Source organism: Eschscholzia californica, unplaced genomic scaffold (genome assembly GCF_041429995.1).
Source record: "Eschscholzia californica isolate CP2 unplaced genomic scaffold, dmEscCali1.0.p SCAF_2, whole genome shotgun sequence".
In the NCBI taxonomy this organism is placed as follows: Eukaryota; Viridiplantae; Streptophyta; class Magnoliopsida; order Ranunculales; family Papaveraceae; genus Eschscholzia; species Eschscholzia californica.
In genome coordinates this window covers 33,899,995-34,044,173 of record NW_028238309.1, presented here as the reverse complement: position 1 = coordinate 34,044,173, position 144,179 = coordinate 33,899,995, and the positions used below count along the sequence as shown (strand labels likewise).

At 38.9% G+C, this 144,179-nt stretch overlaps 1 protein-coding gene, 3 long non-coding RNA genes and 2 pseudogenes across 10 annotated transcripts; 5 read left to right on the top strand and 1 right to left on the bottom strand.

Annotated features, from left to right (window-relative positions):
- The first annotated feature begins 23,159 nt into the window (after window positions 1-23,159).
- On the top strand, window positions 23,160-28,756 carry LOC147557505 (uncharacterized). The gene is made up of 3 exons (XR_015234046.1): window positions 23,160-23,300; window positions 23,379-25,576; window positions 26,347-28,756. It is a non-coding gene; the product is annotated as an uncharacterized LOC147557505 (long non-coding RNA).
- A 24,483-nt stretch (window positions 28,757-53,239) lies between these two features.
- Window positions 53,240-57,801, bottom strand: LOC147557504 (uncharacterized). Its single transcript, XM_086658348.1, has 2 exons — window positions 57,720-57,801; window positions 53,240-57,623 (listed from the first exon to the last, which is right to left on the bottom strand). Exon 2 carries the CDS (start codon window positions 55,783-55,785, stop codon window positions 54,235-54,237), a length of 1,551 nt encoding a protein of 516 aa, XP_086514474.1. The 5' UTR covers window positions 55,786-57,623; window positions 57,720-57,801; the 3' UTR covers window positions 53,240-54,234.
- Window positions 57,802-72,342: 14,541 nt separating this feature from the next.
- On the top strand, window positions 72,343-81,889 carry LOC147557503 (protein DMP3 pseudogene; annotated as a pseudogene).
- An 18,289-nt stretch (window positions 81,890-100,178) lies between these two features.
- Window positions 100,179-110,713, top strand: LOC147557501 (uncharacterized). 4 transcript variants are annotated; one of them, XR_015234038.1, is made up of 5 exons: window positions 100,179-100,300; window positions 100,402-100,470; window positions 101,325-101,405; window positions 102,623-104,687; window positions 110,130-110,713. It is a non-coding gene; the product is annotated as an uncharacterized LOC147557501 (long non-coding RNA). The 4 variants fall into 4 exon arrangements; XR_015234040.1 differs by lacking the exon at window positions 110,130-110,713 and having other exon boundaries at window positions 100,179-100,245; window positions 100,344-100,470; window positions 102,623-102,893; XR_015234039.1 differs by lacking the exon at window positions 110,130-110,713 and having other exon boundaries at window positions 100,198-100,256; window positions 100,344-100,470; window positions 102,623-102,893.
- On the top strand, window positions 106,090-107,866 carry LOC147557502 (uncharacterized; annotated as a pseudogene).
- A 1,731-nt stretch (window positions 110,714-112,444) lies between the features above and the next one.
- Window positions 112,445-115,131, top strand: LOC147557500 (uncharacterized). Of its 4 annotated transcripts, none has more exons than XR_015234044.1 (4): window positions 112,445-112,520; window positions 112,677-112,745; window positions 113,600-113,680; window positions 114,850-115,131. It is a non-coding gene; the product is annotated as an uncharacterized LOC147557500 (long non-coding RNA). The 4 variants fall into 4 exon arrangements; XR_015234043.1 differs by having other exon boundaries at window positions 112,446-112,520; window positions 112,619-112,745; XR_015234045.1 differs by having other exon boundaries at window positions 112,454-112,531.
- The last annotated feature ends 29,048 nt before the right edge of the window (window positions 115,132-144,179 follow it).

Below are 144,179 nucleotides of genomic sequence, written 5' to 3'. Positions count from 1 at the left end.
GTGTTTACGAGGTCTTCTTCAACCTGGGGTTGGTGGTTCCTTTCCCGCTCTTTCTTGTTAAACTGCTGAACCATTATGGGCTTTAACTCTTCCAACTGAGCCCCAATGTCTTGATGACTATCATGGCGTTTTTCTTCCTCTGCCTTCATCAAGGTGAGAACGCGAGCTTCTATGCTTTTGATAAGATTTTTTCCGTTAAGTCCAGTGACCGGTGCTAGCATTATTTTTCTTCTCGTTTCGGTCCATTCTTCTCTGCTCCGAATATCCCTAAGGTTTATAAGGATAAATTCCTTTTTGTTCGTCCCTCCCTTTCATCCGAGGACTATGGTTTTGCTGTTCGTGTACCTGGTTCTTCCAACGTACGCCCAAAAATCATCCCTGATGAGGGAGACATTAAATGTTTTGAAACTTTAACCGCTCTGGATAGGGGGAGAGAGGGTTTCATTCCTGAAGGCATCGCCGTTCTACAGGCTCTTTATCACAACAGACGCTCCCTTCTCTTCCTGGTGAGTTTTGGTTGGAGATGTTTCTTCTTTTTATTTTTGGTATTCCTTTGTGTGTCTGATCTGCTTACCCTTCTTCTTCTTTTTAGCTTTCCTGGGAAAACGGGCTAAGGCTGAAGATATTCCATCTTCTTCTGGTGTCAAAAAATCTCGTACCAAATCTTTGGTCAGTCGGAGTTCAGCCGGCATTGTTATTAGGGAACCTGTCGGTTCAGCTTCTCCTTCGATCCCTGCTAGTTCCTCTCCTCCTGTTCCTTTCTTGATTGGTCATGGGGTTGTGGCCTCCAAGACTAGAGCGAGTATTCATTTCTCAACTGATAAAGGGAAAACTTCGCCGGACCTGAGTTTAACGGCGAGAATGTCCAACTGGCCCAAAAATCTTTCTCGTCGCATGGTTTCTTTGATCGACGATATTTACCTTCACTTCCAAAATGAGGTATTTCTATTCCTGGTTTTTTGTTTTCGATTTCCCTTCCCTTTTCTGATTTTTTTTTTGCGTTTTCCTTTTTTTTAGAGTTATCAGGTTAGCCATGATGTTGCATCCCAATTATCCTCGATCGGGCGTTTGGAGTCCCAGCTTGCGAAAGCTGAGAAAGATGCTTTGTCCTATAAAGCCGAGGCTGAAATCTTATCTAATGATGTGAGGATAATCTCTACCGAGCGGGATTCGTGGAAGTTGGAGGCGGAGCAATCTAGGGCCAACGCTGAACTTCAGTCTTCTCAATCTGATGCTCGCGTTACCATTCTGGAGAAAAGACTTCAGGCTCTCCAAGAGAAAGAAGCTACTCTGATTCAACAGAGGGGCAAAGATAAAGCTGATCTTGAGGCTTCTCGTAGGAACATTTTTGAACTGGCCGAGTTGAACCGTCAGAGGACAATAGCAACTTTGTAAGGTGGAGATGAGTTCTTGGCGATCCTGAGGCAGCAACGTAAGTCCAGATTTCAAGTTGCCTGGGAGGCGGCTCGTCGCTTTTATGCTCCCAAGGAAACTACTCCCCTGCGTCATCTCTATAAGGACTAAGTCACTTTGTCTGTCAACGATGTTGTTGCCGATCGAGGGATGGAGGAGGACTTCCCTTTCAGTGATGACGAGTGGGACCTGGAGGCTACCACCTCTGTGATTCACGTGTGCGACGACTCCGACGAGGGTTTTACTTTCTCTGCTCCTGGTCCCGATGATGGTCTCGGTCCTGTTCTCTCCGATGACGAGTCGTAGTTGTTTTTCTTTTGTTTTTTCCAGATATTTTTCTTACTTGTTTGAGTTGTGGTTCTGCAACAATGGAATGGTGCGACTTTAATGGTTTGATTTGCTTTGTGTCCTGTTGCTGCACATATGAGAGTCTACCATGCCCTAAGCTTACTATTCCCATCTGCATAGTAGAAAACAAGTTAGCCCTGCGTAAAAAAATTTGAATGGTGTTTTGAGTTTTTGGCTCTGCCCCTGATCGTCTCTACCAGGGCTGTTTCGTTGGCTTGGGCACAACTAGTTTAGCTAAGACTTCTCCTTAGACCCCTGGTCGTTGCTTTCGCTACCGGGGCTGGTTTTATTGGCTTGAGCACAACTAGTTTAGCTAGGACTTCTCCTTGGACCCCTGGTCGCTGCTTTCGCTACCAGGGCTGGTTTCGTTGGCTTGAGCACAACTAGTTTAGGTAGGACTTCTCCTTGGACCTCTGGTCGTAGCTTTCGCTACCAGAGTTGGTTTCGTCGGCTTGAGCTCGACTAGTTTAACTAGGACTTCTCCTTAGACTTCTGGTCGTAGCTTTCACTACCAGATCTGTTTTCGTCGGCTTGAGCTCGACTAGTTTAACTAGAACTTCTCCTTAGACCTCTAGTCGTAGCTTTCGCTACTAGAGCTAGTTTCGTTGGCTTGAGCACAACTAGTTTTCGCCGGGACTCCTCCCGTACCTCTGGTCGTAGCTTGGGCTACCAGAGCTATTTTGTCTGCTTCTCCTGACAAGCTTCGCAAGGACTTCTCCTTATTCCCCCGGTCAACTTTGCTAGGGTTGTAGTTTAACCAGGACTTCTCCATGGGATCCTTAGTGGGGACCACGTTTTACTCGAGTAAAGATTTTAAGGTTAACTAGGACTTCTCCTTTCGAGGCCTCGGGTCGTAGCCGTGGCTATCGGAGCTAGCCCATTTGCCAGCTTGAGCCGATCAGTTTGACTAAGACTTCTCCTTGGGACCTTGGTGAAGGGTCGGTTTTACTCGAGTAAAGTTTCAGTTTAGCTAGGTCTGCTCCTTAGGGCCCTCGGTCGTTGCCGTGGCTACCAAGGCTGTCCTGTCCCTGGTCGTGGCTTTCGCTAGCAGGGCTGTCTTTAAATTAGGGTCCTTGGTCGCTGCTTTCGCTATCAAGGCTACCTTTTGGGTCCCCTAGTCGTAGCTTTCGCTATCAGGGCTACCTTTTGGGTCCCCTGGTCGTAGCTTTCGCTATCAGGGCTACCTGCTCAGTTAGAGCGAGTTTAACTAGGATTCCTCCTTGTTTAACGCCTTTTGCCAAAATATTTTGTTTTATTAGATAAAATATGTAGCTAGTAGCGCTACTTCTTTTGCCTAATGGCTAAAATATTTTATTTTATTAGGTAAAATATGTAGCTAGTAGTGCTACCTCTTTTGCCTATTGGTTGAAGTATTTTATTTTATTAGGTAAAATATGTAGCTAGTAGTGCTACTTTCCTCGCCTAATGGCCCTTATTTGTAAGATAATTGAGGTGAGGTTGGGGGTGAAACTGACCTTAGTGGCGTTACTTCTACATGTCCACAATACGGCTGGAGTCAGCGATTTCTCCGGCGTTCGCGAGGGTGGGAACCACTGCCTGACGTTGACAATGCCGAGCTGAAACCGCATAACATTCTCTGGCGGCCACCTGATCTCCCTTCACTGTGCCCACATGGTCCGTTCCTGGAATCGGGAATTTCATAGCTAGGTTGTTCAATGAGGTTATAGCCCGAATTTCTTTTAAGAAATTCCTTCCCAGGATAATGTTGTATGCATGTAGTTTGTCGATGATTACAAACTCTAGCATCAACACTATGCTGGTCGTTCCTTCCCCAATAAGTATGGGCAAGGTAAATTTTCCCCCAGTTCGTACTCGGTCTTTGCCAAAACCTATTAAGTAGTGTTCATAAGTTTCGGGGTGGTGCTTTCTCACCTGAAGTTTCTGGATGCCCCCTATTTTCCAAAACTCTGGCATCATCCCGGCTTATGACTTTTGTGGAACTCCTTGTGTCGATTAGGATGCGCCATATTTTCCAATTAGCGACTCGTGTTGTTATCACCAAGGGGTCTGTGTGGGGCGTGATTACTCCTTTTAAGTCATCGTCAGTGAAGATCACAAGGGGTGAAACCTCGTCGCGTATTGCCATGATCTCGTGATTCTTCCGGCGTCGCTTGTGTCCCCCTGTCTTCCCCACGGTTGTCCCACCAACTATGACGTTGACACTTTCTTCGCTCATGGATTCGTACTCCGTTCCTTCCTCCGCGAATTCTTTCACTACGGTCTCTGGTATACTGCTAAGCTCCTTTGCCAGTGCTGACAAATGTCTGATTGTTGCCTCAGTGAGTGTCGTCCTTCGGGGCGCTTGGCTACTAGTCTGGCCTCCTTGGCTTAAGTCAACGATCTTCTTGTTGGCGGGCATTCCGAAAGTGGGGCCTCTCAGTTCATCGACTTCTTAGGAACTCTTCTCGAGCAGGGATTTCAGCGTCGTTTCCGCGATGTCTAGGTCCCTTTGGAGCTTTGTTATTTTCTCCTCCTGCCTCTTTCTTTCTACCTTCAATCGCTCGAGGGTTGCTGAGAGCATTATGAGATATAGGGACCTTTCCGGGTCTTCGCCGGGTGTTCGGTCTTCTGTTAGCATGCTTGCTTGAGGATTTCAGGAGAAATAATTAGTTCTGTTAAAGGTATTGAATGAGGTTCGGGTTACCGAATCTAATGATTTGCTGGACAGATCCCCTCCTTCTAGCGCCAAATGCTAATGTTGAAAATTGGCCACCCGTTAAATCAACATAAAAAAGGGAGTTGATGCATGACAACCTCCGTTATGATGGTATATTCTGTTGTGAGAGGAGATATTCCTCTATTCAGCTCTGGTTCTCTGCTCTGCTGCTCTGGTCCAGCTCCTCGCTCCTTGCTCCAGTTCCACGCTCCTTGCTCCTTGCTCCTTGCTTCTTGTTCGCCTGTTCCTGATGATGGAAAACCTGCAAAGGGTTCGAAAACCGCTCCGATGCTCAAGATAGTCAGGGTGCTCTTTGCAGTAAAAGAATGAATATTGATCGATCCTTTTGGGGGGCGAGTTATGGAAACTCTGATTATTGGGTGATCTTTTCGGGGTGAAGAGATCGTGTCCCGTGAAGGACGATTTGGGGGGCCTTTTATAGGCGAAGTTAGGCCGGCTGTAATTAGTGTCGGTAGTGAGGCGGTTGCCGTCAAACCGTAAGGGAAAGTTCCTCTTTAGCGTATCTAGGGTTTCTCTTTGAGTCTATCCCGGATCTTTGATAAACGAAAGTTCCCAAGTTCAAGGATACTTTGTATATATTTTTTTGGAGTGATAGTAAAGGAGAAGTTTCCTCCTTTAGATACGTGGAGTTCAATCGGGCTTACACACTTCAAGATATGCGGCCGACTGAGATCTTTCTAGAATGTTCGGGATTAAGTCTTTAGGTCGAACATCGCTGATATCTCCCCAGTTCTGGGCGTAAGATATGGGTCGAACCTGTGGAGACCCCCTTTTTCCTTTTGGGATCCCAGGGCTGATCTATCCATGTCAAGGGAGTTTCGTGCAGAGCTGGTTTCTTCCCACTGACCTCCCAGTTAGGGGAAAATGTGGTGGACCATTAGGTATTTAGTTGTCATGCTGCCTTAAGCCGAGTCGATCCAAGAGACTTCAGGTCTGATCTTGACTCTTTAGACGCTAGTCAACGTCTGGCATTTTGTGCATCATCACTACCCATTCGAACTGCCAAGTTTAGGTAGACGAGCACTGGCAAAAGGCTCTAACCAGCCTTCTGTCTGAGGCTGACCGATAAGCCCGACCTGTTGATACTTTCGACTTTCTTTGACAAATTTCAATTGTATTTGTACATACATAATGATCAATTAATAGGGTTAGCATTTAGATTGCGCACCTACATCTATGTGCCGGGTAAGAATAAGATTCTCACGTTTCATATTTATAAAGCTTTGCATCTCTTTAATCTAAAAGAGTTTACAATGTAGGACTATATATGTTATTATGAAGGGATTTATACCCTTATACTAGTGTTTATAGCGGATAACGACAGCTAATGTCTAACACTAGTATCCCCAAGATCAGCATGCAAAACTAGTATCCCCAAGAGCGCGGCCACGCATTTTCAGTTGTCACTCATTAAGTGGCCTTGAGACACTTTTGACCTAATGTGATTAGGATGACACAATCCATTCTTGCGCTCCCACTTAACTTCATGTCTCTCCTGTCCTTCCAAGTATCTGTCTTTATAACCTCCTTTTACGGCGCGGTGTTTGACGGAACCAAAGTCGGACATTCCTTACATAAGATGAGTGGAGCACTCATGTTTTGAGGAATCTCTCCAATCTTGTCTTTTGAGAAGTATTTGACGTTCATCAAGAGTGATGTACTTCTCATTAGAGGGTTATCAAGTGTATAAACCTTTTAAACACCCACGTAGTCGAATCGAATACACTATTCCTGTAGCCCCTGAAACTGCGTTATCCCATCGACTCCCGTACTAATCTTCACGAGTCATTGTTGTCCATGCAATGACCTGGACTAGGGATTTGATAATAAATATTCCAAGTTCACTTAATAGGGTTTCATTCATCAGATCACGTATCTGACAAACCTATTCAAAATGTTTTATCATCAATGGACTGTCCTTTAAACACTAAACCAAATTTAGACGACTTGTGAAATAACTCTATTATTTCTGATAACGAGAGTTGTAAATCTGAGCCTCTTCCGTAAAACTCTTTTTACCCACTCAGCTTTACTTGTCGAGGTTTATTCCAAATTTACCTCATGCCTTAGACTGTGTATGAATCTCATAATATGTCTTAGGTGACAGTTTAGTTTGATTACCGTGGTAGTCAGTTTTAAACTTTGCTTATTATCAATTAATTTGAAGATTGATATCTTCAACCTTGATAATATCTAGTAACCTTTACTAGAGTTAAGGCTTTTAATTTCTTATGTAGAATTTACAACGGTTACGGCTTAAACAATTTTAAGCCTACTTTCCTTCCATGTCTGGAAGTTTGCTACGATGACAATTTGTACTACTTTCATCCTTTAGCCTTCTGGGATGTTTCAGTAGTAATTCGGGTTTCCAATCCGAATTGGATGTCTAAATGCTCTTCATATTCAACATGACTTGACTTTATGTTTTCAAACATAAATGTCTCTCTCATGCGTGCTTGCTCATCGGTGTCTTTTCAAACTCCGATTTGGCAACGCTCTTTATCATGAGTTTTGGGTCGAGATTCTTTTAGACTTTTCCGAGTCTTAAATTTTCTGTTTCGGATCTCAAGCATCTCAGCGTACTGAGTCTCTCTAATCCTATCATCTTTTTGATCTATGCTTATAGATCTTCAGATGCCTAAAATGGCATTTCATCCTTGTGTGTGGTCCTTTTATTGAGTCAGTGTGTTCACTGTTACACAACATCTTATGTCGTACTCAATCTTTTGTATGTACTTTGCATACGGACCCGGAAGGTTTGTTTCACCCACTTACCTTCTTGAAACTCGTGATTCAAGATTTTTCTTCATTCCTCAGGAATCAAATTTCTTTGATTGCCTCTTTGAATCGAAGATTCTAACTCTTGCGTGCTTTTAATCCGTTAATGGATTTCTGAAGCATGCCTATGGACATAACTTGATTGGAAGAATCTTATTCTTCTTGTCTAGTTTCGGGAAACATGAATGTTTCCATCCTTCTCAGTTTTCTACTTTGGAAAACCAATTTAGGTCTCCCGTTGACTTAAATTATCAAGCTTCATGTCTTGACGAGATATCGATTCCATGATGATTTTGGCTTCTAGCCAAAATCTAGAGTCAGTTTCTGTTTCTGCGCAGATCTTTTATCTCTTCAGAAATAACCTTTATTTTTTGAGTCTTTGAGATTTTACTTTTGACCTTTTAGGTCTTTTGAACAACAATTTGGAATTTTCTCAACTACTTTGAGATATTCCTCTAGAGACACTTTCACTTGCTTTGAGAGTTCTCCTGCGAATGACATTCGCTTTTGTGCGGTGGGTTTATAAGATTATATCTTTAATCTTTCCTTATCGGAGGAGCCGCAGTTTGTTGCTTTTGGTTGAATTTAATCGTCTTTTACAAGTTCCATGATTGTTCTTCATGACTCTTCATGATTTTTCTCACGATCGAATTAAATCGACTTGTACTTTTCTCCCACTTATTCTTGTAATACTTAGTGCTTTTCTCCCAGACTACTAGGTGTGCTAATTACTAGAAGAATACTATCATGAGCAACAAACACTTTGTTCTCTTGATTGGTTGTGGAAGAAGCCCAAATTTCTTTCAAAAAGAAATTGCGTTAGACTTGTAGCTAATTTTGTAACATTGTTACAAGCTTAGCTGTTAGACGAACTTTGGTAAGTGTGAAAACAATCGTTTCTAGAATATATCCCAAAAATATTCGGAAGACTGGCTTAAACCCATCATGAATCATGCATAGCAATGTTCGATTACTCCCACTGAATCCACCATCCCTCAGATGTGTTCCATGTAGCGAGTTGGGAAACGGTTTCTCAACTCCTTTGATGGTTATCAAGTATTTGACTCAAGTTTTTACCACTCCAATCTAATCGGATGACTTAAACTCTCTTGTCAAAAATGATTCTTTACTTCGGTTTGTACTTTGTTTGAACCTTTCAAACATTCCGACTTGTAATTTATGATTTGTACGTTTCCATACTTCATGAAGTTGTCAGAGTACGTATTGAAGTTTCTCTTGTTAGCTTCTGCAAGTAAAGTTATAGGTCTGCATAACAATGTATGAGTCCTAATAGATTACTAGTCTCTATGCCTTTTGAAAAGGGTGACTATGTCAATTTAGTCCTTAAGACCTAATTGACAATGCTGAAGTTAATGAGTTTGAATCTCTTGATATATGCCATTATCAATGTTAACCTTTAGTTAATTTACCACTAGTTTAAAACATCAGATGTTTCTAGAAGAACAAAATAATCACTATTAAGTTCTAAGCTAGGTAGTGTCTAAAAGAAGACTTTGATCCCTTTCAGCATCCCTAGCATTACTGCTTCTGCTCCCTCTTGGATCTTTACTTCTTTTTGGTCAAGTATGTAATTCCCTTAAGCTCCCACTGAGCCGCTCATTTGGTCTTAAATACATGATGAAGGAATTCTATGATACTTGTTTAACTTTGTTAACAAGGATACTGGAACCGGAATACATAATTCCATTCCTTTTGTCCTCCAGGTGCTAAGGGTAGTTTCCTCTTAAATGGTCTAGCCATTGTTTAGAAACATTCACAGTAATGAGGAATATTCTTAATCATATACTCAGCAACTGTTTGCTTTTTCTTTGATCAAATGTTTTTTCTCACTTTACTAACCCTTTGCCCTTTTGAATCTCAAGAACTCTTTCTTAGATTCCTTCCATTGAATCTCAAGAACTGTTTCTTAGAGTCGATGTTCCCGTGTGTTTTACTTAGTTATTGATAACAATCTGAGTGACTCATCTAAGGTCTTATCTATCTTTGTTCAATCGATATTGAATTAGATGATAGATGAATTCTGTTGTCTTCCATTAGGATGACATTCAGATTGCCTTGGAGGTCTCCTACCTCTACATTTGTGACTTCTGTGGAACCTCTTCCTCAGTTTGTCTTAATGATCGTGCTAGCATCCATTAGTCTTCCAAAGATAATGTTATATGATTGCTTGCAAATGGCTTTTGACCTTATCTAGTATGAGTCAACATTAGGATTGGGTATTCTAGACGCTTTCCTTTTGAATCTGAGAACTATTCTCGGATTTATTCTTCCATTCTAGGAAGTAGATCAGCACCTCCCTTAGGTGTGATTTAATGTTGAAACCGTTTTCATGTGTCATCTTAAAACTACATAAAAGAAATGGCAAAGTTTTGAAACTCGTTATCGTTTTGAAAAACTTAGTTTTCCCACATTATTCAATAAGAATCGTCCCCCGATTGAATAAGTGATTCCAAGATCCCAGTTCTTCGGAGTAAAGCGGACGAAGGCCCTACCCTTTAACTTCGTCGTTCCGGGTAAATGAACTACTTCACTGATCATACCTTATGACTCTTGGTTGATAGATTTCATTAATGAATGACTAATCTATCCTTTTGCCTCGAGTATCCAAGACTCTCTTGCTGATCTCGTTGAGTAGAACCATTTAGACGTGTAGGCCTCTTCTATAGACCTACCCGCATTGTCCCAAGGTAGATGAGGTACTCGGCGTAGGCCGACCCACCTTCCTCGAACAAGGGCGCAACGAGTGTCTTAATCTGGATAGGCGATTACTCAAGATTACGTTTTGGGGACTTTTACGCGAGTCTGGCGTTTGTTATAGTGAACTATTTAGCCTAACTAACATCCACGACATAAAGCGTAAATAAGTAAGTAAATGCGCGCGAGAAAATAAATCAAGCAGACATGGATCCTAGTATGGCCCCTAACCTTGAAGATCTAATTCCCTTTTGGTTTGCTTCTTGTTTCGCCTTTTGGTTCGTCTAGATCTCCATCTTTAAACCTCCATTGATTTCTCCCACTCGCCTTTGGATTCCTTCCTTGAGTTTCTTCAATTGACTCATAGACCCTAAACTCTAATTACAAGACTTTAACGATTCGCAAATCGTATAAACTTGAAGTTAAAATTAATTACAAATATGCACCCATCCGTGCTTAAAACAAGAATATAGAAACAAATCTATGGCCATACTAGCTTCCCACATTCACATCACATGCATTCATGTAATATAATAAGGAATTATATATGCATGATTATCTTGGGAGACACTTTTGTCGACATCACATGTCACATTACGAACCTTAAGTCCAAATTCGAAGATTTCGATTAATGGTCCGTTCCGGTTTTATGTTTTATGATTTCTAAAATCAACTTTAAGAAAAACTCCGTTTCGGATTTTGAAAGCCCAGGTCAATTTCGAAAAAATATTGGTTCGATTCTTAATGATTTCATAAATCAATTTAAAGAGAAATCTGTTTTGGCCTTCTGGATGGCCCGGATTAGTTTTGGAATTATTTGGTTGGAATTGGAAGAAAATTTGGCAAAAACTCCCACTCGAATGAGGGTCCCTTTTCGTGGTCCGAAAAGCCTCGAAAAAGCACGGGACACGTCCCGACCCAAGCCCACAAAAGGGCTTGGACAAGGTCTGGACATAGCACGGGCTATAGGGCTTGGAAAATTTGGTCTTAGACGCGTCTGGTGCTGGACCGGACCAGCAGTAGGTGTCTCGAACCTAGTCCGAGACACCCAGAACCTCCCAGACGCGTCTCCAAGACGTGTCTGGTCGAGAGCTCTGGACGCATCCTAGACGTGTCCAGGAAGCTACCAGTACAGCTTCTGGTCGCGTCTTAAGACGCGTCCAGATTCTTCCATCGCAGCTGGTGGTCGGCTCCTAGACTCGACCTGGACGCATCTCCAAGACGCGTCCCAGCTGCTCTGGACGCGTCCTAGACGAACAACTCGTCTCCGATAAGCAACAGCTCGGGTAAGTCAAGAGGCAGTAAGAATCACTCGGGAATCATTCAGGAAGTAGCTCGGCCAACAACTTCAGCTCGGGACAGCAACCCTTTTGGCTAGATTTCTCCTTCTCTGGCCGGGATCTTCAGGGCTTCTCCGGCATCTTTCGTGGCCGGAAATCACAGGGTTTTACTCCTCATCTGATTGTTTAGCTATTCATGTGGTTTAATTTTGCTTGTGGTTGAAACTTCTAGAGAGAGAAAGCTAGGTTAAGCTTTCATGGTGGTTTTCTGTTGAGATGAAGAAGATGATACTGACGGATAAGGGGAGGTCAAGTTCGGCTGAGAGGACATATATTGTATTCTGTTAAAGGGACTCCTGCATTCTTTTATAGGGAGATCGAAAACACTTCAACACCTATTTCCCGTCGATCTTAGTCTCACGCCTCATCGGAATAGGGAGATTTTCACCTTAACTCATGTCATTCTTTATTTTCTTCCCGTTTATTATTTGTTCCACCATGTCTAGCTAGTTTTTGTATTTGGATACTCGTGAAACATGTTTTGATGTCATAAATGAGTTTTATTACTTTTAATCATAAAATCTTCCGGTTTTTTAGACCGTTCATGGACTGGAATCTGAGTTAAACCAAGAGTTCGTTGAGCAATCCAAGTAAATGGGTGAAGTTAACTAACTTTTCATGCTTATAGATCATTAGTACTAGTCACTATCGATTTTGTGGATCGACGTATCGCTCTCATTCGATTCTTGCTCGACTCTTCCCGAATTTCTCACCTTTAGTTTAGTTAGCCTTATTTGTTTATTTATTTGAAATCAATCCAAAAACCCAACTTATTATCTTTTCGTTTTTAGTCTCAGTTAGTGACTGACACTTAAACCGGTGGGTTAGACTTTCTCGATATTCGTATTACCTTCCTATCTTCATGGATTGATCCCTGTCTTACCGGGTTATTACTTGACGCCCGTATACTTGCGGGTGGAGACCTATTTAGGAAACTTTTTAGGCCCATCAAGTTTTTGGCGCCGCTGCCGGGGATAGGTTTAGTAGTTTGGATATTGTTTGTTCGTTTTGTTCATTAGTTTAGTCTTATTTGTTAACTTAAACGTTTTTGTTTATTTTCGTAGTTTCTGACTCTTTCTTGTTTTCTGGAACTACTTTAAGGAAAAAAAAGCCGAAAAAAAAAATTAGGAGCGAAGGAAAAGAAAATAGTCAAAAAGCTAATCAAAAGGAAGAACGAAGCGAGAGGAACATTCGCTAGTATCGTATTCTATCTCTTTCTTTCTTACTTATGTGTGATTGGTTAAATAGTTGCATTTATAGCTTGTGTGTTGTTCCTTGAACATTGTGAGATCATGGCATGTTATTCTGACGGTTGGCCATTACATGTTGATGATGATGACCTTGATCTGAGGAGTTCCATCACTACTCGACCTGGTATGACATTTGGGGATTATCAACGAATGTCTAGAAACGGTCCGATTAGTGAGTGGAGTAGACAAGAACCTGATCGATCTCGTGTAACATTAGGAGAATACCGACAAATGTATAGAGATGGTCAGATTAGTGATGGATATGGTCTGACACCAAATATGTATGAGAGACCTTATAGTCCACACTATTTTGAGACCAATGATTTTAGAGGCAGGTATGATCCTAATATGTACGATGGAGTTGTGATCAAGAGTCTTCATTTAATTACACTAGTGAGCCTTATTATCAGGAGACTCTTGAAGAGTCCACGAGTCGTCTTAGAGAGATTATGTCACAATTTGCAACTCAAACGGAGCAGAAGATTGAGTCTTTAAGACATCATGTAAAGATGCTTAAGTCACAGTTATTCGCCGACGAGGAAGGGGTTTCACCACCCCAAACTCAAGTGGGTACTAGGTACGATTACGAGGGTAATACGTCTAACCCTAGTACTAAGTTAAATGTCGATGAATTTACTGATAGTACGTTAGAGCCTGAACGGTCTGATGACCTTGTTGTCTTGCTTCCTCCACCTATGTTGTCTCACCATGACAGGACTCCACCAGACTTTGATGTTCAGGGTGATGGCTCTACGAGCAAGTTTGAGGATGACACGATTATGAACTATCTGATTTTTGACACTTGTAAGGAGTCAGCCTTAGATGGAATGCTAGGAAGGCCTGATATTATAGCTGACTGTGAGGCTCCAGATGTCTTTGAGGATATTGATGTCGTAGTAGTTAGAGACATGTTGGGTAGTTTGTCAGACTATTTACCTAAGAAACCATGGACCTTGACTTGGTCCCCGAGCCTATTGCCTTAGAGTCTAGTTCGATTTTCCACATGATCTCAAACTCGGTTGTTGATCCCTTTTGGGACATTTCAGACGTCTTTCCAAAGACGTCTATGGACATAGTGGATATTCTGTCCACTAAGCTTCCAGATGATTTTTTGCCTTCAACTGATATTTTGACCCTTCACGTGTATGTCGATCCTTTTGATGATTTCTTTGTTGTCGTTCCTTCTATTTATGCCTACTTAGTGGACTGTGCACCCACTAAGTTTGGGGATGGCTTGTTTTCTTTTATCGTCTCATGTGCACTTCATATTCTTTATCTTTTTGTGAGACGATTAGCACCGGCATATAGCATTCCTTGGGTTGACCCCCAAAATTTCCATCTCTTATTTTATGATCTTTGACTGATTGAGATGGGTCTTGATGTTTGTGGGTATCATATCTGGAAACCCTCCACGAGACAGAACTCGTGTTCTAGCGAAAGCAAGAGAATCAACGTCTAATTGCATAGCTTAATGCAATCGTGTTTACCCGCGTTAGTGGTCATTTTATATGGTCATGATCATATTTGCTTTATTCTCACATTTCTTGTTGATCATAGGAGCATTTCTTTCTTATTTTACTTCTGAGACGTGGTTTGTTCCAAGTTTGGGGATGGCGACGAGCTCAACATCAACTTGGAACCTGTTCATACGCGAGTCTCGGTAGTATTATCTTTTATCTCCTCCGGCTATGGTAATATCTTTCCATTCTTCTCTTCAAATTAATATGTCTTATCTTTTGGTGAGGATATGGTTGAAACATTGAGGACAATGTTAGTTTTAAGTTTGGGATGGGGTATGACTTTTAGCCATGACCATGGAGTTTCAAAAGACAAGAGGGTTCGATAAATTCGACCAAATTTGAAAATTTTTTTGGGTAGATTTGATATGACTTTAGTGGTATGCTTAAGTATGTTGATGCATGTGTTTCAATTTTGGTGAATGTTATGCATGTTCTTAGTCTTTTTCATGAATGTCAAGTCCTTTAGCGTTTGTTGTCTGATCATGTGAGTAGCATCATAAGGAAGAAGAAACATTTCTGAGTGACCTAGAATAGTCATTAGTGGAGACTTAAACCCATGTGAGATATCTGAGCCTTTTTATTGTTTTCGAGTACTCTTCTGCGCCAACTCTAAGTAGAATGAAGAGCTACTCAACCTCGCAACTTTTAAAAGAGCTTAGACGATCTCATGAGTTCAACTTTCTTAGCCACTAGGATTGACACCAGGATAGCGACCTCAATCTTGTAGTCCTTGAAACCCGATAATAGTGTCAACTTTAGGTAGACGGATACTCCACCATTTATTCATCATCTTACTCCCGAGAATGAAGTCGAGGCGAAATGTACTAAGATAGGAATCGAGGATTTGCAACTTTGGACTTAGATGATGCTCATTATGGTTGGACACTTACATTTTAGGATGAAACTACTAGTGAGGAAACTTTTAGCATTTATATGCGTTTATCGATCTTGATTCGCTGGTTTAGCATGCTTGAGTGTGTCATTAATTGTCATTACCTTATTTACATCGATGTTGAACTCTTTTATGTCTTTGGAATCTTGAATTTTGTGGGTATATTCTCTGGAAACCCTCACGAGACGACACTCGCCCACTAGGGGTAACCTAGGGGTTTAACGGCTTATTGCATACGCTAAATGCAATCGGGATTCCTCCGAAAGTGAGTTAGGGTTTTACTTTAAGTTTGTTTGCTCGAGGACTAGCAAATTCTAAGTTTGGGGATGTTTGATGTGGCGTTAAAATGCCACATTTGGATCACTTAACTTCGATGAGTTAGTTCGTTTCGGGTTTTATTTCTAATTATTTATAAGTTTTTCTTGGTAGGTACTTTATGTGGAGTTTGACGCTTCATTCGGAATAAAACGAAACATTTATCACATTTTCATCTAATGTGGAAGAGACCGGAAGGAAAAAGCACCAGGGGTATTTTGGTCATTTTGAGAAAATGGACTCCTGCATTCTTTTATATTATGTTAAAGGGACTCCTGCATTCTTTTATAGGGAGATCGACAACACTTCAACACCTATATTTGCCGTCGATCTTAGTCTCACACCTCATCGGAATAGGGAGATTTTCGCCTTAACTCATGTCATTCTTTATTTTCTTCCCGTTTATTATTTGTTCCACCATGTCTAGCTAGTTTTTGTATTTGGATACTCGTGAAACATGTTTTGATGTGATAAATGAATTTTATTGCTTTTAATGATAAAATCTCCCGGGTTTTTAGACCGTTCATGGATTGGAATCTGAGTTAAACCAAGAGTTCGTTGACCAATCCAAGTAAATGTGTGAAGTTAACTAACTTTTCATGCTTATAGATCATTAGTACTAGTCACTATCGATTTTATGGATCGAAGTATCCCTCTCATTCGATTCTTGCTCGACTCTTCCCGAATTTCTCACCTTTAGTTTAGTTAGCCTTATTTGTTTATTTATTTGAAATCAATCCAAAAACCCTACTTATTATCTTTTCGTTTTTAGTCTGAGTTAGTGGCTGACACTTAAACCGGTGGGTTAGACTTTCTCGATATCCGTATTACCTTCCTATCTTCGTGGATCGATCCCGGTCTTACCGGATTATTACTTGACGCCCGTATACTTGCGGGTGGAGACCTATTTAGAAAAAATTTTAGGCCCATCAAGATTTTGTCCCAAAGCTCATTTTCCCGTCAACCAGTCGTTATGTGAAGGGCGTGCAAGTCACATGCTTGATCTCGGAAATGCTTCCTGACGAAATAATATCATCATAAAAATATGAAATGAAATAAGATACAATAACTCAATGGAAATGCCTAAATAGCAAGGTCAACCCATAATCGAGATGAAATCTCTTTGATTCTACATTGTACAAATTGAGAGAGGGAAAAACTTAAAAGATGTCTCAGGTAAAGGATTAATAGTTCAAAGAAGAGATTGGCGTTCTAATCAAATTCGTGTATCTGTCCATTCTGCAAGTAATATTGTGAATTCTTCACATGCAACCAGATTTCACAAAGACAAGTCTGAAAAATTTCAGTACGAGGAGAAAAGACAACAAACGTTCCAAAATGAATAAAGATGTAACAAGACTATACTACCCGATTGTAATTTGGGTGCTTATGGGTCCCGACTTGTTCGGCCCATACAAAAAACATGCTAGGTCAACACGGGTTTTATCCCTGTTAGACCTTTATTCTGAACACGACGTGGTAGGCCCAATCCAGCAGAAGCCTAGGTTGGGCAAAACCCGGTCCGATCCATTTTTTGGTTTTCTTTTCCTTATTTATTGAAATCCCTATGAAGGATTTATATTCTTAAATTATACTCCATACTAGGTGTTACCCGTGACTTCGGCACAATGATATTTACGCGACTCATTATTTAGATAGACGGATTTAAGAGCTCAAAATTATTTTAATTTAAGACGAAAAAAAATTGTTCTTTACACGTGATAGTATGGCTTACTTAAGTCCATCAAAACTAAAGAATATAGATAGAGAAATTAAAGTAACTATAAAGATTACAGTTAGTGGCGGGAAATGAAATATATCTGTGAATTTCTATTTTCGTTTACAGATTATTCTTAAGTTGTTCGTTATAGAACTAAAATATGTCACTTTACCTATCTAGGTACTAAAAGAGAAAGCTAAAAGATGTCAAAAAAATCGAGTAGACCCAAAACAAGAACCTGGCAAATTAGAGAAAACAAGTCTCAATTAGTAACAATTGAGTTGATTTATATCCCATCATAATCTATGGGATACACCTCCCCAAAAGCATGAGTTAGAATCTTCTCCATGATCATAAAAATTAAATCTATATTTGTCTAATAATTTTGATACAATAAAAAAAGAAAAAAAATTATCGATCTTGCAGATTTTAGATTTGGGCTTTCGGAGTGATAGAGCTTAGTTAGAAGGTTAAAGAAATTAAAATATAAGTTAGTGTTAAGTAGGAAATGTAACAATGGCGAAGAAATTTATACTTGGGGAAGCTGCGGGAATGTGATACATAGAGAAAATGAAAGAGCAAAAACATTAGTAACAGAAATTGCGCACATGCTACCATTGTTAGGATTTGTTGTTTTAGGTGATGTTAAACCTCCAGATTACTTTTTTTAGTGTAATTGGGATTTTTTTGTTGAGAGTCTGTAATTGGGGATTAGGACATTGTAAAATTGTGCACATGGGTGTCTTTGAGAACAAGAAAACTCAAAATGGATATGACACAAGAATAGGGTAATATTACAACAAAGCGGAAAAAGAACAAAACTTAATTAAATACCAAAGATAAAACATTACTTGGTACACGAGAATGCATAAAAAAATAGTGGATTTGGGTTTCTTTCTTTTAGAATCGTGAATTTAGACAAAATCAATAACTATCAATTTTGTTCTTCACCAAATCAAATAGTAAAACAAATTGTGATTTCTAAGAATTACACCAAAATTGTTATTACTGAAAATCGCATTTTTTCGCCAAAACACATGTGGCAAGCTTTTTGTTTTGAATATAAGGAAGTAGTTTTTTGTTAAATTGTGTTATAGATCGAGTCCAAAAAGTGTGTAAAGGAAGTTATTTTGAAAGGAATAATTGAGTCAGCACGTGTTGTTGTTGTACCAAAACCACCACCGACCATGCCCACGACCACCAAAAACCACCACCCATCATGCCCACGACCACCAAAAAGCCACCACCCACCCTGACCAGCATCACCTTCTGTCCCTCTCTAAACTCCATTAATGTATCTATCTTCCTCTATCTATCACTCTCAGGTTTCTTGGTTGCAAAGAAAACTGGAACAAAATTAATATATCCTTTCAAAAACCTAGAGTTAAATCCCTAACCCCCAAAAACAGTAGAGATAAGTTAGATCCATTCAAAATCCTAAAACAAAAACCCTAAACCCAAAAAGAGTAGAGATAAGATCACAAGATTAGTTTTATTCAAAACCCTGAAACAAAAACCACAAAGACATAGGTTAAGTTTGTTCAAAACTTTGGAAGAGAACAAAAACCGTATGATAGTTAAATCCGCTCAAAACCCTAACAAAGAAAACCTTGAACAAGAGATGTTCATTCAAAACTATACACCAAACACTAAAAATAAGGACTAAGACAAATCCCAAGGTAGAGGATGAGCAACATTTGGAATTTAAACTCTCTGATATATTAAAATTTAACATAAAGTACATGACTTTTATGTTAAATATTGTTAGCCTAACTTTGAAATTGTAATCCCAATCTCAGTTAAAACCAAGAAATACAGGGATAACCAGAAACAACATGAGCTTCTGACAACTTGATCTTCAGAGATATCAGTGAGCGGTCGATTTGGTCTTTTATGTCTCTCCTCAAGAAAATGATCATATATGTTGATTCCATAAAAATGTGTACAAGTCAAGCTAAATAGATAACTAATGCTTTCTCTCCCATTTTCCTTCACGACGTCCATATCGTTTTCTCCTTTCTACCAACTGCCTTGACTTGTTATTACCCCTGGATTCGTCGGGCCTCTGAGTAGATCCAAAAACCCCCACCTTGTCCATCAAAGGCTGATGCAGAATCCGAATCACCAAAACTACCCGTATCACCTGAATCTCTACTGCCCTCGAAGTTATCTTCATAACTTCCCACACCCTCTTCTTGTTCGAAAAAACGGGTTGAGTCGGATCAGCGGAATATAAAGTTTTCCCCCTTCGTGTTAGTTACAAGGATAATATGAAGAATATGTGAGATAAATAAACAAAGAACTGAAAGTAAATAAGACAACAATTTTTAACGTGGAAAACCTCCTCAATATGAAAAGTAAAAACCACGGGACTCGTAGTCCAACCAAATCAACTATAATAAGCAAAGTAGTTACAGACTACGTCCACCCGAGACTCAAACCCTTCTCAAAAGAATCAATCTCAAACACGAAGAAACAAGAAGAAACCTCACAAGCAAGAACAAAGCAGCCCAGAAATATTCAGTCTAAAACGACCTTAAATTCACCAGGATAACGACCGCCAATCAACGATCCCACCGTACAAATACTAGATGAACAAGTTAAGAACACTTCTGCCAAATTTTAGCTTAACTAGAGAATAACTCACTGTCGGATTTTTTGAACGACGAAGACTGTGCGTGCTAAAACAGATCAGCCCCACTCTTCTCAACAACCTTCTTCACTCCCCTTCTTCTCTTGTGCGTTTCTAATTCTGCAACATAACTTCTAATTAAGATTAAGAAAGTATCTATATACTTCCCCTTTGATGATACATAAAATGTCCAGACGTTGACTAACGTCTGAAGAGTCAAGATCTTGGATCGACTCGGTTTAAGGCAGTAGGACAGCTAAACACCTGATAGTCCACCATACATTCCCCTAACTGAGAGGTCGGTAAGAAGAAACCAACTCTGCGCAAAACGCCCTTGACATAAACAGATCAGCCCTGGGATCTCAAAAGGAATAAGGGGGACTCCACGGGTTCGGCCCATATCTTACGCCCAGAATTGGGGAGATATCAGTGCTGCGCGACCTAATGACTTAATCCCGAACTTTCTAAAAAGATTTCAGAATTGGGGAGATATCCGGCAGCCACCCCTTTGCCGGGAAATACAAGAGTCTGAGAAACCGAAAAAGCCTCCGAAAAGCCGAGACAGCCAAGAGGGCTGTCGCAACCGAGGAAAGGAAAGAAGCGCTCAAAGCATACGCGAGAAGGCTCTTCTCGCTCGGCGACGCCTATACTCCCGAGACCCTAACTTTACAGTCGGGCGACCAGATGTACGTGGAGAGCATTTTGAATGAACAAGGCGTACTGAATCCGAACCGACCCTACATCTCCAAGAAAGCTGGGATAGGCGAGGGGTACGTGGTCGACCCCACTATCTGCGATGTACTCATACATCATGTCGCGAAACTAAAAAGAGAAAGAGAGAAAGATAAGCTCTGGGGAAAAACAATAATCCGGTAGCCACCCCTTTGCCTGGAAATACTGGAGTCCGAGAAACCGAAAAACTTCAAATGTCCCACGCTGGAACACTACCGCGGTCTAAAAAACCCAGGATTATTCATCAATAACTATGTTGCGATGATGAGTTTATGCACAACTAACCGAAACATATGGTGCGTGGTCTTCGCCACTATCCTGAAAGGACCAGCTCAGGCATGGTACCAAGCACTATCCCCGAGTTCTATCAAGTCTTTCGATCAGCTCGCCCAGGCTTTCTGCGAGGCTTTTCGAAGAAGCACCAACATCAAAAGAGGAACCGACGAGTTGTTCAATGTGGTACAAGGAAAGAGCGAAACTCGGGCGAGTTATTGTCAGAGATTTCGCAATCTTATGGTACAGGTCCCTGACCTGGAATCAGACGTTGCTTTTGCCGCCTTACTGAAAGGCCTCAGACATGATGACATAATCAGAGATATCTCGGGGAGAAAGCCAGACACCCTTGTAGAACTGATAGAAAGGTTGCAATAGTTTATTAGAAGAGAGGAAAACTATCTGCGGATGAAGGAAGTGGAAAATATCCCATACGAGAACGAACCTCCCTAAAAGAAGGAACGTGACGAAGTCAGACCGCTCAGGAACCGAGAACGAGGCAGGAGGCCAAGAGCTGACTTCGCTACTTATACGCCACTGATGAAAGAAAGGGAGGAAATTTTACAGGTATTAATAGCGAAATGCAGGGCTAAGCTACCTAAAGCCAACGATGACCGAGAGGAGTTCGGGCCCAGAGATATGACCTCATGGTGTGCCTTCCACAGAGGCTATGGCCACAAGACCGACATTGTTGGCACATCAAAAATCTTATCGAAAAGATGGTAAGAAAGGGAGAGCTGGACAAATACATCCAGAAAGAACAGCGACCCAATGAGTACAGAAACAAAAGGCCAGTAAACAGGGCAGGAATTGGATTGGAAACGGGAACTAACGAGCAGGGCCCAACTTTAAAAAAAGCAAACAAAGGTCTGGAGGAACCCAACAGAGTAATGGGAAATATCAAGACCATAGTATGATGACCAACCCTCGGTGGAGCAACTAAGGTGGAACAGCGCAGACACGCCAACGAGGCAAAGAATCCGCCAGTCCTGCTAATCAAACCGACCGTAGAAAGACCACGCATCGTTTTCACTGATGATCTGGTCGAGGTAACAACTCCGCACTCAGATCCGTTAGTAATAACAGCTGTGGTGGCCAACTGGAGGGTGGGACGCATCCTGGTCGATACAGGAAGCTCTACGGAAGTCACGAGTTGGACATGCTTCCAAAAACTCGGGGTAAGTTAGCACCACCTCAAATCATATAAATCTTGCTTGACAGGGTTTGGCGACAACCAGGTTGAAACTGATGGAATCGCAACCCTACTAGTACTAATCGGCGAAGGAGAATCAAAAGGTAGCCAGGGAGTGCTATCTTATTTCCGCCCAGGGCTGCGAGGAAGAAGTGATCAATCCGGCCACCGTTGGGGGAGATAATGTATTCTACGGTGACCCCACAACAGACATGCGAAGCAAAGAAAATCAGGTCACCACTACCCTTAATCCACTTTCCCTTTAAATAAAGCCATTAGGCAAGAGAAGTAGCGCTACTAGCTACATATTTTATCTAATAAAATAAAACATTTTCAGCAAAAGATGCTATAAAAGGAGGAGTCCTGGTTAAACTCGCTCTGATTGAGCAGGTAGCCCTAATAGCGAAAGCTACGACCAGGGGACCCAAACGTAGCCCTGATAGCGGAAGCCACAACCAGGGGACTTAAAAGGAAGCCTTGGTAGCGAAAGCAACGACCAAGGGTCCTGATTTAGAAACAACCTTGCTGGCGAGAGCCACGACCAGGGACAGGATAGCTTTGGCAGCTATGGCAACGACCGAGGGCCTCAAAGAGCAGTCTTGGTTAAACTGAACTTTGCTCGCGTAAAACTGACCCTTCACCAAGGTCCCAAGGAGAAGTCCTAGTCAAACTGATCGCCTCAAGCCGGCAAATGAGGTAGCTCTAGTAGCTACGGTTGCGACCCGAGGCCTCGCAAGGAGAAGTCCTAATTAAACTTAAACTCTTTACTCGAGTAAAACGTGGTCCCCACTGAAGATCACCATGGAGAAGTTCTAGTTAAGTTACAGCCATGCGAAGGTGACCGGGGGTATATGGAGAAGTCCTTGCGAAAATAATCATGCTTAGGCTGAGGAAACAACCCTGGAAGCTAAGACAACGACCAGGGGCATTGGAGGAGTCTCGGCGAAAACTAGTCGAGCTCAAGGAGACGAAACTAACTCTGATAGCAAAAGCCACGACCAGAGGTATAACGAAAAGTTCTAGCTAAACTAGTTGTTCTCAAGCCAACGAAACCAGCTCCGGTAGCGAAAGCCACGACCAGAGGTCTATGGAAAAGTCCTAGTTAAAACTAGTTGCGCTCAAGCCAACGAAATCATCTCTAGTAACGAAAGCCACGACCAGAGTGTAACATCCCGTGTTTCTAAAGGTTGGTTTAGGGACTATTTGACATTTAGGTCAAATCAAAAGAGGGACTAAATCAGCAAAGAGTTCAATTTTGGGGTATTTTGCAGTCAAGACAAAACCAGGGACCGAAACTGAATTTCGCCTATTTGGGGGAAAAATCAGAATCGACCTTCTTCTATACTCAAATCGTTCTCAAAGCTATGGCTGCCTTTGGGAGAGAAATTTTTGAGAAATTGATGAAGAATGATAAGGATTTGAAGAGGGATAATTATGATGTGGTTATGGAAGCTATAAGGTTGTCAACAATGGAGGTTTAAGGTAAAGAATTCATACTCTCTCTAGATCCAATTTTCTGTATTTTGAGTTTTAATGGAATTTCAAATTCGAGATTATAAGAATTTGAGAGGAAGTGATACAATTTATGGAAAGTAAACCAAAGACAACCTAATCAAGGTAAGAAATTATGGTTGTGATGATTTAACTGATTGTTCTTAAATTCTAGGGTTTAAGGTTTATGAAATTTGGGGATTTTACTTTAATATGTATTGATGGTGAAATTAGTATTGAATTTAGTTAAGTTGGAGAGTATTCAACTCATACATGAAGGATTGAAGAGTTGATTTAACTAGGGTTTGAAGAAAAACAAAAATTTGACTTATTTCGACTACTATAATGCTGGTACTATTTTAGTGTTTTACCTAGTCATAGAGGTTTCAAAAGCTTATAGAGGCTTTCACTAACTTGTAACTTGTCTCGAGAAAATTCCGAAAAGGTATGGTACAAGTCGTTTCGTTATCGGATGACAGAGTTACGACTATTTTCACGAACAACGCGCTATTCAGCAAACCTGAAAGCTGCCTACTGTTTTACTATTTTCGCTGGTCATCGAGATATCGGATTCTGTTTGAGTCTTCATAAATATTGTAGTATGTCTCATGAAGATTCCATAAAGGTATAGTACGAGTTTATTGGAGGTCAGATGAGGGAAATGTGAGCATTCGAACACGCAGCGTACGGTTAGTCAAACTGATGCACTGCTGCGTATATTTTGTGGTTTTCGGAGATGTTTTAGTTGGAATTAGAGGATACCACGTTAGAGAAAAACATCATAAATGATATAATATTTCTAACGACTAAAGATTTGATTGAAACCGATCAAAGATAAGAGAGTTGTGATTGTTATAGTGTGTAAAGTGTTGTTAGGGATATCTGTGGTGCTGTTGTGTGTGTGTAACTTTCGAGGGTGGTTCACTCGGAGTTTGGCGTAGACATTTAGAACCAAATGTTAAGTACATAAGTGCCGGTCAAACGGTGTATGAGTGGACTTGATTGGATATGTCTGTGGAAGCTAGATCAATCGAATTCGGTGATATTCAAAGTCGTCCGAAGTTCGCGAATATAATTTTATGTTTTAAGTTTTCTTTACGTTATTGCTTTGTTGTGCGAAGGTTCGCGAGTATAAGAACCTAATGTTTCTATTCGGTTTTGGTAATTCTTCCTTATCCCAGAGTATGTGATGTGTCCAAAAAGGTACACCCGCAAGTATACGGGCGGTAAGTAATAAAAACTCGGTAAAACCGGAATCGAATCCTCATGGACTAAGTATAATCTATTCTAAAACTTGTATCTATGGAAATTTCTTTTTAAGATTGTTTGTAAAGTGAAATAACTAAAACAGAAATAATAAAAAATTGATAATCGGGAAACTTATGAGAAGAGGGAATCTAGGGTTTCAGGATCCACTTTAGCAAGTATGACATCTAACTTATGCAATTCAAATCTTCTTTTTATATAACTCAAGGAAGAATAACTAACCTCGGATGATTTTTACTTTTCAGAACACTTACTTTAAAACTTTCAATTCCGATACGTAAAATTACGGGTACTCTAACTATTAAGTATCAAACATAAGCATGAATCATTAAAGACCTAGTGTCTAAATATGATACATCAAACATAAGTATAACTTATGAAAGGGGTTATCGTAAAAGAGACGCGAAGGAATCAAAGTATTAAGTACTTAAAAGAGATTAAGTCAGAAAATCACATAAAACTAAAGCTTAACCTTGACCCTAGATCGGAAAAGTTAGTTACACATGATTGATGAGAGTGTTATAATGATTAAAGAGAAGGAAAAGAATAACATTAAAGAAAGGAAAAGAATTGGAGAGAAAACACCTTTTTTCACTTTTTTTCCTTCTGCGCAAACAAACAGAACCTTAGGAAAATTATTTTCTCATCTTCCCGGAAACGATTTCCAGGTGAGAAAATAATTCTCCTTCCCTGGTTTTTCTCTTCCTTCTCTGTTTTCTCTTTATTTCTCTTTCCAAACTTCTCTCTTTCTCTCTCTAAACAACACAGGAGCCCTGCCTTTATCTTTATAACCGAATATATGAAGAAAGAAGAAGAAGATGATGATAATGGAGTTTATTATTTTGATTCAATCTTTCTTTCTCTCTTTACAATATCTTTCTCTCTCTCAACTCTTTCTATCTAACTTTCTCTCTCTCACAAAGAGAATAATTTAGAAGAAGAAGAAGAAGCAAAAAAACAGAAACTCTCAAACTTTCTCTCTCTCTAGCTCGGGTTTGATCGTCAGAGCCGTGCGGTGCCCAGTGCGGGCAGGGCGCCCGCACTGGGCCCCGCAATGTAGAGGGCCCACAAAACTTAATTAAGGGTAGCTTTTGGAATTGTTAATTAAGGGTAGTTGTTAACTATGACTACATTTGGCTATTTGGGGATGTGTTGACTGTTTCCCAACACGGTAACTTCCTTAAATCTCTCTCTCACCGTTAAGCAATGTGGACGAGGGGCCCCACATCACTTTTCCACTTTCTATGTATGTACTGATATATTTCTTTTATTCTCTCCTTTAATATTGAGTTTGTGTTTTAGTACATTTCATTGTTTTTCTCTTTATTTTTATTTTTTTGAGCACTATTTTGATTTCTCTCTTGTTATCATTAACTTTTTCTATTTTTAATTTATCTTTACCTAAATTCCTAAACTATTTCTTATAAATTAAAGAAGAAATTTAAATTTGATGCAATGGTTCTAATAGTTTTTTGATTTCTCCCATCTACAAAATTTTATATGGAGATTACAAATTACATAGAAAAAAAATCAAGTTTTAATATAGGATATTTAAATTTTTTTTGTAGTTCATATCTATGACACCAAAAAACACAAATGTGGAAATTTGAAGAGGATGGAAAAGTAAAAAGAAGAAAAAAATGATTCAAGCACAAATATGATCAATTATTTAAATTTTTTTTGTTATTCTGATTTTAAAATATTTTTTAAGTTTGATTATACAAGGGGAAGGGCCCCAAATAAATTTTGCACCGGGCCCCTGAATTCTCAGGCACGGCCCTGATTAATGGAGCCTTGGATAGATGATCCTTCTCCGCTCGGTTTCTTCATCTTATATAGCTTGATTGAGTCGGCTTCCCTCTCTTTCTTTCCTTTTCTTCATCTTTGATCGAGTCGGTTGACAATATTATAGAAGTCGGCCATCGATTTCCTTTTTTGTGGAAGCTCTCGGTTTTAGAAACAGGAAGAAGAAGAAGAAGATGATGATGACGTCAGATGACGTCATCCAAGGCGGTTGGCAGTTAGGTTTTCTGTTCCCGTGCTTCGCGGCTGGACGGGAAGGAGTACAACTCAGGTCTTTGGATGTGTCCACGTTACTTGATTAAGTCGCGTCCGTTAGATTACTCCGGGTCTCTGTAATTGCTCCGTGTACTTCTGGAGAAACCGACAGTAGCCCACGCATTCCCTGATCCATACGATTTCCTCCTGGATGCGCGCCACGTGTCCTTCTTGACTTTTAGTCCACCAATTTTGACCCGAACTTTGACTCGCTATATTTTATTCATCCGGACTCCGATTTGACTTTCGTTTTCGCCTACGGGTTCGTCTTGGACTCTACTTTCCATCCGAGCACTAATCTTGACCATGAAATCAGAATCAACAAATGACCAAAATACCCCTAGTCTGCATTTCTCCGACTTTTATCCGTTTTGCACACATAACTCTTAAAAAGGTACCTGAGTAGAAAAAGAGGTAATTCATGAGAGTAACTTGCCCTAGATAGACTAACTTATCAAAATTAAGAGACTAAGATGGGACATTTTATGTCTCATCAAACATCCCCAAACTTAGATTTTGCTAGTCCTCGAGCAAAACAGAAAAATAAAACTAAACCTAATTTACCACTTTCGTAGGGAATCACGATTGCACTTAGCACGTGCAACAAGCCGTTAAACCCCTAGGTTTCCCCTAATGGACGAGTGTGGTCTCGTGAGGGTTTGCAGTGAATCTACCCACAAAATTCAACATTTCAAAAATCAAGAAGGGTGTAAAAATACATGATCCCGACTTTGTTTATCCAAGAGATTTTTGAAGGTTAATAGAAATGCAATCTAAATCAATCAAACCATCCAAAAGCTAAAAAACCACTCACTAGTAATCAAGACTCTAAGTGCACGTGACCAACCATTGTGAATATCATTTCGGTTCTGAACAGACAAGACCTCGATTACCGTCTTAATACATTTCGCCTCGACTGCTGCCTCACGGTCATACACTCAAAAATTCAAATCACTCAGAATTGGTTCACTCAATGTGTGAGTATGAGTATGAAAGAAAACTCAACACATTACAAAAGTTGGACTAGAATTTTTTTATGAATGACTGATCTCATAGAAAGGAAACAACCACTAATACGGGATGGGGAAGCTAACCTACTCTTCTCACCTGATCTACTTTCTAACCGTGTTTTCTAGAGGTCAATAGACACTAAAGATGAACTAGAACTCCTGAGAACTCGACTTCTTCAAATCTTCAAGAACTTTTTTTCAAGGGATAAATACTTAAACCAAGCAAACACTTTTCCCTTCTTTTTCTTTCTTCAAGGGATAACCATTTTTTTTCTTTTTCCCCTTTTTTTTCTCTTTTTCAAGGGCTAGTCACTTCAAGAACTCTTTTTTCTTTTCCCTTTTTTTTTCACTTTGACTTAACCTTGATTTTGATTTGATTTTGATTTTGACTTGATTACTTCCTCCTTGAGTTCAATTCTCTTTATTTTCACTTTCATGCCTTATTCTCAGGATTCTAACTGGTAGATGGAGTTCCTATTTTCCTCTAGTTGACACAGTTATCAAGTTTCTCAGACTACAAGAGAAAGGTTCGCATTCCTGATGACACCCCTAGTGGTTGTGAAATTTAAACCCAGGAGATCATCTGAGTTCTTTTTAGTATTGCGAGGTTGAGTAGCTCTTCATTCTACTCGAAATTAATGCAGAAGAGATCACTCAAAGGCTAAAAGAAAGGCTCAGATTCTCACACGGGTTAAGTCTCCACTAATGATTAATCCGGTTTTCTCAGAAGTGTCTACTCTTCACCTATCTAAGACTCACATGACTGGTGCACACACAATTTCAAGACTCAACTTTCATGAACAAACCCTTAGCAAGCAGACAGTCTAACCAACTTAGACTTTATAACTATTAACAAGCAAAAATAACTAGATTCACAAATCTAGAAAATAAAAAATTTGACTCTTTTTAATTTTTGAAATGAAGGACGAAAAGTCAATCCCCATCCCCAAACTTAAACCGAACATTGTCCTCAACGTTCTAAAGACTATGCAAAAATAAGGGAATGAGGGAAAGATATTACCAGGTTTGGATGTCCTATATTTGGGTTGCCTCCCAAAAAGCGCTAAGTTTAACGTCTTCAGCCAGACCATGGTGACTCAAAGAAAAGAAAAATTACTATAGACCTACTGGATTCTGGTTTAGTGACTCCCCATAAAATAGTAATCGGAAAATTTAAGGGTCAACCCAGAATGTGAAATATCCAATGAGGTCTAGTCTCACGTCTATGTAATGATATAACAGTTTAAGTGAGACTCTCATAGTGAATGAGCGATCCCCAAACTTAGATGATGCTACGATCATTAAGTTTGGCAATACACTAAAGATGACTGTCATTGGATAAAATGGATCCTCATAAACTTGAGAAATGGATTGAGAGATCGTGTTGGAATTGACAGGTATTTCCATAGGAGGGACACGAATTTCCGAAAGACATGGTGCAAAACAATCTAAGAGAGTTTCAGGTTCACCTAGACCCACACTCAAACTAGGAGGTTTTAAAGTAGGTTCATCAGGATGTTGCATTGAAATTTCCTCCAAGATAGGTCCAAGATCCTTAATTTCTGACTTAGGTATGGATATGGACAAACCTTCTAAAATTTCTTTCATTATTGGGTCATCAGTGTCCTTAAAGAACTCTAAAGTTTCACCTAAGTCTAGTGAGTCATCACTCTCATTTAAGATTTTAGCAAGCCACAATTCATCATCTTCATCTTCTGCTAGACTTTCATTATGACTTAAAGGGATATCACCATGACCAGGATGAGAAGAACTCTCAATGTCAGTATCCTCCGTCTGTGAGACTTCGGTTCCAACTTTGGTGTTATCAAGAGAAATGTCTTCCTCGTACATCGACTCTTCATCATCCAAATTAATTGGGTATGTCACATGATTTCTAATTATAGTCTCTCTAATCAACTCTTTTTCCTCCTTTAGAATGGGTGAACATTCCGTCATTTGGTGCAGAGTGGGACTTGAAACACTATAATTATTATCACATTGTGTGGCATACACTATATTGTCATGACATTCCTCATCAATTGTATTCCAGTCTTGTGAATTTCTATCCGTCATTTCCCTAAATTCTATTTGATTATACTCTTGGGGTTCTTTTATGTATTGATTATACTCTATTGTGCCTTGAGAAAGAACTCTACCACTCTGTTCTAGTAAAATATGGGATGACGATTTCGAAATCAGTAAGTCATTTTCATAATGTGGCGAGGAACTTAATTCACTATATGCCCTACTTGCGAAGTATGCATTTGCGAAATGAGTAAACTCTTCTGTGCTCTTAGCCAACTCCATATTGGTCCTAGCTAAATCCTTAAGACTTTGTTGTAATGAAAGTGAAATATGGGATGAATTACCATTGGTTAGCTCAAATTCCTGATGAGGTGACTGACACATACACGGATCACTAAACTCTTGACTATACTGCATGTGTGAATAATTATTGGGATACTCAAACTGTGGTCTGCAACCTCCTTGAGGTTGATAATAATCCCAATAATTTTCAACCCCGTAGACATCAGTCATCGGACTCTCAAAATAATTTTGATTGCTAAAACGTTGATAATTATTGACATCTCTTGACTGAGGGACACAACCTTGTTGCGATTGATGATAATTCCAATGATTACCAACGTTATGACTTTCATAACAGGATCGATCAAAATTATTTTGACTTGTGATATCTGCTCCACATGACGATTCTAACCGTGAGAGTCCTTCCCGCAACTCTACTACTGTCAATCTCTCTTCCAATTCTCTCAAGCAATCTGGATAGAACCCTTCCATTAATGATTTACTTTTATTTTATTTTATTTTTTTATTTTTTGAAAACCAAGGATTCACTACGAAGATCCTAAGGAAACAAGCACAATCAAGCTGACTCCACCAAGCAACCTAAACAGAATCTAGCAACAAGTTATTAGACGTAGGTTTAGTGAATGGCTTGTCAGATTTGCCTAGTAATCTAGACAGCTCCTACTTCGCCACAATACTTGAACTTTGATTGTTATAAAGGTTACTCGATCAGAGTAGTCAGTAAACAATTCTCCAGGAAGACAGCCAACGATGAACGTTGTGATAGCCGTCTTCCTTCGGCAAACGTTTCCTCTTCTCGAGGCGGCCTTTTTGACAAGAATTTCTCACACTTTCCTCTGAGAATGCGTAGATAAAAATCGAGTTCCCGAGTTGTTTATGAAGGTCTTATGAGCTCGATACCCTAGGGTCACTGTCTAAATCAGATTTTAATTATTAACGAAGCTTAGGATCGTGAATGTTGTTTCCTAAATGGGCAAGAGAACGATGATGAAATCCGAACTCCTATCTTGTAACTGGGTTTGTGCCCTTACTAGAATGCTTACACTAAACAGTTCGGCAAAACAATGAGGCAAACAAATTCACACAATTACCCACTTACAGGAGATTCGTGGGTGATCAGAAAAATTACCTCCCTTAAGTGATTCCGTTTCCTTTTTTTTTGTTATATATGTATTAAAAAAATTCCTTTTGAGTCCTTCTTCTTGTTGCACCTCCTCTTTTGATCCTTAGTGTTCTGCAAAAATAAATTCAGAAGCAAGTCAAAGAATTCAAAAAGTAAAAATTACTGAAAATAGAAACAAGAGTAGAACAAATTGATATTAGTCCCCGGCAGCGGCGCCAAAAACTTGATGTGTCCAAAAAGGTACACCCGCAAATATACGGGCGTCAAGTAATAAAAACTCGGTAAAACCGGAATCGAATCCTCAGGGACTAAGTATAATCTATTCTAAAACTTGTATCCATGGCAATTTCCTTTTAAGATTGTTTTTAAAGTGAAATAACTGAAACAGAAATAATAAAAAATTGATAATCGGGAAACTTATGAGAAGAGGGAATCTAGTGTTTCAGGATCCACTTTAGCAAGTATGACATCTAACTTATGCAATTCAAATCTTCTTTTTATATAACTCAAGGAAGAATAACTAACCTCGGATGATTTTTACTTTTCAGAACACTTACTTTAAAACTTTCAATTCCGATACGTAAAATTACGGGTACTCTAACTATTAGGTATCAAACATAAGCATGAATCATTAAAGACCTAGTGTCTAAATATGATACATCAAACATAAGTATAACTAATGAAAGGGGTTATCGTAAAAGAGACGCGAAGAAATCAAAGTATTAAGTACTTAAAAGAGATTAAGTCAGAAAATCACATAAAACTAAAGCTTAACCTTGACCCTAGATCGGAAAAGTTAGTTACACATGATTGATGAGAGTGTTATAATGATTAAAGAGAAGGAAAAGAATAACATTAAAGAAAGGAAAAGAATTGGAGAGAAAACACCTTTTTTCGCTTTTTTTCCTTCTGCGCAGCCAAACAGAACCTTAGGGAAAATTATTTTCTCATCTTCCCGGAAACGATTTCCAGGTGAGAAAATAATTTTCCTTCCCTGGTTTTTCTCTTCCTTCTCTGTTTTCTCTTTATTTCTCTTTCCAAACTTCTCTCTTTCTCTCTCTAAACAACACAGGAGCCCTTTCTTTATCTTTATAACCGAATATATGAAGAAAGAAGAAGAAGAAGATGATAATGGAGTTTATTATTTTGATTCAATCTTTCTTTCTCTCTCTACAATATCTTTCTCTCTCTCAACTCCTTCTATCTAACTTTCTCTCTCTCATAAAGAGAATAATTTAGAAGAAGAAGAAGAAGCAAAGAAACAGAAACTCTCAAACTTTCTCTCTCTCTTTAGCTCGGGTTTGATCGTTAATGGAGCCTTGGAGAGATGATCCTTCTCCTCTCGGTTTCTTCATCTTATATAGCTTGATTGAGTCGGCTTCCCTCTCCTTCTTTCCTTTTCTTCATCTTTGATCGAGTCGGTTGACAATATTATAGAAGTCGGCCATCGATTTCCTTTTTGTGGAAGCTCTCGGTTTTAGAAACAGGAAGGAGAAGAAGAAGATGATGATGACGTCAGCTGACGTCATCCAAGGCGGTTGGCAGTTAGGTTTTCTGTTCCCGTGCTTCGCGGCTGGACGGGAAGGAGTACAACAATTTCTACTAAACCTTTATCTCTCTTCATTTTAACCAATTTCCATTAAAACTCCAAAACCTCCATTAAAACCACCAAAAGCTTTAGAATGTTTCTTTACATTTTGCATTTGGATTTTTTTTTTTGTTAATTTTGGTCTGCCGTCACTCTTAGTGCTCTCTTTCTTTTATCCTCTCTCATTTTCCCTCTACTTATTTTGGTGAAATTGTAAAAAAATGAGAAACATATATTACATTTGTTACCTTGGATAATCCTAAATTGGATTTCAAGAGAGAGAATGTGTAAGGTCATTTAGGAGATGGATTTGACTATGAAGTCTGAAAAAAAAAATTTGGACTTATAGTGGACTTTGAGCATACCAAGGAGCATATGTGGTTGCAGGTGGTCGACATCTTAAATTCGAACCAATAGAAGATGATATTATGGATTAAGATTGCATATTCGTGTTGAAGGTTTGTACACTTATTAATTGATAATGAAAATCAAAGAGTAATAAACTTTCACTTTCTCTTTGCTAAAATCTTTGAATTGAGAGTGCAACTTGTACTAGATTAAAGATCAAAGATCATGATCTTTTTTTTGTTTGCTACGGATTATAAGCTTAATCACTAAACAGATAGATAATAATTTTAGCATACAAGTACCAAATTCAATCTTCAGATAGGCATCGTGATTCATGATGATTTTATAATTATCTGTTAAGCTAATCATATTTTCGCTTATATATGAATATTGAGTGGAAGTTCTGTAATACATTCCTCTTTAGTCATTCCTTAGTCTGTTAACTTATGAACATTACTGGCCGAGTTCTTCTCTTTAGCTACGGCAACATAAAGTTCTTATAGAATTAAACACGAATGAGTCTCTGAGTCCTTGTTAAATTATTGAGAGAGTTAAATTCAAAATTATTGAGAGAGTTGAACCATATTTCTCTCTTCCAGTGGTGCCTGTCACAAATATACCACCCAATGGATATATTTGATACTTAAAAATATTTTAAAAATGTGGTGGTGGTGGTGGTTGTTTGTAGTGGAACTAGTGGTCGTGGGTGGTGTTGATGACATTATGTAGTATTGTTGTTTAGTGTAGCTAACAACAAATCTTAATAATAATTAATCATGTTGAATTTCAAGAAAAATTAACTAAATATTTTACAATTATTCACCTTGTTTAAATATTTTGAGTATGTCTAACCAAGTGACTATGTGAGGATAATTATTCTCCTTATTATACACATATTTTTTCATATAAAAATCAGCTTAATCAAAATATAATAATAGTTATAAAAAACCATTAACGTTTATAAACTCAAATGTCCATGGTGGTCCGACACATGAGTCAGATTTTGATGCGGTGACGGGTTTTGAATTTTTGATTGCTGTGATTTATTTATCCTAAAGGTGATTGATGTCTATAAATCAAGTAGATACTTTGGTCAGAAAAATAATAACTTGAATCATATGTAAATATTTGGGTTGAGAGCAAAATAAGTTCTATAAGTGAGATTAATGATTGAAAAATTACAATGAAAACTAAAATAACGATTTGTAATATATATGCAATGTACCTTAAAATAGTGATAGCACTAAACAAATAGGATCAATATCTATATTATAAAAAGGTTTTTTTTTTCTTTAAGTATATGACCCCTATTTATTTAGTTATGTTAAGACTACACCCCTAAAAACATTTTTTGTTTAGGCGTTAGCTTCCAAAATCAATTTTCCCGTCAAATAGCTGTTATGTGCGGGGCGTGCGAGTCACATGCTCGATCTCGGACCAAAATGCTCCCGTCCCGATCCCACGGTTAAAAACATTTGGGTTATTTCCCTAATGGCCCCCAACTTTGTGACCAGCTTCCCGCCTGGCCCCCTAAATTAGCAAAAATACCCATATGGCCCCTTAGTCGCCGTTACCGTCAGAAAACCGTGAACACATTTCACTTCCGGAAATGCCCTTCCGTGTTGTCAGGCGTGCCTGACAACCACTCAGCCCGTCAAATCGTTCATTAAATACCATACGTCATTCAGATTCACCTTCCCCCATGCCCGCCGTTTCTTCCCCATGCCAGCCGTTTCTTGGAAAGACAAGACACCCCTTCGCCTTCACCTACCCACCCAGATTACAGATTCTTCTTCTCCTGGTTCATTCTCTCTCTGACTCTTTTCTCTCTAACTCTTCTCTCTCTAAAACTCTGCTTCAAAAACTCTGCTTCATTCACCATAGTTTATCCTTCTTCTTCTCATCTGATTTTCCCCAAAATTCTTCCATGGACGACAAATATGAACCCCTTTATCCAATAGAAGATCTGATCGATGTTCAGGTTCACTATGGTGGTTATTTTCCTGATGACACCGATTGGAACCATATTCACTACACACAGTACATTGGTGGAGATGTAGTTATATTTCAAGACATTGATGTCCCTCTGGCGAAGGAGTGGATGCTCTTGAAGTTCCTTGACGCCGCATGCAAAGGGTTTAAGTTGCCACAGGGAACGCTTGGGCTTAGTTTGTGGGCAATTGTTCAAAGCAAGTCCTTTCTTGGTATCGTCTTAGACGATGAAACATTGAACTTGTGCGTTCTGAATGCTAGAACTTCGAGAAGGGGCGGTGGATATCTCCATTTTTTCCTTGTTGTCGAACATCCAGAAGTCCCCCCTCCCCCCCACCACCATCTCTGTACCTTGAATGGCATGGTGAATGGCAGAACCCCCCTAAAATGAAGAGGTTTAAGTCGAAGGGTGGGCATGGGCTGAGGGAAAGAATTTCCACAAAAGGGTTAAGGTTTCTGGAAGAACAGAGGAAGGGCAAAAGGATAATGTTGACTAGAGGAGCAGTAAAAGAAGACCTAATAACCAGATTTGGAGTCCCGAGGATCCTGGTAATGGACAACGGACCGCAGTTCAACAATGATGCCATGAAGGACTTCCTCACGGAGTATGGGATTAAGCCGGCCTACGTGAGCCCCGCACACCCCGCACACCCCGCCGGAAATGGACAAGTAGAGGTAACCAACAAAACTGTAGTTAAGTACATTAAAACCAAATGCTATAAAAACAAAAATTGGGTAGACAAACTCCCCGACGTACTGTAGACATTCCGTATCACACCGCGAAGAGCCACGGGGAAGACGCCTTTTCGAATGGTATACGGCATGGACGTCATGCTACCCCTAGAAATAGGCAAACCGAGTCTAAGAGTAAGACACTTCGATCCCGAAACCAATGAGCAACTAATGTTAGAACACTTAGACCTAGTGAACGAAGTCCGAGACCGAGCGGAGCTGCGAAATCTTGCTTTCGAAGACACCATGACCAAACAGCACAGGTCCCACATGAAGATAAGAAAGTTTGACGTCGGAGACATAGTGTGGAGAAACTCTAAATTCACCCAAAAGCCTTTAGCAGCCAAACTCTTTCCCACATGGGAAGGCCCTTATAAGATAGTAGCGGTTGTAAGACCTGACACCTATAGGTTAGGGAATACGTCAGGGCACGTCCTTACACACCCCTGGAACGCGGAGCACCTCAAATTCGCCTTTCAGAAGAAAGACACCGATATATCCTAGAATACCGAAAGATGGACCAGACTCAAGAAGATGAAGCATAGATCTACTTGTATGGTACTATGTTAAGTAAGGAAGTTATAGGGAATTTTGGCCATGTTCAGCGAACTTATAAACTTTTGCTAGTATAAAACTTTCTGTTTTAGAACCCAAAGGAGGAGTCCTAGCTAAAACTCATCTCACTCTGAATCGAGCAGGTAGCCTTGACAGCGAGAGCCACAACCAGGGGACCTAAAGGTTGTAGGGTTATGGGTGTATCTAATACACTATCTAGTTTTCTAAGCGAAATCTCAACATCTAATATGTTAACACTAGTTTCCAGGATCGTTGTATACATGAACTAAACAATGAACTAGAATAGGGAAAAATACCTTTTCGCGTTTTTCCCTCGAACCATTCCAATTCGTGTGTGAAAATCGAGGGCTCCAATTGTCGCTCCTCTACTTGAGAAACCGAGATGGTTAACTTGATCTCCCTTCATTAATGTCTGCTAGGACTTCAATGGAAGGTTGAGAAGAACCTTTCTTCTTGACTAGATTCTAGAGAAAACTCACTTTTCTCTTTCTTGCTTTTTCTCTGTTAAAAAGCTCTCACAAACTTATGAGTTTTGTCTCTTTAGATGTGTATAGAATTATGTCTAAGGAGGTCTATTTAGAGGGATCATAGAGAAGGTATTTGACCCAAACTAGGATTCCTAAAATATCTCCTTCAAGACATATCTAATAGTGTCCCATATGAAACCCTAAAAGGGGTTTATGTGTGGCCGGCCACATAAAGCCTCTATGGGCTTTATGGCCGGCCCACTTAGGGGTTCCAACCGGCCATGTGCTGGCCGGCCCCTCCTTAAGGTCAACCATCATATGACCGACCCCTTTAGGGCACCCAGGGCTCCCTTTTTAGCCCGGGGTTATGTACACTTGTCCGGACTCCTCCGAACTCTATTTGGCCTCAAATAATGGATCCAATCTACTTATTTGCCACTCTTTATCTAGTCAACTCTCTCCGATCAAGTTACCACTCTTATGTGTAACCTGTTGTAGGATCCGGTCTATATTAGTTGCGAATCACCGAATTGATTCGACGATCTTAGTTGGCTTCTAGCAAAGCACTACGACCCCTAATTGGACCAGACTGGATGACCTTCATCTTTATCCTAACTGACAAATTGATCGCATTTCCATCTTGGTCGAAGGACACTCCTTCGGAAGGACATCTCCTTCAGAAAAAACGGATATATCCTTTAGTCTCCCACTTGTCCTTAGAACAAGTGCAATGCTTGATTCGCATGTCACTTCGTATCTCATCTGATTCGTCATATCTTTTTTCAGACTTTTTTGATCTGGAGAATAACTGCCAAGCTAATGATTAACTTTTAATCCATTAGAGTACAGCTGTACAGTTTCAGTTTCTTCTCCTCAAGTGGCCCGGAGATACTTTTTCTTAACCTAGTTAGGAGGACATAATCCACTCTTGTACTCCCACTTAACTTCATATCTATCATGTCTTCCCCAGCAATCCGCCTTTATAACCTCCTTTTACGGCGCGGCGTTTGACGGTGCCAAAGTTCGACATTCCTTATAGAAAATGAGTGGAGTACTCATGTTTAAGGAATCTCTCCAATCTTTCCCATGAGTGTTCATGACGTTTTTCAACTCCTTGAAGAACTCTCATGTTTGGGTTAATCCAGTTTATATTCCCCAATCATACACCCATGTAATTGACTTGAATATTATATTCCCATGGCCCATGAAACAGCGCCATCATATGAGAGCTTTGTTAATTCTTTTATGTCTGATAAAACAACTACAATCTTTGAGGATGTTAAACCAGCATTGAACTCAAAGGAGTTGAGACGAAGGTCAATGGAAGAAAGTAGCTCAGGAGATGGTTTGGATGTAAGGATGCAGCAACTAGGTGATAGGAAGGGCTGGTCTAGTTCTAAATCGAAACCTAGGAAGTACAGCTGCTTTAATTGTAAGAAGGAGGGGAACTTCAAGAATAATTGACCTGAGCTTAGGAAGAAGCCAGATGAGGCAGCAGTCTTCGAAGAAGATGATGTTAGTGTCTTGGAAATCATTAAAGAATGTGACGAAGATATGGCAGTAGTCTTCGAAGAAGATGATGTTGTACATTCCATATATGTCCTCATAAGGAATGGTTTTCCACTTACACAACCAGTAATGGCGGTAAGGTGTTAATTGGAAACGACGCTCCTTGTAAGTGTTGGGTTTTGGGGATCGAATAACCATTGTACGTATCTAATACTAACAATCATCTAACTAGTGTTGAGACACCCGAGTAAATAGGGGATTGAATTTTTAGTCCTTATTTCAAAAATTCAAAAGTGTTCAAAATTTTTAATTTTTGGATTGAAAATACGAGTCTAGTTGTTTTTGCTTGTTAATAGTTATAGAGTCTAGTTGGTCGTACTATGCTTTTGCTGAAAGTTCTTCCACGAATTTCGAGTCTTGAAGTTGTCTGTGCACTAGCCATGTGAGTGTTAGATAGGTGAAGAGTTGACTTCTCTGAGAGAACTTAATCGATCATTAGTGGAGACTTAACCTATGTGAGATTCTGAGCCTTTTCCTTTGTTTTCAGTGATCTCTTCTGTGATAACTCCGAGTAGAATGAAGAGCTACTCAACCTCGCAATATTTATTAGAACTCAGTTGATCTCTTGAGTTCAAATTTTACAACCACTAGGGATGTCATCAGGAAGTAAACCCTTCTCTTGTAGTCTGAGAAACTTGAAAACAATGTCAACTAGAGGAAAATAGATATCATCCATCATTTAGAACTCTGAGAATTAAGGCATGAAGCAAAATAAAGAGAATTTTACCCAAGGAAAGAATAATGTGAAGAAAGTACGTTATGTATTTTGAGTTTTATTACCAGAGTCAGTTGCAAAAAAAAAAAAATGTTTGTTTAACTGTTTATCCCTTGAAGTAGTTCTTGAAGATATGAAGACGTCGAGTTCTCAGAAGTTCTAGTCACATCATCATTATAGTCTATTATCTTCTAGGAAGCATTGTTAGATAGTTGATCAGGTGAGAAGAGTTGGTTAGCTTCCCCATTCCGTATTAGTGGTTGTTTCCTTCCTATGAAATCAGTCGTTCATAAAGAAATTTAGTCCATCTTTTGTAATGCGTTGAGTTTTCTTTCATACTCATACTCGCACATTGAGTGAGCCATTTCTGAGTGACTTTAATTTTTGAGTGTATGACCGTGAGATAGCAGTCGAGTCGAAATGTATCGAGACGGTAATCAAGGTCTTGTCTTTTCAGAACTGAAATGATACTCATATTGGCTGGTCACGTGCACTTCGAGTCTTGATTACTAATGAAGAGATTTTTAACATTTGTATGGGTTTGGTCGATTTGGATTTCATTTCTATTAACTTTCGAAAATCTACCGGATAAACATTTTTAGTCCATGTCATATTTAACCCTTTTGGAATTTTGAGATATTTGTGGGTATATTCACTGCAAACCTTCACGAGACAAAACTCGTCCTCTAGGGCAAACCTAGAGGTTTAACGGCTTGTTGCACGTGCTAAGTGCAATCGTGATACCCTACGAAAGTGGTGAAGTGGGTTTAGTTTTATTCTCTGTTTTGCTCGAGGACTAGCAAAATTTAAGTTTGGGGATGTCTGATGAGACATGAAAATGTCCCATCTGAATCTCTTAACTCGGGTTATTTAGTCAATTTCGAGCAGTTACTCTGATAAATCATGTGTTTCTCTTTTCCAGGGGTCTTTTACGGAGTTCGGCATGAAAAATGGTTAAAAGCGGGAGAAAGACGCAGAAAAGGGCATTTTGGTCATTTGGAGATGAGGGTAGTCTGGTTATGTTGTCAATGTTGTCACTCCGATGAAATATAGAGTCTAAGACTAACCCTACGGCGAAAACGGGAGTCGAATCGGAGTTCGGATGAGAAAAAATAGAGAAGGTCAAAGTTCAAGTCAAAATCGAGTCAACATGAATCTTTCAGAGACACGTGGCGGAGACGGGAACGTTAGTATGAAAATTTCGGTATGCTGGTGGGCGTGAGAGGGACATTTTCAGGATAGTCTCTAGGTGTTGATCTCGTGTACTGCGTAGCAGGATATTACGATGCTCCCTCACCAAGATACGAAATCTAACGTGTGGTTGTTCTCCATGCACATGCCTCTCATGCTTTTAAAATGCTTCCTACTACACTACATCACTCCTACTCTCCTATCACAACGTGCATGGGTTGGCACCAGATTTGTTACCCATTTTCTCTCCATTCTCTATCTTTAGTAAACACAAATAAAAAGGGAAGGAAAGAAAATCAAGAAGGAGATAAGACAGGGGTGGCCCTGGGCCAAAGCGAACAAAGTGTCGCTTCGGGCCACCGAATTTTAGGGGCCACCGATACATTAATTTCTGTTAGAAATATATAAGAAATCCAACTCTCTAAGAAAATTATAAGGGCCCCATTTGAAAAATATTAAGTAAAAAGGGCCACCAAATTCGATGATCTTTAAATGAATGGCGGGCCCAACAGTTTGTTTGATTTATGAGAAAGTAGAGTAGAAAGTGTTGATTCAAAAACTGGTGGAGACAAATGATGATTACGAGAAGCTTAACCCATTTAAAAAATGTTTGGTAAAAAGGACCACCAAGACATTAGGTTTCAAGCTCCACAATTACGAGAAGCTTTAGAAGAATTGGTGAAGACAAGTGATGATTCAAAAACAGTTTATGATGCCGAAAATATATTAAAACAAGACTTTGAAAATTTTGAATTCCTTTTGAGCATGGTTATTTGGCATAATATATTGTTTACGGTAAACTCTGTTAGCAAAACACTTCAAACTGAAAATATAGATATTGAAGTTGCATTAGAGAAATTGAATGGACTCATTTGTTATCTTGAAGCCTATAGAGAAGTGAGATTTGAAGAAGGCATGGTTGAAGCTAAAGAGATTGCCATTAAAATGGGAGTTGAAACAACATTTCGGGAAAAACGTATTATTCGAAGAAAGAAACAGTTTGATGAGAATGTGTGTGAAGATCCATCAATGTCACCTAAAGAAGCATTTAGAGTTAATTATTACATATACATATTAAATCGAACTCTTTCTTCATTTAAGAGCAGATTCGAGCAAACTATAAATACGAAGAAATATCTAATTTTCTGTTTGAGTTAAAAAAGATAAACTCCCAAGATGATGGTGATTTGAGATATTCATGTGTTCGCCTTGAAACCTTTTTCAAGCATAATGAGTCATATGACATAGACAGACTAGACTTATTTTCTGAACTGGAAGTGTTGAAGCGTCTTTACCAAATGAGATCAAAAGACCAACTGAAGTGCTAGATTTTTGTAAAGATATGAAAGGTTGTTAACCGAACACATGGGTTTCTTATAGAATTATGTTAACGATACCAGTTATTGTTGCCTCTGGAGAAACAAGTTTTTATAAGTTGAAGTTGATTAAGTCTTATATTCGATTTACTATGTCAGATTAAAGGTTAAATGGGTTAGCTACATTATCTATTGAGAAGAATATGGTTGATAGTCTTGATTATTCGACGGTTATTAGTGACTTTGCATCAAAAAATTTAAGAAGAACAAAATTTCAGTGATTGTAATTGTCAAAAAAATTATTTTGTTATATAAATATGAGAAAATATTTTGCAGTACTTATTGTTTTCATGTAAATACATTTATACGTTTTACAATTTGATAGAAAGGGCCACATTTTCTGACCTCGCTTCGGGCCACCGAAAAGTCAGGGCCGCCCCTGAGATAAGAGATTGAGTTTTGGCTGAGGTATTTCTAGAGAGAAGATTATTTCCTGATTCATAGAGATTTTCTTCTCTCTACTCGGTTAGAAACAAAAATCAGACATAGGTTCTTCTTTATATGGGTTAAGAGATATATAAGATTATTTCTAGAGAGAGAGAGATTCAGTTGATATTTTATGTGAAGGAAGTTAGCTTCTCTGCTTTGTTAGTTATATGGGGAAATTTTGAAATAGAAAAGAAAGCAATGGAGGGATTTAGAGAGAACTGAAGATTTCAAATGGGTGAATATATTTTCTTAGAAAGAGAGAGCTTTCTCTGTTATGGAAGATGAAGATTATCAGATACAACAAAGAAGGAAAGAGAGATTCGATTCATTTCTATTATTGAAGCTGGAGATTTCATTGAGAGATTGATGGAACAAGATTGAAATCTACAGAGAGATAAATCAAGAAACAGAAATATTAAAGAGATGGTTCTTCTCGGCTTAGTTTGATTTTATCCGATGATGAAAGATTCTTTACTATCATAGAAGAGGATTGGAGGTTGATGAAAAGATATTTTTCTGGAACTATAGAGATTTGGCTGGAAAATGAGAACAAAATGAAAGAAATAAAGAAAGATATCGATTTTAAAGAGGGGCTGGTTTTCAATGCAAAAAAAAAAGAGGGGCTGGTTCTTCTTCTTTTTTATATGTATAACTGAAACAGAGAGGGGATATCTCATCTTTGGGGATCAAATCCTCTTTGAAGCTCAATTAAACAGAAATATTAGAGAGAGAAGGGGAGAGAGAGTTCCGAATTGTATTTTTATTCCTCTTTTCTAAATCAGAGAATCATCTATCTTCTTTTCTTCTTCTTGTGTAGTTCTTTTTGTGAGAGAGAGTACTAACAGAGTAGAAATTGAGAAACACAAACAGAGAGTGAGAGTGATTTGTATATAGAGAGAGAGGATTGTAATTTAATTCTTTATATAATACAATCTTCAATTTCAATTTCTATGTGTTAGCTGATTCAAATTGAAATAGAAACAAAGAGAGAAACAGTAGAGAGATAGGGAGATTTTGTTGGAGAAGAAGACCGCGTTTGGTCAAGAAGTGTTGCTGGAAAATCATTTTCCATTGACGCTGGAAAATTATTTTCTCCAGAGAAGCGTTTGGCTGCGAGACAGGAAATCGGCAAAAAGGAGTTTAGTTGTTCTTCCCTTTCTTCTCTTATTTGTCATAATTGTTTTGATCATGAATAGCTAAATCTCTCATCTAGGATTTTACGATGAAACTCATTTTTGATCTTTTAGAGATATATCTTTGATTGATTATTCTTTATTATGCTTCATAGTTTAATTTGTTTTAGTTTGTTAAATAGTTTTTCTATTCATTATCTATACTTTTAGGTTTGATACATCATGCTTAGGTTAAATCCTTTGATGGTGTATACTTATCACTTGATAGATAATAGTTTAGAGGTTTGTTTTTCAAAATAAATACAATTACATTGTTATGATTTATCGGTTTTAACAAAAGCATCCCCCGGAATTAGGTTAGTTCATTACCCGAAATTCTGAGTTATAGGAAAAGAGAATTAATCATTTTAAGTATTTATTCCAAAAAGTGATTTTATAGAGTGGATTCCAAAATCCTAGACTTCTCCCCATTTGAGTTTACCTTTTTAATCGTTTTCATATTTTTATTGTATTTTAAAACCACAAAACCAATTTTCAAAGAAAAACCGAGTTACTTCCAAGTCTTAGAATAGGTTTCACTTAGTCTCTGAGGAACGAACCGGTCTTACCAGAACTATTACTTGACGCCCGTATACTTGCGGGTGGTGACCTATTTAGGGTAACCTTTTAGGCCCATCAGCCAGGACTCGCGCGAAGGAGATCGTCAGTATATTATGGACAAACATAATAACCGGATTTGGAGCCCCGAGGGTCCTGGTAATGGACAACGGACCGCAGTTCAACAATGACACCATGAAGGACTTCCTCACGGAGTATGGGATTAAGCTGGCCTACGTGAGCCCCGCACACCCCGCCGGAAACGGACAAGTAGAGGTAACAAACAAAACTGTAGTTAAGTACATTAAATCCAAATGCTATAAAAACAAAAATTGGGTAGAGAAACTACCCGACGTACTGTAGACATACCGTATCACACCGCGAAGAGCCACGGGGAAGACGCCTTTTGGAATGGTATACGGCATGGACGTCGTGCTACCCCTAGAAATAGGCAAACCGAGTCTAAGAGTAAGACATTTCGATCCCGAAACCAATGAGCAACTAATGTTAGAACACTTAGACCTAGTGAACGAAGTCCGAGACCGAGCGGAGCTGCGAAATCTTGCTTTCGAAGACACCATGACCAAACAGCACAGGTCCCACATGAAGATAAGAAAGTTTGACGTCGGAGACATAGTGTGGAGAAACTCTAAATTCACCCAAAAGCCTTTAGCAGCCAAACTCTTTCCCACATGGGAAGGCCCTTATAAGATAGTAGCGGTTGTAAGACCTGACACCTATAGGTTAGGGAATACGTCAGGGCACGTCCTTACACACCCCTGGAATGCGGAGCACCTCAAATTCGCCTTTCAGAAGAAAGACACCGATATATCCTAGAATACCGAAAGATGGACCAGACTCAAGAAGATGAAGCATAGATCTACTTGTATGGTACTATGTTAAGTAAGGAAGTTATAGGGAATTTTGGCCATGTTCAGCGAACTTATAAACTTTTGCTAGTATAAAACTTTCTGTTTTAGAACCCAAAGGAGGAGTCCTAGCTAAAACTCATCTCGCTCTGAATCGAGCAGGTAGCCTTGACAGCGAGAGCCACAACCAGGGGACCTAAAGGTTGTAGGGTTATGGGTGTATCTAATACACTATCTAGTTTTCTAAGCGAAATCTCAACATCTAATATGTTAACACTAGTTTCCAGGATCGTTGTATACATGAACTAAACAATGAACTAGAATAGGGATAAATACCTTTTCGCGTTTTTCCCTCGAACCATTCCAATTCGCGTGTGAAAATCGAGGGCTCCAATTGTCGCTCCTCTACTTGAGAAACCGAGATGGTTAACTTGATCTCCCTTCATTAATGTCTGCTAGGACTTCAATGGAAGGTTGAGAAGAACCTTTCTTCTTGACTAGATTCTAGAGAAAACTCACTTTTCTCTTTCTTGCTTTTTCTCTGTTAAAAAGCTCTCACAAACTTATGAGTTTTGTCTCTTTAGTTGTGTATAGAATTATGTTTAAGGAGGTCTATTTAGAGGGATCATAGAGAAGGTATTTGACCCAAACTAGGATTCCTACAATATCTCCTTCAAGACATATCTAATAGTGTCCCATATGAAACCCTAAAAGGTGTTTATGTGTGGCCGGGCACATAAAGCCTCTATGGGCTTTATGGCCGGCCCACTTAGGGGTTCCAACCGGCCATGTGCTGGCCGACCCCTCCCTAAATTAAGTAATCCAAGAAAAGCAATACGAAATAAAGAACAATGACAAAGAACACGAAATATTTATGATGAGCCATGAAAATGACTCATCTGAATCTCTTAACTCGGGTTGGTTAGTCCACAAAGGACTAGAATACCCTCGGACTTCTTTCTTCCACAACTTCTCCGTCCGAACTCGGAATTGACTTCCGTTTTCACCGTTGGGCTCGTCTTTGACTCCTCTTCTCATATGATTTGCTTGAAGTCTTTTTCTCTCATTTTGGGCACATGAAATGATAGTGATAATTCGCCATCTTTATTCTGAATTCCATGTTTAGCTCCAAATATGGTACCTAAACAAGAAAAACACATAAAATATTATTGATAACACTCGATAAAGACTAATTTGTCTAAGTTAGGCTCTCCAAATGTGACATTTTCGTGTCACATCAAGATCCCCAAACTTAAACTTTGCTAGTCCTCGAGCAAATAAAACAAAATAAAAGCCTAACTCACTTTCGGAGGCATCCCGGTTGCATTTAGCGTATGCAACAAGCCTTTAAACCTCTAGGTTACCCCTAGAGGACGAGTATTGTCTCGTGAGGGTTTCCATAGATGACACCCACAAACATCGAGTTTCAAATACACAAGGGTCCAACAACCACATCATATATAAGCATGGTTCATATAGTAAAGGGTTTAAGCATGTCAAAACATAATGAATCAAGTAAATAAGTTCTTGTAAAAGCTAAAGGCCCCTTCACTAATGATCTTACTCTAAAATGCAAGTGTTACACCACAATGAGCAACATCTATGTTCCGAAGTCACAACGCCTTGATTCCTAGTTTAGTACATTTCGCCTCGACTTCGGCCTCACGGGCATACACTCCAAATATGAAATCGCTCAAGAATGGTTCGCTCGTATGTGTGAGTGTGATCACTAACATGGACTCAACACATAAAAAGGGGTGAGGACAACATTTTGGAACGAATGATCTTCGAAAAGGAATTAGCCACTAAATAGAGTGGGGAAGCTCACTCGCCCTTCTCACCCATTCTACCCTCTAAGAATGCCTTCTAAAGGTTAACGGATACTAGAGATGGATGACGATGGAGGATTCCGAGAATGTCGAACTCTTCATGATAGAACCTCTTAAGCACTTCCACATTCGTTTCTTGCTTCGAATACTTATTCATGAACATACACACAAACACACATATATACAATCACATCACTCACACAAAAGAGCTAACATGCTCAAACATAACATAAACAACTTTATTCATCATTCTTTTTTTCTTTTTGTCTTTCTTTCTTTCTTTTTTTTTCACTTTTTTTTGTTTTTCTTTTTTTTCATATCACTTTTTTTTTCATAACACAAAATCACATAAAACAAACATAACTCACAATACTATATTCTTGCAATCAAATTTTTTCATTTCATACTTGCTTTTGACATTCTTCATTCTTTTCTTCTCATGTCTTCATTCTCGGGATGTAAGATGATGGAGTATCCGCCTTCCTCTAGTTGACACTCTTATTGGGTTTCATGGAATACAAGGGCAAGGTTAATTCGCTATCCTAATGTCACTCCTAGTGGCTAAGAAAGTTGAGCACACGAGATCAAATGAGCTCTTTTAATAGTTACGAGGTTGAGTAGCTCTTCATTCTACTCGGAGTTAGCGCAGAAGAGTACACTCGAAGGACAATTTAGGGTTTGAGCTCTCACATGGGTTAAGTCCTCCACTAATGACTACTCTAGGTTTCTTAGAGATGTTTCTTCTTCACTAAGATGTTACTCCCATAGTATAACACAAACACTCAAAGAATCGACTTTCATGCAAATACCATTAGCAATCACAAAACCCATCAACTCGACACATATGCATCAACATTCTTAAAACTATCACTACAATCACATGCAAATCTACTCAAAATGTTCAAAATTTTTCAAATTTTAGCTAATTTGAACCCTTTTGTCTTTGAAACCCATGGTCATGCATTGGTTATGGTCATATCCCGCATCCCCAAACTTAAAACTAACATTGTCCTCAATGTTCAAAGCATACACTCACCAAATGATAAAGAGGCACATCAATTTAAAGAGAAGAGTGGAGAGATATTACCATAACCGAAGGAGATAAAAGATGATACTACCAAGACTCATTTATAACGAGGTTCCAAGTTGATGCCTAGCTCACGCCATCCCCAAACTTGGAACAAACCACGCCTTAGAAGTAAAACAAGTAAGAAATGCTCCTAAAATATCCAAAAATATAATGAGAATGAAGCACAAAAGAAGACATGACCATATAAAGTCTACCACTAACGCGGGTATAGACGATTGCATCGAGCTATGCAATTAGCCTTTGATTCTCTTGTTTTCACACAAGAGCACGAGTTATGTCTCGCGGAGGGTTTCCAGAGATGCTACCCACAAACATCAAAAGCCATCTTAATCGGCTAACGATCATATAGTAAAAGCCGGAAGATTTGGGGGTCAACCCAAAGAAAGCTATATTCAAAAACTAAAAGTCTCACAAGAATATTAAACGCAAGAAGTGCAAGTGAGACTAAAAGCGAAAAGAAGCCATCCCCAAACTTAGTGGATGCACGGTCCACTAAGTGCGCATAAATGCTAGGGGCGACGACTAAAAAGTCATCAAAAGGGTCGACATATAAGTGAAGTGAGAGGAGGTCAGTCGAAGGCAAGAAGTCATCCTCAAGCTTAGTGGATAGAATATCCACTAAGTCCCTAGACATGCTAGGAAAGGCGTCTGAAGTGTCCCAAAAGGGGTCAACAATCGAGTCTGAGATCATGTGGAAGGTCGAACTAGATTCTAAGGGTAAGGCAATAGGCTCGGGGACCAAGTCAAGGTCCATAATTTCCTTAGGTAAATAATCCAACAAGCTATCCGCTATCTCTTCAACTGCTATGTTATCGACACCCTTAAAGGCATCTGGAGCCTCAAAGTTGGTTGCAACACCTTCACTTCTACATAACTCATCCAAGTAATCACAAGTGCTAAAAATTGGAAAGTTCAACATCGTGTGATCCCCAAACTTGCTCATAGAGCTATCATCCTGAACATCAAAATCTAGTGTAGGTCGATCATGGTGAGATAACAATGGTCGAGGGACTGAGCAACAAGGGTCATCGGTCAATTCCATCTCAAAAGGTCTATCAGGAGCTTCTTCGACATTTAACTTAAGACTAGAGTTAGGTGTATTACCCTCACCATCATTCATAGTCTCTTCTTGAGTTTGGGGTGCGCAAACCCCTTCCTCGTCGATGATAGGCTCTGACTCAAGTCTATCAACAATGTTGAGAAGCCGTTCCGTGATCTCTTTTATATCTCGATTGAATCTAGTTTGGTACTCTAAAATTGCTTGAAGAGTATCTTCAGACATCTCCTCATAATAAGGCACATGAGTATAACTAGACGAAGACTCTCGTGGAACACGGATCATGGGACAATACTCGGTCAAATGGTCTAAGCTCCCACAAATAGCACAAACCAGGCAAATGGTCTCCATGGTCCTTTCTTCACTACCCTCATGTAGATATCTAGACTCGACTCTTTGAGTGGAATTATCGAGTCGGGAATTGTCATCACTAAATGAACCGTTCATATATGCTTGTCGATAGTCACGAAGACTTCGACGTGGTCGATCAATACTAATGGAACTACGGTTATCATCAAATGACAAATCCATACATGAAGGTGTGGTCATCCCAAATTCTTGTCGATAGTCTCGAAGACTCTTACGGGGTTGATTACCCTCATGCTCATAATCCCTAACACCATATTCATGACGAGTCTCACCGACTCCATACATCCGTCGATATTCACCCATGGTCATCCTAGGTCGGTCAGACTCAACTCGCCTATTCCTATCACTAGTCGGACCATTCCTATGTAAGTTTGAGTAGTCCTGATGACTTGTAGATGGTCGACTAGTGTTGGAAAGAGTTCGCATAAGGTCATTCTCATCAAATGACCAACTTGCCATGATCTCACAATATTCAAGGATACTGACACACAATCGCAAAAAGAAGGAACAAACACTTATAGACTAAACAATCACACACAAGTAAAAAGGATGAGATAGAATGTGATACTATCGAGTGCTCCTCTCGTTTCGTTCGCCTTTCTTCTTAAGCTTCTCGATTCCTTCCTTTTCCTTCGCCTTTATGTCACTTTTGGCTCTTTTCTATAAAACGGTACCTAAAAAAAATGAAATTAAGAAAGTACAAAATAAAATAAAGACGTCTGAGGAGCAAATAACACTAAACTAATGAACAAAACAACTAACGTTATCCAAACTACTAAACCTATCCCCGGCAGCGGCGCCAAAAACTTGATGCACCCGGAAAGGTTGCACACCCAAGCGGAGGTATCAAGTAGTAACCGGTAAAACCGGAGTCGATCCAAGGATAGGAAGGTGATTTGGATATCGAAGGGTCTTGTCCCTCGGTCTAGGTATCACTAGCTAATTTAGACTAAAAAGGAAAGGAAACAAAGATGAATAAGGGGTTTTGATTGAAAGAATAACAAAAAGAATAAAGCGAGTAAAACTAACTAAACAATAAATGTAAATGGGCAAGAGAGATTCGAGAGAAGAGTCGGAGGAACAAGAGTCGGGAGACGGTAAGAGTTGATTCGGGTAAAAGTTAATTGAGACGGTTACTTCGATCCACAAGATCGACAATGACAAATACTATGTATCTATTCACATGAAAGTGTAATTAACTTCACCCACATTGACAATTCTAAGCATCATGTGTCTAACTAAGCATAACCGATCAAACGTCACTAAGCATCGACTATCAAACTTACACACACCATCTAATGAATTGAGAATGAACAAGTATGACACTAATAAGCATAATACGTCAAACTAAGTATAATCGATCAAACGTCACTAAGCATCGATTATCAAACTAAGTACGCATTATCAAAGTTCGTGTCAATAGACGATTACGATCAAGGCTTCTAGTTTATAAAACTAGACGAAGACAATTAAACTCACATGTAAACAAATAATAAGTCAATCATCACATTCAAATCATGCTTCAAGAGTATCCGAATACGAGAGTTCATGTATCGAAATCCGGGAATCTATAATGATAATCTACAACTATGTATTGTCCGATTTAATGTGTCAAATACAATCGATGTTCGACTCCTAAGGTGGTGTCTATAAGTACTACGTATATCCGGAGATCATACCTAGTCAAACAAACGCCTAATTCGGTTAATCCCGAGTCATATCAAATGAACATCAACTCATAATCAAAACATCAAATCATATTAAACATAATCACGAATTCATCACATTTCATCTCATATATTCGACACACTTGATTTAGCTAACATGGTGATTGAATAATAAATGAAAAAAAATGATAAGAGAAATCCCCCTTTTTCGATGTGGCTCGAGGCTAGGTTCGTCGAGAAAAATGAGTCTCTAAGTGTAGTCGATCTCCCCGTAGCGATTTTCTGGATTTCCCTTTAATAGTGCACTTTGGGTGTCCCCGAGCAAAAATCAGATTTCCCCATAGCGACCATTATCATCTTCTCCATTTAGAACACAAACTCCATTATTGCTTCATCAAGCTTTCTCTCTCTAAAGATTTCTTACCCAAAATCAAATCAAACTACATGGGAAGATAGATCAAGACATGGGGAGTAAAAGCCCTATGGTTTCGAATCAAGAAAGTTGTCGAAAAGTCTAGAAAAATCCGATCAAAGTTTGAGACATTTCCGGCCAAACCCTAGATCCGGCCAAATAGCTCAAATCCGGCAAGAGGGGAGTGTCCCTTGCTGTCCCACGCGTCCCTAATGCAGTCCCGTGCACTGTCGTCGCTGCTGTGTAGCTCCTGTCGCTGCTGACCGGCTGCCGTTGCTGCTGAGCTGAGCTGCTGTCGCTGATTGCTGTCCGGCGAGCTGCACCGACCGTCCCTAATGCAGTCCCGTGCACTGTTGCAGCATCTCCCGAGCAGCTCGAGCAGCTGCCGTGCAGCCCGAGCTGCTGCTGGCCAAGGCTAGGCCGGCCTTGAGTTTGGCCGGCCTCGCTTTGGCCGGCACTCCTCCTTCTCTTTCCTCTCTTTTTCTCTCTCTCAAGCTCTTGAACCTTGAACTTTAGTGATGGAGAAGCTTCAAAAGCTTAGCCTCTTCCTCCCCCTCTTGGTTGTTCAAGCTAGAAGATCCAATGAAGAAGAAGATGAATAGTGACCCTTTGACCCCTTACTCTAACTTGAGTCAAAACCCTAGACTTAGTCAAACTTGACTAAGTCTTTAGACCACAAATGGGTGCCTATAAAATCTCTACCCAATTCTTCTTCTCTTAATATTTCTTGGGCTTGGACTTGGTTTTGGGCTTTGATTTAGAAACCAAGAGAGTGCCTCCATCCTTGTCTCTACATCTTCAAATTCTTACAAAGGACTAGAATACCCTCGGACTTCTTTCTTCCACAACTTCTCTGTCCGAACTCGGAATTGACTTCCGTTTTCACCGTTGGGCTCGTCTTTGACTCCTCTTCTCATATGATTTGCTTGAAGTCTTTTTCTCTCATTTTGGGCACATGAAATGATAGTGATAATTCGCCATCTTTATTCCGAATTCCATGTTTAGCTCCAAATATGGTACCTAAACAAGAAAAACACATAAAATATTATTGATAACACTCGATAAAGACTAATTTGTCTAAGTTAGGCTCTCCAAATGTGACATTTTCGTGTCACATCAAGATCCCCAAACTTAAACTTTGCTAGTCCTCGAGCAAATAAAACAAAATAAAAGCCTAACTCACTTTCGGAGGCATCCCGGTTGCATTTAGCGTATGCAACAAGCCTTTAAACCTCTAGGTTACCCCTAGAGGACGAGTATTGTCTCGTGAGGGTTTCCATAGATGACACCCACAAACATCGAGTTTCAAATACACAAGGGTCCAACAACCACATCATATATAAGCATGGTTCATATAGTAAAGGGTTTAAGCATGTCAAAACATAATGAATCAAGTAAATAAGTTTTTGTAAAAGCTAAAGGCCCCTTCACTAATGATCTTACTCTAAAATGTAAGTGTTACACCACAATGAGCAACATCTATGTTCCGAAGTCACAACGCCTTGATTCCTAGTTTAGTACATTTCGCCTCGACTTCGGCCTCACGGGCATACACTCCAAATATGAAATCGCTCAAGAATGGTTCGCTCGTATGTGTGAGTGTGATCACTAACATGGACTCAACACATAAAAAGGGGTGAGGATAACATTTTGGAACGAATGATCTTCGAAAAGGAATTAGCCACTAAATAGAGTGGGGAAGCTCACTCGCCCTTCTCACCCATTCTACCCTCTAAGAATGCCTTCTAAAGGTTAACGGATACTAGAGATGGATGACGATGGAGGATTTCCGAGAATGTCGAACTCTTCATGATAGAACCTCTTAAGCACTTCCACATTCGTTTCTTGCTTCGAATACTTATTCATGAACATACACACAAACACACATATATACAATCACATCACTCACACAAAAGAGCTAACATGCTCAAACATAACATAAACAACTTTATTCATCATTCTTTTTTTCTTTTTGTCTTTCTTTCTTTCTTTTTTTTTTCACTTTTTTTTGTTTTTCTTTTTTTTCATATCACTTTTTTTTTCATAACACAAAATCACATAAAACAAACATAACTCACAATACTATATTCTTGCAATCAACTTTTTTCATTTCATACTTGCTTTTGACATTCTTCATTCTTTTCTTCTCATGTCTTCATTCTCGGGATGTAAGATGATGGAGTATCCGCCTTCCTCTAGTTGACACTCTTATTGGGTTTCATGGACTACAAGGGCAAGGTTAATTCGCTATCCTAATGTCACTCCTAGTGGCTAAGAAAGTTGAGCACACGAGATCAAATGAGCTCTTTTAATAGTTACGAGGTTGAGTAGCTCTTCATTCTACTCGGAGTTAGCGCAGAAGAGTACACTCGAAGGACAATTTAGGCTTTGAGCTCTCACATGGGTTAAGTCCTCCACTAATGACTACTCTAGGTTTCTTAGAGATGTTTCTTCTTCACTAAGATGTTACTCCCATAGTATAACACAAACACTCAAAGAATCGACTTTCATGCAAATACCATTAGCAATCACAAAACCCATCAACTCGACACATATGCATCAACATTCTTAAAACTATCACTACAATCACATGCAAATCTACTCAAAATGTTCAAAATTTTTCAAATTTTAGCTAATTTGAACCCTTTTGTCTTTGAAACCCATGGTCATGCATTGGTTATGGTCATATCCCGCATCCCCAAACTTAAAACTAACATTGTCCTCAATGTTCAAAGCATACACTCACCAAATGATAAAGAGGCACATCAATTTAAAGAGAAGAGTGGAGAGATATTACCATAACCGAAGGAGATAAAAGATGATACTACCAAGACTCATGTATAACGAGGTTCCAAGTTGATGCCTAGCTCACGCCATCCCCAAACTTGGAACAAACCACGCCTTAGAAGTAAAACAAGTAAGAAATGCTCCTAAAATATCCAAAAATATAATGAGAATGAAGCACAAAAGAAGACATGACCATATAAAGTCTACCACTAACGCGGGTATAGACGATTGCATCGAGCTATGCAATTAGCCTTTGATTCTCTTGTTTTCACACAAGAGCACGAGTTATGTCTCGCGGAGGGTTTCCAGAGATGCTACCCACAAACATCAAAAGCCATCTTAATCGGCTAACGATCATATAGTAAAAGCCGGAAGATTTGGGGGTCAACCCAAAGAAAGCTATATACAAAAACTAAAAGTCTCACAAGAATATTAAACGCAAGAAGTGCAAGTGAGACTAAAAGAGAAAAGAAGCCATCCCCAAACTTAGTGGATGCACGGTCCACTAAGTGCGCATAAATGCTAGGGGCGACGACTAAAAAGTCATCAAAAGGGTCGACATATAAGTGAAGTGAGAGGAGGTCAGTCGAAGGCAAGAAGTCATCCTCAAGCTTAGTGGATAGAATATCCACTAAGTCCCTAGACATGCTAGGAAAGGCGTCTAAAGTGTCCCAAAAGGGGTCAACAATCGAGTCTGAGATTATGTGGAAGGTCGAACTAGATTCTAAGGGTAAGGCAATAGGCTCGGGGACCAAGTCAAGGTCCATAATTTCCTTAGGTAAATAATCCAACAAGCTATCCGCTATCTCTTCAACTGCTATGTTATCGACACCCTTAAAGGCATCTGGAGCCTCAAAGTTGGTTGCAACACCTTCACTTCTACATAACTCATCCAAGTAATCACAAGTGCTAAAAATTGGAAAGTTCAACATCGTGTGATCCCCAAACTTGCTCATAGAGCTATCATCCTGAACATCAAAATCTAGTGTAGGTCGATCATGGTGAGATAACAATGGTCGAGGGACTGAGCAACAAGGGTCATCGGTCAATTCCATCTCAAAAGGTCTATCAGGAGCTTCTTCGACATTTAACTTAAGACTAGAGTTAGGTGTATTACCCTCACCATCATTCATAGTCTCTTCTTGAGTTTGGGGTGCGCAAACCCCTTCCTCGTCGATGATAGGCTCTGACTCAAGTCTATCAACAATGTTGAGAAGCCGTTCCGTGATCTCTTTTATATCTCGATTGAATCTAGTTTGGTACTCTAAAATTGCTTGAAGAGTATCTTCAGACATCTCCTCATAATAAGGCACATGAGTATAACTAGACGAAGACTCTCGTGGAACACGGATCATGGGACAATACTCGGTCAAATGGTCTAAGCTCCCACAAATAGCACAAACCAGGCAAATGGTCTCCATGGTCCTTTCTTCACTACCCTCATGTAGATATCTAGACTCGACTCTTTGAGTGGAATTATCGAGTCGGGAATTGTCATCACTAAATGAACCGTTCATATATGCTTGTCGATAGTCACGAAGACTTCGACGTGGTCGATCAATACTAATGGAACTACGGTTATCATCAAATGACAAATCCATACATGAAGGTGTGGTCATCCCAAATTCTTGTCGATAGTCTCGAAGACTCTTACGGGGTTGATTACCCTCATGCTCATAATCCCTAACACCATATTCATGACGAGTCTCACCGACTCCATACATCCGTCGATATTCACCCATGGTCATCCTAGGTCGGTCAGACTCAACTCGCCTATTCCTATCACTAGTCGGACCATTCCTATGTAAGTTTGAGTAGTCCTGATGACTTGTAGATGGTCGACTAGTGTTGGAAAGAGTTCGCATAAGGTCATTCTCATCAAATGACCAACTTGCCATGATCTCACAATATTCAAGGATACTGACACACAATCGCAAAAAGAAGGAACAAACACTTATAGACTAAACAATCACACACAAGTAAAAAGGATGAGATAGAATGTGATACTATCGAGTGCTCCTCTCGTTTCGTTCGCCTTTCTTCTTAAGCTTCTCGATTCCTTCCTTTTCCTTCGCCTTTATGTCACTTTTGGCTCTTTTCTATAAAACGGTACCTAAAAAAAATGAAATTAAGAAAGTACAAAATAAAATAAAGACGTCTGAGGAGCAAATAACACTAAACTAATGAACAAAACAACTAACGTTATCCAAACTACTAAACCTATCCCCGGCAGCGGCGCCAAAAACTTGATGCACCCGGAAAGGTTGCACACCCAAGCGGAGCTATCAAGTAGTAACCGGTAAAACCGGAGTCGATCCAAGGATAGGAAGGTGATTTGGATATCGAAGGGTCTTGTCCCTCGGTCTAGGTATCACTAGCTAACTTAGACTAAAAAGGAAAGGAAACAAAGATGAATAAGGGGTTTTGATTGAAAGAATAACAAAAAGAATAAAGCGAGTAAAACTAACTAAACAATAAATGTAAATGGGCAAGAGAGATTCGAGAGAAGAGTCGGAGGAACAAGAGTCGGGAGACGGTAAGAGTTGATTCGGGTAAAAGTTAATTGAGACGGTTACTTCGATCCACAAGATCGACAATGACAAATACTATGTATCTATTCACATGAAAGTGTAATTAACTTCACCCACATTGACAATTCTAAGCATCATGTGTCTAACTAAGCATAACCGATCAAACGTCACTAAGCATCGACTATCAAACTTACACACACCATCTAATGAATTGAGAATGAACAAGTATGACACTAATAAGCATAATACGTCAAACTAAGTATAATCGATCAAACGTCACTAAGCATCGATTATCAAACTAAGTACGCATTATCAAAGTTCGTGTCAATAGACGATTACGATCAAGGCTTCTAGTTTATAAAACTAGACGAAGACAATTAAACTCACATGTAAACAAATAATAAGTCAATCATCACATTCAAATCATGCTTCAAGAGTATCCGAATACGAGAGTTCATGTATCGAAATCTGGGAATCTATAATGATAATCTACAACTATGTATTGTCCGATTTAATGTGTCAAATACAATCGATGTTCGACTCCTAAGGTGGTGTCTATAAGTACTACGTATATCCGGAGATCATACCTAGTCAAACAAACGCCTAATTCGGTTAATCCCGAGTCATATCAAATGAACATCAACTCATAATCAAAACATCAAATCATATTAAACATAATCACGAATTCATCACATTTCATCTCATATATTCGACACACTTGATTTAGCTAACATGGTGATTGAATAATAAATGAAAAGAAATGATAAGAGAAATCCCCCTTTTTCGATGTGGCTCGAGGCTAGGTTCGTCGAGAAAAATGAGTCTCTAAGTGTAGTCGATCTCCCCGTAGCGATTTTCTGGATTTCCCTTTAATAGTGCACTTTGGGTGTCCCCGAGCAAAAATCAGATTTCCCCATAGCGACCACCATCATCTTCTCCATTTAGAACACAAACTCCATTATTGCTTCATCAAGCTTTCTCTCTCTAAAGATTTCTTACCCAAAATCAAATCAAACTACATGGGAAGATAGATCAAGACATGGGGAGTAAAAGCCCTATGGTTTCGAATCAAGAAAGTTGTCGAAAAGTCTAGAAAAATCCGATCAAAGTTTGAGACATTTCCGGCCAAACCCTAGATCCGGCCAAATAGCTCAAATCCGGCAAGAGGGGAGTGTCCCTTGCTGTCCCTAATGCAGTCCCGTGCCCTGTCGTCGCTGTTGTGTAGCTCCTGTCGCTGCTGACCGGCTGCCGTTGCTGCTGAGCCGAGCTGCTGTCGCTGATTGCTGTCCGGCGAGCTGCACCGACCGTCCCTAATGCAGTCCCGTGCACTGTTGCAGCATCTCCCGAGCAGCTCGAGCTGCTGCCGTGCAGCCCGAGCTGCTGCTGGCCAAGGCTAGGCCGGCCTTGAGTTTGGCCGGCCTAGCTTTGGCCGGCACTCCTCCTTCTCTTTCCTCTCTTTTTCTCTCTCTCAAGCTCTTGAACCTTGAACTTTAGTGATGGAGAAGCTTCAAAAGCTTAGCCTCTTCCTCCCCCTCTTTGTTGTTCAAGCTAGAAGATCCAATGAAGAAGAAGATGAATAGTGACCCTTTGACCCCTTACTCTAACTTGAGTCAAAACCCTAGACTTAGGTGGTGTTTGTTTTTTTTTAATGTCTGAATCTGAATTAGCTGAATCTGAATTGCCTGAACTGAATTGGCTGAATCTGAATTGACTAAATTAATTTAGAAGTCAGATGTTTGTTTTTTAAATCTGAATTGATAAGTCTGAATTGTTATTTTGACATTTATGCCCTTGTTAAATGTTTTTGAAAAATAAACCCTAAAGCCCAATTTCTCCCCCCTATGGGCCTACCTTATAAACCAATGACCAAACCCTAAATTCTTTCTCCTCTTTTTATTTCATCTCTGCCGTCTCTCCCTACAACAAGCCTTCTCTCTCCAACAAGAAACGTCCGGCAGTGGAGGCATAATGGAGGTCCGGCCATGAAGTCCGGCGAGGTTCAAACTCTCTCAATCTTTCTCTCTCTGTGATTCACTTTCTCCCTCTTTCCGAGACCCTCTTTCTCTCTTTGAAACCCTCTCTCTCTCTGAAATCTTTTTTCTCTCTCTATCCCTCTCTCCGATTCACTTTCTCGACAGATCTGGTGGTTCATGATTCTAGTGGTGACGATTAGGGTTGTGGTGGCGGTCTAGTTCCTGTTCTGGTAGTGGTGGGATTTGTACCTGTGATGTTGGTGGTAGTTCGGGCAGTTGGTGGTGGTGGCGGTTTTAGTTGGCTGTGGTGGTGGTGGTGGTAGTTTCGGTGGGTGGTGGTGGTGGTAGTCTCGGTGGGTGGTGGTGGTGGCGGCGGTTTCAGTGGGATGTGGTAGTTTCAGTGGTAGTATCGGTGGTGGTGGTCTCTGTGGTGGAGGTGGTGGTGGTGGTGGTGGTGGTCTCTGTGGTGGAGGTGGTGGTGGTGGTGGTAGTGGTTTCGGTGGTGGTTCATGTGGTGGTTTTGTTGGTGGTTTTGTTGGTGGTTTTGGTGGTGGTTTTGTTGGTGGTTTTGGTGGTGGTTTTGGTTCTAAATAAAATAATGGTAGAATATTTTGAAAACATATGGGGGCATAAATGCCATTTAACTCTTTTCAGCCATGGACTTTTGTTTTCAGACTTCTTTTGAAGTCTGAAAAATATGGATTACTTTTCAGCCGATTCAGAAAATAATCCAATTCAGATAACATTTCAGATTTTCTTAAATGAAGAAAACAAACATCTGAAATCTGAATTGATTCCAATTCAGATTTCAGATCTGAAAATTTGAAAAAACAAACAGCACCTTAGTCAAACTTGACTAAGTCTTTAGACCACAAATGGGTGCCTATAAAATCTCTACCCAATTCTTCTTCTCTTAATATTTCTTGGGCTTGGACTTGGTTTTGGGCTTTGATTTAGAAACCAAGAGAGTGCCTCCATCCTTGTCTCTACATCTTCAAATTCTTACAAAGGACTAGAATACCCTCGGACTTCTTTCTTCCACAACTTCTCCGTCCGAACTCGGAATTGACTTCCGTTTTCACCGTTGGGCTCGTCTTTGACTCCTCTTCTCATATGATTTGCTTGAAGTCTTTTTCTCTCATTTTGGGCACATGAAATGATAGTGATAATTCGCCATCTTTATTCCGAATTCCATGTTTAGCTCCAAATATGGTACCTAAACAAGAAAAACACATAAAATATTATTGATAACACTCGATAAAGACTAATTAGTCTAAGTTAGGCTCTCCAAATGTGACATTTTCGTGTCACATCAAAAGAATGTGCACATGACACATTCCGAATAAGAGTTGACCCTCCTGAAAGCTAAGTGACATTTGCAAGCCTTAGAAATCCCTCAAAGGATTGAAGCATGCAAGTAGGAGTAGGAATCTTTGATTCAGCAAAGAAATCAAGAGTTGGTTCCTTTGGGAATGAAGATAAATCTTGAATTCAGAAAGTTCAAGAAGGTTAGTGGAAGTGACCCAATTTTCTTAGGTCCGGTATGTAGACGACAAAGATTGAGAACAACATTCTGATGTTGAAAATAGTATAGAACTGACTCAATAAAAGGACCACACACATAGGTGAAAGGCTTTTTTGCATCAAAAGATCTATGGAAATAGATCGAGAAGATGAGAAGACTTATTCAAGAAAAGTCTTGAAAAGTCCAATTTGAAAGACACTAATCAAATCTAGGGATGATAACCAGCAAAATCCGCATAGATTAGATCGACTAACAAAACTGTCAACTTAGACTAAGTAAGAAAGTCATACTAGGGTCATAAGCATTAAGCTTTCCTGAAAAGCTTAGATTGGGTAACTTGAGGGTGGAAGGAGTTACACGGGAAGGCTCAAGATTTACAAACTCTTATTATCTGAAATAATTTAATTATTTCGTCGTTAAATCGTGGTTTAGTATTTAACCGACAGTCCAAAAAAAGTGAAGCATTCCAAGTAGGATTATCAAATATGTGTCAACCAGAGGGGTTTGAGATTCTCGGGAAAGAAGACCAGGTATGTTTGTTGAAAAAGTCCTTGTACCACAGGAAACTATTGAATGGTTCTTATGTGTATCTACTTCTATATGTGGATGTCATGCTGATAGCTTGCAAGGATATATCAGAAATCCAGATGTTAAAGGATCAGTTAAAAGGTGAGTTTGAGATGAAAGACCTGGGTGCCTCAAGGAAGATATTGGGTATGTAGATACGGAGAAACAAATCTGCTGGGAAACTATTCTTGTCTCAAAAAATGTACATCGAGAAGGTGTTGGAACGATGGTATGGCTGAGGCAAAACCTGTCAGTACTCCAATTGAGGCACACTTCAAGCTTTCAGGGGAACTGTCACCAACAACTGATGACGAGGCGGAGTACATGTCTTGGGTGCCTTATGCAAATGTAGTAGGTAGCTTTATGGTTGCTATGGTGTGCACAAGGCCTGATATTTCAAATGTTTTTAGTGTAGTAAGCAGATACATGGGCTGACCTGTGAGAGATCATTGGCAGGCTGTGAAATGGATACTGCGGTATCTGGGAGGAACTGCAGAGCTTGGGCTGGTTTATGACAGAAGGGTCAGGTTCGGTAGTTGGATTTGCAGATTCGGATTTTTGGGGGGATCGTGATAGGAAGAGGTCATTGACGGGCTATACGTTCACACTCTGCGGGAGTGTCATTAGTTGGAGAACAGTGATGCAGTCGGTAGTAGCTCTGTCTACAACAGAAGCTGAGTACATGGCAGCAACAGAGGCGGTGAAGGAGGCAATATGATGAGTGGTTTAGTTCGGGATTTGGGCCAGAAGTAGGAGATGACAGAGGTCGACTGCGACAACCAGAGTACTATTCATGACCAAAAATCAAATGTAACACGAGAAAACTAAACACATTGACATCAGGTATCACTTTATCAAGGACGTGATTGAAAAGGGAAGATCACGATCAAGAAGGTTTCTACGGCAGATAATCCAGTGGATATGTTGACCAAGGCAGCTACAACATTTAAGTTTAAGCATTGCTTAGACTTGATTAGAATTCTAGATGTTGAGCCCTAGCAGGGCTGAAGCGACGACGACTCAGAGGCGCTGAGCTATGATGGTGGAAGATTTAAGTCAAGAGGAGCTTATTCAATTCAAGGTGGAGAATTTTTAGAAGTGACTCGAATATGGATTGGTATCAAACCTGGTTTACGACCCGCCAACCCGCTTACAAGGAAATGGTATGCGAAGCCGAAACCGAAGATTACCTAGTGGGCTTAATAACTACGCGGACCCGCTGGTGATAACGACAATAGTAGCCAATTGGAGGGTAGGGCGCATCCTAGTCGACACAGGAAGCTCGACTGAAGTCATGAGCCGAACATGCTTCCAAAAACTCGGGGTAAGTCTTCACCATCTCAAATCATATAAGTCTTACCTGACAGGGTTTAGCGACAATCAAGTCGAAATCGATTGGACACCATCGCTACCCGTACTGATAGGAGAACGAAAAATGAAGAAAGCAATAATGTTAAATTTCGCCATAGTCGACAAGATGCTTGCCTACAACATCATACTGGGCAGGAATTTCCCGAGAGAGTCAGGGGAGATAATCTCTATGAACCACCTCATGACTTCAAGAATCTCATAGAAACGGTCAGAGGGAATAAAGAAGTCGATGAAGAATGTTACCATATCTCCGCCCAGGGCTGCAAAGAGGAAACAACTAACCCGGCCACCATCGGAGGAGATAAAGTGTTCTACGAAGATTCCGCGGCGGACATGGAGGACTAAAAAGCAAGAACCACGTAGCTTACCATCGCTTCTGATTTCCTGTTAGTTATTTTGCGAATAAAGTCGTTAAGCGAGAGAAGTAGCGCTACAAGCTACATATTTTATTAATAAACAAAATATTTTAGCAAAAGAGCGTCGCTATAAAAGGAGGAGTCCTGGCTAAACTCACTTTGCTTCGGCAAAACTGACAGCTCTGGTAGCCATGACGACGACCAGAGGCCCCAAGGAGGAGTCCTAGTTAAACTCACTTTGCTTCTGCAAAACAGGTAGCTCTAGTAGCTAAGGCGGTGACCAGAAGCCTCAAGGAGCAGTCCTAGTTAAACTGAAACTTTACTCGAGTAAACCTGACCCTTCACCAAGGTCCCAAGGAGACGTCCTAGTTAAACTGAACGTGCTCAAGACAGCAAATTAGGCAGCTCTGGTAGCTTAATTAGGCAACGACCAGAAACCTTATAAGTGAAAGTCCTAGTTAAACTCACTTTACTCGAGTGAAACGCGGTCCCCACTGAGGATCCCAAGGAGAAGTCTTAGTTAACCTACAACCTTGGCAAAGGTAACCGAGAGTATAAGGATAAGTTCTTGCAAAACTAGTCATGCTTAGGTTGACAAAACAACCCTCGTAGCGAAAGCAACGACCGGGGGTAAGGGAGGAGTCCTGGTGAAACTAGTTGCGCTCAAGCCAACGAAACCAGCGCTGGTAGCGAAAGCGACGAACAGGGGCCTAAGGAGAAGTCCTAGCTAAACTAGTTGCGCTCAAGCCAACGAAACCAGCCCTAGTAGCGAAAGCGACGACCAGGGGCTAAGGAGAAGTCCTAGCAAAACTTGTTGCGCTCAAGCCAACAAAACCAACCCTAATAATGAAAACAACGACCAGGGGTTTAAGGAGAAGTCCTAGATAAACTAGTTGTGCTCTTGCTAACGAAACCAGCCCTGATAGTGAAAGCAACAACCAGGAGTCCAAGGAGAAGTCCTAGCTAAACTGGTTGAGTTCAAGCCAACGAAAAACAGCCTTGGGAGCAGCAGCCATGATCAGGGGCAAAGTTCATACCCAAAAATCATTCTAAGCTATGCAGTTATGCTTATTTGGGTTCTATTTCGCAGAGGGATTTAGTAAGCCTAGGTCATGTTAAAATAAGTCTAAATTATTATTTTTGCAGGAGCGATCATTCGGAGCATGCGTGTTAAGTTTAAGGAAAATGCATTAGTAAGTGCTGGATTAATTACATTGACTGCTTGTTTTGTGCATACGTGTATATTATATATATATATATATATATATATATATATATATATAAAACCCTCAAAAGAAGTCGAGGGCAAGGAAAAAACCAAAGAACGTGAACGGCTAGAAGAGCAGTCATATAATTCGGTTAGAGAATAGCAGAGAAGTTACCAGGTACCCCTTTCCCGAAGAGTTGCCAAGCCAAGAAGACAACCGAGGAAAAAATAACCCTCGTATCGTAATCATCTTGCCCTGAGCACCCCAGTTGGAGGCAACACTGGTTACTCTACTTCCTTATGAAATCTACCAAAATGGGACATGGGGTTACCACGACCATTATGGAGAAGTCCACCCTTTACAACGGTGATTATGGAGAAACATCCTTCAAGCAGGTAACTAGTATGAAATAAAAAAGAGGCCTCATCTCGAATCCTCGGTAGAAACAGGAGATAAGGAAAAAAGAGTTGGAAAATAGCGTGAAAGGAAGGATACTTTTGATCAACTTTTGGTGATGAGGAGTTAAAGAACCAAAGTAGGTTATTTATACTGGAAAGAAATAACCAAGAGACTTCTTGAAAACAGATAAAGGCTCATTAAGGCGAAGACCAAACACATCTCTGGAACGTTAAAGGAATAATGACCAAGGGATACACATAGCTTAAGATCAATCAGGTTTGAAGGGATATCAACGGGTTTCAAGGAGACGCGTCAACTCTCCCACTAACAAGGCAACACGTGTCCATGCATGCTGAAATGATTGTCGCGTACAACAACCCAAAAGATCAGCGTCGAAAACACGTGATCAGAAGATCAAATACGTGACGTCTCAGAATCACGCATGGAAAAGAAATTAATTGCTTGAGCAGAAGTCGAAACGTGTCTCGGGAGAAGAAACCACGCATCCATTGGTCCAAGGAAAACACAACTTTAATCAGTTATAGCGACTACAGCCTCAGAGAAAAGAGGTTTTACCATCAGCAGTCTCTGCCAGCTCGGTACAAATCAGCTCAGGAATATGCAGCTCTGGAAAACCAAAAGAAAGACCAAGCTTCACGAAACCGCTCTGGTCCAGGTAAAATCCTTGTCTTCAGGGTCTTCAATGTTTAAAACACACGAGTTACTTCTACTCTTTAGTCTCATTACTTTCGACAAAGGAGTGGCGGGACTCGTGATGATGCACAAAATGTCCAGACGTTGACTAACGTCTGAAGAGTCAAGATCAGACCTGAAGTCTACTGGGTCAACCCGGCTTAAGGTAGCAGGACAGCTGAGCCTCTAATGGTCCACCGAATATTCCCCTAACTGGAAGGTCGGCCAGAAGAAACCAGCCCTGCAAAACGCCCTTGGCATGGACAGATCAGCCCTAGGGTCTTCAAAAAAGTAAGGGGGTCCGCACAGATTCGGCCTGTGTCTTACGCCTCGAACTGGGGAGGCAAACCTACCGACTTAATCCCGAGACTTCCAGAAAGATCTCAGTCGGCTACACATCTTGAAGTGTTTAAACTAGTTTGGACTCCACGTACCTAAAGGAGGAAACTTCTCCTTTAGAATCTATCACATCAGCAAGATATCTACGAAGAATCCTTGAACTTAGGAACTTCCACTTATCAAAGATCCAAGATAGACTCTAAGAGAAACTCTAGATATTGAAGAGAGAAAACTTTTCTTTCGGTTTGACAGCAACCGCCACTAATCACAGTCGGCCTAATATCGCCTATAAAAGGCCCCCCATATCGCCCTTCACAATACACGATCTCTTTACCCCAAAAAAGATCACAAGAAACTCAGAGTTCTCATAACTCGCCCCCCAAAATGATCAATTAATATTCATTGTTTTACTACAAAGAGCACCCTGACTGGCTTGAGCGTCGGAGCGGTTTTAACCCTTTGCAGGTTTTCCCCCTCGGGAACAGACGAACAGGAGCAAGAGCAAGGAGCATGAGCAAGGAGCAGGAGCGAGGAGCTGGAATAAAGAGAAGCAAAGCTGGAAGCAGGAACACTAGGTTGAATAACACCCAACATAACGGAAGAATCATGGATAACGGAGGCTTTCTTCCATAAACTCCCTTTTCATGTTGATTTAACGGAAGGGCAATTTTTGACATCAACAGTAGGACTGTATGACGCGTCTCGTAGAGTGGCCGAAGCTCGATCTCTACGGCAATATGACCGGTTATGAGGTATGTCGCTGAGTAAGGCCGCCCTGGTGAGCTCTGCCTTGAGGATATATTGGTATGTACCGTAAATAGAATGGGATGCATATCTAAGCAAAGGGTTGACCATATATCTCATAGAAGCAAATCATGTGGGTGGTGGAGCATGAGTCTGACAGTAATTCTCTAATAGGCAGTAGGAGACATAAAGTAAACAACCTCCATCGTAGGAGCGATAAAGTAGACAACCTCCTCAATAAAGTAGGAAACCATCTTCATAGAGTAGTTGTTAGGAGAGAGAAAGTGGATGCATGGTTGCTTCCTCAAGGTAAGTCTTGTCTTCTCTGTGAACCTGGGGGAAAACCGTAATGTTACTTGTATGAGAGAGAAAGTAAGTTATAAGTTGATTGTATGAGACTCAGATGTCCAGTAGTATTCTTTCCTTAATCATTTTATAATGTCTCGGGGTTGACTGTCAACTGGCGGTGAGTTGTCGTCTTCAATGCGGTAGCGCATGGAGCTATTACCATAGATACAGATATTATAACCTTTTATCGGGTATATTCCTGATACCGCCATCTTGAATGACACTAACATCTCTTCAGCAGATATATGGAGGGCGGTCTACTTAGGAGGCGCTTTTCGACCTCTTTATCCAGGGCTGGACTTTCTGTCAAAGTCGCTGGCATATTTTTTGTTGCTTCGGGTAGCCTAAGATGGATTGGACGAGCTCATTAGCCATTTAGTTCATGGGCTTGGCAATCCTGTAGGCCCATTAATCGTGAATTTTTAGGGGCGCTCTTGATAACGGATTTTGGCCCATAAAATCAGGAGACAAAGGGAAATTATAAAGTTAACAAGGAGTCGATTTACAAGAAGTTGCAAGGGAAAATAAAATCTAGTTTGGGTTCAAGCTTGGCAGAATACGTAAGTGCACCAATACGCCACCTAACTTTTGGCGATAAGAGCAGAGGTCTACACTGGACTTTCCTAGTGTACGATGTCTATCTTCAAGGGTGGACGTTGTACAACTCCATGTTGTTTGATAGACAGTTGACAAAGAATTTCTTGGAGAATGCTATGAAATATGCAGAGCACATCAAGAAGGCGAAGGCGATGTAAGATACGGGCTTCACTAGTCATGGTAAGAAAGCAAAGTTTCTACCAATTCTCGGTGAACCAAATGATTAAGAACAATGATAAAAGTAAGTGTTATGTCCTTAACATTATAGTATATGCACAAAAAAAACTGAAAAGTTCTATTTATTTTGAATTTTTTCTTTTAACATTCTTCTATGTTTCTGGAACAAAAATGAAAAGGGTATAACATTAAATTATTTGTCTTTGACAACCCTGATTGTGGATTGTTTGTCATTATTCGAATAGAAGAGATTATTACCAAGCAAAGAAATTGAAATAAGACTGGTAAAAACTAGCTCAAAGAAAATGGGCAGAATTGACTTACTTAATCTTAGAGGTTAATCAAATTCAATGGAGAGTGGAGCTATAGTGTGTGGGAGTAATTATCTTTCTTGTCAGCAAAACTGATAATATTATGGTTTCTTGGTGTGAGAATGCTTGAGTATGGAAAACGTAGATAGAGGTTAGATGCTACCTAAGCGGGAGTAAATTTGATTTTGCTTAGATAAAAAAGAAGTTTGTAAAAAATATTTTGATGTGTGTTTTACATTGTCAATATCAGGGGGGAATCGGTCCTGGTCGGGTCGGTCGTGTTCATGTCGTTCGTCAGGTCGGGTCGGTCCCGCTTTTAAACTCTCGGGTATCAGGCGGTCGAGTATCGGGTTTTCACCAAACTTTTAAAATATCTCGGTCGAAATGACCAAAATATTTTATTTCGATGGTACCGAAATTTCTATCGAAACTAAACTTTAATCAAGTTTCTCTTAACAATGTTGTGTCAAGGGCACTCCGCACTTGGACAACAATATATGTATATATTTATATTATACACTTCAAATACTTTAAAAATATATCTATATATACACATATGTTATACATGTATAAATAAATACATACAAGCAAACATACATATAATGTGCATAGGTATTATTGTATAAATGGATGACATTATTAAGCGGGTTTTGTCGGGTAAAGATTATCGGACGGGCTCGGACAGGATGACGGATAGCACTTCAAAACCCGTACCTGACCGGTTAATTTCATCGAGTCGGTTGGGCTAAACCCACCCTCGGGTTGTGCTCCATCCAATAGCTTCTTCCTGTGTTCTCTCATCTCGTTCATAACCTTTCTTCAAATGGGGCTCTAATATTGTAGTGATAGAAAGAACCTGAGACTTTTTAATATTTTATTGAAGCTTTCATAAAGTTGAGAAGAAGTAGCTCTATATCTATTAACATAGAGAATTGAAGTATAAACCTAGGAAAGTAATAATCGTATCTAGGACATAAGTGAATATGTCGTTAACCTTCACGTGACACGTGCGAACATTTAAAGAATATTGACTGCAAATAATAAATTGTTGTCATCCAGTGAATCTTGTTTGTTGCATTTAATTTAGTTCACAATATTTAAAACTTGTTAAAAACAAATATGTATTTGCTGTTGCAGATTCATGCCTTGCAATTGGAAACCAAATTCAGTTGTAAGTAAGATAAACGTGTTTGTAACATAAATACCTTTATTTTAAAAAAAAAAAAAAAATCATAAATACCTCTTTCAAGGGAAAGATGAGTCTGATCATGTTTTCAGATTTAGGGATTCGAAAAAATGAGACACGTAGGATCCACCCATCTTGATGGTCCCTAAAGGGTAACTCTAAAAGGTTTCAACCGACAAGTATACGGGCTTCACAGTTCGTCATTTGCAACCCACTTTCATTTAGTCGTCGATGAGTACAACTCTTCTGAACCTAGTATAGTGATCTCTTCTTCTACGTTAACATTAACACTTGAGGTCTTCCATGTTTGATGGCAGGTTGCACAAAGAAGATAATGTTGGCCAGATAAAGGATTGGTGGAGAATGGATATCTGGCTGAGCCTCCTTTTTCGATGTAGCACGAGGATAGAATTAATGGCATAGATAGGTAATTTGGTGCAGCAGATTTCCCCGTAGCAAAATGTTGGAGTTATATTGGCAGTTGAGATGTTAGCTCCATCTACAAAAAAATGGTTTCCCATAACCTAAATATCATCTTCTTCCTCTCAACAGAAGTCCACCACGAAAGCTTCACCCAAATTTTCTCTCTCTCTAAAAAGTTTGCACCAAATAACACGAAAAACACAAAGGAAACAAGCCAAGAACATTCCTAACAAAAACCCTAGAGTGGTCCGGCCAAAAAAGATCCCGCGAAAAATATGCCATTCCCGAGTCGGTAGCAAGCGTCCCGAGCTGTTGATCTCGTGGTGCCTTGCTTCCTGTAGTGGTGAGTTCTTGATCCCGTGCCATTCTCTGCCGATTTTCTCGAGCCGACTTAAGCTTGACGACAATGGATTTACTTTCACTATCTCTCCAACAAAAAGAAACCCAAAAGGATCTCCTAGATCTTATCTTGGATTATTCAATCCTACCAACTATGGGGATTGCACAAATCATATCTTTGTTGTTGAATTTTACACTGTTCAACATTTCGAATTAGGGGATATTAATAAAACTCATATGGCGGTTGACATCAATGGGTTGAAATGAAGCGCATCTGCTTAAGCTTCATATCTGAGTGATGATTCAACTGAATGAAACCTTGCACAACCCTGAAAACCGATCTTCCACAGTACAACCTTCATCTTGCGAGAATTACTAGTAGACATAGAAGGCTTGTTCACTGATATTTGCTAAAAACATATCACAAAGCATAGAATTGAACAAACAAGTATAGATCTCGATCTCTTTCGTTTAGTTTCTGAGTTCTAGATGACAACTTGGAATATCTGAGGGGTGCACATTTAGAATCCGAACCGACCAAACCAATCCGATCCAAATAGATTTGAGCGGTTTGGACACCGATCCAATGGTTATCCGGATTGGTTTGGATACTAAAATATAAAAACCGAGTGGTTTGGTTCGGTCTATGGATCTATTTGACGGATACCGAAGAAACCGAACCAAACCATTTATTGTTACTTTCTATATATTATATATGTGAGAATATATGATTCAATTGTTTATCATTTTTCTTCTCTTCCTCGAATGTTGATAAACTGTCCAATTAATCACGTACATGTAAACTTAAGGGTTTGTGAGATAATACTATTTCTTAGCACGTTCTAAGTATAATTGTAGCTAGTTTTAAAGTTGAAAATTCGAAAGTTTGTTCTTGGAAAATTTTGACCTTTGGTTCGGTTAAATAACCAAACCAAACCGTTCATGCATAGTTTGGTTCGGTAGCCGAACCAAACTATGAACGGATTGGTTCGGATTGAAATGTAGAATAACCGAACTCTTTGGATTGGACTACGGATAGGCTCAAAAAGTCGGTTATCCAACCGATGTTCACCCCTATAATCTGAACACCACTACTGGCAATTGATTCGAAACTAGGGTTTAAAGAACAAAACCTTCTTATTCCCTCTCTCTCTATTTTTGTTCCTTACTCATTCAGAAAATAATACGTCCATCGATCATGGAAACACTTAACTATAGGGTTAGATTAATTAAAATATTATAGCTCATAAAATCAAGAATTGAGTTTGTTGTGTCATGGTATTGAGGCCACTATCTTGAAAGGGATTTCAAAACAACCTTAGTGCAAATTGTATAACTCTGGTCACCCCCGAAGGATTTAGCGCAACTACCATCTCCACTGCACTGAAGAAGAAAATATTAGAGATGCATAAATTCGGCTCTATACTTAGTAGAAGATGAATCTCTCTTAGTGTTGTGTATATCGATTCTCTCTTTACTCTTATTTATAGACCTAGCAAACCCTTTAAGGGTTTCCCAGAAACGTGGTTGTGAGATTTGAGGGAATGTCAATTGTTCTCTAAGAAAACAATTACCCGAGATATATAAAAACTGCTATCAAGATAAGGTTTTACCTTTTACTAAATTCTCCCAAACTCCCAAACCCGACCTGACCTCACCTGATTTGGTTAGACCGACCATCCTCTAAAGTAGGACCATGGGGCGTAAAGGCTTTGAAAGCCATTAACCAAACAGTTACCTCCCATGGTTTGTCGACAAATCTTCTTAGTAACAGCAGGGCCATGCCTGAGAATTTAGAGGCCCGTGCGAATTTTGAATTTGGCCATTTGAAGAATAAAAATATCACAAACAAAAATCGAACAAGGTATAATTCCTTTGTAAAAGACATTGTTTCTTTGTTCAAGGTATAGGTTAAAATCTAGTGACTAGTTTATGAATATGGATCTTTTGTATTATGATTTTCAATATATTTACATGTTTTCGAAAAAAATTTACACTTTTTAGATTTCTATATTTGAAAAGCACTTCAAAGGACGAAAGAAATTTATCCAAAATAACAAAACAATTAAAAAACGTGCAACGGAGCAGAAACAAAGAATAATTTAGCAATAGTACTAATGTCAACAACAGGAAGAGAAAAAATGAATTTGCAGCCTTTGTGGATCGAACCCGAGCCACTCACGTGGATTCCCACATGCCTTACCACCAAAGATCAAAGACATCTTGTGTTAAAGTATGTATCCGTGTACATATATATATATAAGTAACTTCGTCAGACCATTATCGAAAGTAGGCCCTTAGTGGTTGGGGGGCCAATGCGGGCGCCCTGCCCGCACGCCCCCAAGCACGGCCCTGAGTAAGAGCATCTCCAACCGTCCTCCATAACGCCATTATGTAGCGTTATGCAGGGGTTGGGGAAACCCCAACCCTGGAGATCACTATTAATCTCCAGGGCTGTGAACAATGACCAACTATATATGGCTGTTCACTTTTCATCCCACTACTTTAGTGGGGTAGGTGGGCCCCCAATATTGATTTTATATTTGATCCTTTTTCAAATTGTGTTTCCTTTTTAGTCTCTTTATTCATTTTAACATTTATATCTGGTCCTCATAAAACATTTTTGTTTGGTCCCCATAAAACAATAAAATATAGTAATGGTCTTAATTTGTAATTTAAATCTTATAATTCTAATTACTATTTTACTAAAATTAATTGTTATCTTATTTTATTTGAAAAATGAGTATTGAAAATGAGTCAATGACAGAAATGAAATTCGGTGTGATGAATGGTGATTTTGGTGGGAATTTTAGAGCGTTGCCTTTGGGTTTAACAATTTTAAAAACATCAAAACATTTAATGAAGATTTCTTTTTCGTGTTTTTTTTAGTGTTAACCATTGGGGATGCTCTAAGAGTTTGTCTCGTTTGCTATTTTAGTAGATTTGTCCCAAATTGTTCTCTTGGTTAAATCGGTGTTTCCAAATCAATCCTCTTCACTTTAGGAATCCTAGTTTGCTATCATTTCTCCTTGTCTCTCTATGTTATCAAATACAAAATTAACAAAACAAAACGAGGTTGATTGTTGTTATTTTATCAATTTCCTTGTCCTTTTTTTCTAGTATGGAGGATGAATTTAAGGTGCTGTTCTAAGTCAAACTTGAGACTAAACTCATCTTCAAACACCATCAAAAGTTGAAACAAACAACCATTCTTCTACCTACCCACGACTCCCTTTTCCATCTCTCGTTCTCTCTCCTCAATGGCCCTTCTGGTCAAACTTCCATCTTCAAATCCTCAGATATAAACAAACATCACAATCTTCCTAACTTGTTCAAATCCTCCAAGCCTTAGGTATCGAACAACCATTTCCATCTCTCATCAAAATCTTCTCTCTCAACCAGCACCGCCCAAAAGATGTCCCTTCGAACAACAACCATCTCCACCAATGAAACAACAAACTTAAAACTACATCAGCAACAAGATTATGATGTTGTTAATGATCAAACACAGAATAAACCTTCTAATCTTCCTCTAGGTGTCATAACCCAAACCCTAACAAACACTGCAAACTAAGCCAACCTTCTTCCAACAGGAACTGTCTTAGTTTTTCAGCTTCTAACTCCAATCTTCACCAATAATGGCATCTGTGACTCGACTACTCGTCTCATGACACAAATGTTGATGTTCTCACTTGCTGTTTCTGTTAGTATTTTTTAATCCTAATGACTAATGTGGACTAATATATGTATTAATTACATAATACATGTTATTTCACTTAAGGGTCCCAAAATGTGATCTAATTAATTTATACATTATGGACCATAAAATATCAGTTTGAAGTGTGGGGAGCGTATTAGCAATATGTCATGTGTAGAGCCCTCAAAAGTAATTATCAAAGAATAATGAGCTCTTTAATAATTACTTGGGTAACTGCTAGTAACTACCTAGGCAGTTCCCGTATTATACAGGGCAAATCCCTAAACCAGAGAAGAGAGACGTGATTTTCCCAACTCCCATATTTGAGAAATCAGAAACAACGTCCATTCTCAAGGTTTAGAAGATTTTGTCCAAATCTTAAGGGTAACACTAAAATCTCAAGTATCTTCAAGCTATGGATTCGGGTAAGTAACTAAAACCTTTTACATCTCTTTAATTCATCAAATAGGGATCTTGGTTTAATTTCATTATTTGTGTTTTGTTATTTATATGCATAAGTAATGAATTTTTCCATCTTGTGGTATCAGAGCCACTGTTTGTATGAATTTTGAGATGATTTTATGTGTTCTGTTCACCATGTTTGTGATGTTTAAATTATTTCGTAAGAAAATATTTTGCTTTTAGATTATCCCTAAATCTGTTAGTTTCTGCAAATAGTTGGGAGATTTAAGGAATATCAGTAACTACCTTTATTTTATTATAATAATAAAGATCTTGAATGCTATCTGATTCGGTTGGTTAGGGAGGAATAATAGTGATGCAGTTATTTCCCCCCTCTTCCTCTCCCCTAATCTCTCTGTTTGAATATTTGGGTAGTTGAGAGATATTTGGGTAGATGATATCTTGTAAATTCTCTGTTGGATTATCTTCTTAGGTTTCTGTTGGGAGAGATAAAATATAAGTAGTTATTATTTCCTTAATTTCCTCTCCCATCAATAATATTAATTGGTTAACAGATATTTTTGGCAGATTACACCATAACCAATTTTAAGTTTTATTTCTCTGATTAAGTTCTTTACAGAGAAAATATTGGTTAGTATAATTTTATTTTATTTAAGATTCTGTCAACTATTTTGAGTTCAAATTTTTTGGGTCAGAGAAATATTGATTAGGTTTTAATTTCTCCATTCCATAATCTCTCTTATTCGGTTGTTTAGAGAGATAATTGGGTATCAATTAATTCCTCCTAACATTTTTCACTAAATCAAATTTGTTTAGAGAAATTTTGATACCTTTACAATTGCTTTAGATACTGGAGGTATTAAACGTTATCATACATATATATCGGACAATACATAAAGTAGTTTCTAGTGTGGACGCCCATAGCAATTACCGAGGATGCCTAGAGGAACTAGGGTGCATATAGTATTTGGTTCGGTGCCTATAGCAACAGGGGTGTATATAGCGTTGTTGGGTGCCAATAGCACTGGTTGGGTGCCTATAGCATTCGCAGGGTGCCTATAGCAAAAACGTGTTTTGCGGACTTATCCCACTAGTTAGGTGCCTATAGCAATTGTAGGGTGCCTATAGTTTTTTGGGGGCGCCTGTAACACCTGGTGCTGATCGTTTCGGGTGCCTTTAGTAGTTAGTTTGGGTGCTCGTAACAGAAATTTTGGATGCATACAACATCATATTTGAGCACTTGTAGACCTCTAATTACTCATTTTGGAGTAATGTATGTATCTCACATCAATGCACTTGTTTTATTTGTAATGCATGAATTGTGAGTTATTGTTGAGTGCCTTAATTGGGTGTTTGAAGGCACCACAACATGTTTCTACTACTAAATAATGCACATATTATTTTTGGGGTCCGTGGGTATATAGACCAAAATAATATTCAAAAAAGGTTTATGATTCAATCTTCCCAAAACATGGATATCTAGTCCTTTTACATTATGGACATAATAACCCATTCTTTATGAGAGAACTACCGTCCATGTCCCTCCTACAAAAATCACGGGATTTTTAATTTTCAAGGGTGAATTTGGAATGTTTCTAATGTGGGCGTGATTTAGGGGATTTAAAGCAATTAACGTATAAATCCGAAATTTATTTATCTCTATCTTCTAACCGTTTTGGAAAGCAAATCTATTTCCAAATCAATTCACAACAAATCGTAACCAAATCAATTCTCTCTCTCTTTACAGATTTGGAAACCAAATCAATTTTTTCTCTCTTACTATGTAAATTTTTTTCGATTCAAATCAATTTTCTCTTACTTAACTTTCAGATTTGGAAATAGTATATTTTCTAGGATCAATTTAGCGTGATTTGGGGGTTAATATACAAAACATATATATCACTTTCTCTCACTTAACTTTCAGTTTTGGAAATAGTATATTTTTCTGGGAACATTAAAGCAACATATGTTTTCGTTTTTACTCATACATAAATACACATAGAATACAAATTATGAAACAAATACGTAAATTATGTATTATTTATGACGAGAAACCGTCATTTGTCAAGTATACAACATAATTTATCAAATGTATGTGGGTCTTGTTCAATAAATTACACATAATTTCTTTTACATTCATCCTTTACATTCTGTTACAAAAAAAAAGTACAAAATCTTCTTTGGTTCAAAAATGGTGCCCATCCATGTACTCTCCATTAGTTTCGTTGACTCACTTTGATTTGATGATTCTCTTTGAAATTTCATCTGGTATATCAAATCTACACACATAAATACACATACATTAAAGAAAAAAAATTATATATTGTATTATAAACTACATGTACAGTTTCGTAAATTATATACAATGATAGTCAAATTTTGACAACATTTGAAGGTTTTGAGTAGTTTGGTAAACTTATCAAGGCTACTGTTGTGGGTGAAAAGTACACGTAATGGTAAATAAATAATACATAATTTATGTGCACTTATACATAAATTATACACATAATGGTAAGAACATGAAGATATACGTAAATTATATATAAATTATTGCAAAGTACACGAGATTTGATAGTAAAGCGAAGTATTTCTACTAATGAAATGAGTATTGCTTTGGTGTTAAAGTACGGGTAATGTTCTATAAATTACCCATAATTTACTATGAATTGTGGTAATTTACGATACAATACATGTACTGTAAATTCTGTTATGAGTAACCGTACGAAAGAACAAATGTTTCATAAATCCGTACGGATTGAAAACCAGATCTGAAGAAAAAAAATATGAGAATATCATTAAGCTTAAACTACAAATCTAAAGATATCTGCTATGATGATTGATTGCAATAATGTCAACCTCGAGTTGAAGGATGAAACACCAAGATAAAAAACATAAATAAAATTTTAAGAGAGAGAAAGAAAATAAACATCAAACATTCGATTGATGATTGATAATCTGATCTCACGAAATATCAGAAACAACAGAAGATTAAACATAGATCTAAAGAAATAAGATATTATCACTGGATGCAAACATAACATACTAACTTTGAAGGAATCATTGAATAAGGAATAAACATAAAGATCTTAAGCAGTTATGAAAATTTTAGAGAGAGAAAATAAACATCATACATTCGAAGTTAATGAATTAGTAAACAGATCTTATAGATATGTATCATAAATCTGATACGTTTTATAATAAAGCGAAATAATTAGGGTTTTAGTTATAAGAAGAAATATTAGATATTAACAATGGTGTTTATAAAGATTTCGAAAGTATTAAACCTGATAAATGATGAATTTGGACAGCAATATAATGTAGAAGAAGAAGATTTTCTGAGTTTAATGGAGGTTTGTCAACTAAATCGGTTTTAGAGAGATCAAATAAAGAGTTTCCGTTACTGAAAATAATGAAGATATCCTTACTTTGAATAGAAACATGATTGGAGAGAAATATGGAAGATAATAATGAAGATATCCTTACTTTGAATAGAAACATGATTGGAGAGAAATATGGTAGATAAATATGGAAAAAGATATGCATATATTTCGAAGATAAATCAGTTATAAAATATGGAATGCTTAAATTAGGGATTATGATATAATATTTATTCTAGAGATTTGTGTTTTCTCTCTAGATGAGACCAAATGGACTAGATATCCATTTATATTATTTTTTTGGTTTTAAAACCCTTTATAGGATTAGAGAGGATTATATCTACTATTAGGACCCGTTTTTTGGACTATAAACCCAAAAATTCTTATTTTTGGTTTATCGTTAATTATGGTAATTTGACGATGATTTCATGCATATGTGTACTTTGGATTATCAACCTTTAGTGGATATAATATCTATGTTGATATATGCTTAATAAGTAATAAGAAACATGATTAAGTGATTATATGTCAATAATCATTAAACATAAGGTTAGGCTATTGATTAATCTTGCACAAAATATTATGATTTTAATTTTTGTCAAGAACTTAGATGGTTATTGCATTAATTATGGGATTGAACTGACATGTCGCCAAAGTGACCTCTGTCGGGTAAAATACCATAGTTGGTGTAGATAAACATGTCTTGGTCCATGTGAAGTGATCGGCCCAAAGGAAGGTTACTTTGACAGGTCTAAGGGAAGCCTTAAATTGCCTTATGACTAAGATATGTGATATATTTAGGTGTCATGCGAGTATTGTGTCGGTCCAAAGAAAGGCACAACACTTGGCAGATCTTGTATCAATATCAGAGAGTATCACTAGTAAGTTATTATCTCTGTCCAAAGACTAGGTAGTAATGTTACACTTGATATCTTGAAATGGGCCCACAAATTGCAATATTTGGTTAATTGCTAATTTTTATGCATGATTTTATTGAACTCTAATATGAGCATGTGTGTTTTATTGTCTTTTGTATTTAGTATCATCTATATCTGCCAACATAAACAACATTCCGGTGCTTAACGGCATTAACTTTAAGAAACGGAAGAAGCACGTGATGACTGTGCTTGGTTGCATGGATCTTGACATTGCTCTTAGGATGGATCGCCCAATGCCTCTGTCCAGCTTAAGTACTACTGAACAGAAGGTTGCTATGGAAAAATGGGAGAGATCTGATCGGATGAGCCTGATGATCATGCAAAACTCAATTCCAGACTCGATAAGCAGTGGACTGACTAAGGCGAGTGCTAAGGAGTTCCTCAAGCAACTCTCTAATCGCTTTTCAGCGAGTGGGAAAGTGGAGACAAGCACTGCATTATCTAAGCTTGTCACCATGCGGTATAATGGTAAGGGGAACATACGGGAGTACATTATGAATATGTCTAACCTGGTGACCAAACTCAGGGAACTAAGACTTGTATTCTCTGAAGACATACTTGTTCATTTGGTCCTCATATCTCTTCCTGTTCAGTATAACACACTTAAGATCTCCTATAATTCTCAAAAGGAGAAGTGGAGCTTGAATGAGCTCATTGCACATTGTGTTCAGAAAGAAGATAAGATTAACCAGGAAAAGACAGAAAGTGCTCACCTAGCATCAACTTCAGGAGTAAAAAGACTGGATAAGCAAAAGAAGGATAAAGGTATAGCAAACACAATAACTTCACAAGTCAAAGGCAAAAGAAATTTGGATTCAAGGCATTCCTGTTTCTTTTGCAAAAGGACTGGTATCGTGAAGAAAATGTGTTATGAATACGCCGCTTGGCGTGCTAAGAAAGGTTTGCCTCCACTATTAAAAGCCGATTGATGGCGAAAGATACATCTTTGTGGGTTGTAGAACAACCTTGCAGTGGAAGCAATCGGTGTTTGTTTTATTTGTTGTTCAATTATGTACTGATTGTTATTTGAATTTAGAAGAAACTTTTCATGTACCGTCATTCAGACGGAACTAATTTCTATTTCCTTTTGGACAAATTTGGTTTTAATTGTTCAATTGAAATAGATCATTTAGTGTTTCTCTAAATTCTAATATTGTGGATTATAGTACTTAAATTGATTAAAGATATATAATCAAACACCATAAAGGCGAATGTGGAGTCAGGAAAAGATATTTGGGGTTCATTCCCTTAGGTATCGTGGAATGACAAACATTGTCTTGTCTGCTTCAATAATGACTCATGGCATTAGGAATACCTTTACTGGAAGCAGTTTGATCGCTCAAACAACCCTTCTTTTTAATCAAGAAACTCATGTTCGTCAAGGATGTTAATTACAGTGGGAGTAATCAAAGTAAAGAGATTGTGTTTGAAGATGAGTATGCAAATATTCGTCTTAAAGTCACGACTGACAATAACTAAATTTTTTTTGGATACAATTATTGTTCAACCTGTGAATTAAAGTATTTAATCAGATACAACCATGTTGGTTAATCCCACATTTAGTGAACAACCTTTTCTCGTACTAGTTAATAAAGAACCTCTAAAAGAAATAGAGGAATAGCTAGAGAGATTATGGTTAACATTAACGACCTTGAATTAAGAAACCACTTAGGAGATCCACTATGACTTTGTTGTCTATCTTAATGAGCACAATTATGACTTAAGGTTTGAAGTATTTAACTTCTCCTAGTGAAGTCAAAATGAGCTCAAAAATTTGATGAATGGATTGAGGTCATGAAAGGAGAGTTGAAGTCTATGGACGACATTAATATTAGGATCTTGTCGAGTTACCTCTAGGGTGAGATCAATTGGTAGTAAATGAATTTACGAAACCAAAAAGACTCAAAAGGTAACATCGAAAGATATAAAGCACGTCTAGTCGTCAATGACTTTACTCATAAGGGAGGATTAAACTTCGAAGAGGTATTCTCGCCTGACTTTACGAAGTATTCTTTAAGTCAAATAAATTGTACCAAAATTTTGATGAGGTCATTCCTTTTTCGGTTCTATGAGGAAAATATCATCGATCAGTGCATATATCTCAAGATCAGTGGGAGTGGATTTATGATCCTAGAACTATATGTAGGTGTGGTTCTACTAGCAAACACTGATATAGGATTGTAGCATTAGACCAAGGGTTTTTTCTCAAGCGAATTTAAAATGAAAGACCTTGGAAATGCTTCTTATGTTTTGGGTATCCAGATAGACCAAGATCACCCTAAGGACACTCTTGGTCTTTCCCAAAAGGCCTATATCGTAAATTTCTCTATGGCATCCAGAAATATTCGCTAGGAGATACGTTAGTGAATAATGATGGCAAGTTTAGTTTGCTCCAACTTGTGAAGTTCGATCTTGAGTAAGAAACTGAGACAATCCCAAACTCGTATGTGGTTGGAAGTCTCATGCATGCACAAGTTTGTACATGTTTGGATTTGACACTTGTTGAAGGAATGTTGGGTAGATATCCAAGTAACCCAAGGCTAGACCGTTGAAAGGTCATCCAACGGGTTATGTGATAACTTCAAAAGAGCGAAAGATTAAATGTTCACTTTTGAGGAGAACCGATCATAGAGAGATCATGGGTTGATCTGATACGGATTTGCTGGATATCTTTATCATAAGAAATCCAGATCAGGTTACATTTTTGTGGTGGTTGGAAGGGTTAATTATTGGAAAGTGTAAAACAATCCCTATGACCTTCTCGACCATGAAAGCAGAGTTCTTAACATGCTTTCAAGCATCAATCATGCAATTTGGCTTTGAAATTTTGTCTTTAAGTTAGAATGTGGTCGGATACGTAAAACGACCAATGAGGATCTAACATGACGATTAGGCAGCTGAGTTGTACTTAAATAACAACAAAAGCTCTTCAAAGTCCAAATACATTGGTATGCAGTACCTTGCGGTAAAAGGTAACGTTCAGAGTCTTTTGGTATCCATTGAGCACATTGACACAAACTCCAATATGGTGAACCACTCACTAAAGATTTACCGCCTAAAGTTTTTCAGCAAGTATGTGGTTTATATCGGGATTCTAGGATCCCATTGATTAGTGGGAGTTTGTTGTCTTAATTTTTGTTTTTGGATCCATTTGGTTGTGCTCATTGGAAATGTTTGATTTCTTGTATTGACCTTACGTAATTTCAGAAACTATGTATTATTTTTGGTACTCTGAACATAAGGATATCAACTTTCTATTGAGGACATCATTGGGAGAAAGTTGGACTCTGTGGAGTCACTGGATTAGTTGGAAATAGACATGTTTTAGATCACAATTGCATGCAATTTCCATGCTACACATCCACACTTGATCTATGTTGTTAATTGCGTTAGTAATGTGACCATTAAAGGTTTAGTCATGAACTAATGCGACGAACGCCGTTTTGATCCCTTGCTAATGTGATTAATGAACCAGATTGTACGTGATATTTGAAGTCGTGAAATAACAATTTTTGTGCACACTAAGGTTTTTTGTATTATGTAATTCAAGAAACATATAAAGCCCAAGTGGGAGATTGTTAGTATTTTTTAATACTAATGACTAATGTGGACTAATATATGTATTAATTACATAATACATGTTATTTCACTTAAGGGTCCCAAAATGTGATCTAATTAATTTATACATTATGGACCATAAAATATCAGTTTGAAGTGTGGGGAGCGTATTAGCAATATGTCATGTGTAGAGCCCTCAAAAGTAATTATCAAAGAATAATGGGCTCTTTAATAATTACTTGGGTAACTGCTAGTAACTACCTAGGCAGTTCCCGTATTATACAGGGCAAATCCCTAAACCAGAGAAGAGAGACGTGATTTTCCCAACTCCCATTTTTGAGAAATTAGAAACAACGTCCATTCTCAAGGTTTAGAAGATTTTGTCCAAATCTTAAGGGTAACACTAAAATCTCAAGTATCTTCAAGCTATGGATTCGGGTAAGTAACTAAAACCTTTTACATCTCTTTAATTCATCAAATAGGGATTTTGGTTTAATTTCATTATTTGTGTTTTGTTATTTATATGCATAAGTAATGAATTTTTCCATCTTGTTTTCTTGCTTCTTTTACTGACACTTATAAATCACCTGAAGGTAGAATTTATCATGGTTTTGCTACCTTTAGAGGAATCTGGTTATTCAATTGCGACGTGACACAAGGTACTAATTCTTTCCCACAACTAACAAAGTATAAGCTTAAATTTGTAGATGGTGTTCATGCTGTTCTTTCAGTGCTGGTTTTTGTATCAATTACTTTGCGAGATAATAATGTAGTAAGATGCTTTAACCCACAACCAAGACATGGAACTCAAGAATTCCTGAACATAATTCCAATGGGTGTTGGACTTATCAGCAGTGTATTGTTTATGGCATTTCCAACAAAACGTCACGGTATCGGTTATCCAATTAGCTCTAGGAAGTGATTATTTTGCCATCTTCATCTGCAATATTTTCTGCAACTATAAGGGTGGTGGAAATCTTGTGAAGTGGGTTATCCTCTTTTTCGTTGGATGATTCTAAAGAAAAAGATATATATATATATATATATCTTTTTCTTTAGAATATTTACTTGTATTGATCTTGTATTTTTATTGACAATATGATTTCAAATTATTTTTTCATTTATGTAAGGCTTTGATGATGTCAAAATTCGTTCTTGCTCTATCATTTAAGATGAGAGACCACTTCATTGAACTCGTAAACCTCACTGATGTTGAAGCCAGTTAGAGTGTTCTTGCAGTAAAAGTAATGAATATTGAGTGATATGAGTTCAAACATTGGACCTTTAATGGCAACTGCTCTGGATACCATATATTTGTGATTGTTTGTGACTTATTCGAGACAAGTTCATTACTTTTTGTAAGCTTTTTTATCCGATTGCATAGAGCGGCTGAGATGAATCAGTTGAAATTCACCGTATTGTATTGAAACTACTATTTCGTAGTCTTGAGATATTAGGATTCTTTTTTGGGAACATCTGTATAGTTGATATATGTTGCTAATGTCAAAATTTTTGTTTTTAGAATTAGTCAGAATGATGAGACTGCGATGTTGAATCCCGTTATGTTCCTCTCAATCTGGGAACGAATATGCGAGGAACTCGGAAACCTCTCTTACGCTCAAGATCCTTATCGACTAGGATCTTTGATAGTATTTGTGATTAAGTGGGTAAGCATTAGGGATTAAGTCGGTAAGCATTAGGCACGCTTCTACACCTCCCCCTGCCCCCCCCCCCCCCTATGTTTCGGGACTGAGGTACCGGCCTTGCTTAAGGGGACCCTTTATGACAAAAGAAAGTAATCCAAGAAAAGCAATAGGAAATAAAGAACAATCACACAGAACACTAGAGATTTACGTGGTTCGATTGGTGAGGACTACTCCACGGCGACAAGAGCGCGATGATTTCCACTATGATAAGCAAACAAGTTACACAAGATATTCGTGAGAATTCGACACACATACTTCCGAGGGTTTTAGTTTTTATAGCCACTAAAACCCTAATCACACCGCCTCGCCCACTCTTTCTTTCTAAATCAGAAATACACATGGATACGCTAACACTAATAACCGACATAAGCTTTGCTCCGCATTCTAGCTCCGTCTCGGAGTTCAGTTCTGCCTCGGACCCGTTGCTTCGCATACCAACTCCGCCTCGGTGACCATTGCCTCGTAAGAGGGTCGTAAACCGGGTTAGATATCAAACCTATATTCAAGAGACTTTGATCAACAACTCTCCACCTTGACTTGAATATGCTCCTCTTGACTTAAATCTGTCACAATCATAGCTCAACACCTCTAAGCCATAGTCGCTCTAGCCTGTCAGGGTTGCCCTCCAAAAGGGCTCAACATCTGGAAATCCCAGTCAAGTCTAAGCAATGCTTAAACTTGAAAGTTATAACTGCCTTAGTCAACATCTCTGTTGGATTATCTGCCATAGACACCTTATTCATCGTGGTCTTCCCTTCCTCAATCACGTCCTTGATAAAGTGATACCTAACATCAAGGTGTTTAGATCTCTCGTGGTACATTTGATTTTTGGTCAAATGAATAGCACTTTGGTTGTCATAGTAGACTTCCATCACCTCCTGCTTCAGGCCAAAATCACCAACTAAACCACGCCATATTGCCTCCTCCGCTGCCTCTGTTGCTGCCATGTACTCAGCTTCCGTTGTAGACAGGGCTACTACCAACTATAGCACTACTCTCCAAGTTATGGCACTCCCGAAGAGTGTGAATGTATAGCCTGTCAACGATCTCTTCCTATTAAGATCTCCTGAAAAATCTGAATCCACAAATCCAACTACCGAACCAGAAGTGTCAGCCCTTCTATCGGAAACAAGACCAATGTCTGTAGTTCCTCTCAGATACCTCAATATCCATTTCACAGCCTGCCAATGAGCTCTCTTAGGTCTGTCCATGTATCTATTGACTACACTAAGCTGCCCATGTATCTGCTGACTACATTAATAGCGTGTGAAATATCCGGCCTTGTGCACACCCTAGCATATATAATGCTACCTACTTCACTTGCATAAGACACCCGAGACATGTACTCTGTGTTTTCATAAATTGTCAGTGACAATTCATACGAAATTCGAAGTGTGCTACCAATGGAGTATCAACAGCTTTGCCTCAGTCATACCAAAACGTTCCAACACCTTCTCGATAAGACAAGAACAATTTCGCAGCAGATCTGTCTCTCGTATCTCCATACCCAATATCTTTCTTGAGACACCCCACGTCTTTCATCTCAAACTTTCCCTTTAACTGATCCTTTAACATGTGAAGTTTCACATGTAAGACATAAAAACTATCTAATAAATTCATGTGATAAACACAATATCATATTTCCTTTTATCATAACCGTTTTGACCATAAAGGTATCAAAACGCTTATACCACTAGTAGGAGATTGTTTCAATCCATACAAGGATTTCTTAAGCAAACAAACCTGATCTTTTTTTTCAGCGAATCTCAAACCCCTCTAGTTGACGTATATAGATTTGTTCCTCCCACTCACCATCTAAGAACGTAGTCTTAACATCAAGTTGCTCCAATTTCATATCATGCAAAGCAACCATAGTAAGTAATACTCCAATCGAGCTATGTTTAACAACAGGAGAAAAGACCTCATGGAAGTCAATTCCTTCTCGTTGTGTAAATCCTTTGGCTACTAACCGTGCTTTGTATCGTGCATCCTCCACTCCGGGGATTCCTTCCTTCTTTTTGAAAATCCATTTGCTACCAACAATCTTTTGAGAATCTCAAACATCATATGTTTAACACTAGATAACCAGGATCACATACATGAATTAATAATGAACTTGAAACTGAAAGAAGAATACCTAGATTCGATTTCCCACGAACTAGATCCCAATGCCTTTATCACGAAGAAGATGAGAGCTCTAATTGTTGCTCCTCTACTTGAGACACCCGAGTAAGTGACTTGATCTCCTTTCTTTGAAGTCAGCTAGGACTCTATTGAAGGTTGACAAGAAGAACCATTCTTCTTTTGACTAATTAGATAGATTGGGAGCTTTTTCTCTAAACCCCTCTCTCGACACTTAGTTGTGTAAGAGAGAGAGGCAGTTTTCTCTTAAGAAAAATCCACAACTTTTCTATTTTCTAATGGCCCTTATATAGAAAAACCTAATAGGAGTTTCACTCAAATTAGGATTCAATAAGAGTCCCAGAAAGATAATACCCCGAATTACCAAGAATGCCCTTTCAGTGTAATTAGGGTTTCCCCTTAAGTTTGGCCTGCCAGATTAACCCACTATGGGCTTTACCTGACCTGCCCACTTACCTTGATTGGCCATCACATGGCCGGTCCCTTAAGCCTTTTTCCGGGCACCCTTTTCGAGCCCGGTTCTTTCTATCTTTGTTCTAATCACCATTCGATTTGTTGTAGCCTATTTAGGTGGATCATATCCATCTACAGGCAAGCTCCCACTAGTCAACTCTCTCCGATCAAGCCACCACTCTTTGGTGTAACCTGTCGTAGGATCCGGTCTATGTTAGCTGCAAACTCACCGAAGTGACCCGACGATCGTAAGCTTCTTCTAGCTAAGCATTACTCCCTAGTTGGACCGGGACTAGATGATCTTCCGGATAAAGTCATCGTTATCCTAATTGACAAATTAAGTGCGTTGTCATCTTGGTTGAAGGACACTCCTTCGGGGGGACATCTCCTTCAGACCTTTAGGACAAGTGCAATGCTCGATTCCCATGTCACTTTATATCTCATATGATACGTCATACCTTTCAGACTTTCTTGATCTGGAGAGTGGAGAACAACTGTCAAACCAAATGATTAACTATTAATCCATTTGAGTACGGCTGCATATTTTCAGTTGTTTCTCTTCAAGTGGCTCGGAGACACTTATCCTAACCTAGTTAGGAGGACATAATCCAGTCTTGTACTCTCACTTAACTTCATGTCTATCATGTCTCACCCGGAAATCCGCTTTTATAACCTCTTTTTACGGCACTTCGTTTAGCGGTACAAAAGTTTGACATTCCTTACATAAGATGTGTGGAGCACTCATGTTTAAGGAATTTCTCCAATCTTGCCTATGAGAGTTCATGACGTTTTGCATCAATTTTAAGAACTCTCACGTTGGGTTATCCAGTGTATATTCCCAATCATACACCCATGTATTTGACTTGAATACCATATTCCTATAGCCCATGAAACTGCGCTATCAGTCAATCTCACATGCTAGTCTTCGTAAGTCATTGTTGTCCATGCAATGACATGGATTAAGGACTTAATAATGAATCTATTTTAAGTTCATTTAGTAGGGTTTCATTATACCAGATCACGTATCTGATAAATCTACTTGGAATTCTTCATTATTTTGGACTGTCGTTTAAACAACTAAACCATAATTTAACGACAAAATAATAAACTTATTTCTTATAATAAGAGTTGGTAAAATTGAGCCTTCCCGTATAACTCCTTAGACCCTTAACTTATCAGTTTAAGCTTTTTCTGTAAAGCTTCATGCCTATGACCCTAGTATGACTTTCATACATAGTCTAAGGTGACAATATAGTTAGTAGATCTAATCTATGTGGATTTTGCTGGTTATCATCCCGATGATAATCTTTAGTTTCCCAATACTAAATTAAAGCTTCTCAAGCTTTGACTACTTTCTTTTATTTGTAAAGTTTGCAACAGTTTTCGCCAAGAACCCTTCCAGCTTATTGTTCTTCCAAGTCAAGATTGTCATCTTATTCTGGAAGTTTGCAACATATGACTTTTCAACCTTTTATTTTCCTTCTGAGAATTTATTACAAATTCTTCTCAAGAACATTGTGCGATCCAGATCAGCTTATCTAGATTTGATTAGTGACGACCATAGATACTCTAAGTATTTTGAGACGTCGAGGCGAATGCTAATCATGTCCAACATGACCAATCTTATGCCTTAAGCATAACCATCTTTCTCATGCGTGCTTGCTCATCGGAATCGTTCGGATGCTGAATCTTCGCAAGATGTGTTCCATGAGACTTCGAGTGAAATACTTTACTTGAGTTTTTCTCATTTAGACTTTTCAAGACTTTTTCTTGAACGAGTCTTATCATCTTCTCGATCTATCTCTATAGATCTTTGATGCCCAAAAAAATTTCACCTTTGTGTGTAGTCATTCTATTGAGTCAGATCTAAACTCTTACCAAAATCAGAATGTTGTTCTCAATCTCTAGTATATGGTCTACATACTAGACCAAAGAAAACTGGGTCACTCCCACTAACCTTCTTGAACTTCATGAATTCAAGATTTTTCTTCTTTCCTAAAGAAACCAACTCTTGATTACTTTACAGGATCGAAGATTCCAACTCCTTGCCCGCTTCAATCCTTTGATCGATTTCTGAAGCTTGCAATTATCACCAACCTATTAAGAAGTGTTAACTTCCTCCAGGATGTGTCACACACACATTCTTTTGCTAGAGATTGATCAGTATGGTCTTTAAGCCTTGTGACATGAGAGATGGTCTTTTCGTGGTCTATACCATAAAATTTAGTGATCTTCTTTCCTAGTCTTACTCTAGAAAGCACCAATGTTTCCATCCTTGTCTGTTTTTCACTTTGAAAAACCTATTTGTACTTAAGAGGAACAATTCCTTAAAGCAAATAGATCAAGTTCCAAACTTGATTCCAGACATGAATTCCATTCTGATCTTATGGCTCCAAGCCATATTTCGAAGCGATTCCGTCATAACTTTTGTGTAGGTGGCCCATTTTCTTCTTCAACAGGTTTTTAATCTTGTGAGACAGATCTTTGGGCCTTTAAGGTCTATAAGGGGTTTGAACAACTTTCAGAAGCTCTCAACTCCTTGAGGGTTCTCTTGCAAATCTAATTTGACTTATGCGGGAGGTTCTCCGAGATCTCCTATCTCTACCTCTCATTCCATGTCTATCGACTATTAATAGACAGGAACCACAATTTCTGACATTCGTATATCACTGTTATTTCAAGCAAGACACCATCATGAGCAACAATCACCTGTTCTATGATTGTTTCTGGAAGAACCCCAAGTATTTCTTTATCCCATAAAGAAATATTTTGTCTAATATGAAAACTTGGTTCTCGGAAACCATTTACGTCAGTTTCATATCTCTAGATCTTAAGAAAAGACCTCTTTGGAACCATTCCCAACCCCTTACTCTTATGGTGTCTTTTCATCGTATCAGCGGAATGTAGTTAGGTAGGAAGAATGATCGTGTTTGAGAATATATCCGAGAAAGTGTTTGGCAGATTGGCCTATACCCATCATTGATCGACTTATGTCTAACATGTTCGATTACTTCCATTGGACTCATCACCCATATGATGTGTTTGTTGGAGCCAGGTGAGAAACTATTTCTCAACTTCTTTGATGATCATCAAATTATTTACTTATATATTCACCATCTCGATCTAATCGAATGACTTATATTTTCGCTCAAGTGGATTCTGGTTAACTCTAGTTAGTGTATTAATAGTTTTACATCCATCCGTATGTATGATAACTATTAGATCACTAGTCATATCTTCCTTTTTAAAAGGTGACTTTGTCGAATAGTCTTCTTGAACAATATTCACATCTGTCGTATTATTCTAAATCATTAGACTTGGAAGACCATACCTTTGGATCTTCCTCATGTGTCTTATGTCAATTGGACGCAATGACAAAACTTGAGTTGACCGGTTTAAATCCTTCGATTATAGCCTATAGTATCATTGTCGATGTTTCTAGTTTTCTTAGAGCCCCTTTTGTTAATTTAGCACTGGTTTAAAACATTAGATATTTCTAGAAGAACATAATAACACCCTATTAAGTTCTAAGCTAGATCAATGTCTAAAAGAAGACTTCGATCCAATTCAGCATCCTTAACAACACTTGGTTCTGCTCCCTCTTTGATTCTTTCTCCTTTTAGTCAAGTACGTAATTCCCTTGAGCTCCCACTGAGTTGCTCATCAGGTCTTAAACACCTGATGAAGGAAGTCTACCATACTTGCTATATTAACTTTGTTAACAAAGATGCAAGAGCCAGACTTCTCAATTCAATTTCTTTTGTCTTCCTGGTACTTAAGGTAGTTTCCTTTAATGGCCTAGCCATTACTTTGAAAACATTTACACTTACTCATTGTCCCTTTGAATCATAAGAACTCTTCTTATATTCCTTTTATTGCTGAATCTTAAGAACTTATTTTTTAGATTCAACGTTCCTCAATGTTCTTTTCAGTTGTCTTCACAAACTGAGGGACTTATCCATGATTTTATCCTATCTTTGTTCAATCTGTATTGAACCGGTGAAGGATAATATCTTTACTCATTGCTTGAAGAAGAGAAAATGCGGAACCTTTGGATTTTTTCTTTCTTAAGACGACTTTCTTAGAGGTACTGAACCTCTCCATTCACGACATCTAGAGGAACTCTTCTTTTATTCATCGAATGGTTGTGTATGCATCCATATTAATCTCTATGAAAGAGAAAAACTTAATGGATGTTCACAAAAGACTTTTCGGATAATCACATCCTGCTTTTATCTTCTGTCATTGAGGTAGCAATGAACATTAGGAATAGGATATTCTCGTTCGAATTCGAGAGCGTTTCTAGAAATCTACTCTAATCAAGAAAATAACTTTCGTTTAATTCCTTCTCAAGGAATGAACGAAGGTTGGAAAACTATATCCTAACAATCATATATATATTATTCATTAAAAGAAAAAGCAAAATCCTAAAACTTATTATCAAAGCAAAAAAACCGTTTTTGCCACATTAATCAATATAAACCGTCCGCAGTTGAATAATGCGTTCTAATACCCCATTTGTTCAACGTTAAGTGTACTAGGGCACTGCCCTCAACCCTGTCGTCCTGGGCGAGTAACACTTTACTGGTCATACTCCTATGAGTCTTGGTTGATGAATAACACGTTTATGTGTTCAATTCATCCTTTGCCTCGAACTCCAAAACCCTTTTACTTACTCGTTGAGAATAACCATTCAGACATGTAAACCTCTTCATAGGTCTACCCATATTATCCCGAGGTAAAAGATGGCACCCTGCGGAGGCAGACCCACCATTAATGAACAAGGGCTCAACAGGTGTCTTAATCTGGGTAGGCTTTTACTCAATATTCTTTTTGGGGACTTTTACGTTTTTATCTTGGATGCATTACTGTGAACTCTGACGTAATCATCCATGATGTAAAATGCAAATTAGTAAATGCGCGCGAGAAATAAATCAAGCTGAATTGATCCTATATGGCCTTAACCTAAAGATCTAATCTTCATAGGTATCTTCTTGTTTCGCCTTAGCTCGCATGGATCTCTATCCTCGAACCTCTATTGATTTCTCCACTCGAACCACGATCTCATCCTTTGGTTCTTCAATGGACACTTCTATTGCCAAATTGAAGGAGTTGAAGGAGATGTCCTTCGACCAAGGTGACAATGCGAACAATTTGTCGGATAGGATAATTGATGTGGAAGATCATCAAGTCCGATTGATTTAGGGATCGTAGAGTTGTAGCTAGAGACCAACTACGATCGTCGAATTACGAAGTAATTCGCGGCTAACTTCGATCGGATCCTACAACGGGTTACACATAAGAGTGACAAATTGATCTAGGATATGACTAGTGGGAGTGAGATATAATCATGGGAGTGTCCCATAAACATATCTCATAGGCCTAAAAAGGAATTAGGCAAAGATAGTACAAAAAGGCCAAAAACAGGGTTTTTGGGCCTAGACCGGTTCGGGTACTTCTAGGACTCGGATTGGGCTGAATTTTGGAGGGTTAGTTGCTGATATAATAAACATTATATATGCCAATTTTCGTGGTGTTTGGGCACCTCCTCCTTAGGGAATTGAGAAAATACCAATAGTTGCTATTTTCGACTATTTCCCTAAATCTTATTCTAAAGGGTGTTTTAGGAAACCTAAAAGGAGGTGGATTCTTATTAGGGTTCTATATAAACACTCTTAGGGCAGAGAATAAGGTGTGGAATTTCTCTCTAAGCTTTCTTACTCTACCACATCAAGTAGAGAGGAGAAAGTGAGCTAATTCCCATTAACTATCTATCTAGTCAAGAAGAAAGGAGTTCTTCTTCCAACCACCATTGGTGTGCTAGCTATACAACAAGGTGGGAGATCAAATTGATTGCTCGTGTCCCAAGTAGAGGAGCTACACTTGAAGCTCTTGATCTTCTCATAAGCAATTGGAAAGGTTCGAGGGAAAACTAGCGAATAAGGTATTTATCTTTCTAGTTTTAATTAATGATTATCATAGGTTTATGCATGTGATCCTGGGAATACTAGTGTAGACATTAGATGTCTTAATTCCGCTATAAACACTAGTAGAAGGGTATAAAACCCAACACAAATGGGCTCTAAATCCACTTTCAAAAAAATTCGGACCAATGGCGTGTTTTGGTTTTACCCTTAATGATTTCCAATATAAATTTTAGGAAGAACTCCATTTGGACCCTCCGATGGCCCGGGAGAATTTCTGAAAAATTAGGGTGAAACCGGGAGAAAAATCCAAAAAAAGACCAAAAAACTCCCACTCTGGTCAAGGTCAAACTCAAAATATCCGAGTCATCCTCTTGGTCAAAGTCTATTGACTAAGTCTCAGGTAAGCCTAAGACTAATCTCAACATGGGCTGGACATAGCCAGGACCAAAGACGGCATGTTCTAAACGTATCGAGTCCCTTGGTCCATACGCCTCTTAGCCGTAGGTAGGACGCATCCTTATGTCCTAGACGCGTCTTGACCAAGACTGTGTCTTTGGCCATCTCGGACATGAAGTCCGAGATGCCATAGACACACCTTGACGCTGGAAAAATCATCTATCAAGGTTAACATGTATCTACCCCCACCATGTGAGCTAACCCGGGAGGAACCCCAAAGATCTGAATGGATGTAATCCACAATTCCTTTGATATTATGAATCACCGTACTGAACTTTACTCGACATTGCTTCTCGAAGACGCAATGTTCACAAAATTCCAGTTTTTCAACCTTCTGTCCACAGAGTAAACCCTGCTTGCTCAGTATAGCCATCGCTCTTTCGCTCATATGCCCTAACCGCATATGCCATAGCTTGGTAGTCTCAACCTCCTTGTCTGATGATGACACCGCTATAGATCTGGTAAATGTGTTACCCTGTAGTACTTACAACCATTATCATCTAGATTTCCCAAAAAGATTAAATTTCCTTCAAGTCTGGAACATGTTTGATGTTTGTTATAGTCCTCACAGCACTATCGTGCATCTTGATCTGAATAGTACAAATTCCAACCACCTTACAAGGATCTTTGTTTCCCATGCTGCTTTAACATAAAAGAATCAACAAATCTTTTATATGAAGGTGGCAGGGACGCAAGAAAAAGTACTGCCTTATCTTCATCTTCAAGTTTGACATCGATATTTGCCCAATCCAAGAATACTCGGGTGATTTCATCCATATGGTCTTTAAAAGATTCCCCTTCTAACATCTATAAACTAAATAGTTTCTTCTTTAGATACAAACGATTAGTTAGAGATTTTGTCATATACTTTTCCTCCAGCTTACTCCATAGCCCATCGGTTGTAGTTTCCGTCGCTACTTCACGCAAGACCCTATTGCTCAAACACAACAAAATCTGTCCATGAGCTCTCTCCATGAGATCTTCCTTCTCTTCTTCTGATAAAGAGTCAGCGAGTGCATCCTTCTCATTCAACGTTTTCAGCAAACCCTGTTGAACTGCTCACATCTTAATCTTTCAAAGATTAAAATTATTACTTCCATTGAACTCTCTATCTCGTATTTCGCCATTATGAAAACCTCAAAACCCGAGCTCTGATACCAGTTTGTTATGACAAAAGCAAGTAATTAATGAAAATCAATAGAAAATAAAGAAGAATCACAAAGAACACAAGAGATTTACGTGGTTCGGTTGGTGAGACCTACTCCACGGCTACAACGGCGCGTTAATTTCAACTATGATAAGCAAACAAGTTACACAAGTGATTCGCTAGAATTTGACACAAATATCTCCTAGGGTTTTAGTTTACATAGCCACTAGATACCTAATTCCACCGCCGCACATACTCTCTCTTTCTAAATTCGAAATACACATGGATACGCTAACAATAATAACCGACATAAGTTTTGCTCCGCATTCCAGCTTTGTCTCGGAGTTTAGCTCTGCCTCAGAGCCCTGCTTCGCATACCGGCTCTGCCTCGGTAATCATCTCTCTCTTATCTATCTAATTTCTCCCCAATTTCTTCTCTAAAGTCTGTCCTTCTCCCATTTCTTTTCTACAATCTATTTCTCTCTAATTTCTTCTCTAAAATTCATCTTTGTCTCATTTCTCTTCTAAATCTCTTTTCTCTCATCTTCTCAAGCAATAAAAAATGGCCATCACTTTTGGGATTATTTTTTAGTACATTTGGAGCAAATCTTGAACATCAACATGGAGGCACATGGAGTTATGGATTTGGATCTATTTTTGTGATTTGTTTTCCATTTATTTTGATATAAGCCGTGAATATTTTTTTACAGTCACATGTAGCTAATTTCTTTATGTACAGTATATGATGAAACCCATATCTACTCTTTATGTTTTTTATTAATTAAATCTTTCCTTGTGCTTTAATGTCTATTAATTGTCTGTCTATATAGATTTGATTTTGTTTTCATTATTCATGCTTCGTAGTTTGATATTTCATGCTGATGCTAAATTGTTTGATGGAGTACGCTTATTACTTCATGATAAATAGTAAGAGATCATACTGTTTATAAAGAAGGTGATTAGAACTTCGTGATTGTAAAATAGTTTTCTTAAAAATAACTTCTGAAATTTGAATAGTTCATTATTTTAAATCCGAGTTATAACAAAAGAGATTTAGTTAGTTACTTGCATGTTTTAGAAAGTGAAATTATGTGGTGGATTTCTAAACCTTAGACTTTCTCTCACCTTGATTTCTTCTTTACTTTATTATTTTTTTTCTCCCTTATTAAAATCATAGAAAAAAATCAATCTTTACGAAAGGGGTTAGTTTAAGGTTTGAAGCAAATTCAACTTGTCCTCTTGGATCGACCTCGGTTTTCTGGAGTATATTATAAATTCACACTCATATATTTGTGGGTATAACCCGTTTTGGGTCCGTCAAGCTTCTGATTTTTTTTATTTATTGAACGTAATCAGCTGATGATTTTTTTTGGATCATCACAAGTCCCTCCACTCTTTAGTCAAACGAAGAGAAACTAAGTAGTGGAAGAGCTTATAGTCTATCGTTCGATTTTTAGAAATATCTTATGTAGAGATTAAGATAATGCATAATAAACATTTAATTTGAGTAAATAAACCTTCAAGTTTAGGATATACCTGAACCAGAGGTGTTTCGTGAATCCCGATTATATTTCTGTAAGGTGAAATATTTTCAGCAGCACTGCCTTCTAGGGGCGTTTACGTGTTCTTTCACACATGAAAGGTTTGCCTTTGACTTTTTGAACAACTAACTCCGTCCTTTGCCTTTTGATTTTCTAACATCAGGTAGCCTGATCTTCTGATCACGCGTTTTCTTTATTCCCTTTCTGGTAACTGGTCACGAAATCCGCTTTTCTCACATGTTGGACACGTGTTCATTTCTCGTTGATTTGAAACCCTCATTGTTTGTAATAACATTAATTGCTTGTCTGACTGAGTCAGAGATTGAATGTGATTTCTTTATGCGCATCGATTGTTTTGCCAATTTTTAAGGCGTTTCTTCATTTATTCGTCATGTTTAACGTTTTTGCCTTTCCAATCTCCACCTAAAAATAGCTTACTTGATTTTTTTATTTTATTTATGGGAAACTTTTTCCAAGTTGTTCTTCTTCTGGAGTTTATTTATTTAAATGTTTTGATTTCATCAAGTCGGTGATGAGACCTATACTTGAATTTGATCTTGGAGTTTTTACTTGTTCATTGTTCCATTCAAGGAGGTTGTGCTAAGTAGAGTGCCACCCAAGGAATTGGTGCTAACGTTGGGAGTTTCTGATTTTCTTCGTCGATGTTAGCGAGAGGGGCGATACTTTCGGCGAATTTTACTATCAATCAGGAACGATTGAAGGATTGAGGATCACTCGTTGGGTTTAACCCTCTTCTTGTCATGCTTTCGCCGTTGGGCATGAGAATAGCAAAGTATTTTTCCCAGGATATCTTGTTTTTTCTTTAAAATGTTGTTCTTCCTTACATGTGGCTCAACTTCCTTTTTGGGTTAACCTCTCCCTTCTGCCATTCTTGTTCTTTGCTTCATTATTTGGAAGGAATTGAAGACGACTAGTTCCGAGTCCATCTCTTTCTGAAAATTTGTTGGACGTGTTTCCCTTTAATAGGTCGAAATAAATGCTTCCGATAGATTTGTTGTAATTCTTCTATAATAGATATTTGACTTAACGAATAAAGCATTCTTGTATTTTTCTATCCTCGTGTTTTGAATCATGTTTGTCTAATTGCCCAAGGCTACTTTGCGGCCATGCGTTGTATTTTCTTGGAAACAGAGGCTTACTATCAACTTCAGACGTTTCTCATTAAATTGACAACTATTGTTTTCTTAGAATTACGATCTTCTACCACATATTTTGTCCTTACGGCACAACGCCTCTTCGTAAAGCTTTTCAATCATTATTGCAGATCTTCATAGTTTCTTTCTTTGTATATTGTTTCTTCGATGGCAAGTTTCATCTTCATTCTTTCTGCTTATCGTCTTTAGACATTCTACTTCTCTCAAAGCCTTTGGCTAGTATTCCTAATCACTACCATGGAGGCTTCGCCTTATGCACAAAGTCACCAAGAATAGCCTAATAGCATTCCCAAGGAGGAACTTACAACCCTCCGTAATGATTTTTCTATTTCCGAAGGATTTGAACTTTTTCGTCCTTCTTAAGAGCATAGGATATTTTGTACCTCTGCTCGATGCATTTTTATTTACTAGGCCTTCTTGAAGGCAGGTGATTTTTTTCCTTTCCTATTTTATCTGTGGAAGTTATGAATCACTATGGGTGAGTGCCTTTGCAGTTGAATCCCAATGCCTTTTCGATCATGATGACATTCTTTCTTCTTTGTAGAGATTTGGATATCAAACCAATCTCTATGCTTTTAATCGACTATACTAATTGAAGTCTGATAGGGCTAATTCTTCATGGCATAACTTCACAGCCAGATGGAATGCTTTCATTGATACTTCTCTCGTTTAGAAAAATTACGAAGGCAAATGCTTCTTCATTCGTTACAAAGATGTTGAGAAGGATTTTGGGCTGCTTTCTCGTTATTATGTCATTGATGTGGAAAATCTTTCTGAATTTTCTTGTTAACAGGATGATTAACAATGCTTAGCGATGATCGGTTATGAAATGATAATTCCTTTGCGTTATTTGGATCATGATGCCCTGGCCAAGAAAAATATCATCCCGGTGGTTCCAAATATTCCATTTTTCTTCTTTCATGTTTCTTAATCTGTCATAGAGTGATCTCACTGTTTAATTATTGTAGCTTTCTGATGATCCAAAAAATGGTCATCAGTTGACTATAGTCAATAAGTCAAGAAAGGACCAAGAGGTCAATGGGTCAATCCTTGTCAAGTCACTAAGGAAGTTGAATTAGAAATTGGTCCACCACGCAAGCCCAGAATTTGGGGGTCGTACGATTTTCCTAGGCGCTCAAGCCCTGCTTTGGCTCAAATACAACTAGCTCTGCCCTGGGGTTTCTCAGAACACAAGGAGGGTTCGCACAATGGCCGATCTAGGATTTATGATGAGGGTATGCTAAACTTTCAGGAGATATGATCAATTTTGTTAAAGTCCTGATATCAATTTAGAAGTTCCTTCGCACATACAATCAACAAGTCCTAACATGGTGAAACATAAATACTGAATAATCAGATTAGAAGTCAGATAATTTTACGATAATTGTACATAACATTCACAACAAGAATCAAATTTTTTTTAAAAGGGTTGTTCCATTAAACAAATACATTAAGACCTATTCGTTAAGGTTATAAAACGAAGGCTCTGAATAAAGTTAACATTAGAAAGTTAAGTTAAACAGTTATTTAAGGGACTAAAAGAGAAGAAGCCATCAAGTGAGGGAGTGAGTTCGCGTTCCTTGGACAGTAGGTTACGTTTATTTCTTTCGCCAACATCCGTACACGTAAGCCTTTTATCTCTTGTTATTGTCTCCACGAGGTGTGATAATCGCCGTCAGATAATAGGATTATCATAGTTACGTAATCCCCTTCTAACTCAGAAAGAGTATAAACACTATAAAAAAAACGCCAAATAGACACACGTTTTTATGTGTGTCCTTAATATTTTTGTAATAAGGAGAATTTCGTAATGTTTGTCCCTAATAAAAATACGATAGGGACAAATTAATCCTTTTTACGGACAACTTTATAGAATAATATGAGCAAAAAATAATGGTGTAAAATATCAGCTCCAAAAGGGGGGAAAATAAATTCGTATGTTTCCTTCTTTATTCCCCTTTATCTCTCTCCACTTTTCCCTCTCCATCATGATTTGTTCTACTTATTCTAATGCTTGTAGTTCTTCACCTTCTTCGTTCTCTCTTTCCTGCTTCCGAGTTATATCCACTGTAATTTGTTCATCTTCTTCTAAGGTTTTGCTAAGGGCATCACAGTTTTGGTTTGCCTCTTTTGCACCACTGATGTGACACGAAAATGTCACATTTGGAGAACGTAACTAAGCTTAATTAGTTCGTTTCGAGTAGTATAAATAATATTTTACGTGTTTTTCATGTTAGGTACCTATTTTGGAGTTAAGCGTGTTATTCGAAATAAAACGAAGTATTAATCGCTATCATTTCATGTGCCCAAAACGAGAGAAAAGGATAGTAAGCAACTAAGAGAAAAAACAACTTGGAGAGAGGGGGAGGGGAAGGCTAGGGTTTTGGGAGGTTCTTGGTGTTCTTGAATGAGCTTGAGAGAGAAAAAAAAAGAGAAGGAAAAAGAAGGTCACAACTAAGCTCGGTCGGCCGGCACTCAAGGCCGGCCAAGCTTGGTCGGTGATTCAAAGAGTTCGGGTAAGGCAGCAGCATGGGAACAGCTAGCAGGTAGGTCGGGGCGATTGGATCTGGCCGGTCCTTGAAGAACGAACAGCAGCTGCCGGTACGGGTTGAAGCTTCAAGGGACAGCTGCTCGGGTGCAAGGAGCAGCCTTCATCACCAGCTCGGGACCGGCATTGGAGAGCTCAGCTGGAAGCTATCTTGCTCGGGACGAAGCTCACAAGCACGGGACAGTCGCACGTGGCTCGGACAGTGGCTCCTTTGGCCGAATTTTATGGTTTAGGCCGGATTTCTTCACTTTCTTTAGCCAGGATTTTAAGAACTTTCCGACCATTATTTCGACCGGAAAACTTAGGGCTTTTACTCCCCATGTTCTTGGCTAGCTACCCATGTGGTTTGATTTGGTTTTGGGCTAGAAATTGTAGAGAGAGAAAGCTAGGGTTTAGCTTTAATGGAGGTTGAGTCTTAAATGGAGAAGATGATGATGGTCGCTATGGGGAACCCAGGAATTTGCTAAGGGGAGATCGGCTGCAACTAAAGACTTATATTTTTCGACGATCTTAGCCTCGAACCACATCGAAAAAAGGGGATTCTCTCATCATTTTCTTTGCATTTATTGTTCATTTATTATTTTAGCTAACTTTTGTATTCGGATACTCGTGAAACATGATTTGAATGCGATGAATGACTTTTGATTTGTTTACTTGTGAGTTTAATTGACTTCATCTGGTTTTATTAATTAGAAGCCTTGATGTTAATCGTCTATTGATACAAAGATTGATAATGTGTACTTAGTTTGATGATCAATGCTTATTAACCTTTGATCGATTATACTTAGTTTGACGTATTATACTTATTAGTGTCACACTTGTTCATTTTCAATTCATTTGGTAGTGTGTGTAAGTTTGATAGTCGATGCTTAGTGACGTTTGATTGATTATGCTTAGTGAACACACGATGCTTAGGATTGTCAATGTGGGTGAAGTTAATAACACTTTCATGTGAGTAGATTATTAGTATATGTCACCTTCAATCTTGTGGATCGAAGTATCCCTCTCAATCGACTTTTGCCCGAATCGACTCTTACCCGTCTCCCGACTCTTGTTCCTCCGACACTTCTCTCGAATCTCTCTCGCCCGTTTTACTTTGTTTATTTGATCGGTTTAGTATTGCTTATTTTTCTTGTTTTGTTACTCATTCAATATAAAACCCCCATTTACCTTCCTTCCTTTCCTTTTTAGTTTAAGTTAGCATTTGATACCTAGATTGGTGGATAAGACCCTTCGATATCTGAATTACCCTCATATCCTTGGATCGACTACGGTTTTACCGGTTATTACTTGACTTTAATATGCTCCTTTTGACTTAAATCTACCACCATCATAGCTCAACGCTTCTGAGCCATCATCGCCCCATCCCTGTCGTCAATCATGTCTTTGATAAAGTGATACCTGACGTCAATGTATTTAATTTTCTCGCGATACATTTGATTTTTGGTCAAATGAATCGCACTCTGGTTGTCGCAGTAGACTTCCGTCACCTCCTCTTTCATATGAGAACGCGGTCTTCGATCTTCAGTAGGATTTTAGTCCTCAAAGACAGATCTATGAGCCTTTGAGGCCTACAGGGGTTTGAACAACTTTGAAGACATTTTCGAACATTTCAAAAAATTTCCAGTGAGATTCCTTTAATTGCTAAAGAATTTTCGTGTTGCTCATATCGAATATTTTCGATATTTATGAAAAACTTTGAGTACATTCACGAACTATTCGAGAATTTCCTAATGAGATACCCTTAATTGCTTAAAAAGTTCCCTTGTTGCTCATATGAAATCTTTTCGATATTTATGAACCCTTTGGAAGAATTCACAAACAATTCGAGAATTTTCTAGTGAAATACCCTTAATTTCTTAAAGCGTCCTCTTGTTGCTACTATCGAACATTTTCGATATTTATTAACAACTTTGAAGACATTCGCGAACTATTCTGTAACATCCCAAGATTTTAAGTTAGATAAGGGACCCTTTTGAAGTCAGGCCAAGCTAAACACAGGGACTAAATCTGCAATCGGGTCAGAATTAAGTGTATTTTGCAATCAGTACAAGGACAGGGACTAAAGATGAAATTAGGTTGTTTAGGGGTAAATCAGAATCGAATACCTTCTTTCAGCCGAGTTCGGGGCTAGGGTTGGAGTTTCGCGGGTGAAGAAAAAAATTCGATCACGAGGGATTAGGGTGAAATTTTGGTGGGATTGATCTTCAAGTTTAAATTTGTGAAATCAAAAGATAGGTTGATGGGATTGTTGGGTTTTGATTTTCGTTTCTCTCTCTAGACTTTTCAGGAGATTTCTTTTGAGTTAGCTTTAATGGAGATTGACCTTGCATGTGTAGGAATTGGTGAAATTGGGGGTGAGAACCAACAAGAAAAGAGTAATCAAGACTATCATCGATCAATTCAAGGTAAGTTAACAAAATTCTTATGATAAATTTGAGTTATATGGATTTTAGGGTTAAAGGGTTAGAGAATTGGGGAATTTCTGTTTTTAAGGTTTGAATGGGTGAGAATTCCATGTCTTGTATAGGTTTATCATTATGTAATTGTAATGGTTGAACCTAGAGATGAAATGAGTCGAAATTGAGCAGTTTTCATAGGCTGCATGCTGTAACAGCGTACTGTTTGGGTCCGTACGATAACATAGAGAGATCAAAAGCTTTTAGAGTCTTCTACAAACTTGTATCTTGTCTTGAGACGATTCCAGAATGGTATGGTAATAGTCGTTTCGAGTTCGTATGAGGGAGTTATGGTCGTTTGAGTGAGCAGTGCATGTTCGGGGGACTGTGTAATACAGTCTGTTGACGGTCATTTCTGTGATAAGTGAGTATCCGGATGAAGTTATACAAAAGAGATGAGTTGTAGCTTGGGATGTTAGCTTTCCGAATTGGTATGGTACATGTCGTTTCGAGTTCGTATGAGTGAGTTATGGTGGTTATAGTGCACAGCATGTGGTTAGGAAAGCCAGATTCGCTGATGTTTGTATTTTTGCTATTTCGAGGACTGTACTCTATAAATTTGATCGAGACACTACGTAGTGAAATGTGGGAAATTGAATTAGCTTTCCATATATTTATGGTATGACCGAAACCGATCAGAGTTAAAATGAGAATGAAGCTAAGACGTGATAGAGTCACTCAGGTTCTCCCGTCGTTAATGCGAGTCAAGTCTTATTTGTATTTCTTTTTCTTATGGTTCTTTTGGAGTTATTTGTGTTATGTTAAGATTCTTCTCGAATAATCTAAGGTTTACCTTTGTCTAGGGTGTCGGAAGGAAAGCCAAAATGAGTTGGGGGCGAGATGCTCGAAGCAAAGCGGATGAGGACGGAGTCCTGAATCGCTAGGTAGGGGATACCTCTTGTTTTCTTTTATACTAATTATCTAGATTCATGCTAGAAGTAGGAGATATGCATTCATCATTATATGTAGATGGTAAGTGATCATATATGCATGATTTAAACCCTTGATTTCAATGAAAATAGTATCGTTGAACTGGATTATTGATTATTGATGGGTTAACGATTTAGACTCTGATTTCAATGGAACTGTTATCGTGAACTTTCTTTATTGATGTGATGGTTTATATATGAAAAATATCTTACGAATGACTTCTAAAGAAATGGTTTTCTAAACGGATTGTATATCGATGTTTTGAAAACGTACCGATTTCGTATGTTGTATGTGATTGGTGAAGTGGACTGAGACGAGTCATGAGGGTCTTGGCAGTTGTAGTGCTCCACTCTCTGGCCAGGATTCTTGTTTAGGTTGGACTCTCGGGGCTCGGGGATTTGCTATCCTTGACCGCTCGATTGAACTGTAAGCCTAATTGTTCTTACCCTCGGGGCTCAGAGGCTGTACACCTCGGACCGCCCGACTAGTTTGGTGATTGGGATCCCTCTGCACGTTATGATATGACTCTTGGTTGTGCCACTTCTGTGTGTCATAAGATAAGTAATGTTTTTAAAAGCCTATCCCAGTCGAGGGCGTAATGGGTGAGTTCCGAATCTGCTGAGATTGTGGGTGAAGGATGTTTTCACAAGAAAAGAGTATTATTTCGGCTGTTGACACAATAAATATTTTTCTAAAACCAAAAGAAATAGTTGCATGCTAGGGTACCGATGAGAATATGCTTTTCGTCCCAACACGAATACTGGAGGGACGACCTGACTATTCGACTTCGGTGAAGCTAAAACGTATCTAGTTAATCTAAGTGTATATATTTATCACGAGGTTAGCTTTTCAATGACTGTGGAGTCGCCTAGTGGGAGAGGGGCTTACCTACCTAGGGGTAAGCCACTTTCTCGAGAGAATTTGAGTACCTTGGTTAGTGCCGGTATGGGACGGTACTAGCCAAAGTACTATAGAATTCTCTGGGTAACTCCCTGTTAATTGAGAGGCATACCAAGGGTGGGCAGTTAAGTTTGCTATCGTATGCTAGTATTAGGATTGATATAGATTTATATGTGTGCATGTTTTACTCGAGAGAAGGTTTATAGCAGTTTTGTTTTGGGACTCCTCTACCAGTTTAACTCGTGTCGGTGAGTTACCGATCCCCTACCAGTTCTTAGTGTGCAGGTTCTTAGTTAGAATCATCTGCAGTGGCAGGGTTAGCAGATGGATTGCAGTGGTTGTGGCGGGGTGCCACTTTGGTGTTATCTCTTTTCACTTTTGTTTTCTTTAGCTTCAAGTTATATTTTATTTCACGAAGAACCATATAACATATATATGTATCACATAAGTTGTATAAGGATGTATTGATATGTGCAGGATGAGTTAAGTGAGTTCTGGTGGTTCGGTTTTGAACCAGAGTCTGTTAGTTTCATTTTAGCTTCCGTTGTGTTTGTGTATGCGAATGTATGGTTTGCATGACAAGTTCTACAGGTACGACCGGTTCGATTTACAGAGGAGGTGGTGCCGGATTTTTGGCTCGTCTGTGAATTGTCGGGTCGTGGTCGTGCCTAGTTATGGGGCACGGGGCGTCACAAGTGGTATCAGAGCATGAGTTCTGGTGACCGATAAGTTGTGTGAAGTGTAGAGCTGAGGTTGCTCTAAACTTTAGGGAAAGATAAAAAAATGGCCAAGACTAGGTGTCTAAAAGCTTCAAGATTAAAAAAATTGCCAAGAGTAATATATGTTATATATATATGGATTTTTTTCGGTTTTAGGTACTTATTTTGTTTTACTCGCAAACGGAAGAACCAATGGGTGTGTGGTGATCGCGATTTATTTCTTTCAAAGTGGGTTAATACGTGGTTGGAGTCTTAGAGATGGCTAGGATTCGTCAGAAAGACATACTCGGGGTGAGTTGGATGATAGTTACCAATGGTGAAGGAAAGTTGGGTATCGAGGCAATAAAGATAACGGAAATAAAAATGGGTAACACTTGGTCATAAGAGTTGGGAGGAAGATCAAGATGATGCTAGTGTCTACGGAGTTTTCTTACCCAAAACCAGTAAGACTGGGAAGGCAGTCAGGGTTGACTTGAGAATTAGTGGGGAACTTTTGGTTGGGCAAATCGCATTTGGGTCGTGGAAGGACAAAATACAGACAAGGTGGAGCGTAGCTATTCTCTATGTTAAGTATTGTTGGTGAGTGTAGTTTCGACTATAGAGAGATTGAAACCTAAAAGAAGACGTATCAGTCACAGGTGCAAATATTACCAGATCACGCCCAAATTCATTGAGCAGTGGGCAACAAGTAAATTATTGATCATTTGTACTCATAGATTAAAAGGCAAGCAAGGATAGTGAGAACTTGGACGGGCAGATACAAATATATGACAGTTTAGAGTAAAAGGGAGACAACGGGTACAGAGTGAAAGGAAGACTGGAAAAGAGGTTTGAGACAGATACCATCATCAGACTGCATGGAGTGCCGTCATCAATAGTTTCAGATCGTGATCTTCGGTTTACATCAACATTGTGAGAGCTCTTCCAGGGGCTCTAGGAACGGAATGACACCTAATTACCAGTTTCATACTTTCATCCTCAGACAGAGGGGCAGTCAGAAAGGACCATTCAGATCCCAGAAGACATGCTTCGAGCATGTGTATTTGATTTTGGAGGTTCTTGGGGAGATCATTTATCCTTAGCAGAATTTGTCTATAATAAGAGTATAGATGCACTATTGGTATGGCACTATTCAAGCTTATACGGGTGACTATGTAAATCCCCCGTGTATTGGATAGAAATGGGAGATAAAGCATTTTTGGGACCAGACTTCATCCCAGTGACAGTTGATAAGGTTAAGTTAATCAAGGAAGAATGCTGCTAGCCCCGAGTAGACAAAAGAGTGATGCCAACAAACGACGACGACTATTAGAATTTGGTGTCAATGGCATGTTTTGGCGCCGCTGCCGGGGATTTTTTTTTAGGGATTGTTTCTAAATTTTGAATTGATTTTTAAACTAGTTAGGTTTAGGAATTTATTTGCTTTCTAAAAAGAAAAAAAAAATCACAAAAATATTTTATTTCCAACTTTTTTTTTAGGAACTTTCTAAATTCTACTTTTTTGTTATTGTTTCAGATTTAGCAAGAAAAAAAAAAAGAAGAAGCCTCGGATTCGAACACTTAAGGGAATAGCGGTCCGGGTCGTCTGCAAAGGTCATCGCTCGTCTAGAACGGGAGGTAATTTTTCTGATCACCCACGAATCTCCTGTAAGTGGGTAATTGTGTGAATTTGTTTGCCTCATTGTTTTGCCGAACTGTTTAGTGTAAGCATTCTAGTAAGGGCACAAACCCAGTTACAAGATAGGAGTTCGGATTTCATCACCGTTCTCTTTCCCATTTAGAAAACAACATTCACGATCCTAAGCCTCGTTAATAATTAAAATCTGATTTAGACAGTGACCCTAGGGTATCGAGCTCATAGGATCTTCATAAACAACTCGGGAACTTGATTGTTATCTAGGCATTCTCAGAGGAAAGTATGTGAGCAATTCTTGTCAAAAAGGCCGCCTCGAGAAGAAGAAACGTTGCCAAAGGAAGACGGCTATCACAACGTTCATCGTTGGCTGTCTTCCTGGAGAATTGTTTACCGACTACTCTGATCGAGTAACCTTTGTAACAGTCAAAGTTCAAGTGTTGTGGCGAAATAGGAGCTGTCCAGATTACTAGGCAAATCTGACAAGCCATTCACCAAATCTACATCTAATAACTTGTTGCTAGATTCTGTTTAGGTTGCTTGGTTGAGTCAGCTTGATTGTGATTTTCCTTCTTCCTAGGGTCTTCGTAGTTCCTTTCGTCCGTGTTAGTTTATGCCACCTAAACCTCGTGATCACCTAGGTCGTTTCATTAAAAGAGATCAAGGAAGTGGAGTAGTTGAAGAAATGGGTGAGAACATAGATCAACGTAAGATTGAGAATGCTCCGCTAACCCTAAGAGAGTACATGTACCCCACAAGGACTAGTCGTCCGTCGTGTATTCAGTTACCTGTCTCCACAGCTCATTTTGAGCTAAAACCGGTTATGATCCAAATGTTGCCTATTTTTTGTGGTGCGGAAAATGAGAACCCCTATCACCATATTAGGGAATTTGAGGAGATTTGTTCAACCATGAAATATAGAGATATGTCTGAGGATGAGTTAAAGCTGAGGTTGTTCCCTTTCTCTTTGAAAGAGAAAGCTAAATCTTGGTTGCACGCTTTGCAACCCAAGTCGATCAGTCGTTGGGAGGAGTTAACTACAACTTTTCTTCAAAAGTTCTTCCCGAAACACATAACCGCTACCATTAGGCAAAATCTTGCAGGTTTTGTGCAGCAAGATGGAGAGTCCCTTAGTAGTTACGTAAAGAGGTTTAACGATCTCCTCTTACAATGCCCTCACCATGGTTTTGAGAAAATACGATTAGTCCAGATTCTCTATGATGGACTAGATTATCAAACTAAAACCTTGGTTGAGTCATTCTGTAATGGTGGATTCGTGAATAAAACAGCAGAAGAGGCAATGGAATACCTCTACGATGTGGCAGAAAAATCTCACCAATGGGAACCCTTTAAAGAGCCTAGGAGGACTGTAGCTAACAAGGGGGGGCATATACCATATAGAATCCCATCCAGCTTTTGTTGATTTAGCAAAAAGAGTAGAGGTCGTTGAGATAGGTAAACAAAAATCTTCTGTCGAGTCTAGGGGCACACCAAATCCGGGTATGAGTGTAGGAAATGAACCAGTAAGTTACCCATGTTCGGTTTGTGGAGATCCTACACACACGGGTAACCGATGCACCTTATTCTTTAGTGGGCATGAACAAGCCAATGCTCTTTATCAGAACCAAAGGTATGAGAACAAACAAAGGTTTGATCCATTCTCTAACACCTACAACCCGGGGTGGAGAAAGCATCCTAATTTCTCATGGTCCAACGGACAAACTCATATCACTCAATCTGAGAATATTCTTACTCCTCCCGGTTTTCCTAAAGAACCAACTGTGCAAAACCCTCCTATTCAACAAAAGTTGTTGTCTTTAAAGGAATCTCTATCATTACTCGCCCAGAGTAATGCTCGGTTCCAAGAAGAAACAACTCAGATGATGAACTCCCAAGCTCAGTCCATTCAAAAATTAGAAGCACAAATAGGTCAATTGGCAAATACACTAAGTGCGAGGGAACCAGGTAAATTCCCTAGCCAACCTCAACCAAACCCAAAAGGTAATCTAGAAAAACAGCCAATGGGACAGGCTAATGCTGTAACCACCCTTAGAAGTGGTAGGGTAGTTGACAATAAGGTAGGAGTACCTGAAGATAGTGAACCAGATCCTGAAATCCTCCTTGCCAACCAACATCCCTAGGGGAGAACCTGAGAAGGCCTCTGAGCCTGAGAACCCACCTGTGGTACCTGAGACTCATGTCCCTAAAGCCCCGTATCCTCAACGACTGGTAGAGTCAAAGAAGAAGTCTCAGTTTGAGGAAATAATGGAATTATTCAAACAGGTTAGCATTAACATTCCATTACTAGATGCAATTAAACAAGTCCCAGCTTACGCTAAATTTCTAAAAGATTTATGCACTAGGAAGCGTAAGATGAATATGCATAAGAAAGTTTTCCTCACTGAGAAGGTTAGTTCAATCATTCAAGATAATATCCCACCAAAGTACAAGGACCCAGGAAGCCCTACACTACCTTGCACCATAGGAAATTTTAAAGTAGAACGTGCTTTACTGGATCTAGGTGCTAGCGTCAACATTCTTCCTTACTCCGTGTATTTACAGTTGGGATTAGGAGAGATCAAACCAACTTCTATGGTTCTTCAGTTAGCAGATCGCTCTACTAGACACCCACGTGGCGTTGTTGAGGATGTCCTGATTAAGGTTGGGGAATTCATATTCCCTGTTGACTTCATTATCCTAGACACGTAACCTGTCCATAATTCTAATAGTCAAATCCCAGTGATACTAGGTCGACCATTTTTAGCTACATCAAATGCTGTCATATATTGTAGAAGTGGTCTTCTAAGGTTGTCATTTGGAAATATGACAGTAGAGATGAACATTTTTAATGCTGGACTTCACCCTGATGATGAAAACGAGTTTAATGAGTTGAACTTGATAGACTTATTAGTTCAGGATGCACTACCGACCACTCTGGTGAGGGACCCATTAGAGACTCTGTTAGAGTTGTTGGGTTTAGATATTGATGATGAGGGTAGTAGTAATGAGATAGATATTGCACTATAGTCAGAGCCAAGTGCTTGGCCAGCCACAGAGACATCACTTAAGTCTATTGCTAATTCTGAGATGACACTCGAGCCACTTCTAGAGGAACCAAGAGTTGAGTCTGTAGTATCTCATCTGCCTAAATCTTCTGCTCCACTTACCCATGATATTAGGTTGGAACAAAATGAATGGGAAGATGAACTATGGCTAAGGGAAATGAGTGACGACTCACTCGATGTAGGTGAACCCCTAAAGTTCTTTAAGGACACAGATGACCCGATAATGAGAGAAATTTTAGAAGGTCTGTCCGAATCTTTACCTGAGTTGAAACCTAAGGAGCATGGACCCAACGTAGTGGCTAGTTCGATGGAAAAGCCCAATGCTCCCATCTTAGAAACTCCCAGTTTGAGTATAGATCCAAGTGTTATGAAGAGTCCTATAGGTTGTTTTGCAAACTTAGTGATTTTACAATCATCTACGTTTGGGGATGGCATCTTCACCCTGAAAGACTTTCTTGTGTTGTCATACTATCTCATAGAGGAGAATCTAGACCTCACTGGTAATTTTGTATTCTGGGTTGATCCTCAAGTTTTTCGATTATTATTTTATGGAGAGTCAGTAACCCCTCATCCAGTAGGTTTTCATTAGCTTTTCTTCGAAATCCTCATCGTCTGGCTGAAGACGTTAAACCTAGCGCTTTTTGGGAGGCAACCCAAATATAGGACATTCGAATCTGGTAATATCTTTCCCTCATTTCATTATTTTTTCATAGTCTTCAGAACATTGAGGACAATGTTCGGTTTAAGTTTGGGGATGGGGATAGAATTTTGGTCCTTCGTTTCAAAAATTAAAAAGGGTCAAATTTTAAAATTTTCTAGATTAGTGAATCTAGTTATTTTTGCTTGTTAATAGTTATAAAGTCTAGTTGGTTAGACTGCCTGCTTGCTAAGGGTTTGTTCATGAAAGTTGAGTCTTGAAATTGTGTGTGCACCAGCCATGTGAGTGTTAGATAGGTGAAGAGTAGACACTTCTGTGAGAACCTGATTAATCATTAGTGGAGACTTAACCCGTGTGAGATTCTGGGCCTTTCTTTTAACCTTTTAGTGATCTCTTCTGCATTAATTCCGAGTAGAACGAAGAGCTACTCAACCTTGCAATACTAAAAAGAACTCAGATGATCTCCTGAGTTTGAATTTCACAACCACTAGGGGTGTCATCAGGAATGCAAACCTTTCTCTTGTAGTTTGAGAAACTTGATAACTGTGTCAACTAGAGGAAAATATGAACTTCATCTACCAGTTAGAATCCTCAGAATAAGGCATAAAAGTGAAAATAAAGAGAATTGAACTCAAGGAGAAAGTAATCAAAATCAAATCAAAATCAAGGTCAAGTCAAAGTGGAAAAAAAATAGAAAGAAAAAAAAAAAGAAAAAAAAAAATTGGCTATCCCTTGAAGAAAGAAAAAGAAAGGAAAAGTGTTTGTTTGATTTAAGTATTTATCCCTTGAAAAAGTTCCTGAAGATTTGAAGAAGTCGAGTTCTCAGGAACTCTAGTTCATCCTTAGTGTCTATTGACCTCTAGAAAACATGGTTAGAAAGTAGATCAGGTGAGAAGAGTAGGTTAGCTTCCCCATCCCGTATTAGTGGTTGTTTCCTTTCTATGAGAGATCAGTCGTTCGTAAAAAAATTCTAGTCCAGCTTTTGTAATGTGTTGAGTTTTCTATCATACTCATACTCACACATTGAGTGAACCAATTCTGAGTGATTTGAGTTTTTGAGTGTATGACCGTGAGGCAACAGTCGAGGCGAAATGTATTAAGATGGTAATCGAGGTTTTGTCTGTTCAGAACCGAAATGATATTCACAATGGCTGGTCACGTGCACTTAGAGTCTTGATTACTAGTGAATGAATTTTTAGCTTTTGGATGGTTTGATTGATTTAGATTGCATTTCTATTAACTTTCAAAAATCTCTTGGATAAACAAGTCCGGATCATGTATTTTTACACCCTTCTTGATTTTTGTAATGTTGAATTTTGTGGGTAGATTCACTGCAAACCCTCACGAGACAACACTCGTCCTCTAGGGGAAACCTAGGGGTTTAACGGCTTGTTGCACGTGCTAAGTGCAATCGTGATTCCCTACGAAAGTGGTGAATTAGGTTTAGTTTTATTTTTCTGTTTTGCTCGAGGACTAGCAAAATCTAAGTTTGGGGATGTTTGATGAGACATGAAAATGTCCCATCTTAGTCTCTTAATTTGGATGAGTTAGTCTATCTAGGGCAAGTTACTCTCATGAATTACCTCTTTTTCTACTCAGGTACCTTTTTCAGAGTTATGTGTGCAAAACAGATAAAAGTAGGAGAAATGCAGACTAGGGGTATTTTGGTCATTTTGTGATTCTGATTTCATGATCATTATTAGTGCTCGGACGGAAAGTAGAGTCCATGAAGAACTCGTAGGCGTAAACGGAAGTCAAATCGGAGTCTGGATGAATAAAATAGAGCGAGTCAAAGTTCGGGTCAAATCTGGTGGACTAAGAGTCATGAAGGACACGTGGCGCGCATCCAGGAAGTTAAATCGGATGGACCGGAAAGAGAGCGGGCTACATTCTGTCAAGCTAGGAGTATACTAAGCTATATCCGGCTATCATCTTCTTCCTCCTTCTTCTCCTTCCTATTTCTAAAAATTAAAACCAAAGCTTATAACCGAGACCGACTCGATGAGAGAAAATAGAAAGACAACCAACTAGAAGAGAAAAGGAAGAAGCCGACTCAATCTAACCTATAAAAGGAGTAGAAAACCGAGAGGAGAAAATATCTCTCATTCCACCATTAATAACCGAGCTAGAGAGAGAAAGTTTGAAGGAGAGTTCTGTTCTTATTCTTCTTCTTCTTCTGATTCTTCATCTAAGTGAGAGAGAGAAAGTTAGATAGAAAGAGTTAAGAGAGAGATAGATACTGTAGAGAGAGAAAGATTGAATAATAAAATAAACTCCATTGATCTCATCTTTTCTTCTTCTTTCTCCATTGTTACTGTTAGAGAGAGAGAGAGCTCATGTGTTCATTAAAGAAAGAAAGAGATAAGATAGAAAGAGAAAGAAAGAGAAAACAGAGAAGGAAAGAAAAAAAACCAGAGAAGGAAAATTATTTTCTCACCTGGAAATCGTTTCCGGGAAGATGAGAAAATAATTTTCCCTAAGGTTTTGTTTGGCTGCGCAGAAGGAAAAAAAGCGAAAAAAGGTGTTTTCTCTCCAATTCTTTTTCTCTTATCATTAATTCAACCATGTCTTTGATATTCATGGGTTTCTAACTCTCCCACTAGGATAAAGGATGAAACCCTAACATGAATATTTGAATTTTAATGTCATATTTATTTTATTATCTCTTGTTAATGTGCGTTAATGTTTTACAATTAACCGTACTTCGGTTAACCTAAGAACTAACAACTTGGTTCCTAATTACAAGAAGTTATTTATCGTTTTATTTTCCGAAAATTGAAGATTGAATTCTAACAATTTTTGAGTTATCAAAGAGGGATAATAATTTGAATTAGATATTAGATTTGAATATGATTGTTAGTGGTGAATTCCAATATCCTAGATTTACCAACTTATAGATTTTCATCACAACTTAAATTTGTTTTCTAATTTTCAATTTTTAGTTTCTCAAATTATTCACAAAATCAACTATTTTCTTTCCTAGTTTATTAGTTAGTTTTAGGTTTAGACTATAATTCCAAACAAATCTTCGTGGGATCGACCTCGTAATTCTTGTCATATTTACATACGGTTCGTACACTTGCGAGTTTTAATTTGATCTAATTAGCCTAGTATTTAGGTTCACTAGATTTCACATCAGCATGTGTATGTAAAGGTGCCACTAATGAAAAGAGTAAAGAGATTTGGACTTCAGGGCAAGCTAACGCCGAGACTCGTTCGTCCTTTTACTATTCTTGAGAGAGGGGGTGTAGTAGCATATCGAGTATGTTTTCCACCAAGGTTAGTGAAAGCTCAGAATATATTTCAAGTCTCAGAACTAAGGAAGTATCAACTAGACTCATCTAATGTGATTAGCGGGGACGAGTTAGAGATTGATGAAGATGCGACCTACGAGGTTCTGTCAATCATGATTTGAGACAAACAGCTAAAGATACTAGGGAACAAGGAAATTCCGTTGGTGAGAGTTGTATGGAGGCACAACACCATCGAAGAATCAACATGAGAGAAGGTAACAGAAATGCGAGAACATCCAGAATTCTTCACGGATCAACGTAGGGGTCTAGTTTAATTTCGACAATGAAATTCCTGTAAGTGCGGAGGATTATAACAACTCGGGTTTTCAAAGAGAAAATGAAATGAATAAGTTCATAAGTATTACATCAAGATAATCTCTTCGAGGAGCTGTCAATACAGTTAAAAGGTGATGATTGTAGTGTGGAGTGATAAACAAGACTTGTGTGATTTATTTGTGAATGGAAAGAAAATGAAGCACTAAAGTGATCTTGAGCAGAAAAAAAACGAGTTGATCCAAATTTCGAGGACGAAATTTCCTTTAAGGGGGGAAGATTGTAACATCCAAAGATTTTAAGTTAGATAAGGGACCCTTTTGAAGTCAGGCCAAGTTAAAAACAGGGACTAAATCTGCAATCAGGTCAGAATTAGGGGTATTTTGCAATCAGTACAAGGACAGGGACTAAAGATGAAATTCGGTTGTTTAAGGGAAAATCAGAACAAAATACCTTCTTTCAGCCGAGTTCAGGAGCAGGGTTGGAGTTTCGTGGGTGAAGAAAAAAATTCGATCACGAGGGATTAGGGTGAAATTTTGGTGGGATTGACCTTCAAGTTTAAATTTGTGAAATCAAAAAATAGGTTGATGGGATTGTTGGGTTTTGATTTTCGTTTCTCTCTCTAGACTTTTCAGGAGATTTCTTTTGAGTTAGCTTTAATGGAGATTAACCTTGCATGTGTAGGAATTGGTGAAATTGGGGGTGAGAACCAACAAGAAAAGAGTAATCAAGACTATCATCGATCATATCAAGGTAAGTTAACAAAATTCTTATGATAAATTTGAGTTATATAGATTTTAGGGTTAAAAGGTTAGAGAATTGGGGAATTTCTGTTTTTAAGGTTTGAATGGATGAGAATTCCATGTCTTGTATAGGTTTATCATTATGTAATTGTAATGGTTGAACCTAGAGATGAAATGAGTCGAAATTGAGCAGTTTTCATAGGCTGCATACTGTAACAGCGTACTGTTTGGGTCCGTACGACAACATAGAGAGATCAAAAGCTTTTAGAGTCTTCTACAAACTTGTAGCTCGTCTTGAGACGATTCCAGAATGGTATGGTAATAGTCGTTTCGAGTTCGTATGAGGGAGTTATGGTCGTTTGAGTGAGCAGTGCATGTTCGGGGGACTGTGTAATACAGTCTGTTGACGGGCATTTCTGTGATAAGTGAGTATCCGGATGAAGTTACACAAAAGAGATGAGTTGTAGCTTGGGATGTTAGCTTTCCGAATTGGTATGGTACATGTCGTTTCGAGTTCGGATGAGTGAGTTATGGTGGTTATAGTGCACAACATGCGGTTAGGAAAGTCAGATTCGCTGATGTTTGTATTTTTGCTATTTCGAGGACTGTACTCTATAAATTTGACCGAGACACTACGTAGTGAAATGTGGGAAATTGAATTAGCTTTCCATCTATTTATGGTATGACCGAAACCGATCAGAGTTAAAATGGGAATGAAGCCAAGACGTGATAGAGTCACTCAGGTTCTCCCGACGTTAATGCGAGTCAAGTCTTATTTGTATTTCTTTTTCTTATGGTTCTTTCGGAGTTATTTGTGTTATGTTAAGATTCTTCTCGAAGAATCTAAGGTTTATCTTTGTCTAGGGTGTCGGAAGGAAAGCCGAAATGAGTTGGGGGCGAGATGCTCGAAGCAAAGCGGATGAGGACGGAGTCCTGAATCGCTAGGTAGGGGATACCTCTTGTTTTCTTTTATACTAATTATCTAGATTCATGCTAGAAGTAGGAGATATGCATTCATCATTATATGTAGATGGTAAGTGATCATATATGCATGATTTAAACCCTTGATTTCAATGAAAATAGTATAGTTGAACTGGATTATTGATTATTGATGGGTTAACGATTTAGACTCTGATTTCAATGGAACTGTTATCGTGAACTTTATTTATTGATGTGATGGTTTATATATGAAAAATATCTTACGAATGATTTCTAAAGAAATGGTTTTCTAAACGGATTGTATATCGATGTTTTGAAAACGTACCGATTTCGTATGTTGTATGTGATTAGTGAAGTGGACTGAGACGAGTCATGAGAGTCTTGGCAGTTGTAGTGCTCCACTCTCTGGCCAGGATTCTCGTTTAGGTTGGACTCTCGGGGATTTGCTACCCTTGACCGCTCGATTGGACTATAAGCCTATTTGTTCTTACTCTTGGGGCTCAGAGGTTGTACACCTCGGACCGCCCGACTGGTTTGGTGTTTGGGATCCCTCTGCACGTTATGATATGACTCTTGGTTGTGCCACTTCTGTGTGTTATAAGATAAGTAATGTTTTAAAAAGCCTATCTCAGTCGAGGGCGAGTTCCGAATCTGCTGAGATTGTGGGTGAAGGATGTTTTCACAAGAAAAGAGTATTATTTTGGCTGTTGACACAACAAATGTTTTTCTAAAACCAGAAGAAATAGTTGCATGCTAGGGTACCGATGAGAATATGCTTTTCGCCCCAACACGAATACTGGATGGACGACCTGACTATTCGACTTCGGTGAAGCTAAAACGTATCTAGTTAAGCTAGGTGTATATATTTATCACGAGGTTAGCTTTTCAATGACTGTGAAGTCGCCTAGTGGGAGAGGGGCTTACCTACCTAGGGGTAAGCCACTTTCTCGAGAGAATTTGAGTACCTTCGTTAGTGTCGGTATGGGACGGTACTAGCCAAAGTACTATAGAATTCTCTGGGTAACTCCTTGTTAATTGAGAGGCATACCAAGGGTGGGCAGTTAAGTCTGCTATCGTCTGCTAGTATTAAGATTGATATAGATTTATATGTGTGCATGTTTTGGGACTCCTCTACCAGTTTAACTCGTGTTGGTGAGTTACTGACCCCCTACCAGTTCTTAGTGTGCAGGTTCTTAGTTAGAATCATCTGCAGTGGCAGGGTTAGCAGATGAATTGCAGTGGTTGTGGCGGGGTGCCACTTTGGTGTTATCTCTTTTCACTTTGGTTTTCTTTAGCTTCAAGTTACATTTTAGTTCACGAAGAACAATATAACATATATATGTATCACATAAGTTGTATAAGGATGTATGGATTTGTGCAGGATGAGTTAAGTGAGTTTTGGTAGTTCGGTTTTGAACCAGAGTTTGTTAGTTTAATTTCAGTTTCATTTTAGCTTCCGTTGTGTTTGTGTATACGAATGTATGGTTTGCATGACAGGTTCTACAAGTACGACCGGTTTGATTTACAGAGGAGGTGCTGTCGGATTTTCGGCTCGTCTGTGAATTGCCGGGGCGTGGTCGTGCCTAGTTATGGGGCACGGGGCATCACATATTCGAGAATTTTCTAGTGAGATACTTTTAATTGTTAAAGAGTCTTCTTGTTGCTCGCTCATATCGAATTTTTCGATTTTTAGATTTCTCCCACTTCTTTTCTTAAAAAATAACTTTTATTTCAAATAAGACACTGACATGAGAAACAACTGCCTTGTTCTCTGAACGGTTGTAGAAGAATCCCCAATATATTTTATGGTTATCCCACGAAGAAATATTTGTCTGATATGCAAACTTAGTTCTCGTAAACTATTTACAGTAACTTCTTATCTTCCGACATTAAGAAAAGACATCTTTGGAACCATTCCAAACCCATACTCTTATGGTGTCTTTTAGCTTTAAGACCGAATGTGGTTAAGTAGGAAAATGATTGTTTTGAGAATATGCCCCAAAAGTGTTAAGTAGACTAGCCTAAACCTATCTTCGATCGAATCATGTCTAACAATGTTCTATTTCTCCCACTAGACTCAATATCGATATGATGTGTTCTTTGGAGTAAGTTGAAAACCTATTTCTCAACTCCTTTTGATGGTTATCAATTTCTTGATTTAAATATTCACCATTACGATCTGATCGGATGGCTTACATTTTTGTCAAGATGATTCCTTACTTCATTTTGTGTTTATTTTAACTTTTCAAACAATTCTTACTTGTAGTTCATGACTAGTACATTTCCATACTTTTTGAAGCTATCTGTGCAAGTGGCGAAGTAATTCAAGTTAACTCTAGCCAGTGTATTAATAGTTCTGTATACATCGTATGTATGAGTTTTGTTGATTCACTAGTCATTTCTCCCTGCTTAACAAAAGTGACTTGTCATTTGCTCCTTATGACAATATTCACATGTGTCATATGATTATAAATCAATCGTATATTTGAGTCCATACGTTTGGATCTTCTTCATGTGTCTTATGTCAATTTGACACAATGAAATACAAGAGTTGCTCGGGTTGAGTCTTTTGATTGTAATCCTTAATATCATTGTTAACGATTTTAGTTCTGATAAAACCTATTTTGCCAATTTGGTATTGATTTAGAACACAATAACGATTACTCAGTTCAAATCAATATCAGTGTTTAAAGGAAGATTGCAAGAACTCATAGTGTATGCAACGTTTGTTTTTTTATAGGAGTTTTTTTCTTGTGTTTGGTCAAGCACCAGATTCACTTGAGCTCGTACTAAGCTTCGCATTCTTTATGAAACATCAACGAAAGGAGTCAATGGTATTTGTCAAATTAACTTTGTTAACAAAGATATATGAACTTGAATTCACAATTATCTTCTCTTTGTCCTTCAGGTATTTAGGGTAGCTTCAATTTAATGACCCAGACATTACTTTAGAATCGTTTACAATCATGAGAAACAGTCTTGGTCATGAAGTCGGAAACTGTTTTGCCTTCCTCTTTGTCCAAGTGTTTTGCCTTTCTATATTGACCCTTTGTCCTTATGAATCATAAAAACTTTTCTTATATTCGTTTGCATTTGTGTATCTTAAAAACTTGTTTCTTAGATTCGGCGTTTCTCAGTGTTCTTCTTAGTTGTTCAAAATGAGTAACTTGTCCAAGGTTTTATCCATCTTTGTTCAATCTGTATTGAACTATTTAAGGATAATATCTGTTGTCATTCACTGATAATGAGAATATCCGAGGTGCTCTATATATTTTAATAGACTAATCATATCGAAAATATGAAAACTTATCTATTTTTCTTTCTCAAGATGACTTTCAGAATTTGTCTTAGAGATCTCGTATCTCTCCATTCACGACTTCAATATAAACTCTTTCTTTGGTCGTCGAATGGTTGTGTATGCCTTCATTTCATTAATCTCTTCGGAAAAAAAAATTGTGGATGCTCACATATGACTTTCGGACTTGTCTTCGAGATCTCGTATCTCTCTATTCACGACTTCTACGGGAACAGTTCCTGTAGTTGTAGAATGGTTGTGTATGCATTGATTTTAGTAATCTCTTTCGAAAAAGAGAATTATAAGGATGCTCACAAAAGACTCATTTTGACCTTTTTCAGACAGTCATGTCCTTCTTTTATCCTCGAAGTTGAGGTAGCAGTGAACATTGGGATTGGGGTGTTCTCTTACATTTTCTTTGTTTTGAATCAGAAAACGATTCTTGGATTCTTTTTCCAATCAAGGAAATTTAGTTTCGCTCAGTTTCTTCTCAAGGATCGAACGAAGGTTGGAAAACAACTTTCTACTAGACATATATACAATACATTAAAAGAAAAACAATATCCTAAAACTTATTGTCATAGCAAAATGAGTTTTTCCCCGCAGTATCTAATGAAAACCGTACCTGGTTGAATAATGTGATTCTAATACCTCAATTCTTCGAGGTTAAGCGAACTAAGACCCTGCCCTCGACCCCCAACGTCCTGGGTGAGTAAACTTTTTACTGGTCATACTATTATGACTTTTGGTTGATGAATCACACGTTAATGTGTTAGATTCATCCTTTGCCTCGATATCTAAAACCCTTTTACTAATTCGTTGAGAAAAACCATTTAGACGGATAGACATCTGTCATAGGTCTGCTCATATTGTCCCGAGGTAAAAGATGGCACCCTGCGAAGGCAGCCCCACCATCAATGAACAAGGTCGCAATAGGTGTCTTCGTCTGGGTAAGCTTTAGTCAAAATTCTTTTTAGGGACTTTTACGGTTTTGTCATACATGCATTATTATGAACTCAAATATAACCATCCACGACATAAAACGTAAATAAATAAGAAAACGCTTGCGAGAAAATAAAACAAGCACATAAGATCCTAGTATGGCCCCTAGTCTAAGAGATCTAATCTTCTTAGGATACTTCTTCTTTCGCCTTTAGTTCGTCTGGATCTTCATACTCGAACCTTTATTGATTTTCCCCACTCGAACCATGATTTCATCCTTCAATTCTTCAATGGACTCTATAAACCCTAAACTCAAATTATAAGACTCAACGATACGCAGATCGTATAAATTTTGAGATTAAAATTAATTAATTACATCGTGCACACATTCTTGCTTAAAAACAAGAATATAAGAAATTTTATGGCCATACTAGTTTCTGCACTCACATTCATACATACACAATAATATGACATTCATAATATAATAAAGCATGCATGATATATAATATTCGTCTCTACGGGTTAAGTCTAGGTTTGCTATAAAGAACTCTAGAAAAGATAAGACTCAGTATCCTATTGTGAGTGGGTTTCCCAGATGGGATTGCTCTCCCATCTGGGACTCTTCTCATGTGGTCGGCTAAGTGATTCACCCGAAACGTTGCACACCCAAGCGGAGGTATCAAGTAGTAACTGGTAAAACCGGAGTCGATCCAAGGATAGGAAGGGGATTAGGATAACGAAGGAGTCTCGTTCGCCGGTCTAGATATTAAAAGCTAACTTAGATAAAAGGAGAGAAACAAGGATAAATGGGGGTTATGAAATTGAATAAGAAACAAAAGAAAACAAATAAAACTTACTAAACAATCACAGTAAACGGGCGAGAGAGATTCGAGAGAAGAGTCGGAGGAACTAGAGTCGGGAGGCAACAAGTAATTTAGAGAGGTGTCGAACCGAGAATCCGATAATGATAAACCTACGACTACGTGTAGTCCGATCTAATGTTTCAAGGTATAATCGATGTTCGACTCCTAAAGTAGATGTCTCTAAGTACTACGTATATCCGGAGATCATACTTAGTCAAACAAACGTCTAAATCGGTTGATCCCGAGTCAACGAAAGTGTTGTCTAGTCGCCTAACTATGTGAAGTGCATGAAAAGACACGTGAAAATATGACTTAGACTACGATCGAAATTGAATACTTTGTTTCGCCTATTAACTATGTGAAATGCTTGACAAGACACATAAAAATACGATGGAAACGATAATCGAAATAAATAAACATCAATATATAATCAAAACATCAAATCATATTAAACGTAATCACAAATTCATCACATTTCATCTCATATAACCGACACACTACAGTTGGCTAAACATGGTGAATCAATAAGAAATGGAAAGAAAATGATGAGAGAATCCCCCTTCTTCGATGTGGTTCGAGGCTAAGATCGTCGAAAAATATGAGATTTTAGTTGCAGCCGATCTCCCCTTAACAATTTTCTGGGTTCCCCTTAGCGACCACCATCATCTTCTCCATTTAGAACACGACCTCCATTAAAGCTAACCCTAGCTTTCTCCCTCTAGGAATTTTAGCCCAAAACCAAAATCAAACACATAGGAAGCTAGCCAAGGACATGAGAAGTAAAAGTCCTAAGGTTTCTGACTAAGAAAGTGGTCGGAAACCCTGGAAAGTTTGGCCAAAGAAGCTTTAAAATTCCGGTTAAAAACACTAAATCCGAGCCAGATGCATCCCATGGAAGCTTCCCGTGAAGCATTTCCCTTGCTGCTGCTCGCGTCGGCCTGCTACTGTTCGTTTGCTGTCCATCCCGAGCTGCGGGAGTGCTCCGCAGCCGCGCTCCGTGTTGTCCGTGTTGTTGGTTGTCCCGGCCGAGCAGAATCCGAGCTGCTAACAGCTCCCGTGAAAGCTTCCATGGCTGTCTTTCCCGTGTTCTAGTAGTGTCGGCCTTGCTTGACCGGCCTAGCTTGGCCGACCAAGCTAAGTCCGGCTACTCCTTCCTCTTGCTCTTTTTCCCTCTCTTTCAAACCTTCAAACTCAAGAACTTCAAACCCTCAAGTTCTAGCCTCCGTCTCTCTCTTCCTTCGTTGCTTAGTTGTTGAAGAAGAAGATGAATAGTGTCTAGATTAGACTACTAAAACCCTAGGGTCCCTTAACTTAGTTAATTCATTTAGACTTTGTTGACTTGGATCCATAAAGAGAGGGTGCTCATAAAATCTTCCTTGTCATTCTTCTTTGGGCTCTTGGGCTTTGATTTAGACACCAGAGGGTGCCTCCATCCTTATCTCTACATCTTCAAATTCTCACAAAGGACTAAAATACCCTCAGACTTCTTTCTTCCATAACTTCCCCGTCCGAACTCGGAATTGACTTCCGTTTTCACTGTCGGACTCGTCATTGCCTACACTTGTAGTTTGATTTGCTTGAAATCTTTTTCTCTCGTTTTAGGCACATGAAATGATAGTGATAATTCGTTCCCTTTATTTTGATTTACATGTTTATCTCCAAATATAATACCTAACAAGAAAAGTAAATAAAATATTATTGATAACACTCGTAAAGGACTAATTAGTCTAAGTTGGGCTTTCCAAATGTGACATTTTCGTGTCACATCAAGATCCCCAAACTTAAACTTTGCTAGTCCTCGAGCAAATAAAACAAAATAAAACCTAACTCACTTTCGGAGGCATCCCGGTTGCATTTAGCGTATGCAACAAGCCTTTAAACCCCTAGGTTACCCCTAGAGGACGAGTCTTGTCTCGTGAGGGTTTCCATAGATTACACCCACAAACATCAAAGTTTCAAATACATCAGGGTCCAACAATCAATTCATAGATAAGCATGGTTCATATAGTAAAGGGTTTAAGCATGTCAATGTATAATGAATCAAGTAAATAAGTTCTTGTAAAAGCTAAAGACCTCTTAACTAATGATCTTACCCTAGAGTGCAAGTGTCATACCATAATGAGCAACATCTATGTTTCGAAGTCACAAAACTTTGATTCCTAAGTTAGTACATTTCGCCTCGACTTCGGCCTCACGGACATACTCTCCAAATATTAAATCACTCAATAATGGTTCGCTCGTATGTGTGAGTGTGATCACTAACATGGACTCAACACATAAAAAGGGGTGAGTACAACATTTTCGAACGAATGATCTTCGAAAAGGAAATTAGCCACTAAATAAAGTGGGGAAGCTCACTCGCCCTTCTCACTCATTCTACCCTCTAAGAATGCTTTCAAAGGTTAACGGATACTAGAGATGGAATAATGATAGTAGATTCCCGAGAATGTCGACCTCTTCATGATAGAACCTCTCAAGCACTTCCACATTTCTTTCTTGCTCGAATACATATTCATGAACACGAACACAAACAAATATATACAATAACATCACTCACACAAAAGAGCCAACATGCTCAAATATAGACATAAATCACTTTATTTTCTTCTTTCTTTTTTGCTTTCTCTCTTTTTTTTCTATTTTTCATCATTTTTTTTCTCTGTTTTTTTCTCTAACACAAAATCACATAAAACAACCATAACTCACACAATACTATATTCTTGCAATCAACTTTTTTTCATTACATACTTGCTTTTGACATTCTTCATTCTTTTCTTCTCATGTCTTCATTTTCGGGGTATAAGATGAAGAATGGTGATGGAGTATCCGCCTCCATCTAGTTGGCAATCTCATTGGGTTTCATGGACTACAAGGGCAAGGTTAATTCGCTATCCTAATGTTACTCCTAGTGACTAAGGAAGTTGAGCACACAAGATCAAATGAGCTCTTTTAATAGTTACGAGGTTGAGTAGCTCTTCATTCTACTCGGAGTTAGCGCTGAAGAGTACACTCGAAGGACAATTTAGGCTTTGAGCTCTCACATGGGTTAAGTCTCCACTAATGACTACTTTAGGTCTCTTAGAGATGTTTCTTCTTCACTAAGATGTCAGTCTTATGGTACAACACATACACTAAAAGACTCGACTTTCATGCATAGGTCACTAGCAATCACAAAACTCATCAACTCAATACGTATGCATCAACATTCTTAAAACTATCACTACATTCACATGCAAATCTACTCAAAATGTTCAAATTTTTCAAATTTTGGCTAATTTGAACCCTTTTGTCCTTGAAACCCATGGTCAGGCATTGGTTATGGTCACATCCCCGCATCCCCAAACTTAAAACTAACATTGTCCTCAATGTTCTAAGTATACACTCACCAAATGATTAAGAGGCATATCAGTTTAAAGAGAAGGGTGGAGAGATATTACCATAACCGAAGGAGATAAAAGATGATACTACCAAGGATCATGTATAAATAAGTTCCAAGTTGACGTCAAGCTCACATCATCCCCAAACTTGGAACAAACCACGCCTTTGAAGTAAGACACGTAAAAAAAATGATCCTAAAATATCCATAACATAATGAGAATGAAGCACATAAAAGACATGACCATATAAAGTCTACCACTAACGCGGGTATACACGATTGCATTGAGTTATGCAATTAGCCTCTCTTGTTTCGATCCTACTTTGGAAAGCTCCAACGCATCTGCGAAGACAATCGTAGGGGCGGGCCAATAGTGCATCGCTTTAGGTATCGTTGGCTCAGGGGGGTGGAACTCGCCCCTTTCCAACGCTGCTATTGTAAACGCAAAGGAGGGGTTCCGGATGATGGGAATAACAAAGCAGATACCTCCCCCTTGCTCCCACGGTCCGCTTACTGAGGAATAGAAAGGGAGGACCCGGGGCAAGAGCTTGTTGGGTTGGGGTATAGAGCCGTAAGCGCGGTGGGAGCCCCACTATCTTTTTAAACAGATAGTTCACAGTGCTCATTCTATAGATACTGGAAAAGCCAACTCATGTTTCCACTCCATTTTCATTACGAAGATGTATCTCACATAAGAGCACGAGTTATGTCTCGCGGAGGGTTTCCAGAGATGCTAGCCACAAACATCAAAGACCATCTTAATCGGCTAACGATCATATAGTAAAAGTCGGAAGATTTGGGGGTCAACCCAAAGAAAGTTATATACAAATGCTAAAAGTCTCACAATAATATCGAAGCAAATAAGTGCATGTGAGACGAAAAGCAAGAAAAAAAAGGCCATCCCCAAACTTAGTGGATGCACGATCCAATAAGTCAGCATGAATGCTAGGGGCGGCGACTAAGAAGTCGTCAAAAGGATCGACATATAAGTGAAGTGAGAGGAAGCTAGTCGAAGGCAAGAAGTCAAACTCAAGCTTAGTAGATAAAACATCCAGTAAGTCTCTAGACATGCTAGGGAAGACGTCTGAAGTGTCGCAAAAGGGGTCAACAACCGAGTCTAAGATTATGTGGAAGGTCGAACTAGACTCTAAGGGTAAGGCAATAGGCTCGGGGACCAAGTCAAGGTCCGTGATTTCCTTAGGTAAATAATCCAATAAGTTATCCACTATCTCTGTAACTACTATGTTATCGACATCCTTAAAGGGATCTGGAGCCTCAAAGTTTGTTGCAACACCTTCACTTCTAAATAACTCATCCAAGTAATCACAAGTGCAAAAAATGGGAAAGTTCAACATCGTGTGATCCCCAAACTTGCTCATAGAGCTATCATCCTGAACATCAAAGTTTGGTGTAGTCTGATCATGGTGAGATGACAATGGTCGAGGGAGTGCGCAATAAGGTTCATTGGTCAGTTCATGCTCTAAGGGTCTATCAGGAGCTTCTTCGACATTTAACTTAAGACTAGAGTTAGTTGTATTACCCTCACCATCATTCATAGTCTCCTCTTGATTTTGGGGTGCTCAAACCCCTTCCTCGTCGATGATAGGCTCCGACTCAATTCTATCAACAATATTGAGAATCCATTTCGTGATCTGTTTTATATCTCGATTGAATTTAGTTTGATACTCTAAAAATGCTTGGAGAGTATCTTCAGACATCTCCTCGTAATAAGGCACATGAGTATAACTAGACGACGCGGAACACGGATCATGGGACAATACTCGGTCAAATGGTCTAAGCTCGCACAAATAGCACAAACCGGGCTAATGGTCTCCATGGTCCTTTCTTCACTACCTTCATGTAGATACCTAGACTCGACTCTTTGAGTAGAATTATCGAGTCGGGAATTGTCATCACTACATGAACCGTTTATATATGCTTGTTGATAGTCACGGAGACTTCGACATGGTCGATCAATACTCATAGAAATACGGTCCTCATCAAATGAAAAATTCATATATGAAGTTGTGGTCATCCCAAATGCTTGTCGATAGTCTCTATGACTCTTACGCGTTTGATTACTCTCATGCTCATAATCTCTAAGACCATATTCATCACGAGTCTGACCGACTCCATACATCCGTCGATATTCACCCATGGTCATCCTAGGTCCGTCAGGCTCAACTCGCCTATTCCTATCACTAGTCGAAACATTCCTATATAAATTTGAGTAGTCCTGATGACTTGTAGATGGTCGACTAGTGTTGGAAATCGTTAGAATAATGTCATCCTCATCATCATCAAATGGCAAAGGTTCCATGGTCTCACAATATTCAAGGATGCAAACACACAATCGCGAAATGGGAACAAACACTTATAGACTAAACAATCACACACAAGTAAAAAAGGATGAGATAGAATAAGATACTATCGAGTGTTCCTTTCAATTCGTTCGCCTTTCCGCTTAGCTCCTTGATTCCTTCCTTTTCCTTCGCCTTTATGTCACTTTTGGCTCTTTTCTTAGAACGATACCTAAGAAAATGAAATTAAGAAAGTACAAAATAAAATAAAGACATCTAAGAAGCAAATAACACTAAACTAATGAACAGAACAAACAAACGATACCCTAACTACTAAACCTATCCCCGACATCGGCGCCAAAAAACTTGATGCACTCTAAAAGTTGCACACCCAAACGAAGGTATCAAGTAGTAACGGTAAAACCGGAGTCCATCCAAGGATAGGAAGGTGATTAGGATAACGAAGAAGTCTCGTTCACTGATCTAGATATTAAAAGCTAACTTAGACTAAAAACGAGAGAATCAAGGATAAATGGGGGTTATGAAATTGAATAAGAAACAAAAGAAAACAAATAAAACTAACTAAATAATCAAAGTAAACGGGCGAGAGAGATTCGAGAGAAGAGTCGGAGGAACTAGAGTCGGGAGGCAACAAGTAAGTGAGAGAGGTGTCGAACCGAGATCCGATAATGATAAACCTACGACTACGTGTAGTCCGATCTAATGTTTCAAGGTAAAATCGATGTTCGACTCCTAAAGTAGATGTCTATAAGTACTACGTATATCCGGAGATCATACTTAGTCAAACAAACTTCTTAATCGGTTGATCCCGAGTCAACGAAAGTGTTGTCTAGTCGCCTAACTATGTTGAAGTGCATGACAAGACACATGAAAATATGACTTAGACTACGATCGAAATCGAATACTTCGTTTCGCCTATTAACTATATGAAATGCTTGACAAGACACATGAAAATACGATGGAAATGATAATCAAAATAAATAAACATCAATTTATAATCAAAACATCAAATCATATTAAACTTAATCACAAATTCATCTCATATAATCGACACACTAAAGTTAGCTAAACATGGTGAATGAATAAGAAATGGAAAGAAAATGATGAGAGAATCCCCCTTTTTTGATGTGGTTCGTGGCTAAGATCATCAGAAAATATGAGTTTTTAGTTGCCGCCAATCTCCCCTTAGAAATTTTCTGAGTTCCCCATAGCGACCACCATCATCTTCTCTATTTAGAACACAACCTCCATTAAAGCTAACCCTAGCTTTCTTCCTCTAGGAATTTTAGCCCAAAACCAAAATCAAACACATAGGAAGCTAGCCAAGGACATGAGAAGTAAAAGCCCTAAGGTTTCCGACCAAGAAAGTGTTCGGAAACCATGGAAAAGTTCGGCCAAAGAAGCTTCAAAATCCGGCCAAAACCACTAGATCCGAGCCGGATGCATCCCGTGGAAGCTTTCCGTGAAGCGTGTCCCCTGCTGTTGCTCGCACCGGCCGGTGCAAGCTGCTGCTCGCGTCAGCCTGCTGCTGTTCGTTTGTTGTCCATCCCGAGCTGCGGGAGTGCTCCCTTGCGTGCAGATCCGAGCTGTAGATGCATCCGCTGCCGCGTCCTGTGTTGTCCGTGCTGTTGGCTGTCCCGACCGAGCAGAACTTGAGCTGGTAACAGCTCCCGTGAAAGCTTCCATGGTTGCCTTTCCCGTGTTCTTGTAGTGACGGCTTTGCTTGCCCGGCCTAGCTTGGCCGGCCAAGCTAAGGTCGGCTACTCCTTCCTCTTGCTCTTTTTCCCTTTCTTTCAAACCTTCAAACTCAAGAACATCATACCCTCAAGTTCTAGCCTCCTTTCTCACTCTTCCTTCCTTGCTTAGTTGTTGAAGAAGAAGATGAATAGTGTCTAGATTAGACTACTAAAACCCTAGGGTCCCTTGACTTAGTCAATTCATTTAGACTTTGTTGACTTGAATCCATAAAGAGAGGGTGCTCATAAAATCTTCCTTGTCATTCTTCTTTGGGCTCTTGGGCTTTGATTAAGAAACCAAGAGGGTGCCTCCATCCTTATCTCTACATCTTCAAATTTTCACAAAGGACTAAAATACCCTCGAACTTCTTTCTTCCATAACTTCTGCGTCCGAACTCAGAATTGACTTCCGTTTTCACTATCAGACTCGTCAATGCCTCCACTTGTAGTTTGATTTGCTTCAAATCTTTTTCTCTTGTTTTGGGCACATGAAATGATAGTGACAATTCGTTCCCTTTATTCCGATTTACATGATTATCTCCAAATATGATACCTAACAAGAAAAGTATATAAAATATTATTGATAACACTCGTAAAGGACTAATTAGTCTAAGTTAGGCTCTCCAAATGTGACATTTTCGTGTCGCATCACTAGGGAAACTTCTTTAGTGGGCTGGGTCTGGCCACCCACTTCATATGGTCGGCCATAACATGGCCCGACACATCTCTTATGATTTGGGCCCCCTTTCGGTGCCCGACTCTTCCTGTCTTTGTCCGGACCCAATCCAAACCTTTTATGCTTATCAAATTGGATTTAATCCATCCTTTTGCCTTGTTTTCTCTATTCAACTCTCTCCGATCAAGCCACCACTCTTTGGTGTAACCCGTTGTAGGATCCGGTTGATATTAGTCGCGAATCATCGAAGTGATCCGACGATCGTAGTTGGCTTTTAGCTAAGCATTATGACCCGTAATTCGACCGGACTAGATGGTCTTCTAGATAAAGTCATCATAATCCTATTTGAAAAATTGAATGCATTGTCATCTTGGTCGAAGGACACTCCTTCAAAAGAAAGTCTCCTTCAGACCTAAAGGACATATCCTGCAGCCATAAGATTAGAAATGAAATCCAAGCCTTATCAAGTTTAGATATTGATAGATTCCACCAATGGTATAAACCGTAATGGATGTTAATGGGTTTTCTACGAGAAAATAGGAAAAGGTGGGAACATAAGAATCACACTAGAAAATGAAGGTCGAAACCACCTTCCTTAATGAAATAATGGAAGAGGATTGGTGGGCGACACAGTCCGAAAGGTCATTGACTCCAAAGGCTAGGGAAGGTGTAAGCTTCAGAGATCCATTAAGCAAGTAGGAGCTAAAATCTTCGATTTGACAACTGAATGTTGAACCTAGTTGAGAACAACAATGCAATGTTAAACCCTGTTGAGAACTAAATCAATGAAAGACCGCATCAAGGTGAAATACTTTTGGGCATCAACAATCTATAAGGATAAATCAGGATGAGAATAAGACTAAATCAAGAAACTTACAAACATAGGATTTTTTAAAGGTTTAATTTAAAAGATTCTTGAAGAGTAAGTCTACCCAAGTCTCATGGGACAAAGCTCAGCAAGACTAAGAGTCCGACAGACCTTGATGTACACGCATGAGAAAGATGCTTATGCTTTGGACATAAGATCAGTCATGGGACAATATCAAATCCAAATAAGATACTGTGGACCGCATTTAAAGAACATCCTAAGTTACTTAGGAAGAATAAAGATTAGTTCTTGGTACCAAGCGGGGAAGCAAAATGGTTGTATAAAGTCATACGTCGCAAACTTCTGGACATGGAAAATCAGTTTGCTTGAAAGAAGCTCGAGGTTGGGTATTGTTACAAACTCTTCATATAAAAGTAAATTAATTAAAGCTTTAGAAGCATTAATTCTAGTATGAAGATGTTGGGTTATGGAGTCTCCTAGTGTTGGTAGCAGAATCTCAGATATCTAATATGTCTAACACTAGTATACCCAGGATCTCATGCATAAGCTAATAATGAACTAAGAGTTAGAAATTACCTTAATCGCTAGTTTTCCCTTGAACCTTTCCGGTCGCTTTTGAGAAGACCAAGAGCTCCAATTATAGCTCCTTTACTTTGGACACCAAGGAATGACCTTGATCTACTACCTTGTTGCTAGCTAAAACACCAATGGTGGTTAGATGAAAAACACCTTCTTCTTTGGCAAGTTAGATAGTTGGAAATTATCTCTCTTTCTTTCTCTACTTGATGTTATAGAGATTGAAAGCTAGAGTACATCCCTAATTAGGTTTCCCAAAAAGTCCCTTTTGAATAAGATTAGGGAAATAATCGGAAACAGAAACTAGTCTCTATTTCCTTCCTTCCTTGCCTTGGGCCCGCCAAGATACGCCCTAAAAGGGCAGATCTGGCTAGTCCCCTAAGGCTGGTCGGCCAAGAAAGACCGACCCCTATAATGGGCCAAAAAACCCATTTTAGGTGCCCGACCCAAATAACCCTTATTCGACCCTTTTGTACTATCGTAGTTGGTTTCTAGCTAAACGTTACGACCCCTAAATCATCCAGACTTGATGATCTTCTTCATCAATTGTCCTATCTGACAAAATGCTCGCATTGCATCTTTGGTCGAAGGACATCTCCTTTAGAAGATACTAGAGATTATCATAGATAACTGAAGGAAGCGCTAATTGATCAAAGAAATAAATAGCAGAGTTTACACATATTGGAGCCGTTTAACTAAACTATCATCGAAGACCGAGTATGAAAGGTCATACAAGGTTCTAAGGCATTAGGTTTATTTGAGAATCACCTAGACTCGTAAATTGAGTGCGTAAAGGATTATTCGTGAGAAAACTCAAATTTACAAACTCTTGTTATCAAAAATAAAAGTGTAATTTCGTCGTTAAAATTTTGATTTAGTATTTAAACAACAGTCTAGAGATAATGAAATGTCCAAAATAGGTTTATTACATGCGTGATCTGATAAATGAAACCCTATTAAGTGAACTTGGAATTATATCGTTATACGCTACCTAGTCCCGCTCATTAAATGAATAATAATGAGTTGTGAAGAATAGCATGTGAGATTGATTAATAGCATTTTTTAATATGCTAGGGGAATAGGAGTATTCAAGACATCCATTGTGACGCCCCGTGTCCCAAAACAAACACGACCACGCCCCGACAATTCACAAACGAGACCAAAAATCCGACAGGGTCTCCTCTGTAAATCGAACTGGTCGCACCTGTAAAACCTGTCATGCAAACCATACATTCGCATATACAAGAAATAAACTATCGAGCGGAAGCTAAACAAGTGCAACTCAGTTTCGGGTCGAAACCCAAAACACAAAATTACAAAATCCTCATAAAACTCTGATACAACTTATAAAAAACTCTAAGTGTTACGTATATACATATTCGAGTTCAGTTCTGCAATTACTACATAACTTTAAATAACGGAAAACCAATAAACGACAACCAAAGAAAACGACGCAACGCCACTAGCCTCACCGGACAAGATCACCGGCTGGAATACACACGCCGCCTCGAGGCTACTACAAGCACCTCCACACTGACAACTGGTAGGGGGTCAGAATACTAACCGACACGAGTTATTCTGGTAGAAGACCAATCCAAAACCCATCACATTTTCAAAAGTTCATTTAATAAGTTCTAAACATCATGACAAAACGATTTATCAAACCAGTTACTATATATATTATAGATAAAACGTTTTCCTTACATCTATCAATCAATAGCACTGATTAGCTGCCCACCCATGGTGCGCTCCCAATTAAAAGAGAGTACCTCAGGAGAATCTAGAGTGCGTTAGATAGTACCAGCCAATCTAGGCACTAGCTAATGCAGTCACATCTTCTCGAGGAAGACTTACCCCTAGCCGGTAAGTCCCTCTCCCACCAAGGGACTCCACGATCATTGAAGAGTTTACCTCATGATACATATATACCTTAAGTACCTATATACGTTTTTGATCACCGAGTTCGAATGAGAGAGCCGTCCCCCAATTACCATGGAAGGACCTGAACCTCATTCTCTTCGGTACCTTGTCATGCATCTAATGCAATCTTTCAAAATCAGTCACATTGATATCTCAAAACCAATATTCATATTCGATTCATTATCTTTTCAAACACGGAAGTAGAACAACCAAGAGCCATATAGCACCCAAAGCAGAGGGATTCTCAATCAATGTCACCTCCTAGGCGAGCGGTTAGGTGTACGTCCCTGAGCCTCGAGCTGGAGGCATGAGCCCTAATGTAGAGCAAGTGAAGTACTCTACTCCCACGGGTCTCATGACTAGTGTCGCCTACCTCACCAGTCTCACATGGGTCACACCCATGTCCACATGTCATCCTACCCTCAATGGCTACGTGCCCGTAGGTTGACATAATCCGCAGTCGGGTACATACAAGAAAATCCCAAGTAGTTCGCAATCATGGTAAAACAGTTCAAAAACATTTCTCATATCGCAACAAAACAGTTCAAGCATATTTCTCATCATCACGTAAAATCGAGTTTCATGCTACCTAAACTCTGACTATAATGGCTCATATACAACTGTAAGACCTAGCATATTTCATTATCAATAAAACCATGCTGGGAAAAGGATTCAGAACCCCTACCTCAGTCCTTGAATCACCAAAGACCTCCCGCCTACCAGACGAGCTTATTCCTCCTCATTCGCATACCCTGGGATAAGGAAGAATAACAAAAACCGAATAGAGATATTAGGTTCTTATACTAAGAGCCTCCGTACAACAAAAGAATAGATAAAAGAAAACAACGAAAACTTAAAACATATAAGAAATCCGTAAAATTTGGAAGACTTCCACTATAACTGAATTCGATCAATCTAACTTCCATAGACATATCCAATTAAGGTCACTCGTACATCGTTTGAACGGTACTTCTGTCCTTAACATGTGGTTACTAAATTTCTTCACCAAATTCAGATTGAATCATCATATAAATGAGCAAAATACCTCAGATGTTTCCTAATAATATACTGTTCACTATAACAATCACAGCTCTCTCATCGTTGATCGGTTTCAATCCATTCTCTAGTCGTCGGAAAGGTTATTTCATTTATAATGTTTTATTCTCAGGTGGATTCTCCTAATTTCAATTAGAACATCTCCGAAAACCACAAAATGTACGCAGCAGTGCATTAGTTTCATTGGTCGTACACTGCGTGTTCTAACAGTCATATTTTCTTCATCCGAACTCCAAATAACATGTATCATACCATTTCTAAAAGATGACATCTTAAGATATGACTTTCGTGTTTTGGGAAAGTCCATTCAGATACTCTATAAGGCCCAGATTGTTTAATAACAGACAACAGCAAATCAGAAATATCTAAGTGCGTAGTACTCGCTAAAACAACCATAACTCTCTCGTCGGAGATCGAAACCTACAACTTAGTTGAAGACTCTAAAAGCTTCTGAGCTCTCTATGATTAGCTAAACCACTAAAACAGTACCAGCAGTATAGTTGTCGAAATATGTCAAAATTCTATTTTTCTTCAAGCCCTAACTACATCAACACCTCAATTTCAATGAATTCGAGTTATAATAGCTTCCATTTGATAAATCACATCTAAATCTTTCCTTAATTCGTCGAAATCTTCATGTTTGAAATGTAAACCTCCATTAATACCCACACTTAGTATATTAGATAGAGAAACAGAAGTTTCTTAAAGAAACTATAACAAAACCAAGATGACAACTCTTCATAACACTTACCATCAAAGAAAATCGAAGTACCCTTTGAAATCCACTAGAAATTCTTCCTTTACTTCGAATTTCTCTTGAAGAAGACCTAGTCGGTCGAACAGAGAAGATGAGAAAGAAACCTGATAAGTATTTTGTTCTTATCTTAACTCTGTCGAAATTACACTTCAGTCCCTGGTTCTGGCAGGATCGCAAAATACCCCCCAAATTTGGACTGGTTGCTGATTTAGTCCCTCTTTTGATTTGACCCAAATATCAAATAGTCCCTCCACTAACATTAAAAACTTGGGATATTACATCAACTACAATGTTCTATGATTGGGAATATACACTGGATAACCCACAATGAGAGTACTTCAAAGTGTTGAATGTCAAAACTTTCATTAACAAGATTAGAGAGACTCCTCAAAACATGACTGATCCACTCATCATATGTAAAGAATTTCAAGCTTTTGTTCCGTTAGACGCCCCACCGCATAAGGAGGTTATAAAGACATATACTGAGCGGGACATGATACACATGAAGTTGAGTGGGAGTGCGATAATGGATTATGTCCTCCTAATTGAGTTAGGACTGGTATCATCGGGTCACTTGATGAGTAATAACTAGAAAAATGCATGGGCATGCTAAAATGGATAAATAGTTAATAGTTTGGTTGACAGTTGAACTCGAGATCAAGAAAGTCTTAAAGGGATGACATATTAGATGAGATACGAAGATACATTGGAATTGAGGATTGCACTTGTTATAACTACTCGTGGGAGATTGAAAGAGATGTCTTTCAATCAAGATGACAATGCGCTCACTTTGGCGGATAACACAAATAATAAAAAAAATCATCAAGGTAAGGGATCGTAATATTTAGCTAGAAATTAACTACGATCAATGAATCGCTCGGATGATTTGTGGCTAACTTCGACCGGATCCTACAACGGGTTACACTAAAGACTGACTATTTGATCGGAATATATGACTAAAGGGATTAGGAATATCAAGGTATGGAATAGATGCCTAAATATGCCCAAAAGGGTCCGACAACTGGGTCGGACAAAGATATCATGGGTCGGGCTAAGTGTGTAAACCAAAAGACGGTTGGGCTTAAGGCTCGACCCAAGGGCCAGTCATAGCATAGCCGACCACATGAGATGGGCCGGCCAGGCCGAGTCCTTTAGGGGGCTAATATAGCGGGCCACAATTCAAGGGAAATTCCAGATGCGATAAACTTCCTATCTGAATATCCCCACTCGAAATTATATTATGAGTCTTTCTGTTTTTTGGGGTCTTTTAAGAAAATTATATAAGGACCTCTTTAGAACTTTAAGTGTGGATTTTTTAAAGAGTATATTTATCTCCGCCATATTAAGTAAAAGAAACAAATGAAAGAAAATATACCAACTAGGCTCATCAGACCACAAGGCTCGTAGACTAACCTCAGTCTTATCGAGATATTAGTTGACACCCGCACACTTCGGGTGGAGACCTTTTAGGAAACCTTTTAGGCTCATCAGACCACAAGGCATCAACTAGTCGTAGGGACAAATCTTTGCGAGTTAGTTTTAACGCTTTATGCAAAATTGTCCTCATTTTCTTTTTGGACACTTCCACCCGCCCTCTTGTTTTAGGATGATGAGGGGTGGCTACTTTATTTGTAATTCCATATGTCTGCATCTAAGGTTTTAACAATCAAGATAGGATGATGAGGGGTGGCCCATAAAGTCAATACCCTAAAAAATTAAATAACTCAAAAATCAAGATTGGGTTAAGGGGAACATGTCTCTACGGGTCATGCATCTTAGTCTTTGGCATCTATCACATGCTTTGCAAAATTGATATGCATCCTTCAAAATTGAAGGCCAACAAAAACCACATTGCAAGATCTTAAATACGTTTTTCTTACCAGAAAAGTGACCTCCATATGCCTCGAATGACAAAAATTAAGTAATCCTTTTTTTGACATTCTGGGACACATCGTCTGCTAATCTAGCCAGTTCGATTCTCAAATAGCAACACGTTATCCCAAATCAAGATTCGTACCTCGATAAAGAATTTTTTCTTGTCATGAACGCTCCACTGAGAATGCACATGTCCTACAACAAAATAGTTTGTAATATCTGCATACCAAGGACTATGTGAACCTAAAGAGACCTCAAACAGCTACTCAGCGGGAAGTGTCTCCGTCATGAGTATAGATTCTATTGTGTTATGGTTAGCAAGCCTAGACAAGTGATCAGCTACCACATTCTCAAACCCGTTCTTATCTTTTATCTTTAAATCGAATTGTACTCTTGCAGAAGAAGAATCTATCTAATCAATCGTGGCTTAGCATCTTTCTTGGATAAAAGATGTTTGACAGCAACATGGTTTGTGTATACAATAACTTTAAATCCTATCAAGTATGACCTAACTTGTGTAATGCGAAAATAACTGATAACAACTCTTCCTCCGTGGTGGACTAGTTGAGTTGTGACTCAGTAAGAGTTTTACTCGCATAATAGATGACACAATGTAGCTTATCTTTTTTCTGGCCTAATATCGCACCAATGGCATAGTCAATGACATCACACATCACCTCGAATGGTAAAGACCATGTGGGTGGTTCAATAATCGGTGTCGTGGTTAGCAAGGAGATACTTGTGTCAACTTTAGGGAGACGGATACTCCACCATCCATTCATCATACTACTCCAGAGAATGAAGGCATAACAACTAAAGAACGGAGAATGTGTAAGCAAAGTGTGAAAGAAGAAAAATGGGGAATACTAGTATTTGTACTTGTGTTGTGTGAATGAAAAAGAAAAGATCGAAATAGAAAAAAAGTTTGTTTATGTGTTATTCTGTGTTTGTGTGTAAGTACATGTGAACTTTTGTGTGTTTGTGTATATGTGTATGTGTATGTGTAAGTGTTGTGAAAAATAAAGTGTTCAAAGCAAAAAATCTAAGTTTAGAAATTATTTGAGTGTTCTTTTTGAAGGATTTATCCGTTCGGTCTGAAGGAGATGTCCTTCCGAAGGAGTGTCCTTCGACCAAGGTGGCAATGCGATCAATTTGTCAGTTAGGATAACGATGACCACACGTAAAGATCATCCAGTCCGGTCCAATTAGGGGTCGTAATGCTTTGCTAGAAGCCAACTACGATCAGCGGATCAAGGAGTTGATTCGCGGCTAACATAGACCGGATCCTACAACGGGTTACACATAAGAGTGGTAACTTGATCGGAGAGATTTGACTAGACGGGAACTGGCTAAAGTTGGATGGGATTCAACTGGAAAGGCCGAAAGGGTCCGAATGGAGATTCGGGACAAGATAGAGAAAGGCTCTTTGGGCCGGCCATGAGATGGCCGACCAGAGTAAGTGGGCCGGCCACATAAGGCCCATGGTGGGCTGCCCTGGCCGGCCACACTTAAGGGGATTATCAAAATACCCCAAAAAGGGTATTTTGGTAATTATCTTTTCTGTGACCCAGAAAATAGAAAACCTAATCTGAATGAGATTCTAATTAGGGTTTGTCTATATATTGGGTCAGTTGAGAACAGAAAAGGTGTGGATTTTTCTCTAAGGAAAAATATACAGCTCTCTCTCTCTCTCTCTGAACATACAGCTATTGGAGAGAGAGGAATATAGAGAGAAAGTTCCCATTCTATCAATCTAGTCAAGAAGAAGAGTTCTTCTCAACCTTCTACTAAGTCCTAGCAGTCTGAAAGGAAGGGAGATCAAGTCTATTCACTCGGTGTCTCAAGTAGAGGAGCTACAGTTGGAGCTCTCGATCTTTGCATGTGATTGGAATGGTTCGAGGGAAAAACGCGTTAAGGTATTTATCCCTCTCTAGTTCATTGATTAGTTTATGCATATAGGTCCTGGGCAATCTAGTGTTAAACATGAGATGTTTGAGATTCCGCTTACAACACTAGTTAGTGTATAGGATACACAAAACCCTACAGTGGCATCACGAGCCGGTTGCATGAAACTATCTCTGACTAGTCGAATTAGATTCGAGCTTGATTGATTAGATGATTTTATGTTTAAATAGGGATTTAGACATGAAATTGATTAGTTTAAATTAGATTTAGACTTAATCGGATAGAAAATTGAAAGAGTTTCAATGGGAAGACTTTAAAATTTGGTGTTTTTGAAAAGAGTTTTCAAAATAGAATTTTAAAGATCATGGTTTTTTGAAAAGAGTTTTCAAATTGCTGGTTTTTGGATGAAGAATTCATCAAAAACAGCAAAAAGTTGGAATTTTTTCGAAAATTGGGAGAAAACAGGGTGTTGTCCAGGAGACCGGACTGACCAGGACGCGTCCCAGTCCTTCCCGGACTGGGAATCCGAGAGCGTCTCGGATTAGGACGCGTCCGAGCTATTCTCGGACAGAAGACGCGTCCGAGAGCGTCTCGGACTGGGAGTCCGATAGCGTCTCGGACAGGGATCCCGAAGGATCCGCGTCAGGCACCTGAGGTCGCGTCTTCCAGACGCGACCACCGAGAAGTCCGGACGCGTCTCGGATTGAGAATCCGGACGCGACCGGGACTGTTTCTACCAGAACGCGTCTGGGACGCGTCTGCGAAACCAGGAACCGTCTCGGACTGGGAGTCCGAGATGGATGGGCTTGGGCAGAGCGTCTGGGACGCGTCTGCAGGGCTAGGAAGCGTCTGGCCTAGGGCCAGGACGCGACCACCCGAGGGACACGGCACGGTCTGGAACGTGCCAATCCGGGTCCGACCTTGGTTCGGACCTTGACCGAGACTTGACTAGGTCTAGTCAAAGGGTCCCTTGACCAAGTTTGACTTAAGTCTTTGGAGTCAGACTCGGGTCTTTTAGGCCTTGACTTAAGTGGGAGGTTTCTATTTTCTTCCGCCAACTTTGACCATATTTTTTCCGAAAGCGACCCGGGCCAACCAAAGCCTGAATCGGAGTTTTTCCAAAACGATTTCAAAATCTTTTAGGATAAAACCAGAACGAGCCATTAGTCAGAATTATGAGATAATTAGACTTAAGGCACGTTAAACATAGAGATGTCAGTAGTATCTCCCGAAAAGCTATCTAGAACATAGCAAACCTAGATTCGACCTGAGTAAGCGAATCTCATACATACTTGGGTGTTTTATGAATGTTATATTATTATGTATGTATGGATGTGAATGCGGGTTCTAGTATGGCCATAGAATCGTTCTATCTTGTTTTTAAGCACGGATGGGTGCCCGATGTAATTTATTTAATTTCAAGTTTTATACGATCTGCGAATCGTTGAGTCTTGTAATTAGAGTTTAAGGGTACAATTGAGTCCATTGAAGAGCCAAAGGATGAGATCGTGGTTCGAGTGGGAGAATTCAATGGGTTCGAGGTTGGAGATCCAGGCGAACTGAGGTTAAACAAGCAAAGAACCTAAGAAGATTAGATCTTTTAGGTTAGGGGCCATACTAGGATCATATCTGCTTGATTTATTTTCTCGCGCGCATTTACTTATTTACGTTTTGTGTGGTGTATGATTATGTTAGAGTTCACAGTAATGCATGCAAACAAAAACGTAAGAGTCCCCAAAAGGAATTTTGAGTAATGCCTACCCAGATTAAGACACCTGTTGCGCCCTTATTCATCGATGGTGGGTCATGCCAAAGCAGGGTGCCATCTTTTACCTCGGGACAATACGGGTAGACCTATGAAGAGGTCTACATGTCTTAATGGTTATACTCAACGAGTCAGCAAAAGGGTTTTGGATTTCGAGGCAAAAGGATGAATTGAACACATAAGTGTTATTCATCAACCAAGAGTCATATGAGATATGATCAGTAAGGAGTTACTCACCCAGGAGGGTGAAGTTAAGGGCAGTGCCAAAGTACGCTTAACTTCACAGGAATGAGATCTTGGAATCATATTATTCAAAAGGGGACGGTTTTTCACTGAATAATATGGCAAAAACTGTTTTTGCAATGATAATAAGTTTTAGGATTTTGTTTTATTTTCTTTTAAAAGTAGAGGATATATGACTATTAGAAAAGAGTTTTCCTACCTTCGTTCATTCCTTCAGAAGGAATTAAACGAAAATTATTTTCATGATTGGAAAGGAATCCGAGAAGCGTTCTCGAATTCGAAATAAAGAAAACGTCCGAGAATATATCATTCCTAATGTTCATTGGTTTTTCAGACGACTGAGGATATGATTATCCAAAGTCTTTTGTGAACATCCATAAAATTCTTCTCTCACGTAAAGATTAATGATATGGATGCATACACAACCATTCGACAACTAAAGGAAGAGTTCCACTAGAAGTCGTGAATGGAGAGGATGGTGCCTCTAAGAAAGTCGTCTTGAAAAGAACATTGAGGAAAAGTGAATCTAAGAAACGTTCTTAAGATTCAGCTACCGAAAGAATATAAGAAGAGTTCTTATGATTCAAAAGGTTAAAGGGTCGTTGTAAAAGTTTGGCTAGGCCATTCAAGGAAACTACCCGGAGTACCTGGAAGAGAAAAGAAAAGGAATTATGAATTCCGATTCTTGTATCTTTGTTAACTAAGTTAGTTTAGCAAGTTTTGTAGATTCCCTTTGTGGGAATTACATGCTTGACTAAAAGAAGAAAGGATCCAAGAGGGAGCAGAAGCAAGAGTTGCTAAGGATGCTGAAAGGGATCAAAGTCTTCTTTTAGACACTAATCTAGGTAGAACTTAATAAGAGTTATTATGTTCTTCTAGAAACATCAGATGTTTTAAAATAGTGCTAAATTAACGGAAGGTTTTTAGAGAACCGAGAGCATTAACAATGATACGATAGGCTATAATCAAAGGATTCGGAGAGGTCAACTCATGTTTTGTCATTGGTCAAATTGACATAAAACACATGAAGATGATCCAATGGTATGGATTTCTAAGTCTAATGATTTTGAATCATACGACACATGTGAATTTTGTTCAACGTGGCCATTTGACAAAGTCACCTTTTAGAAAGGGAGAAAGGACTAGTAAACTAATAGTTTTTGTACATACGGATGTACGTAAAACTATTGGTACACTAACTAGAGTCAACCTGAATCCACTTGACGAAAATATAAGTCATTTGATTGGATCGAGATGATGAATATTTAAATCAGAAATTTGATGACCATCAAAAGAAGTTGAGAAATAGTTTCTCACCTTGCTCCACAAACACATCATATGGATGATGAGTCTAGTGGGAGTAATCGAACATGTGAGACATGAGTCGATATGTGATGGGTTAAGGCCAATCTTCCGAACACTTTCTAGGATATATTCTCAAACATGGTCGTTCTTCCTAGCTAACCATATTCCGTCAAAAGCTGAAAAGACACCATAAGAGTATGGGTTTGGAAGGGTTCCAAAAGTGGTCTTATCTGAAGGTCTATAGATATGAAACGTAAACGGTTTCCGAGAACCAAGTTTGCATATCAAGAAAGAATATTTATTTTCAACAAAAAAAAAAAAAAAAGAATATTTATTTATGGGATAAATAAATATTGGGGATTCTTCCACAAGCAATCAGAGAACAAGGTGGTTGTTGCTCGTGGTGGTGTCTTCCTTGAAATAAGAGTTATTTCAAGAAGACAAGTGGGAGAAATATTAGATATCGAAGAAATTCGATCTGAGCAACAAACTGACACCGTTGTACCGATGTCAGAAGTCGCGATTCCTAACTATTCTGAGCCGATAGAAAAGGAAAGAGAGGATGAGATGGTAGATCTCGGAGATCCTCCCGCGCAGAGCGAATGTGATTCGCAGGAGAACTCTCAAGGAGTTGAGAGCGTCTCAAAGTTGTTCAAACCCCTTATAGACCTTGAAAGCTCATAAATCCGTCTCAGAGGATGGAGATCCGGCTGAAGAAGAAAATGAGCTAGCTGTGACGGAATCGCTCCGAAACATGGCTTGGAGCTATATGATCAGAATGGTATCCATGTCTGAAATCAAGTTTGGAACTTGGTCTATTTTGCTTAAAAGAAGGGTTCCTGTTAAGTCCAAATAGATTTTTCAAAGTGAAAAACAGACAAGGAGGGAAACATTGGTGTTTCCCAGAGCATGACCATAATGATCTATTACTAGCAAAGGAATGTGTACATGACACATTCAGGAGGAAGTTAACTCTTCCAAAGCTAGTAAGAATGCAAGCTTCAAAATCCATCAAGGGATTAAAGCGAGCAAGTAGGAGTTGAAATCTTCGATTCAGCAAAGAATACAAGAGTTGTTTTCTTTGGGAATGAAGAGAAATCTTGAATTTAAGAAGTTCAAGAAGGTTAGTGGGAGTGACCCAGTTTTCTTTGGTCCGGTATGTAGACGACTAACTAGAGATTGAGAACAACATTCTGATGTTGAAAACAGTTTAGAACTGACTCAATAAAAGGACCACATAAAGGTGAAATGCTTTTGGGCACCAAAGATTTATGGAGATAGATCGAGAAGGTGATAAGACTTGTTCAAGAAAAGGTCTTGAAAAGTCCAATGTGAAACACTCAAAAACGGAGTATTTCTACACAAGTCTCATGGCACTAAGCTTAGCAAGATTTAGAATCTGAAGGATTCTAATGAGCAAGCACGCATGAGAAAGATGGTTATGCAAAAGGCATAAGATCGGTCATGTGGGACATGATTAGCATTCACCTCGACGTCACAAAATACTTGGAGTATTTATGGTCGTCACCAATCAAATCCAGATAAGCTGATCTGGATCACACAATGTACTTGAGAAGAACTTGTGAGATCTCGGTATGAAAATAAAAGGTTGAAAAGTCATATGTTGCAAACTTCCAGAATAAGATGACAATCTTGACTTGGAAGAACAGTGAGCTGGAAGGGTTCCAGACAGAGACTGTTGCAAACTTTACAAATAAAAGAGAATAGTTAAAACTTGGGAAATTTTAATTCGGTATGGCGATACTGAAGATTATCATCGGATGATAACAAGCAAAATCCATATAGATTTGATCTATTAACTAAACTGTCACCTTGACTAAGTATGGTGGTAATACTAAGGTCATAGGCATTAAGCTTTCCTGAAAAGCTTAGACTAGTAAACTTGGGGGTGTAAGGAGTTACACGGGAAGGCTCAAGATTTACAAACTCTTATTATCAGAAATAAGTTAATTATTTCGTCGTTAAATAATGGTTTAGTGTTTAATGACGGTCCAAAATAATGAAGAATTCCAGGTAGGTTTATCAGATACGTGATCTGGTAAATGGAACCCTACTAAGTGAACGTGGAATAGATTCATTATAGAGTCCCTAGTCCAGGTCATTGCGTGGACAACAATGACTTAAGAAGACTAGCATGGGAATTGACTGATAGCGCAGTTCCATGGGCTATAGGAATATGGTATTTAAGTCAATTACATGGATGTAGATTGGGGAATCTACATTGGATTAACCCAAAGATGAGAGTTTTTTCAAGGAGTTGAAAAAGGCGTCACAAACTCTCATAGGCAAGATTGGAGAGATTCCGTAAACATGAGTGCTCCACTCATCTTATGTAAGGAATGTCGAACTTTGGTACTGTCAAACGCCGCGCCGTAAAAGGAGGTTATAAAGGCAGCATACTGGGGGAGACAGGATAGACATGAAGTTAAGTGGGAGTACAAGACTGGATGATGTCCTCCTATTAAGTTAGGAATAAGTATCTCCGGGCCACTTGAGGAGAAGCAACTGGAAAATGTGTGGCCACATTCAAATGGATTAAGAGTTAATCATTTGAATTGACAGTTGTTCTCTGGATCAAGAAAGTCTGAACGGTGTGACGTATCAGATGAGATACTAAGCGACATGGGAATCGAGCATTGCACTTGTTCTAAGTACAAGTGGGAGACTGAAGGATTTATCCGTTCGGTCTGAAGGAGATGTCCTTCCGAAGGAGTGTCCTTCGACCAAGGTGGCAATGCGATCAATTTGTCAGTTAGGATAACGATGACCACACGTAAAGATCATCCAGTCCGGTCCAATTAGGGGTCGTAATGCTTTGCTAGAAGCCAACTACGATCAGCGGATCAAGGAGTTGATTCGCGGCTAACATAGACCGGATCCTACAACGGGTTACACATAAGAGTGGTAACTTGATCGGAGAGATTTGACTAGACGGGAACTGGCTAAAGTTGGATGGGATTCAACTGGAAAGGCCGAAAGGGTCCGAATGGAGATTCGGGACAAGATAGAAGGAAGGCTCTTTGGGCCGGCCATGAGATGGCCGACCAGAGTAAGTGGGCCGGCCACATAAGGCCCATGGTGGGCTGCCCTGGCCGGCCACACTTAAGGGGATTATCAAAATACCCCAAAAAGGGTATTTTGGTAATTATCTTTTCTGTGACCCAGAAAATAGAAAACCTAATCTGAATGAGATTCTAATTAGGGTTTGTCTATATATTGGGTCAGTTGAGAACAGAAAAGGTGTGGATTTTTCTCTAAGGAAAAATATACAGCTCTCTCTCTCTCTGAATATACAGCTATTGGAGAGAGAGGAATATAGAGAGAAAGTTCCCATTCTATCAATCTAGTCAAGAAGAAGAGTTCTTCTCAACCTTCTACTAAGTCTTAGCAGTCTGAAAGGAAGGGAGATCAAGTCTATTCACTCGGTGTCTCAAGTAGAGGAGCTACAGTTGGAGCTCTCAATCTTTGCATGCGATTGGAATGGTTCGAGGGAAAAACGCGTTAAGGTATTTATCCCTCTCTAGTTCATTGATTAGTTTATGCATATAGGTCCTGGGCAATCTAGTGTTAAACATGAGATGTTTGAGATTCCGCTTACAACACTAGTTAGTGTATAGGATACACAAAACCCTACACTTTTCAATGAATACGTCGACATTCTCAGGATCTCATCATCTTACATTATCATTTGACTTTTATGTAGCGTTGTTAGAGGGTAGAGTGCGAGAGAAGGGTGAGTGATCTTCCCCACTCCATTTTAGTGGTGATTTCCATTCATAAGAGATCATGTCGTTCCAAACTTGTTATCCTCATTCATTTTTGCATGTGTTGAGTCCTATTTTATTTCATGCTCACACATGAGAGTAAACCACCATTTTTCATTTTTGAGTGATTTCATGTTTGAGAGTGTATAACCGTGAGATTAAAGTCGACGCCAAATGTACTAAGAAAGGAATCAAGACTTTGGACATAAGCGATGCTCGTTATGGTCTGACATTTGAAATATAATACGAAACTACTAGTGGTGAGACTTTTAGCATAATTGATCTTAATTCATCTGCTTAGCATGCTTAAGTTTCTCATTGTTGATCATTACCTTATTTACATCATTTGTTGAGCTCTTTTGTGTCTATGGAATCTCGAATTTTATGGGTGTATTCAACGCAAACCCTCACGAGACAACCTCTAGGGGTAACCTAGGGGTTTAACAACTTGTTGTATATGCTAAATGCAACCGAGTTGCCTCCGAAAGTGAGTTAGGTTTTTGTCTTCCTTCAGTTGCTCAAGGACTAGCAAAGTTTAAGTTTGGAGATGTGGATGTGATAACGAAAATGTCACATTTGTTTCGTTTAACTTAGACAAGTTAATCTATTTTGTGGTTTTATTCTAATAAGATGATCGATTTTTCTTGATTAGGTGCTTTCTATAGAGTTGAACCTAAAAAAACGGGCAAAAACGAATGAGAGACGCACAAAGGGTATTTTGGTTATTTTCTACTAGAGGTATCCCAATTTTCATCGACTCAGTGGTCAAATGAAAAGTAGGTCTAAACATGAACCAGGAGGTGAAATCAGAAGTTAAATCAAAGTTTAGACGAGAAAGTTATCAATGGGAGAAGATCAAGTCAAGCATATAGCTCAGATGCATTTAGATTTGCAAGCTAGCAGATCTGACGGTAGGACTACCAGTTTTCTGTGCCCCGCGACACTCAATAATGTGCACCCTCAGCTGCGATCCAGATGTACACAGAATACCGCCTTCAGTGCTCCTACCCATGACCAACGACTCACCATAATGTTTTTTTTTTCTATTTTCCAACAAAAAACCCTACCCGCTAAGACAGAAAGGCGAGGGGAAAGGAGGGAACTCTTTGGGGTACTTGCGGAGAACGAAAAACCAGGAAACGATGAAGACTTCACAAGATTTGTGGCAGGAGGTTGCTTCTTCTCGAGGGGATTTCTTCATCTTACCACTAGGGTATGTTTGGGAGATCGAACACAAGAGTGAACAAGGGTGTGTTTGGCTGCCGGAGTGGAAACGAAAT

Bases quoted from the DNA above. Each gene is read 5' to 3' on its own strand.
- LOC147557504 (XM_086658348.1), bottom strand. From the start codon at position 55,785: ATGGCAAGTTGGTCATTTGATGAGAATGACCTTATGCGAACTCTTTCC.